This window comes from Papio anubis, chromosome 1, assembly GCF_008728515.1.
Source record: "Papio anubis isolate 15944 chromosome 1, Panubis1.0, whole genome shotgun sequence".
Lineage (NCBI taxonomy): Eukaryota > Metazoa > Chordata > Mammalia > Primates > Cercopithecidae > Papio > Papio anubis.
Genome location: NC_044976.1, coordinates 179715488 through 179859666, shown reverse-complemented (window position 1 = coordinate 179859666; position 144179 = coordinate 179715488). Strand labels below are relative to the sequence as shown.

At 41.7% G+C, this 144179-nt stretch overlaps 1 long non-coding RNA gene and 1 pseudogene across 1 annotated transcript; one reads left to right on the top strand and one right to left on the bottom strand.

Annotated features, from left to right (window-relative positions):
* The first annotated feature begins 75319 nt into the window (after positions 1-75319).
* On the top strand, positions 75320-137201 carry LOC110741750. Its single transcript, XR_002518569.2, has 4 exons — positions 75320-77409; positions 98813-98955; positions 135222-135335; positions 137119-137201. It is a non-coding gene; the product is annotated as an uncharacterized LOC110741750 (long non-coding RNA).
* On the bottom strand, positions 93523-98357 carry LOC110741749 (annotated as a pseudogene).
* Positions 137202-144179: the final 6978 nt, after the last annotated feature.

Below are 144179 nucleotides of genomic sequence, written 5' to 3'. Positions count from 1 at the left end.
CACAGAATTTGTATTAGTTAAGGTATCCTCGCTATTATACTATGCAAATTCTTAAATCCTGATGGCTTCAGCCATAGAAGTTTACTTCTTACTCCTGCAAAATACAATCTGGAAAGGAGTTACTCAGGTACCCAGGCTGATGGAGCCACTGCCATATGCAACATGCAGCTTCCAAAATCAGCTGGAGTGTAGACATCCAACCAGCAGATGAGGCCGAGAGGGTGTGGAGAGTTGGGAAGGCTTTTTTGGGTTAGTCCTGGGAGCAGTACATATCACTCCCACTTACATTTCACTCGCCAGAACTCCCCCATCATAAATGGGACTGGGAAATGTCACCCCTGCTGTAAAGCCCCTCCCAACACCACCTCCACATTGGACAGGGAACACGACTGTGGTAGAATCAACCAAATAGGAGTGCCCACTGAAGGGCATTCGAGGAGGAGGTTCTAGCAGTGTGATCTCGGCTGCTCCTGACATGAAAGAAGAGGGTGAGAAATCTGAAAAAGCCATCTTAATAAACATAAGCAAATAAATGGACCAAGTGGCTACCCAGGAAACTCAGATGAGCTCAGTCTTAAAGAAAACATGTACAAAAGGTGGAAAGAGTGGCCACTGACCAAAAACAACATAAAAATAGAAAAGACTGACATAGAGCTGAAGAGTCATGTTAAGAATGTTGAACCAAGATATCAGAAAAATGTTATCGCAGGAGCCTTTTTAAAGATTTGTTTGAGTCAGAAGAACAAAGGAGTCTTAGGTCTGTCCCTATGGACGGATGGTGGGATGTTCCTGAGCGACAGAAGAAACATTCCTACCCATTTTTATTTTCCTCCCAACTTTTTTGTCAAAGCGATGATTTTAAGACCAAAAAGAGCAAGAGTTTTGAACAGAAAGCATTGAAATCTCCAAAGAATGAGGAGTATACGAGACCAAAACTTATTCCTCAAATTAACTGAAATATTCTAGCTCAAATGAATTACGTTCTAGAGTTCTAAAATAATTTTTAAGAAGAGATTAGTGTAGATGCAGGAATTTAAGAGCATAAGCCCTGGAGCTAGACTACCTGAGTTTGAGTCTTGGCTCAGACACCTGCTAGCTGTGTGACCTCAGGAAAATTACCTAATCAATCTGTGCCTTAATTTTCCACCTGGTAAGTGGATAAAATAATAGTATCTACTTCACAGGATTGTTTAAGGATTTAAATAGGATGCTGTCTAAGCACCAGGCCTGATACCTATTCAATGTTCAATAACTGTTAGCTCTTGGTGCTGCTGCTACCTTGACATGGCTGATCTTCTGTGAGTGATCTATAAAACATCATGGCAAACACAGGAAAGTCTAGAAAACAGAGATGAACAAATACATTCCAATTTTCAAATACAAGAAGTAAAATTTTCTCAATGCTGTCAATGTCAGGCAAAATTTCTGACTCTATGATTATTTAACATATTGTTGTGTACCTACTGTGTGTCAGGCTCTAAGCTGGGCCCTGGGAATCAAGCACTGAACAAAATTAACAGAAATTCATGCCTTCTTCATGTAGTAGGTCTAGTAAAGAGAGACATATACTTTTTAAAAATAAGTAAATATGTAACATGTTTATTGCTAATAGGTGGTACAGAGAAAAACGATGCAGGCCAGGAGGATGCATAATGTTAGAGTGAGAGGGTGACCATTTTAAAGAGAGAAGTCAGGTAAAGTCTTTGTGACAAGGAGACCTATTAGTAAAATCTGAAGATGAGTGACTCGCTGGAGAAGGAACCACAAGTGCAAGGAGCCCAAGAGGGAAGTGTACCCAGTGTGTTCGCAGCACAGCAAGGAGGCCAGTGTGTCTCATGTGGAGAAACTAGCAGGGAGAAGGGTGGAAGATGGGGTCAGAGAGATAGCAGGAGGCCAGATCAGGCAGCGTTTTGAAAGCCCTTGTAAGGACCAGCAACGTTACCCAGAGAGAGATGGCAGCCATTGACCAGAAGAGTGATGTGCTCTGATTTACATTTTAACAGGTTCCCTCTGTGTTGCAAATAGACTGAAGGGAGGCTACAGTGGAAGCAAACAGGCCTGTTGTAATAAACTGTGCAGTGATGATGGTTGGAACCATACTGGTAGCTATGGGCATGCTGAGACATGGTCTAACAAGCAGTCAAATTCTGGATAGAAGCAATTGAATTTTGCTAATAGATTGAATGAGGACATGAGAAAAAGAGAGGAGTCAAGGCTAATTCCAAGGATTTTGGCCTGATCAGCTAGAGTGATGGTATGGCCATTAACTGAAATGGGATGGCTACAGGAGTGCAGACACAGGTTTAGGTGACAGGAAGAAATAAGGAGCTTGTTTTTGGTTGTAGCTGAGATTTCTATTTGATATTCAAGAAGAGAAATCTGGCAGGTGGTTGGATTCGTGTGTCTGGAGATCAAGGAAGAGGCCAAGGTTGGAGAGGTACATCCACGAGAATGCTAAAATTAACAAGGGACTAAAGTAACTTACAAAAAGAGGAAGTCCAGGCCGGGTGCGGTGGCTCACGCCTGTAATCTCAGCACTTTGGGAGTCCGAGGCGGGCGGATCACGAGGTCAAGAGATCGAGACCATCCTGGCCAACATGGTGAAACCCTGTCTCTACTAAAAATACAAAAATTAGCTGGGGGTGGTGGCACACACCTGTAGTCCCAGCTACTTGGGAGGCTGAGGCAGGAGAATCACTTGAACTCAGGAGGTGGAGGTGGCAGTGAGCCGAGATCGTGCCACTGCACTCCAGCCTGGTGACAGAGCAAGACTCTGTCTCAACAACAACAACAACAAAAAGAGGAAGTCCAAAGACAAAGATCCCAGGTATGCCAATGTTAAGACATTCAGAAGAGGGGGAGGAATGAGTACTTGGAAAGTGGTGATGACCAGGATTCGAGACTGGGTCACCAAGAACAGGTTTTGCCAGATGAAGCTCATTCTTTTATTTAGAAATTGTCCTGAACAATGCCATAGTTTGTCCAGATTTCAAAATGGTATTTGAAAAAAAAAAAAAAAAAAAGATTCTTCTGATGTCTTTGAACATGATGGCAATCTGGTGTCTTATGAAGCAGCTTTATTGGATTTATAAATGGCTATTCCATCCTCTCTCTCCATGGCCTGGACAAAAATTGGATCAAATAAGAGCATCATGGGAATGACACTCCAATTTGCAGATGCTGCAAAGCTAGGTAAGATAGAGATACATTGTGAAAACATGCAGGATCCCAAATAATTCTGGTGGATTAGATGAATGGTCTGAGCTAACAAAGTGACACTTAACAAGAATGATTGGGAATTCCTGCATTTTGGTACCAATAACTGAATATCTAAATGTCAGATGAGGGAACCAGTGTTTGGTCACAGTAAGCGAGAATGTGGCCCAGGAATTTATGTTGATAATAAGCTCCATGTGAAGCGGAACTGTGATATGTTACCAAAATGTATAGGCTTCCCCGGCAACAATAACGTAAGAGTGTCATCTATAATAATTAACTATCTTATGGCACTCTGTGCTGGTCAGTCCACACCTAGAACATTTTATTCCATTCTGGCATCATGCTTAAAGAGGGAAACTGACATACTGGGGTGCATACACAGGAGAAAAATCAGGACCTATGAAAACTGCTGCAACCTTCTGGTCCTCCTGTTTCCACCTCTTGCCTCTCCTACCAGTTCCCCACACTGCTCCCAGTTTTCTTCCTTGGACATAAATAGGATAATATCACTCTCTTGTTTAAAGTCTTCAATGCTTTTTTCTTCACTGCCTAAGGAAGACTCTTCATGTTCTATCTTTTCCAGCCTCATTTCCCTTTACTCTCCTGTTGGGTTCTATGCTCTGGCCACCCTGTTCCCCAACTTACTACACTTGTTCTCACACCATGCTTTCATCTGTGGAGTTAGTACCTTCTGTGGGCTCTCAAAGTACCTAATTTTACCCTTACTTTTTCTTGCCTTACCTCACTATGTATTCTGGCCTTTTTTCCTTACCTGTATCACAACTAGGCTGCAACCTACTTGAAGGCAGGGACAATAATGCTTCTCTCCTCTTTTTTTTTTTTTGTAGTTTGGACAGATCTTGCCGCAAAACATGTACTCAGTAAAGACTGGTTGAATTAATGAAGGAAGGAATGAAGGAAGAAATAAATAAATGAATCAGTGCTAGTTCCTCTTCCTGTTGGCTCATCTGCTATATCCCATTCATCCTTCCAGGAACCCAGCTCAGACATCAGGCATTCAGAATCCTTCCTGCTGCCGCACACTGCACCTTTCCCTGAACTTCCCACAGCACTTGGCATGTGGCTCCATAGAGCCCCTGGGGCATTGTACTTATTTGCCTACCTGGTTTTTCTGTCTCATTCAACTTTGTATGCCCCAGACCATGGCTGGCCATGTACCTGGTGTCATATCTTATGAGGAATGCCTAAAGCCACTGAGAATGTATAGCCCAGAGAAAGGGAAACACAATTCTTTAATTAGGAAGGAAAAACAGATGGTCCTTCAGCCTGGTGGTGTAGTGCTAGCTCGCATCTGTGAGGGATAGCAGTGGACAAACTTGTCCACAAAACTCTGAGATTTTGTGGTTCCCAGCTCTGGAATTTAATTTGCTGTTACTTCATGGATAATCTTGTTTCCAGGCTAAATAGCCCCAGAGAAAGGCGGGGAGGAAATGGGGCCCCCTTTGCTGCAGGTGGATTGTGGCAGAGCATAAGGAAGATGGTCACCCCTCTGAGGCAGCAGAGAGGTCAAGGGTGAATTTTCTAATCTCTCCATACTTTATGGAGGGAAGGTATTCCTGACCATGGCATCCCATCGGGACTAGGAGAGGTATTCCTCACACCCTGTCCCAGAAGGCTCTTGGCTCTGGCTCTCTCCAAAGCCAGTCTGATTCAGGGAGCCATGGCTGCTGTACCACAAGACCTTTTTCGCCTTGCATTTGGAGTATAGAGATTCAACTTTCTGCCAATGCCATAATCGATTCTGGTTCAGGGAAGGTCTGAATTCTTGCAGAGATAACTAGAAGGAGGTCATCAGTGTGGGCAGAAAAGGGTCATAGGAAAGACTGAATGTCCCTACAGCCTTTAGCTGCATGGCCATTTTGCCCTGGGACATGGATAAAGGAGGAGTAGGAGGCCAGAGAGGAGCTATCTGAAGGACAACTCTGCCAGCATTCTGCAGGCGGGACAACAGCTTTTCAGGAAATCTGTGGTCACCATAGCAAGATCCTGAGCTGGCATCAGCTTTCAGGATGTTGACGCAGGTTCAGAGGATGCTGTACCTTGTCTCTGAATACCTGGTTTCCTAGAAAGTAATGCAGAAAACGGCTCTGTCTGCATAGAGCCTGCTTGGGTCTGCTCAGGTATCTACAGGTTGGAACTCTGAAAGCGGGTCAAAAACCAGGCTGGCCAACAGGAGGCATTTCTAGGATTGTTTTCTAAGAACAGGCATGATAAGATAACTGCATTCAAGTTTTCTGTTTCATTCTCCTTATCAAGGGCACAAAGTTTGTAAATGCTGCTGTGACCTTTACAACCATTCAAGAAGATACTTGACACAGTTGCGATGTCACTCTGAAATGCTCCCCTTGCTTGATTCTCCCTACCTGTTTTTCTAACACCTTATCCCTCCCACTGCAGTTTCTCCTCAATCTCACTACCAGAATTTCAATTCTCAATAAACTAGTAAGAGCTTTAAGCTTTGTCTCTGAGTGACTTTGATGCCTTACTGGTCCATACAACTTGTGACAGTAACTTGCTTCTAGCCTGTTGAGCTCAGCACCAGACCATGATTCACTCAGACAAGGACTGGCCCAACCCACAGTGGACACTGGGCTGGAACTGGCATGTATGAAGGCAGAGAATGCCATCCTCCCATCACTTCAAGTGTGCAGCTCTTCTAGGGATAAACCCAGATCTGATGGGCTGTGTTTTAGAAAGCAGTTGATAACAGTGTTGTCATAGAAAACACCTACCTGGGGAGTTCCTTGGACCTTTAAAACAACATCTGTTTATTTAGCACAGTGTCTGTCACACAGGAGCCATTCAGTAAACATTTGGTGGATATCTGTTGAATTGTTCTGTGGACAAGAATTTAATGAACACCCAGAATTAGTTCTAGGTATCCAGGGAGAAATAAAAAGGAAGAGTGGCAAGTCTTGTCTTCAATGATTCTACAACTCAATGGTGAAAAGACTTACACATTGGAAGAGTAAAATCCCACCATGTGGCAGTCTATGACCAGGGCACATCTGTGTACTGCAGTCACACCAGACTCGAGGGCTTGGAAAAGCTCTGCTTTGCTCAGCTTTTCACACTGACTAGGGTCCTACCCAAGGTGTCCGTGGACCGTCTGTGAGAACCTATGTAGGAGCGATGACTTTGCCTTGTGAAAGGAGACGGCCACACATCTATCACTCTAAATGTTAAAATTCTCCTTGCTCTAATTTGGTTAAAAGCATTTCATAAGTATTGAAGTTGGTGTCACATAGAAGGATTACAGAGGACACATTAGTAATGCTCGTAATGTAATGCTCATAACTTTGGCAATGAGCATGATGATGGTAATGGGATTGGAATCGCTGTGATGAGGGTTTTTGCTGCTTTGCTAATGAGGAAACCAGTAAGGAATGAAGCTTCCAAAGGTCACACACACACACACAAACACACACACACATTTTCTTCATCCACTCACCAGTTGATATATACTTAGGTTGATTCCGTATCTTTGCAAGTGTGAATTGTGCTGTTATAAACATACATGTGCAGGTATCTTTTTGACATAATGACTTTTTTTCCTTTAGGTAGATACCCAGCAGCAGGATTGCTGGATTGAATGGCAGATCTACTTTTAGTTTTGAGAAATCCCTGTACTGTTTCCTGTAGAGGTTGTAGTAATTTACATTGCCATCAATGGTGTGTAAGTGTTCCCTTTTCACCACATCCGTACTGACATCTGTTGCTTTTGTGACTTTTTAATAATGGTTATTCAGATTGGGGTAAGGTGGTATCTCATCATGGTTTTAATTTGCATTTCCCTGATGATTAGGAATGTCAAGCATTTTTTCATGTTATTTGGGCATTTGTATATATTCTTTTGAAAAATGTTTGTTCATGTCATTTGCCCACTTTTTTTTTCTTTAATTTATTTATTTTCTTTTTTTATTATACTTTAAGTTCTAGGGTACATGTGCACAACGTGCAGGTTTGTTACATATGTATACATGTGCCATGTTGGTGTGCTGCACCCATTAACTCGTCATTTACATTAGGTATGTCTCCTAATGCTATCACTCCCCCCTCCCCCACCCCATGACAGGCCCCAGTGTGTGATGTTCCCCTTCCTGTGTCCAAGTGTTCTCATTGTTCAATTCCCACCTATGAGTGAGAACATGCGGTGTTTGGTTTTCTGTTCTTGCGATAGTTTGCTGAGAATGATGGTTTCCAGCTGCATCCATGTCCCTACAAAGGACATGAACTAATCCCTTTTTATGACTGCATAGTATTCCATTGTGTATATGTGCCACATTCTCTTAATCCAGTCTGTCATTGATGGACATTTGGGTTGGTTCCAAGTCTTTGCTATTGTGAATAGTGCCGCAGTAACATATGTGTGCATGTGTCTTTATAGCAGCATGATTTATAATCCTTTGGGTATATACCCAGTAATGGGATGGCTGGGTCAAATGGTATTTCTAGTTCTAGATCCTTGAGGGATCGCCACACTGTCTTCCACAATTGTTGAACTAGTTTACAGTCCCACCAACAGTGTAAAAGTGTTCCTATTTCTCCATATCCTCTCCAGCACCTGTTGTTTCCTGACTTTTTAATGATCGCCATTCTAACTGATCTGAGATGGTGTCTCAGTGTAGTTTTGATTTGCATTTCTCTGATGGCTAGTGATGATGAGCATTTTTTCATGTGTCTGTTGGCTGCATAAATGTCTTCTTTTGAGAAGTGTCTGTTCATATCCTTTGCCCACTTTTTGATAGTTTTTTTTTTTTTTTCATGTAATTTGTTTGAATTCTTTGTAGGTTCTGGATATTAGCCCTTTGTCAGATGAGTAGATTGCAAAAATTTTCTCCCATTCTGTAGGTTGCCTGTTCACTCTGATGGTAGTTTCTTTTGATGTGCAGAAGCTCTTTAGTTTAATTAGACCCCATTTGTCAATTTTGGCTTTTGTTGCCGTTGCTTTTGGTGTTTTAGACATGAAGTCCTTGCCCATGCCTATGTCCTGAATGGTATTACTTAGGTTTTCTTCTAGGGTTTTTATGGTTTTAGGTCTAACATTTTAGTCTCTAATCCATCTTGAATAAATTTTTGTATAAGATGTAAGGAAGGGATCCAGTTTCAGCTTTCTACATACGGCTAGACAGTTTTCCCAGCACCATTTATTAAATAGGGAATTCTTTCCCCATTTCTTGTTTTTGTCAGGTTTGTCGAAGATCAGATGGTTGTAGATGTGTGGTATTATTTCTGAGGGCTCTGTTCTGTTTCATTGATCTATATTTCTGTTTTGGTATCAGTACCATGTTGTTTTGGTTACTGTAGCCTTATAGTATAGTTTGAAGTCAGGTAGCGTGATGCCTCCAGCTTTGTTCTTTTGGCTTAGGATTGTCTTGGAAATGCGGGATCTTTTTTGGTTCCATATGAACTTTAAAGTAGTTTTTTCCAATTCTGTGAAGAAAGTCATTGGTAGCTTAATGGGGATGGCATTGAATCTATAAATTACCTTGGGTAGTATGGCCATTTTCATGATATTGATTCTTCCTATCCATGAGCATGGAATGTTCTTCCATTTGTTTGTGTCCTCTTTTATTTTGTTGAGCAGTGGTTTGTAGTTCTCCTTGAAGAGGTCCTTCACATTCCTTGTAAGTTGGATTCCTAGGTATTTTATTCTCTTTGAAGCAATTGTGAATGGGAGTTCACACATGGTTTGGTTCTCTATCTGTTATTGGTGTATAAGAATGCTTGTGATTTTTGCACATTGATTTTGTATCCTGAGACTTTGTTGAAGTTGCTTATCAGCTTAAGGAGATTTTGGGCAGAGACGATGGTGTTTTCTAAATATACAATCATGTCATCTGCAAACAGGGACAATTTGACTTCCTCTTTTCCTAATTGAATACCCTTTATTTCTTTCTCCTGCCTGATTGCCCTGGCCAGAACTTCCAACACTATGTTGAATAGGAGTAGTGAGAGAGGGCATCCCTGTCTTGTGGCATTTTTCAAAGGGAATGCTTCCAGTTTTTGCCCATTCAGTATGATATTGGCTGTGGGTTTGTCATAAATAGCTCTTATTATTTTGAGATATGTTCCATCAATACCAAATTTATTGAGAGTTTTTAGCATGAAGGGCTGTTGAATTTTGTCAAAGACCTTTTCTGCATCTATTGAGATAATCATGTGGTTTTTGTCTTTGGTTCTGTTTATATGCTGGATTACATTTATTGATTTGTGTATATTGAACCAGCCTTGCATCTCAGGGATGAAGCCTACTTGCTCATGGTGGATAAGCTTTTTGATGTGCTGCTGGATTCGGTTTGCCAGTATTTTATTGAGGATTTTCGCATCGATGTTCATCAGGTATATTGGTCTAAAATTCTCTTTTTTTGTTGTGTCTCTGCCAGGCTTTGGTATCAGGATGATGTTGGCCTCATAAAATCAATTAGGGAGGATTCCCTCTTTTTCTATTGATTGGAATAGTTTCAGGAGGAATGGTACCAGCTCCTCCTCGTACCTCTGGTAGAATTCGGGTGTGAATTCATCCGGTCCTGGACTTTTTTTGGTTGGTAGGCTATTAATTATTGCCTCAATTTCAGAGCCTGCTATTGGTCTATTCAGGGATTCAACTTCTTCCTGATTTAGTCTTGGGAGAGTGTATGCATCCAGGAATTTATCCATTTCTTCTAGGTTTTCTAGTTTATTTGCATAGAGGTGTTTATGGTATTCTCTGATGGTAGTTTGTATTTCTGTGGGGTCGGTGGTGACATCCTGTTTATCATTTTTTATTGCATCTATTTGATTCTTCTCTCTTTTCTTATTAGTCTTGCTAGCAGTCTATCAGTTTTGTTGATCCTTTCAAAAAACCAGCTACTGATTCATTGATTTTTTTGAAAGGTTTTTGTGTCTCTATCTCCTTCAGTTCTGCTCTGATCTTAGTTATTTCTTGCCTTCTGCTAGCTTTTGAATGTGTTTGCTCTTGCTTCTCTAGTTCTTTTAATTGTGATGTTAGGGTGTCAATTTTAGATCTTTCCTGCTTTCTCTTGTGGGCATTTAGTGCTATAAATTTCCCTCTACACACTGTTTTAAATGTGTCCCAGCGATTCTGGTATGTTGTATCTTTGTTCTCATTGGTTTCAAAAAACATCTTTATTTCTGTCTTCATTTCGTTGTGTACCCAGTAGTCATTCAGGAGCAGGTTGTTCAGTTTCCATGTAGTTGAGTGGTTTTGAGTGAGTTTCTTAATCCTGAGTTCTAGTTTGATTGCACTGTGGTCTGAGAGACAGTTTGTTATAATTTCTGTTCTTTTACATTTGCTGAGGAGTGCTTTACCTCCAACTAGGTGGTCAATTTTGGAATAAGTGTGATGTGGTGCTGAGAAGAATGTATATTCTGTTGATTTGGGGTGGAGAGTTCTGTAGATGTCTATTAGGTCTGCTTGGTGCAGAGCTGAGTTCAATTCCTGGATATCCTTGTTAACTTTCTGTCTTGTTGATCTGTCTAATGTTGACAGTGGGGTGTTAAAGTCTCCCATTATTATTGTGTGGGAGTCTGGGAGTCTAAGTCTCTTTGTAAGTCTCTAAGGACTTGCTTTATGAATCTGGGTGCTCCTGTATTGGGTACATATATATTTAGTATAGTTAGTTCTTCTTGTTGAATTGATCCCTTTACCGTTATATAATGGCCTTCTTTGTCTCTTTTTATCTTTGTTGGTTTAAAGTCTGTTTTATCAAAGACTAGGATTGTAACCCCTGCCTTTTTTTGTTTTCCATTTACTTGGTAGATCTTCCTCCATCCCTTTATTTTGAGACTATGTGTGTCTCTGCATGTGAGATGGGTCTCCTGAATACAGCACGCTGATGGGTCTTGACTCTTTATCCAATTTGCCAGTCTGTATCTTTTAATTGGAGCATTTAGCCCATTTACATTTAAGGTTAATATTGTTATGTGTGAATTTGATCCTGTCATTATGATGTTAGCTGGTTATTTTGCTTGTTAGTTGATGCAGTTTCTTCCTAGCATCGATGGTCTTTACATTTTGGCATGTTTTTGCAGTGGCTGGTACCAGTTGTTCCTTTCCATGTTTAGTGCTTCCTTCAGGATCTCTTGTAGGGCAGGTCTGGTGTTGACAAAATCTCTCAGCATTTGCTTGTCTGTAAAGGATTTTATTTCTCCTTCACTTATGAAATTTAGTTTGGCTGGATATGAAATTTTGGGTTGAAAATTCTTTTCTTTAAGAGTGTTGAATATTGGCCCCCACTGTCTTCTGGCTTGGAGAGTTTCTGCCGAGAGATCTGCTGTTAGTCTGATGGGCTTTCCTTTGTGGGTAACCCGACCTTTATCTCTGACTGCCGTTAACATTTTTTCCATCATTTCAACTTTGGTGAATCTGACAATTATGTGTCTTGGAGTTGCTCTTCTTGAGGAGCATCTTTGTGGCATTCTCTGTATTTCCTGAATGTTGGCCTGCCTTGCTAGGTTGGGGAAGTTCTCCTGGATAATATCCTGCAGAGTGTTTTCCTACTTGGTTCCATTCTCCCTGTCACTTTCAGGCACACCAGTCAGACGTAGATTTGGTCTTTTCACATAATCCCATATTTCTTGGAGGCTTTGTTCATTTCTTTTTACTCTTTTTTCTCTAAACTTTTCCTCTTGCTTCATTTCATTCATTTGCTCTTCAATCACTGATACCATTTCTTCCAGTTGATCGAATTGGTTACTGAAGCTTGTGCATATAGTTCTTGTACATGTAGTTCATGTAGTTCTCGTGCCGTGGTTTTCAGCTCTATCTGGTTATTTAAGGACTTCTCTACATTGGTTATTCTAGTTAGTCATTCGTCTAATCTTTTTTCAAGATTTTTAGCTTATTTGTGATGGGTTCGAACTTCCTCCTTAACTTGGAGAAGTTTGATCGTCTGAAGCCTTCTTCTCTCAACTTGTCAAAGTCGTTCTCCATCCAGCTTTGTTCTGTTGCTGGTGAGGAGTTGCATTCCTTTGGAGGGGGAGAGGCGCTCTGATTTTTAGAATTTTCAGCTTTTCTGTTCTGTTTTTTCCCCATCTTTGTGGTTTCATCTACCTTTGGTCTTTGATGATGGTGATGTACAGATGGGGTTTTGGTGTGGATGTCCTTTCTGTTTGTTAGTCTTCCTTCTAACAGTCAGGACCCTCAGCTGCAGGTCTGTTGGAGTTTGCTGGAGGTGCACTCCAGACCCTGTTTGCCTGGTTCTCAGCAGCGGAGGCTGCAGAAGAGTGAATATTGCTGAACAGCAAACGTTGCTGCCTGATCATTCCTCTGGAAGCTTCATCTCAGAGGGGTACCCAGTTATGTGAGGTGTCAGTCTGCCCCTACTAGGGGGTACCTCCCATTTAGGCTACTCGGGGGGTCAGGGACCCACTTGAGGAGGCAGTCTGTCCATTCTCAAATCTCAAACTCCATGCTGGGAGAACCATTACTCTCTTCAAAGCTGTCAGACAGGGACATTTAAATCTGCAGAGGTTTCTGCTGCCTCTTGTTTGGCTATGCCCTGTCCCCAGAGGTGGAGTCTACAGAGGCAGGCAGCCATCCTTGAGCTGTGGTGGGTTCCACCCAGTTCGAGCTTCCCAGCCGCTTTGTTTTACCTACTCAAGCCTCAGCAATGGCGGGTGCCCCTCCCCCAGCCTCGCTACTGCCTTGCAGTTATATCTCAGACTGCTGTGCTAGCAATGAGGGAGGCCCTGTGGATGTGGGACCCTCCGAGCCAGGTGCAAGATATAATCTCCTGGTGTGCTGTTTACTAAGACCCTTGGAAAAGTGCAGTATTAGGGTGGGAGTGACTCAATTTTCCAGGTGCTGTGTGTCACAGTTTCCCTTGCCTGGAAAAGGGAATTCCCTTACCCCTTGCACTTCCTGGGTGAGGTGATACCTCGTCCTGCTTTGGCTCTTGCTCAGTGGGCCGCACCCACTGTCCTGCACCCACTGTCTGACACATGCCAGTGAGATGAACCCAGTACCTCAGTTGGAAATGCAGAAATCACCTGTCTTCTGTGTCGCTCACGCTGGGAGCTGTAGCCTGGACCTGTTCCTATTCAGCCATCTTGGAACCGCCCCATTTGCCCACTTTTCAATGGGATTTTTTTTTTTTCCCTCTGCTGATTTGTTTGAGTTCCTCATTAATTCTGGATATTAGTCCTTTGCCAGATGTAGAGTTTGCCAATATTTTCGCCCATCCTGTAGTTTATCTGTTTACTCTGTTGATTATTTATTTTGGTGTGCAAAAGCTTTTTAGTTTAATTACATTCCATTTATTTATTTTTGTTTTTATTTTGTTGCATTTGCTTTTGGGGTCTTAGTCATAAATTCTTTGCATAGGCCAATGTCCAGAGAGGTTTGCCTAGATTTCCTTCTAGAATTTTGATGGTTTCAGGTCTTAACTTTAATTTAACTCTTTTAATTCAGCTTGAGTTAATTTTTATATATGGTTAGAGATAGGGATCCAGTTTCCTTCTTCTGTATATGGTAATCCAATTGTCCCAGCACCATTTATTGAACAGTGTATGTTTTTGTCTGCTTTGTTGATCTTTGTCAAATATCAGTTGGTTATAGGTATTTGGCTTTATTTCTAGGTTCTCTATTCTATTCCATTTGTCTATGTGTCTACTTTTATTGCAGTACCATGCTGTTTTGGTTACTATATACTTGTAATATAATTTGAAGTTGGGTAATGTGACACCTCCAGATTGGTTCTTTTTATCTAGGATTGCTTTGACTATTCCAGCTCTTTTTTGATTCCATATACATTTTAGGATTGCTTTTTCTAATTATGTGAAAAATGATATTGGTAGTTTGATAGGAATTACATTAAATCTGTAGTGTGCTTTGGGCAGTATGGTCATTTTCATAATATTGATTATTTCAATTCATGAGTATGAGATGTTTTTCCATTTGTTTGTGTCATTTATTTCCTTCCTTCCTCCCTCCCTTCCTTCCTTCCTTCCTTCCTTCCTTCCTTCCTTCCTTCCTTCCTTCCTTCCTTCCTTCCTTCCTTCCTTCCTCTCTTTTTCTTTTTCTTTTGACATATTTCACTCTGTCACCCAGGCTAGAGTGCAGTGATATGATCTCGGCTCACTACAAGCTCTGCCTCTCAGGTTCAAGTGATTCTTGTGCCTCAGCCTCCCAAGTAGCTGGGATTATAGGCACACACCACCACACCTGCTAATTTTTGTATTATTAGTAGAGACAGAGTTTTGCCATGTTCGCTAGGCTGGTCTTGAACTCCTGACTTCAGGTGATTCAACAGCCTTGGCCTCCCAAAATGCTGGGATTATAGGCGTGAGCCACCATGCTTGGCTATTTATGATTTATTTCATCAGTATTTGGTAGTTCTCCTTGTAGAGGTCTTTTACCTTCTTGGTTAAGTATATTCCTAAGGTTTTTTTTTTTTTTTAATCTATTGTAAGTGGGATTGAGTTCTTAATTTTATTCTCAACTTGGTCTTTAATGGTGTATATCAGTGCCACTGATTTGCATACTTTGATTTTGTAACCTGAGACTTTACTGAATTTCTCTATCAAACTGAGGAGTCTTTTGAAAGAGTCTTTAGGGTTTTCTAGGTATAAGACTATATCATTGGCAAATAGAGATAGTTTGACTTCCTTTTTCCCAATTCAGATGCTCCGTGCCACCCCACCTCGACCTTTTTTTCTCTTGCCTGATTGCTCTGGCTAGGACTTCCTACCTTGTCCATCTTTCCTATGTACAGGTGAGGTCCTTGTAGAGACAGGCCTTCTACAAGAGCTTTCTTCTCATGTTTTTCTACACCTTGCTTCCCTTCGCCAGACTTCTGCAATAGAAATGGAGGAACTGGAGGTTATTTTGGCCTGTAAATTCTCTGGCCCAGTTGGAGTCTACCAATGTGCCCCGTTGCCCTTCTGTTTATAGACTCCATGTGGTGAAGGACACAGCCTCTCTGGTTTTCCGGTCTAACTCCTGCACCTGGCACAGCACAGGCATACTATAGGTCCTCAATAACTATATGCTGAATTAATTAATACATAATCTAGTCTTCAGAGATTCCCACTTCTACCAAACCAGCAGAATGCCTCTTGCCTAATTCCACAGGTCTAAAAACATGGGGTGCAGATGTCCTCTCCTGAATCCCTTCCCTTGTCTTCTACCTCCTTCCCAGTCCATAGAGAATTCTAGTCTAACCCCTCTTCCAGAGCAAATCTCTGCGAAAGGTAGAATTTCCTTTGAGGTCACAAGGGAAAATTTCAATATCAGCTGAAAATAAGCCCGCAATATCCTTTGTGCTTTCAATTTTTGGCCTTTTGGACTTGTTGATCATTTTCAGACACCGAAATCTATTATTTCATCTCTTTCCAAGTTGGTAATTTTCAGGTGAATTGGTTGTATGTTTCAGGGAATGGGAGAAACCTGGGCAGAGATCATTTTAAAGTGTCTTTGGCACTTCCTTGATTTTCAAATGTCTTTGATTTCTCAGCTGATAGAATTGAAGTCTTCTCCCCAAGTATCATTAGGCTTTACCCCAGCTCCCAACATGTCAAGTGGCTGTGGGAAGGAGCTGAGGCATGAGGGCAGGCACAGACATCCTGCCCACTGGGCACAGGCTGGAGCATGCCTGCCCCAGGGATCCCTGCAACCCACAGCCTGCTGTGCCTGTCACCCAACCTCACCCAACCACATTCTTCCTGCATCGCAGTGGCCTGCAAGACAATACCTCCACTGCTGGCCTCTTGCTTCTCTGACGCACAAAGAATGTCTGGCTCGATAAACATTCACCCAGTGATTATAGGATTAACTGCAACCTGCAGCAAAGGGAAGCTTTTAAACAAAGGTTCTGCTTTGTTACTTTGGAAGGGAAAATAAAATATAAAGCAAACAAGCATATTATGTATTAATGGGTACTTTAGGCTTTTAGTTCCAGAATTCAGTTATCAGTGAGAATTTCCTCTTGCAAAGAGGTAATCAAGTTCAGGCTGCTGTGCTCCTATCTATCCTTCTCTCCACAGGCTCCACCTTTAATTGCAGTTGCCATGACAGTGAGATTGTTGCAAGAAAGCAAGAGAGATTGTGCATGTACTAGGAAAATGTTTATGAAAATTCACATTTTTTCTTTTTTTTCTTTGCTAGAAAGAAAGAAAGAATGGTAGAAGAGAAGTGATTTTATGTTCTTGAGTATTATGTGCCAGGCATGAAGCTAGGTATTTAACATATATATGATGTTAAATGTGTGTGTGTGTATAAAACTTTTTTTATTGTGAACTATATAACTTAGCTACCAAAGAGTACACAAAACAAAAATGTCCAGCTCAGTGATTTATCACAAAGCAAACACCCAAGTAAAATAAAGAACTAGACATTGCCAGAATCCCAGAAGTGGCCCTTTTGATGCCTTTCAATTATTACCTCCTCCTTTCCCTTCAAGGGAAAAAACTACCCTGACTTTTGTGGAAATCACTTGTTTGCTTTTCTTTATAGTTTTAGCACCTATGCATTAGTCCTAAACACTATAGTTTAATCATTATAATTCATCTTTTTTTTTTTTTTTTTGAGACAGAATCTCATTTTGTCACCCAGGTTGGAGTGCAATGGCACGATCTTGGCTCACTGCAACCTCCGTCTCCTGGGCTCAAGCAATTCTCATGCCTCAGTCACCCAAGTAGCCGGGATTACAGGCATGTGTCACTACGCCCAGCTAATTTTTGTATTTTCAGTAGAGACAGGGTTTCACCATGTTGGTGAGGCTGGTCTCGAACTTCTGACCTCAGGTGATCCTCCTGCCTTAGCCTCTCAAAGTGCTGGGATTACAGAGGTTGCAGTGAGCCACCACACCCAGATTAATTGGTTTTAATATCCAGTACAGCAAGTCCTCCCAGTTTGTTTTTATTCTAGAAAGTCTTGGTTGTGTTTATCACTTTGCATTTCCATAAAAACTTTAGAATCAGCTTGTCAATTTCCACAAAAGAAAAACTGTTGTTATTTTCTTTTTCTTTTGGTTGTGGTGGGGAGATTGCATTGAATCTGTAGATCAATTTTGGGGAAAATGATGTTTTCACACTTTTTAATTCTAATTTCCGTCATGATTTATTTGAATTTTCAAGCATATGAGGATTTTTTAGTAATCTCTTTGTCACCTTTTCCCCAGAGAAATACTTGGAATTACTTCAATATTTTGTAATTTATTGAGACTTACATTATGACCTACCATATGGTAAATTTCTGTGAATTTTCCTTGTGTGCTTGGAAAAAAATTATAGTGTGTCTTGTAAGTATTCTTAAGGTCAAGTGTATTTGATTGTGTTGTTCAAATCTATATGATTAATAATTTTTGTCTGCTAGTTATACCATTTGCTGTGAGAAGTATGTTAAAAGTCTACCACTTGTGATAGTGCATTTGTTTTTCTGTTTTCTTTTGTATATTTTGAGGCTATCTTAGCAGTATGTAGAAAATTAGAATTATATTTTCCTGGTGAATTCAACTTTATCATAATGAAATAGGTCTCTCTTATCCCCAACAGTGCCTTTTTATTGTACATATTTAAGGTTCATACCATGCTGTTTTGATATACATATACATAGTGAAATGATTATAGTTAAGCAAATTAATCTATCCATCACCATATATGTATACACATATGTATATGTATGTGTATGTGTATACATATATACATATACGTGTGTGTATATACATATACACACATATATATGTTTATATACAGATGAAGTTTGATATATACAGATGAATTTTGATTACATATGTATATGCATATGTATGTGTACATATACACACATATATGTATGTTTATATACAGCTGAATTTTGATGATTTCACTTTTCCCATTTATTAACTTAGAAGTTACCTGTTTTTACTAATTTTACTAATTATTAGTTTTTACTAATTCTTTTAGATGTTAATTTTATTGATTTCCTCTCCCAATCATTGTTATTGTGAATTTTGATTCTCTGTACATTTTAAACTCCCCATACTTTGTATTACTGTTTTGTATGGTTGATATTTCTTTAGACTCAACCACATATTTATTCTTGACTTGCTTTTCATTCTTCCCTTGATCTCCAACTTGCCAACTGAAATCCTTTTTTGTTTTGTCTGCAGAACTTTTTAATGTTTTCTTCAGTTGTGAGTCTGCTGGTGACAATTTCCTTGGTTTAACGCAGTTTTTATTCCAAATTCTTGGCTGGGTGGTGTGGCTCATGCCTGTAATCCTACACTTTGGGAGGCTGAGGCAGCAGGATTGCTTGAGTCCAGGAGTTTGAGACCAGCCTGAGCAAATAGTGTGACCCCCCATCCAATACAAAAATACAAAAATCAGCCAGGTGTGATGGTGTGCACCTGTAGTCCCAGACACTTGGGAGGCTGAGGTGACCCAGGAGGCAGAGGTTGCAGTGAGCCCAGATTGTGCCACTGCATTCCAGCCTGGGCAGCAGAGAGACACCCTGTCTCAAAACAAAATGAAACAAAATAACTTTAAAAAAATCTTCATTTTTTTTTTTTTTTTTTAAGGTGGAGTCTCGCTCTGTCGCCCAGGCTGGAGTGCAGTGGCGCGATCTCGGCTCACTGCAAGCTCCACCCCCTGGGTTCCCGCCATTCTCCTGCCTCAGCCTCCCGAGTAGCTGGGACTACAGGTGCCCGCCACCACGCCCGGCTAATTTTTTTTTTGTATTTTTAGTAGAGACGGGGTTTCACTGTGTTAGCCAGGATGCTCTCGATCTCCTGACCTCGTGATGCCCATCTCGGCCTCCCAAAGTGCTGGGATTACAGGCTTGAGCCACCGCACTCAGCCCAAAATCTTCATTCTTGACAGATTTTTAAATTCTGATCATAATATTTTAGATGGGTAGCTATTTTATTTCAGCCTTTTAAAGATGTAATTTCACTGCCTCTTGGCTTCCACTGTTGAGAAGTTGGCTCTAAGTCTCACTGTTGCTCTTTTGAGAGTAATCTGTCCCTTTGTCTCTAGTTGTCTTTGAGTTTGAAAATTTCTCAGCCACTACTTCTTCAGATATTGCTTCCATTATTTCCTCCTTTTATTTGCCTGCTGATACTCTAACTACAAGTATACTAGATCTTCCCACTATATCTTCTATACCTCTTAGGATCTCTTGTAGACTTCCATCCTTTTCCTCTTCATGCTTTATTGTATGATTGTCTTCTGACCTATCTTCCACTTCACAGATTTTCTCTTCAGCTGGGTCTAAACAATTGCTAAAGTTATTCATTGAGTTCTTAATTTTGATTACTATATTTTTTTAATTCTATAACTTCTTTTTGTCTCTTTTATATAGTTTCTGGTTTGCTGTCTAAATCCTTAATCATTTATTTTCTTGAAAAAAATAACAGCACATGTTATATATCTTCTGTTTACCTCTATGGATATATCTTCACTCTCTCCACTCTGCTGTCTGTCCAGGAACCTGATCTGCATGGACTGTATCAACGAACTTTCTTGTCCTCTGGCTTCTAGCTGTGTTTGGCTAAAGCAAAGTACCAGTAGGACCACATGGAAGGAGGAGAGTGAGATTCGGTACTGATATACCTGATCTCTTCCTGTGGGGTCGCTGTGGGCTGGCCACATTCCCTGACCATAGACTCTCTGTCTCTGGATTCTGATAGTTCCTCCCTCCCTGTAACTCTTCAAGCCTATAGGTGGTAAAGCCTCCTTATTGTTAGTAGCCCCAGAATATTGGACCCCATCTCTCCCCATCACTACCCATACTTTTGAAAATTATTCCTTTATTAAGGAATAATATTATCCCTCATATTATCATTGTTTGATGGTTCCATCTGTGTCTGATTGGAAATCTGACTGACACAACATGTTTGTATTACCAAATGTTTTTGGTTATTTAAAAAATCAGACTGTAGGTGGATCTGTAAGACTTCATGTGGATCTATTTCTACTGTACTTATTTCTGCTATTTTATTAGTCATATTTTTCTGTTTCATGTGGTTTTTCTATTTTTAAATTTTTATGTATTTTTTTTTTTTTGAGATGGGGTTATGAGAATGGCTAATTTTTGTATTTTTGGTAGAGATGGGGTGTTGCCATGTTGCCCAGGCTGATCTCAAACTCCTAACCTCAAGTGATTCACCCACCTTGGCCTCCCAAAGTACTGGGATTACAGGCACGAGCCACCATGCCTGCCCTCATGTGGCTATATTTAACTTATGTGCTAATAATTTTATTGCTTATAGAAATGTATTCTTCATTGAGAAAGGACTTACATTTGCTTTTGCCAGGCAGTTGGGATTATTGTAAACTGAAGTGTCTGGAAAGCCTTATGTAGTTCAAGTTCATTCTTCTTCAGTACCTTAACTTGAAAAGGGGAGATTCACCAGCAACTCCCCTCACCTTGGCAGGCCCTATAATATAATCCATTCCCTTAATTTAGCCTCTTACCCTTTCTCCAACCCCTCATGAATTGCCAAATGCTCCCAGGATAGAGCAGCCTTATCTTCCAATTTACTTTTTTGGGCTTCCAAATTGGTTCAGTAATTCTTCTCTCTCTTGTTGGGTCTCATTTAAAAAAAAAATTCTGGTTATCTTCAACAGGAAAATTGCTCTGAATTAATCTGCCTCCTTCAAACTTGGCTAGTCTAACTAATTTATCTAGGGTGATGCATCTAGAAGAGCTCAGATAAGCCTAGCCATAAATCCTGTTCTCTTTTGTTTAACGCTAAATCATCTTTTTCCTCAACTGAAAAAAACAGATTGTTTAAAATTGAACCAGAATTTTGCACTGCTAGCTACAAAAGTCAAAATAATTTAATATGCAAGTGTGAGTCTCTTAAGGATGTTCTCCATATCTCATTTGCTTTTATATCCTTAGCACTTAGCATAGTATGTGTTCAGACAGTATTTGTTAAGTAAAAGAAAGAATAAGTAAAAGGATGAAATACATAAAATTCAAATGAAGATAGTTTCTATATGGATTATATTTCTCAACCTAAAATAATCCTCATCTAGTATATCAGGTGTCTTCCTTGTTCAATTTTCCTTTTCAAGATAAAATTTTTAAATGGTATAAGTGGAACACATCTATAAATTCAAGGCTTCCATTATCAGCTCCCCTATCCCAAATATTACAAGAGATTATCAAGTTCAAGACTAGCCTAGTTTCTTTCAAGGAATCCCTAGGACTGGGGAGGACTATCGGATGGTGGTCCAGTGCCAAATACTAGAAGGATCTATTCCTGTCAATCCACCTTCAACATGCCTCAAACTGGACTCAGCATCATCTCCTCTTCCCTTTATTCTCCTTCTCTATGTTTACTACCTTATTTGGTGTCATTGCATCATCCTCTCAGTTACCTGTACCAGAATCCTAGGGATCATCTCTTATTGCATCCTATCCAAATCACCAAGCTTAGTGAGTCAGTGTCTACATATTTCTCACATTTGCCCCACCCTGGACATCTCTATTGTGACTGCTCTAATGTGAGTTCTCATCGCCATTCACCTGGAGGTCAGCATTGGCCTTTTAACTGGTCTCACCTTTATCCTCTCTGGACCATCCCCACGGAGAGATCAAACATTGGCACGACATTGCCTAAAGCCCTTTGGTTCTTTCCTATTGTCCACAGACAGTCTAAACTCCTTGCCACAGTTGGTAAACTCTCCATAATCTGGCCCTTACCTATCTCTCAAGCCTCCTTTTCCACTGTTAGCCTTTGTGTAGTCCATGGTCTAAAACTGCCAAACATATTACATACACTTCCAAGTATTCCTGGTGTTCCTTCTGCATGAATTTATCTTCCCTTACTTCTCCCCTTATTTAAAACTTTACTTATTCTTTAAGAATCACCTTCTGCCTCTTCAGTCTAGTCCAAGTGGCCCTTCCATGTGCTCCTATGGCAAAGCTTCATCAAAACACATAATTAGCCTATAATCCCAGCACTTTGGGATGCTGAGGCAGGCAGATCACTTGAGGTCAGGAGTTCAAGACCAGCCTGGTCAACATGGTAAAACCCTGTCTCTACAAAAAATACAAAAATAGTCGGGTGTGGTGTGCATGCCCGTAATCCCAGCTACTTGGGAGGCTGAAGCAGGAGAATAGCTTGAACCCAGGAGGTGGAGGTTGCAGTGAGCTGAGATCTTGCCACTGCACTCCAGCCTGGATGACAGAGTGAGGCTCCGTCTAAAACAAACAAACAAAACAAGAAAACCCCACATAATCAGTTTTTTATGACTGTCACCCTCACATATCTATAAGAAACTTGAAGCACTCCAGCTTAATGGTGGCATTTAATAGGCCCTTAGTAACAGTTTGAAAAATGAAATTGAATAATAATCATTAATATTAATCAAAATTAGAATTTATATTGTCCAGGTGTCTTAGTCATTTCAATGGGTGGGGTTTATTTTGTTGTTCCTTGAGTGTATTTTTCTCTTAATTTTAAATAATATCTTTAACTATGAATATTATATTTTAAAGATCCATTATATTTTCTAGCTTATAAATGGGTGATTATCATAGTATTTTCAAAGCTGACTTTTTTTTTAAACACAGCTAGATGGGCATGTTGATATTGAGCTCTCATTTTCTCATTCTGGGGCCCTCACATATTTTGACACTTTTTTCATCTTCTCCATCAAAAGAGACTCAGTTTCCATAGAATGGTGCTTCATTTGTTAATATATTATCATTATTAATATGTTACCTTCCTTCCTACTGGGATTGGAAAGTACATTGTTTTATGCCTTTATTCATTCCTTACCTTAACCAATTCCTTATATTTATGTCATGGAACCATCTCCCTGGTACCTCAGAGTAAAACTCTTCTCTCAGCAGAAATGATAAGTTCCCTAGTTGGTTACTTCAGTTGCTGCAGCAGTAGCTAGTGAGGGTCTCTTCCCCTTGCCATTAATCCTGACAATCGCTATCAACTTTCTCACCTTTGATCTAAAAATCCCAGCTTCCCTTATCTTTATAACAATAATGGTGATGCCTATTGCCAGTAATTTGAAGAAGCGACCCAAGGAAGAAGGGAGGGAATGCTTTTTACACACGACTGGGTCTCCATTTGGTTTTATTTTTTATTCTCTTACAACTTATAACCCCCAAAAGGCAAAAGGAAAGTTCATTAGTTCAGTGTCTGACAGCTCAGAAACTAGTAACCCAACACATTTGTGTCCCTTCCATTGATTTAACCCTTGTGGTAAGTTGGATTTTCAAATAATGTCCACGGCTGTATTTCTAGTCTCACATGTTGTTCTGGAACCTTGCCACCTCCATCTTCAACAAGAAATGAAGTCCATCTCCCTTTTGCTTTGTGACTGTTTCGATGGATATAATGTCATGGAAATAATACTGAGTAATTTCTGAAGTTAGGTTATAAAAGGCAACCTGGCCAGGCATAGTGGCTCATGCCTGTAATCCCAGCAATTTGGGAGGCCAAGGCAGGCGGGTCACTTGAGCTTAGGAGTTGGAGACCAGCCTGGGCAACATGGCAAAACCCTGTCTCTACTAAACATACAAAATTTAGCTGGGAATGGTGGCACATACCTGTAGTCCCAGCCACTTGGGAGGCTGAGGTGGGAGGATTGTTCGAGCCTGGGAGGCAGAGGTTGTAGTGAGCCAAGATTGTACCACTGCACTCCAGCCTGCATAATAGAGTGAAAATGTGTGAGAGAAAAAAAAAAGGCAACCCACACTTTGGGAACACTGAGCTACTCTTTATGATATCCAATTACCCTGAAGCTGCATGTTGGAAAGGCCATGTGGAGATATCATGTAGAGGGAGAGAGAGGCCCAATGAACCTCAACTATTTTAGCTCTCATTTTTGCATCTTCCTAGTGAACTGACAGACAAAGGCTGGGAGCTGGAACCTTCTGAAGGCTCATTCACTTGCATGTCTGTCATGAAGCTTCAGGGCAGCTCCAGCTGATGCCAGGTGAGCAAAGATGAGCTATTTTCTCTATACCCTGCCAAAACTGCAGATCGTGAGTGAAACAAATGCTGTTTTAAGCCACTTCATTTTTGGAGGGGTTTCTCATGCAGTAATATGTAGTGAGAACGCCCCTAATGACCTGAGCTCAGACCAGAAGTATTATTTAATCCCTTTTCTGTAAAAAAGTAGAAATTTAGGTTCTTGATGTACTCTTTTATGGCAGACAGAAATGACAAGTCAGAGGGTTTTAAACTCTTTGTTTCCAGGCTACTGGGTGAATATAACACAGGAGATATTTCTTCAGGGCCTCTGGGAAGCTAGAGAAAGAAAGAATAATTGAAGTGGTCCAGAAGGAAGAGAAACATGTGACAGGCTATGCCTGGTACCTCCAGACCAGAGGGTAAGGAATGACCATTCCTTTCTTGTACATGTGTTATCACGGTCCTGCTTTTCCAAAAACGGTATTCACCACCCCCACAGAAGAATGTGAAAGTCCTGCTTTTCAGACTGCATGATTCTTTCCACAGAGAAAGATTTCCCCCTCCCTTCCTCTCCTTGTTACTTACTACATTTCTAGGGCTCACTCCTCCATGATTAGAAGACAGGTGGGTGACTGTCCACGGTGCTGCCCTTTGCTTACTGCACCAGACCATGTTTTGTTCCTTCACAGGAGCCCACATCCACAGGCTCTGTGATTTACAAAGATAAATGCATCCTAGATCCCTACATGATCTAGAAGGTGTCACTAGGTCTTGTACATTTGTTGCAGATGGGGTATAAAGAACATCTAAAAGGGAAGACCACCCTTTGTTCTTTACTCCAATATCTTACCTTTCCTCCTCTATCTCTTTCCTTCACCCCATGCCCTCTCCCTGCAGGCCTCTTTTATTGCTGTGCCAGATCGTAAGTGGAGGTAGAAAGTAGATGGCAGTAGCATGGTCCTGAGGGTCCGGAGGATAGGACTATGCTTCATAGTTATCCAGGTGGCAGCTGTGGTGAGGGCTGACAGAGATGCTCCATCTGGAGCCAGACCTGCATACCAGTCCAGCCTCTGGTGTTTGATTGCTGTGTGAGTGAAGCAGGCACTGAGTCACATTTTTTCTCATCTGTAGACAGGTAACTCAGGCAGAGCAATGTGATGAGGATTAAGTGGGGTGCTGTATTAGAATCTTGTAAACTACCAAACATTCGACTGATGAAGGGTTACTTCTTTCTATGGGGGCCCCAAAGAGAGATTTAAAAGTGGTAAAAGGATGAGTCCAAGGAACTACTGAAGGCTGCAGCAATGACGGGACCGATGAGGAGGGAGGAGAGAAGTTCCCAAAGGCAGAGGAAATCTGGACCAGCATCCCAGCCAGCTGGGTCTCATGGAGCTAACCCAGCAGAGGGAGAAAGAGGCTCACCTGGAGTTGGGCAGATGCCCAAACCAAGGCGGCCGGCAAGGCTCGGAGCTGAAAGGGAAGAAACAATTGTAATAATAGCAGCCATGTGCTGAGCACTGGCCAAATGCCAGCCACTGTGCAAGGCTTACATGCTCATTTAATTCTCACAACAACTCTGAGGCACGTGTTACTATCCTCATTTTACACAGTGGTGAATGAGGTTCTGATAGGCTCAAGAAATTTCTAAAAATCTCACGGCCAGAAAATGGCAAAATCTGGATTCAAATCTAAGGTTTTCTTTGTTTTGTTCTTTTTTTTTTTTTGAGACAAAGTCATACTCTGTCACCCAGGTTGGAGTGCAATGGCGTGATCTCGGCTCACTGCAACCTGCGCCTCCCGGGTTCAAGCAATTCTCATGCCTCAGCCTCCCAAGTAGTTGGGATTACGGGTGCCTGCCACCATGCCCAGTTAATTTTTTTTTGTTTTTAGTAGAGATGAGGTTTCGCCCTGTTTGTCAGGCTGGTCTTGAACTCCTGACCTCAGGCGATCCACCCGCTTCGGTCTCCCAATGTGCCAGGATTATAGGCATGAGCCACTGCGCCCGGCCCAAATCTAGGGTTTTCTTACACCTAACTAAGCCAAAGTTAGCAAGCTTGAGATAAGACTTTTTGTTTTGTTTTGTTTGGGTTTTTTTCATGATTTCTTTTTTTTTTTTGAGACGGAGTCTTGCTGTGTCGCCCAGGCTGGAGTGCAGTGGCCGGATCTCAGCTCACTGCAAGCTCCGCCTCCCGGGTTCACGCCATTCTCCGGCCTCAGCCTCCCGAGTAGCTGGGACTACAGGCGCCCACCACCTCGTCCGGCTAGTTTTTTGTATTTTTTAGTAGAGACGGGGTTTCACCGTGTTAGCCAGGATGGTCTCGATCTCCTGACCTCGTGATCCACCCGTCTCAGCCTCCCAAAGTGCTGGGATTACAGGCTTGAGCCACCGCGCCCGGCCATGATTTCTTTTTAAGACAGGTTTTTGCTCTTGTTGCCCAGGCTGGAGCACAATGGCACAACCTCGGCTCACTGCAACCTCCACCTCCTGCGTTCAAGCGATTCTCCTGCCTCGGTATCCCAAGTAGCTGGGATTACAGGTGCCTGCCACCATACTCAGCTAATTTTTTTTATTTTTAGTAGAGACGGGGTTTCACTATGTTGGCCAGGATGGTCTTGAACTCCTGAGCTCAGGTGATTCACCCGCCTTGGCCTCCCAAAGTGCTGGAATTACAGGTGTGAGCCACTGTGCTCCCCTGAATTTTTTTTTTTTAAATATATAACAAAGAGAAGCATCAGATCAGAAGAACCTAATGTGAGGCAGACTCCAAAGCCAAGGGATCAAAGAACAGGGTGAGCAAAACAGAAAGGGTAGGGGGACAAGTCAGAAAGGGGTCTGTGCGAGCACCAGAAACATGCACATACCCTCTTCCTTGTGGAGTGGCTCATGGGTGGGCCAGGCACTTTTAAAGAGCTGCAGACAGAGCAATCTCCTGCAGCCTGTTCTTATGTGAGGACCAGAAAATCTTCCACATGGGTCTCCCTGTGCTCGTGTTCCCTTCTCATCATTGTAATTGACAGAATTAGTGCATGGTATCAACCAGCATTCGCCAAAGTTTGTTCTGTGGGACCCAAGTTCCGCGGGGTTAAAAGATACAACTTGGAATGAAGATTCAGTAAAATTCACTTCAATTTAACACACTTAGTGAACACCCACAAACAGAGCTATGAAGTATGTATTCAACCATGAACAATAGGCAAAGTCCCAGTTTTCATGGAGCTTGTAGACCAGATGTCCAGTAAGTTTGGAAAATGTTACACCAAAGTGATATCGGTTTCTTTACTGCAAACATTTCAGGGTCTTATGATGATGATATGCATTGTGACTTTCTAAGAGTTGGGTAGAGTATATAGTGTTCCCCCATGATATCTACCCACGGAATCCTATTTTACTTGTTGTAGCTCCTGGGCTAGTGTTCTTTTTTCTTTCTTTCTTTCTTTTTTTTTGAGATGGAGTTTCACTATTTTCACCCAGGCTGGAGTACAATGGTGCCATCTTGGCTCACTGCAACCTCTGCCTCTTGGGTTCAAGCAATCCTCCAGCCTCAGTCTCCCTAGGAGCTGGAATTATAGGCACCCACCACAACCCCTCCTGCTAATTTTTTTATTTTTAGTAGAGATGGGGTTTCACCATGTTGGTCAGGCTGGTCTCAAACTCCTGACCTTGGGTGATCCTGCCTCGGCCTCCCAGGGTGCTGGGATTACAGACATGAGCCACTGTGCCCGGCCCAGGGCTGATATTCTACAGAACAAGCTTGCAGGAGATGCTAGGGTAAACAGAGAATGATACACACCCCTTCACCTCCCTTCATTTTCCCACAATACTGGTAGTGTGGCCAAAAGGGATGATGGGGAACACATAAGCCCAGAACATGGCAGCCAGGTGATGCAACTATGGGGGTAAGGGTGCCATTTGTGGATGTCAAGTGATGGCTGCCTCTCAACACTGAGCCTGATGAAGAGTCAAGACTACCTGGAAATCGCCACAGGCGAGCCCACGGAAGGTGTGTGCTTCTCTGAACAAGATTGAGAAGCTCACTGGGCCAGAGATGTAGCAGGAGAAGGAGAAATAGAAAGTGGACCCTGGGGAGAGGGAAGGTCCTTTGCTCCTAGGCCATAGGAGAGGGGGAGGATTTTCTGTCACAGTCCTGTGGGAGGACCTAGGTGGCAGCTGTCCTGGCATAGGGGAACAGCATGTCCTGTCTTAAAAAGAGAAGTGCTCCTGGAGCCAGTGTGGGGCTTTGTATGCCAGCAATCAAAGTTTATCACTCAGACAAACAAGCCAGAGGAAAAGAGCTGACAAATGGCTAGCATTTCCCCCTCCTTCTTCTCCAGGAAGACGTTTTGGTCTTGGTTTCCTTCTGGGATTTTCCTCTCTCTGATCTCTCTTGCCCTCACGCAGTGTTCCCTGCCCAGGCGTTACATAACAGCCTGGACTGCAGGGAACACCTATACAAGAGGCCATGACAGTTAGACAATGGGCAGGCACAGGCTACCCTGAGAAAATGGAGTCATTCATGAGCTGTGTGAGAGGCGGCTCTGTTCCCAGCTTGGCTCACTGGTAAATGAAGTGCGCTGGGGACAAAGAGGGAAACTTTACACTCTAGCAATTTTCCCACAGTGGCGGGCTCACGGAAAAACAAGGCACTAGTTGGCTTAGAGGAGAAAAGGCAACCATATCCATAGACTTTGCTTTCTCCCCCACATTGCCGTCTTGTGCCAAAACCACAGAATAAACTTCCAGGGAGGGAACAGCAAGGCTACACTCGCTCTGGGTCTCAAACGGCAGAAGCCAGAGAAAAGGTGTGGGTCTGCCTTCAGCTTCTGTTTCCATGGCTGCTTGATGGGTTTTCATTTCTGGATCAGCTCATATTTGACCTCTGAGCTAGCTTGCCACCTTAGAGGGAAGGAATGTTTTCAGTTGAGATGATCATCCTGAGAGAAGTCGTAATGGCTTCCCCTAGCGCAGCTGCTCAGCAGGGTCAGGGAACACCTTCCTCTAACACAGCCGGCTGGCTCGCCTGATCTGAGGGGCTCTTCAGCCCACACTGCTCAGGGCTGTGTGTGGAGTCACACCTCGAGAATCCTCTGCTGTGGGGTCCAAGGCCTCTTTGCATAGGAATCTGTACTGCAGCTGCGAGTATGGTGCTGTTCTATAGACCATGAGGTGCTAAAAATTTAACCAAAAAGTTATTGAGTGTCTTATAGTGGGGGTTTTATATAAGACTAAATTTTATGTCAAGAAAATACCAAGGTTATTACAAATAATCTTATACGTTAAAAACAATTACCAAATCCCAGCAATGACCTACTTATCTATTTAAAGAAACACAGCCTCATACAGGAAGACTCCATCCTTCTGAGCACCCAGCCTACAACATGAGCAAATGCCGGTTGCTTAGGAATACGAGGTTAAATGCCCTGGGTCAGACAGATGGGCCTGGATCCTAATTTCAAAACTTAGTAGCTATATGACCTCACAGGAATTGCTTCCTTTTTGCTGCCTCCACTGTATTATCATAGTGGTCACAATACTTAGGAAGATGGGCTAGGACAGACCAAGCATGTCTCCTGAGAGTGCTGAAGGAAGTGGACTCCAGGGCAACCCCTTCTTTGGGGCCATTCTCAGCCAAGGGCCCCTGCCCACACCACTGAATACCCTCTCGAGACCAGTGGCCATTTTTTGAGGAAAATTCCCATTAACCTGGAAAACTTCACAACAGACCAACATTGTTTCCTGCATTGGGGCTTGGAAACCACTGCATAAAATAATTCATCTGTTACTGTTTAATCCTATACTGGCTTTAGTTATATTCTTCATAGAGAAACCTTTAAAGTTTTCTCCTTTATGCGTCAGGTGTAGCTAGGCAACGTTGGCCAAATCTACGTGCCTCCCCTAACTGTTTCCACTTCAGCGTTTGAGGGAAGAATCAAAAGCCCTTGGGCTTGCAGATGCTTAGAGAATAGGCACGAGGCAACATTTTCTGAGCTCTCATCATATCCCAGGTACCACGCTAGACTTGCATACGTATGGTACTCTCAACAGAGTGAGGCAGAGAGGTGATGAAGTGGGTTAGAGCCTGAGGATGGAGGTTGGGAACCTATGGGAGCATGTGCTAACCAGGGTGGTGGTGACCGCAGAAGGCTTTCCAGAGGAAGAGATAGCCAAGCTGAGTCTTGATGAATAGCCAGGTGCAGGTGTGGTGGTGCACCCAGGCAGAAGGAGTAGCGCAAGAAAGGACTTGGCCAGCCCACAGAGCCTGCCTGTCTGATGTGTTGCAGTAGATCCACAGAGCTGCAGAACTGGAAGAGGGGGTGAGGGAGGAGGTGGAGAATAGGAAGGCAGGAGCCAGGTCTCCATCATGCTCCTAATTCCCTCTGGGACATCATCTGTCCCTCAGCAATGCCTCTAATAGAGATATCTGTGGCTCTAAACATTTACTGATACTTTAATCTTTCAAGCAGAATGGTAAAGCAGAAAAAACCTGTGGGTACCTCCTCACATGTATTGTTTGTTTGTTTGCTGTGAGACAGGGCTCTGTCATCCAGGCTGGAGTGCAGTGGTGCCATCACGGCTCACTGCAGCCTTGACCTCCTGAGCTCAATCAATCCTCCTACCTCAGCCTCCTGAGTAGCTGGGACTACAGGCATGTGCCACCACGCCCAGCTAATTTTTGTATTTTTTGTAGAGATGGGGTCTCACCATGTTGCCCGGGCTGGGATTCCTCACATGTTTTCACATAAGTAGTCCCTATACTTGCCTGGTTCTTTCCAATGCGAAGAGAATTCTTCAGGTAATTAAGTTTAAGCTTCCACAACAATGTCTCTTCTCCCCACTGCTCTTTGAAGCTGATCTTTGTTGGAAAATTTATTTTTCATCAAATTGATCTAGATTACTCATTGACTAGCTTGTTGACCATAGTTGCTTCCAAAAAAAAGCTCACCTATTAAACTTAACAATAGGTACCAGTACTGAACTAGTATTATATGTCTGGCATGGTGCTGGGTGCTTCTGAAACATTTTTATTCAATACTCATAGCAAATTAATGAGGAAGACACTATGATCATTTTCACCTTACAGATGAGAAAAATAAAGCTTGATAAAATAACAGCTTATACATGACACAACTGGGTTTTAATCTATTTGATTCCAAAATCACCACTCATAGTCAATTCACTCCACTGCTATTACAAAATGCTTTTGAGAACCACCTAAAAGAAAGACATGTGGCTGTTGCTGCACAATGGACAACCAAGTTTTTTGACCAGAAAACATTTTTCCCTTCGCAGAGAGAACTCGGGAAAGCAGCAGGCAGTCCAGAATGGCGATGGGAAGATCCAGAGGCAGCAAAGGCTTCTCTCCGCCATGTGAAAGGCCTGAGTTTAGATACCTCAGGGAAGTTTTAATGCCAACCTTCTGTAAAACCCCCATTCTCTAACGTATGGCTTTAATTAACAATCATGTATCACTATTGGTTTGTTAATCATAGCAAATGGACCATACTCCTGTAAGATGTTATCAACAGGAAAAATTGAGGGAGAGGTATATGAAGCTCTGCACTATCCTTGCAATTTTTCTGTAAATCTAAAACTGTTGTAAAAAAAAATAAAGTTGGGGGAGGAGCAAAAAGAAAAAAGTTTATTTTTTATTTAAAAAATCCCTTATTTTCCACAGCCACATCCATATTTCAGAATTATTCGTAGAAACTTCCAGAAACAATTCATTTGCCATATATAACATTATGGCCTAGATTAAACTGAGCAGTAATTATTAATGCTTGATGTTAGTGTGGAAGCTCCAAAATTATATATTAGAGTGTTTGTTTAACTCTAAATCTTAAGATACATGTCAGTGATACCCAAAGTTTATTTATTTTTTTATTTTATAGAGAAAACATAATTGACAAAATGGTTACATACTTTTTAAACTTTGTTTTCGACATCTTTGGGAATTGTAGCCATTGAACCCCATGTTCCTGATTCAAGTTCCTCTGTGCATCTCGTAAGAGTTGTTGAATTGCAGTCATAATGCCTGGGATTGAAGAAGATGCTTCCAAGGGGCCAATCTCACAAATCAGCAGATAGGCTGACCAGTCTTTTTCACTCTGTTCTCAGGCATGTGAAAGCGTTGTCTGGTCCTAAACATTATGTTCTAGTTATGCCCCACTTGTTGAGGGGTTGAGGGTGGCATTGATGCAGTCTCCATGCTTTAACTAGGCTGTTATTCCCTATTACCTGCCTGCCCCAGCTTCCGACTACCATCCAGGTTAAGAGGAGCATGTCTGATGAAGAAACCACCTCCCTTAGTCAAGATGATTCAACTTCATTCTACTTTCATGCTCTTTCTCCAGGTGGAGATCTGAGGGTCTGAGGAGGAGACAGAGAGAGAAAGGGATGCAAAAAGGCTCAATTCTCAGGCTCCTGTCCCAACAACATCAGTATTATTTTCATAAATTTAATAAATGTATAGCTTTATATTATATATAAAGTCATATATATAACTACACACACACACACACACACACACACATATATATATGTAAAACAATGTAGAAAGCCTGGCCAACATGAGTTTCATTATTATTTCATTATTTCATTATTCAATAATTTCAATATTCAATAATATTTCATTATTATATATATATAGGGGTCCAGAGATTCCAGTTCAACTCCTCACTCCTGAGGAGATCTCACCAAATAGCAAAGGGTTTCCTGTTCACCCTTTCCATACTGGAACAAGTGAGAGGTGGGGGATGGGGAATCATTTTCCAAAGCCAGAATTGGCCCTCTTGGAATCTTTGTGCGTTTCTGATGGAATGTAGGAAAATTAAGGGAACTTGGGAGGTTCCAGGGATTTAGCATGGTCTGGGCCACAGCACAAGGTCTCATAGGCTCTGAAAGACCAAGCTATAGCTCCAATACAGGTGTTATCTGACTCCAAAGTTCAGGCCTCTTCTACTTGAGATCTGAGCCCCTCACACTGGAGCTTGGTCAGGTAAGGCTACAAAAGGGAGAGTGTAATGGAGGTCAGCGTTGAATAGATATGAATATAAACTCTTGGGCACTGTTAACACCAAACAGCCTGACATCTCACTTCAGATATAATTATAACAGTGTCTGAAATCCAATATTAACATTTAAAACTTCTAGCACGCTTATTGTGGAGTCATTGAGTGATGCAGAAAGAAAAAAATAAAGCCCTGAGAATTCAGCTCATTTACCCCAAGTCACTGACGCATTTAAGGAACAGCTCTTATGAGTCCATTTAGGTGGTTTAGGGCTGCGGAAGATGCCCAGAATCCCTAAATAGAAATAAGTACTGGTCATCAGAGCAGTGCGGTTAGGCCCTTTCTGGCCAGGAGGTCATCTTGGGCTCCAGAGCCGCTTGTTCAGCTCTGATATCTAAACAGCCAAAGTGAATTATTCACTTAGGAGGGTGAAAAACACTCAACTCCCCAGGATTGTCAAATGGAGTTTTCCATCATAAAATATCTTAGTCATTTGGAATCTAACCAAAGTAAACGCCTGGTCCTGACCCACCCATACCTCTGTTCTGGATGGGAAAGGAGAGAGGGAAATCCCAAAACAGATGGAAAAGCCACCTGCCAGCCACAGAGTGTGCATGGCCCTCCCTGGGCAGTGCTACTCCAGGTGAGACACAGTTTGAGCCAGGCTACAGGTGATGAGCGGGTCATGGGAGGGCTCTCAATGGCATCTCTGTTTGATTCCAGGCCTGAGTGGGGCTGCGGCTTACATAACAGTTTGGCAGGGAGACGCAGCCAGGCGGAAGCACGCGGGTTTCCAGCAGCGCATAATCATCTTTGATTTCTCTGTTTGCTCAGCAGCTTTCATGTGGTGGGGGAGGCAGTAGTGCAGGAGGAGGGGCGGAATTCCGATACACTGCGGCCTTCTGTTTTCTTCTGCAAAACAAACAGATCCAAACAGATCCCCATGGCCAGGGAATTAGCCACGGCCACACAGGTCCCGTGGCAGTCTGGGGGAGGAGCTGCCCTGGAGCCTGGGTAAGGCCTAAGAAGGTCAGAGATTGGCTTAAAGTTAAGGCCTCACTAGGTGCACAGGAGCCCGAAGGGCTACCGAGGAGCAGGGGTCTGGATGCTGGCAGCACCTAACATGGTTTACCCTCTTGGCACTGAGGGCTGTGGTGTCCCCTTCTGATTATAGAGACTACTGAATCCCATACTACATCCATCCAGAAAGGCAGCTTGTCAGGTCTCTTTCCTACTAACCACTGCCTGCTTTGTACCATCACCTCCAAGTAGGTACCAGGCTAATTCTGCCGGAATCCTGAGCATATGGGAGCAACCAATTTAGAAAATAACATTTTCTTTGACTAAAATACAAATTCCTAGCTCCTTTTGATCCTAATTGGTTTGGAATTGACTAGCAGCTATTCCCTTTTAGAATGGGCTCATACCACTTGCTGTGGTCTGCACTATTCCCTATTGTCTTACACCAGGAGATCTTTTCATTGAGTTACTCTACTTGCCTGGCCCTTGCAGACATTTTTAGGATGAATTCCCTGCCCTATCCTAAATATAGGATAGATTATAATTTGCTTACCTCTCTGATTCTCCCACTAGACTGTAAACTCTTTGGACAGAGGCACAAACTGGTCATTCATTTATTCATTCAGCAATTATCTATGGCATGCTCACTTTGGACAGAGTGCTAAGTGCTAGTCATTGTGTTAGGAATATAGAATTTATCATGGGGGCCTTTAGTGCCTGGCACTTAGCACATGCTTTTACATGTGATTAGATTAAATGAATACATAAATAGTTCTTCCAGCATGCAAACTGTTGATCTTGGCAGTGAGGTTCTGTTACCAATGTGCCCACCCTCTCAACCTTATGAATAGGTTTATTGACAGGATACATATTGTTTTGCAAGTGATTTGCATGAACTTGTGTAATGTTGTGCTCAGATATCTCTCTACATTCAGATATTTTCTAACCTCCAGCTTGCATCTCTGGCCTCATGTTTTGCTACTTCCTGCCCTATCCAGCCATGGGGAACTGCTTGTATGACCTCCCTGAACTCACTGTGCTCCTGGGGCCTCCATGCCCTTGCTCATCCTCTCCCCTTAGTCTGGAAAGCCTTCATTTTGTCCTTTGCCTCATTACCACCCCTCCCCTGGCCAGCTCCCAGCCACCTCATCACCCTCACTCAGACGTCATCTTCCCAGGAGCCTCCTCTGATTCTTCCAGGCTGAGTTAGGAGCTTCTACTCTTTGCTCCCATTTGCAGTGTGGCTCTTTTATGAGTCGTCTCCACCACCATGCTGCAAGCCCTGGAGGCAGGAACTGGATGTTTTTTGTTATCTCTGTGTTTTCAAGGCCAATCAGAGAATAGGAACTTTGTATATAGAAAGAACAATTCAGTCATGCTTGTAAATGAAACCCTAGCCAGGCCTGCATCTGTTTTAGCACATCAGTGCACACACACCCTCAACTTTGACACTCCCCTGCAGAGTCCAGATAACCGACCAAGGATCCAAATGGATTCTTGTTTTGGATAGAGTCTAGCTCTCTGTTGACATATCATGTTCTTCCCTCTATTATAGTAACTACCCATGCTCTGTGTGTTTTCTCAAGTTTTCAGTGTTTGAATACATGAAATTCTTTTGCTCTTTGTATGAAAACAATGCCATCTGTTCACTAGATAGAAATTCTGGAAGGCTTCAGAAAAGCTACCAGGTTTTACTGCAGAACAGTCTAAGATATACCTCAGTGGGATTCTGGGTGGGAGGCAGATAAGATTAGGACAAGAACAACTTGGAGTTCTTAGTATTGTGTGGTTTCCTCCCCCCAACCCTGGCTTTTTTGATTTTAGATTTTAGAACTTTTCTCTCAAATTCATTTACATGAGATTCATGCTCCAGTGAAAACTAATATTCTTAAATTCCAGCCTAGCAGCCCCGGGGGTGATGATAGTCTTCAGGAACTTTCTCAGATAATGGAAGTGTTCCATATACAAGGGCACTGGTAACATAGGGGTATACATTTGTTTAACATTTTTTGAATAGTATACTTATAGTCAGTGATTTTCACTGGAAGGAAAGTTTAACACAATTTAAGAAAATTTATTGAGTACCTACTATGGCCCTGGAACTCATTTGGGTACTGTTCTGGTACTCAAAAAAAAATGCCATTAATGAAAAACTCACAGCTAACATTACAATCAATGGGAAAAACTGAAAGTTTTATTTTAAGTTCCAGTGCAAGACAAGGCTGCCCACTCTAGTCGTTTCTATTCAACATAGTATTGGAAGTACTCAACCAAGCAATTAGGCAAGAAAAAGAAATAAAAGGCATACAAATCAGAAAGAAAGAAGTAATACATGCAGAACACATGACCCTGCATGTAGAAAATCCCAAAAACTCCAGAAAAAACTCTTAGAACTAATAAATGAATAAGTAACTGCAGGATACAAAATCAACATATAAAAATCTGTTTCATTTCTGTACAGAAATAATGACCTCTTCAAAAAAGAAATTAGGAAAACAATCCTATCTTTTTTAAAAAATGAAGTACTTAGGAATAAATTTAATCAAGGAGGTGAACGACCTGCCCACAGAAAACTGTAAAACATTAATGAAAGAAATTGGCTGGGAACAGTGGCTCATGCCTGTAACCCCAGCACTTTGGGGTGCCAAAGTGGGTGGAACACTTGAGGTCAGGAGTTTGAGACCAGCCTGGCCAACATGGTGAAACCCCATCTCTACAAAAAATACAAAAATTAGCCAGTGTGGAGGCACATGCCTGTAGTCCCAGCTACTCAGGAAGCTGAGACATGAGAATCGCTTGAACCCGGGAGGTAGAGGTTGCAGTGAGCTGAGATTGTGCCACTGTACTTCAGCCTGGGTGACAGAGTGAGACTCTATCTATAGAAAGAGAGAGAGAGAGAAGGAAAGAAAGAAGGAAGGAAGGAAAAGGAAGGAGGCAAGCAAGCAAGAAAGACACAAATAAATGAAAAGATATCCTTCATTGGATTGGAAGAATTAATATTCCTTTTTTTTTTTTTTTTTTTTTGACAGTCTCAATCTGGTGCCCAGGCTGGAGTGCAGTGGCACAATCTCAGCTCATTGCAACTCCACTTCCTGGGTTCAAACAATTCTCCTGCCTCAGCCTCCCAAATAGCTGGGATTACCGGCATGCACCACCATGACTGGCTAATTTTTGTATTTTTTGTAGAAATGGGGTTTCACCATGTTGGCCAGGCTAGTCTTGAATTCCTGACCTAAAGTGATCCGCCCACCTGGGCCTCCCAAAGTACTGGGATTACAGGCATGAGCCACTGCACCAGGCCTGGAAGAATTAATATTCTAAATGTCCATACTACCCAAAGCAATCTACAGATTCAATATAATCTTTATCAAAATTCCAGTGGCATTCTTCACAGAAATTAAAAACACAGTTCTAAAATTTGTATGGAACCATAAAAGACCCCAAATTACCAAACCAATTTCAAGAAAGAAAAAACATAGTTGGGGCACCACACTACTTCACTTAAAATTATATTATACAGTTACAGTAATAAAAGAAAGTACTGATCTAAAAACAGGCATATAGACCAATGGAACAAAATAGCGAGCCCAGCAATAAACACAAGCATATATGGATAACTAACTTTTGATATGGCCTCCAAGAGAATACAATGAGGAAAGAATTTTTCATGTGGAAATAAAGGGGCTGGGAAAACTGGATTTCCACATCCAAGGAATCCAACTGGACTTTGTCTTACACATACACAAAAATAAACTCAAATTGGATAAAAGGCCCAGATGTAAGACCTGAAGCCAAAAATCTCCTAGAAGAAAACATAGGGGAAAAGCTGCTTGACATTCACTTTGGCAAGGACTTTTTAGGTATCACACCAAAAGCTCAGGCTATAAAAGCAAAAATAAATAAATGGGACTGCATCAAACTAAAAAGCTTTTGCACAGCAAAGAAAAAATCAACAAGATGAAAAGTCAGCCTACAGATTGGGAGAAAATATTTGCAAACCATATATCTGATATGGAATTAATATACAAAATATATAAAGAACTTTTACAACTCAATATCAGAAAAATAAATAACTTGATCAAAAAATAGACCTGAATATACTTTTCTCCAAAAAAGACATAAAGATGACTCCAGGTATATGAAAAGATGTTCAACATCACTAATCATTAGGGAAATACAAATCAAAACCACAATGAGGTATCACCTCACAACTGTTAGAATAGCTATTATCAAAAAGACAAGAGAAAACAAGTGTTTGTGAGGGTGGGGAGAAAAGGTAACCTTATTACACTGTTGGGGAGAATGTAGATTTGTGTACCACTGTGGAAAACAGTATGGAGGTTCTGAAAGAAATTAAAAATAGAACTACCAGATGAGCCAGCAATCCCTTTTCTCGGTATATACCTGAAAGACATGAAAATATATCCACTCCCATAGTCATTGCAGCATTATTTGCAATGCCAAGATAATCAAAGTGTCTGCTGACAGATGAATGGCTAAAGAAACTATAGTACACATACACAATGGAATACTATTCAGCCTTATAAAAGAATGAGATCCTGCCATTTGTAAAAACATGGATGAACCTGGAGGGCATTATGCTAAGTGAAATAACCAAACACAGAAAAAGAAATACTATATGATCTCACATATGAAATTTCTTTTAAGTTGAATATATGGAGATAGAGAATAAAAAAGTAAATACAAGAGCAGGGGCTGGGGAGGAAGGAAATAGGGAGATACAGGTCAAAATATAAAAAGTAGCAGATATGTAGAATAAGCAAGTCTAGAGATCTAATGTACAGCATGAAGACTACAGCTGATAGTATTGTATTATATTGGGGATTTTTGCTAAAAGAGTAGATTTTAGTTGCTCTTGGCCTCACACACACACACACACAAAATGGGTAATGATGTGAGATGATGGATATGTTAATTTGCTTGACTATAGTAACCTTTTCACTGTGTACATCAAAATGTCATGTTGTGCACCTTAAATATATACAATAAAATTTAAATAAATTGCAAAAAAATAGTAAGAGTCATTGATTGAATACCTACTATGTCCCTGGCACTCATCTGGGTACTGTTCTGGTAGCATTCTAGGTGTATCTAGGGGATAGGTTAGAGAAAAAGCAGATGAAAATTCCTACCCTGGTGGAGCTTATATCCTTGAAGGTCAATTTCACACATTCAGTGCAAAAGGGCATGCTGATATTTATCCTCATTGAAGCTGTTGACCTCCTTTAAGGGCTTGTCAATGCCAGGACTGCTCAAAAGGATTAACCAGATGATTTGGACTGCACTGGAATTTGGTTAGTGGTAATCTGAAACATCCAATAATATTTGCCTTGCCTAGTGAGAGGCAGATACGTGGCAAAGAGGATGGAGTACAAGCCTTGCTTTATCTCAGAACATAGACATCAGGGATTGTAGGAAAGAATGCTCTGGAAGGAGATCCCCTCCCTGGGGCAGGCCCTGTGTTGGGAATGGAATGCAGACTTCAGGTCGGAGAAGGCAAGTGGAGGAGGCCACAGTCCAGGCCTGTAGGTGGACGGACACAGAGGGCTGGCTGCTTCCCTTAATGATTCTCAGCAGTCACCAAAATCAGGGATCTAAAACAGAGTCTTTTAACAAGGCTGCTTTATGGAAGAGAGGGGCTGGAGTTGAAAACCGAAATTGTTCCAAAGTAGTCCAAAGAAGCTAATATGGAAACAGCCATTTTTCATAGACTTATTCATTTAGGTTAGGATGATACAAATTGAAGAATCTTTTGTTTTGTTTTGTTTGATATTGGTCAGAGACTTAGTGTAAGAAAATTGGGAATATTAAAAAGAAACAACTTTGTGACTGGTCTGTGATTTATATTAGTAATAGTAAACTGCCATTGCTGAACATGCTTAGAAAACATTTTAAAGAAGCTTTGGGGAACTTAGGCTACAAGACTACAACCTGTATCACTTAAGGAAGTTATTATGCTCATAACATTGCCAACTGATGGAATGTGCCTCTGCTGACTTGTACCCAGGCCAGCCCACACCACAGACTGCAGTCAAGTCTTCTCCACATATCTTCATCAGCCCCCACCCTCTGTTTATTAAGGCCACAGTGGAGCCAGCCTGGAGGAACAGGGCTAGGAAGGAGGGCGTGGATCCAGGAACCCAGTACAAATCACATGCAATTCCTCACTCTCTCTAATTTTTATTCTCCAATGAAGGTCAATGTAGGAGAGAAAGATAAATGCAAGGAGGGCACCTTGGGGAGTTAAGGGAAAGTAATGGTGCTGATTGTATGCTCTGGGCACACCTGTGCTAGCAGGGCAATTTTCTTCTTGCAACACCACATTCCCCTCTCCCTTAACAGTGGATACCTGAACAGTTTATTTTCCCATTTAAAAAGGTGCAGGATACTCCTCTCAATCCTTCAATCATATGAATTACAGGAAAAAAGAGAAAAGAGATTAACCCAGTAGAAATGAACCTCGGTTTTGCCTCTGACTATCTGTGTCACTGCAGAGGAATCACCTCTCACTTTTTCCAAGCCCCTCTATTCCCTAGGCAGGACTGTAGGCTGTTGAGGCTACACACCGGCTGGTGCAGCTCCGCAGCACCATTTCTATTTGACAGATAAGAGGACCCCAGGTATGTAATAAATGGTCATGAAAGGTTCTGCTGATTGTGGACACCAACATACTTGCAGCTTCATTGAATGCTCTAGAAGGAGGTCCCCTCCCTGGGGCAAGCCCTGTCCTGGGAATGGAATTCAGACTGCAGGTCGGAGGAGGCAAGTGGAAAAGGCTGCGGTCCAGGCCTGCGGGTAAAACAGAGAAACGGCTGGCTGCATCTTCCCTTTCTCTATTTTCTTTCCTCCAGTGTACACAAAGTGCTGACGTAAAATTTTCTGGTCTTCATCAACAATCATCTTCAAATAGCAAAGTGGAGAAGGCAGCAAGAAGGGCAATAAACCCAGGGAAAGAAAAGAAAGAAGTCAGCAGCCATGGAGGGAGGCTCACGTGAGTGGCAGGGGTGATGAGAAACCTGGCCTCCAGCTAGAGAACACAATGTGAAACTGTGCAGGGGAAGTCAGCTTTCTAAACTGAAGGACACAGCATATCTGTTTTGATGATGTTAGTATTAGCCTATCCCTGGAGATGAGAATCTCAGCTTAGGCCTCTTCAAGAAAGCCTGGTAACTGGTGGTTTTTTGGGAAGCCCAGATGTCATGAAACTTGTCTTCAAACTGAGAGTTAATCATAGTCCCAAATTTGATGTCCCTTCCCAGTCCTCACCAGGTGGGTTAGCTTGAGATCTTTTCAGAAGGTAAATTCTTGCAAAAAAAATTACTGGAGTTGGTCAGAAGTCCTGGGTTCAAGTCTTAACTCTTAACCATGTAGAATTCATTTATATGCCAATTCAGTTTTCTCATTTGTAAGATGGGAAGGTTAACACCACCCTGCCTGCTCCCTGGGTGGCTATGGGCTGAGGCTCCAGTGAATGAAGGTGAAGCTTGTGCCAATGGAACCAGGGTTGGCATTTTTCTTTGCATCATCTGTAATGCTGTGCTCAGGGCAGGTGTAACAAGGTTAAGTAACAAGCAGAATGACACAAAAAAGGCAGTACTGCTCTCTCTATGTCTGTCACCAAGAGGCTAGGTTGCAAAACATGGATCTCATTTCAATATCTGCTTCTTTAGGCTTCAAGAAACAAGATCTAAAGCTTCCTTTCCCAGTATTAACCTGGGCACCTCCCGGGCCTGAGCTCATCCTACCTGCACACACAGCCCTTCGGAAGAATCTTGGAGAGCCACTGCCAAAGTCATTACTGCTATCCTCATTCTGCCCCATATTGTGAATATAGCAATCAAAGGGGCACCTCATGTATGATGGGGAATTTTCCCAGCATCCAACTCTTAGGAGTACGTGCACCAGAAAGGGCCAACCAAGGTCGAGGGCTTATTAGTTTAATAATTGGAACACCCGTGGTACTTCCTGCCAAGTGTCCAAAGACATGACAATAAAGTTTTTCCATTTGGCACTGGTGGTTTGGGGGTGAAACCTGCTGGTGCACACAGGGCTGGAGTTGAGGAGCTGGAGGTCACCCTGACCCTTGCTCCTGGAGCCATCACCTGATGATCCATGATCATCAGACTTGCATTTCCATGTGAATGAGCCAAGGGAAGAAGTGTTTCTGAGTTTTATGGGCCTTTTATTCTCTTCTTTTCTTTGAAAATTGGACCAGGAACTCCAGCCCTTTCAGCCTTCTTCCTCTCCCTGGAGTCCCACTGGTGCACATTACTGCTAATGGGGCTTTGGGCTGTGCCAACCCAAAAGGAAGAACAGGTCCCCCGTGCATCTGTGGCCTAATGAGGAGCCTTGAATGGAAATGAAAGTCAAACATGCATTGAAAATATTCAGTTCTCAGTCGGTCATCCCTCCCCCACCCCTCGCCATCTCAAGGTCCCCGAGCCCTGTGCCAGCAGAAGGTGACCTGCCAAACTGATATCCCGTGAAGCTTGGGGAAGGGCACTCAAACAGGACCCAGAAGCACACTCTGAACTTGTTTTCTCTGTGCTCAGTGCTGCCAAGGCAGGGGCTGAAGCAAAGAGGCAAGCCGGGAACAGGAGCAGTTTCGCCCACTGAGCAGAAAGGAAAATCGGGGGAATAGGGAGCCGGGAGTCAGATGCTGGGTGGCAGCCTGAAAACCCATTGTTAGGAAGTTCACTCTACTCTGAGCAGTGAGTAGGAACTTTTATCTTGGCAACTTTAGTGGGGAAAGAACAGGGAGGCAGGTGGCAGAGAAAACATGGGCCCCTAAGTCAGGAGACGCAGTCCCAGGCCTGGTCCTGGGGCACATAAGCTGCAGCAAAGCTATGACAATTTGGATAACTTGTTTTGTTGTTGTTTTGTTTGTTTTTGTTTTTGAGCCTTGGCTCCCTAGTGTGTAAAATAGGAGTGGTAAGCCATGCTTTACCCGCTTCCCAAGCACATCGTGAGGACTTCCTGAGACACTGTCTGTGGAAGGGCTTTTCTGGAGGTGGTGAGGCTGGCTAAGCAGCCAGCAAATGGGTAAGGTGGGCATGAGAGTGGGGGACCCCCAAACCTACAAGGGTGCAGTTAATAAAACTCAGCACTCCATATTACAAGGCAGTTGTTCAGATCAAAGTGAATATAGTAGCTCCAAAGTTGCCAAGTGATGTCAAAGCCATTAAACAGCATGGTTAAGAGGGTGCATCATCAGCATGATGGCCAGCAAAGGTTGGAGCATGGCAGTGCTCACCCAGAACCACCCAGAGCAAGTGGAGATAAGATAGTCTGGGTGGAGATAGGCCATCATGGCTTGATTCCCTTTGGATCACACAACTAGCTTACGACTTCAGTTTCAGGCTCACCAAAACCTCTTCTGACCAGGTACTGACTTGCATGGACAGTCCAGACCAGGGACAAATGTGTAGCTCAGGGGACTTTACAGTTTTCTGCAAGGCTGGTAAATGTTTTACTGTAACGCTTTATATATCAGTCTCCGATGACTTGACTCATATAACTCATTTCACTCAGTGTCCAATTTGGGGCACTGACATTATTGAGTTTTTAGAACTGGAAGGCTGAGGGGTACTAAAGCTTGATATGGTGAGAGTCCCAGGGATCTGCTGACTGTGGGACTTTTTCTGGGCTTCCAATTGACATCCCCTGGACTATACTTACTATTCCCCTCTAAATGACAACAGTGCTGGCATGGACCAAGGTTAGGGCTAGAGAAATAAAAAGGGAGAGATTTTGGAAAGGCTTTGTCAATAACACAGACTTGAGTGGGAATAAAGCAAAAGAAGTCAGACACCCGTGGCCAGGCGCTCACACCTGTAATCCCAGCACTTTGGGAGGCTGTGGCAGGCAGATCACTTGAGGTCAGGAGTTCAAGACCAGCCTGGCCAATATGGCAAAACCCTGTCTCTACTAAAAATACAAAAATGAGCCGGGTGTATTGGTACACACTTGTAATCCCAGCTCCTTAGCAGGCTAAGACATGCGAATTGCTTGAACCTGGGAGGTGGAGGTTGCGGTGAGCCGAGAATGTGCCACTGCACTCCAGCCTGGGTGACAGAGCTAGACTCTGTCTCAAAAAAAATAAATGGGGAAGCTGATCACGAGGTCAGGATCATGGGGTCAGGAGATTAAGAACATCCTGGCTAACACAGTGAAACCCCGTCTCTACTAAAAAGACAAAAAAAAAATTAGCTGGGATTGGTGGCCAGTGCCTGTAGTCCCAGCTACTCGGGAGGCTAAAGCAGGAGAATGGCATGAACCCAGGAGGTGGAGCTTGCAGTGAGCCGAGACTGTGCCACTGCACTCCAGCCTGGACAACAGAACAGGACTCCATCTCAAAAAAAAAAAAAAAAAAAAGTAAATAAATAAATAAATAAAGCACTTTGGGAGGCCAAGGTAGGCGGATCACGAGGTCAGGAGGTCGAGATCATCCTGGCCAACATGGTGAAACCCCGTTTCTACTAAAAATACAAAAATTGACCAGGTGTGGTGGCGCACACCTGTAGTCCCAGCTACTGAGGATGCTGAGGCAGGAGAATCACTTGAATCTGGGAGGTGAAGGTTGCAATGAGCTGAGATCATACCATTGCACTCCGACTGGTGACAGAGAGAGACTCTGTCTTAAAAAAAAAAAAGGAAAAAAAAATAAGGCATCCATAACATCTCCAAGTTTTAGATCTAGTGAACTGGGATATGGTAGGGAGGAGAGTGTGCCTACTGACAATCATGTAAGGGGTACAAGAAGGTTGATGAGTACCACGTGCATGGTGCTTTCCCTCCCTCCTGTCTTCATGTATTCATCATTAATCATTATAGGCATTCTTTCCTTCTGAGAAGGGCCAAAACCTTAGAATCCTTCTCAACCCAAAACATTCCAGGAACCACTCCAACAGGTCAAAGCTACTTTATGAGATCAAATCATGAGGTGACCTCTTGAAGCTGATATTTAATTCTTACTTATATAAAGGAGCTACTAAATATTCATTTGTTGCTGATAACCTCAGAAAAGTTCACTTAGGTAATCCTTGACTACAGGAAGAAAAAAAGAGAAGTCGATCAGTTGACCTTCTCTGGTATCTAATCTCCAGTAACAGCCACAATAAAATACAGAAAGTCATGACAATCCCAAGGTATGCCATGGGACCATATTTTCTGACTCATTAGTGGAGGAAAAGAGAAAATTTTACTTTTTGATGTAAGCAGAAGCTAGGGATAAGCTCAAAATATATAGGAATCCTTGTCCATCTGAGACCAAGCTGTCTTCCTAAGTTTAAAACTCCAAAAGTTATCATATGTCTCTTTTGGGTAAAGATAATTCATCCCACTCTACCATCTCCATACACTCGTCTCTACTATCATCCAACCCATCTAAACTAGACAGTAAGCTCTGAATGTCTGCCATAGACCTCTGCAAGCAAAGAGACCCCAAGCATTTCTTTCTGCCTGAATAATTATTGTTCAGTTCATCTGTGATGACAGATATCAGCCCTGCCACAGCTAATTACTACAGGAATTGGTCTTCAGTCAAAGGTAATCAAGTATGGGTTAACTATGATGGAGAGCACTACTCAATGTGCTGTGTTGGGGAAAAACTCTATCCAGTGGTGGTCCTTCACACTGGATAGCAACAATGCAATCACATCCTCTCTTGGGAAATGTAAAAGGTACTACAGAAAAAGGAGGGTCACAGAAGTCTCTGCAGTAACACGAATCATGTCCAAGTATTTTATTGCTCCCTAGTCCAGTCTAGGCCTCATATGCATTCCATTCTGAAAGCCTTAGACCAGTATGTGGAACACAGAATGGTTGCAAAACTGCTGAGCACTTGATCCATCCCCTTACTTCCCTGTAAATTCCAACAATAAAGCTCCAACACTTAGCATAAGCTGGGTGTGTCTCTTTTTTTCTTTCTTTCTTTCTTTCTTTTTTTTTTTAGACAGAGTTTTGTTCTTGTTGCCCAGGCTAGAGTACAATGGCACAATCTTGGCTAACAGCAATCTCTGCCTCCTGGGTTCAAGCGATTCTCCTGCCTCAGTCTCCCAAGTAGCTGGGATTACAGGCATGCACTACCACACCCGGTTAATTTTTTGTATTTAATAGAGATGGGGTTTCACCATGTTGGTCAGGCTGCTCTCAAACTCCTGACCTCAGGTGATCCACCCCACTCAGCGTCCTAAAGTGCTGGTATTACAGGCACGAGCCACTGCCCCCTACCGTGTCTCTTTCTTGTATCCTGAAACATCAAGAGCCTGACTAATATACTATATGTTGAAAACTTCAGAGCACTGAAAGATTTCAAAAATATTTGGCATGTCATTTGAAGACTATAAAGTATTATGATAATTCCACCGTGAAAAATTCATCCAAAAATTTAAACCTCATATAAAGCAATTAAACATTTAGAAAAATCAAGTAAATCATGAGAAACATACAAATATCAATATATAGACATCTAGGAAACACAAGATTCATAAGTAAAACTATTTGTTTTTTCATCAATTGAAGGAATGAGCAAAGGCTACCTTAGGGAAACTCAAGCAGGTGGCATGTGTCCAATATTTCCTTTGAAATATCTGCCATGATTGTAACTCCCTTTCTACTTGTACTAGGAGGCCCAATTCAGACCCTTGGTACTTTATAGATGTGTCTTGCAATAGAGATGTAATGAGTTGTTCCCATGATTCCGGTCTATGTGTCCTTCAATTTGTCCTGCATGCCAGAACAACTACATTAATGCCACTTCTTTGCTTAGAATGTCTTTGTGGCTCCTATTTATGATCCTCTTTCTGGGTTGCCAGGAACTATATCATCCAGCCTTATTCCTTTGCACTCCACACCCAATTCCATCCCAGCTTAGCTATCTCATTATGAAAATGCTCTGCTCATTCCCCTGGCTCTGCCCTCACTCCTCATATTTCCTTCTCTTGGCATAAGGACCCCCTTCATCAGCTCTACCCTATTCTATCTAAAGGCTGACTTATGCCCCACCTCCCACGTGAAGCCTTCCCTGATCTATAGAGAAAAAAGTAGATTAGTGGTTGTCAGAGGCTGAGGGGTAAGGCAGGTGATATGGTTTGGCTGTGTCCCCACCCAAATCTCATCTTGAATTGTAGTTCACATAATCCCCATGTGTTGTGGGAGGGGTCCAGTGGAGATAATTGAATCATGGGGACAGTCTCCCTCATCCTGTTCTCATGATAATGAGTTAGTTCTCATGAGATCTGATGGTTTTATAAGGGGCTTCCCCCTTTGCTGGGCACTCATTCTTCTCCTTCCTGCTGCTATGTGAAGAAGGATATGTTTGCTTTCCCTTCCACCATGATTGTGAGTTTCCTGAGGCCTTCCTAGACCTGTGGAACTGTGAGTTAACTAAACCTCTTTCCTTTATAAATTACCCAGTCTCGGGTATGTCCTTATAGCCTTGGGAGAACAGACTAATGCAGTGGGGAAACGGCTATGACTGCTAATTGGTATGGGGTTTCTTTTTCAGGGAGATGAAAATATTCTGGGATTTGATAGTGGTGATGGATGCATGATTTTTATCAATATACTAAAAACCATGAAAGCCTTCCCATTTCCCACATGAAGCCTTCCCTTGTCACCTGCACCCCTCACTCACCTGCACCCCTCTAGGAACTTCACAGAGCTTATTATTTTAGGTCAAAAATCAACCCTGCCTTATAGAGTTACTGCTTCTCTGTATGGACCAGCTTTAGTTGCTGAGCTAGATAATATACACCTTGATTTTGAGTATGAGAAAACTGTTTTCTTGTTGACATTGAATAAATATCCTAAATTTTACCCACAATCCCTAGAGGCAGCTTGAGAAAGCAAGATTTATTAGGAATCTCGCTTTGCCAACAGGGAAATGAAAAGCATGTATATTTCAATCTCCTGTAGTCAGTGTTCAGCCTGAAAAACAAAAGCTGGTGAGCAGGTAGTTCTTACCACCAAAGGACTGTTAATACTGTTGCTATTAACTATAAATAGGATTTGTAATAAAAGCCCACATGACACATAGTGCCATTAGGAAACAGGAATTCCCAGAGGCCACACATTAGGAATCAGGCTGTGTACTATGAAAAACACTGAACTGGGGTCAGGTAGTCTGGGATCTCCTGGACCTGCCACTCAATAGCTGTATGACTTTGGTCAAGTCCCTTAATTTCTCTAAACCCTGCTTCCCAATTTGGAAACATAACACATCAGACTAGTGACCTCTGAGGTTTGTTCTAGCATTAAAATTCTGGTGACTGTTGCTATGCCTGGGATAATTTCTCACTAAGTTAGAAGGAAACATTGGGATATCTTACAAAATGACTTGGCCTATTGTGTATTTCAGAATGCTGCTGACCTTCTGTTCTGTTATTGGTATCCCATCTGGCTAAAGAAGCTGCTTCCTTGGTAACCCAGGGGGAGACCCAACTTTAGCCCCACCGTTGGCCTTGGGGCCAAACTACTGCCTATCCTCTGCAAAATTTGCCAGTTGGTTTTTAAGATTTTCTTACACATATGCTTATTTATTTGCAGTTGGTTAACTTTGAAGTTCAGGCCAATTTTTGTTTCACAACTTTTGTTCTTAGCTGTCTGTTGAACAGTTTAAGTCTCTTGGAGTCTTTTATTTAGCTGAACCTGGATTGTTCTGTTCTGGGAACTGCACCCCCCTGACCCGCCACCGTGGTGCCCTGGATAATTTAGGCTGCAACCTCTCCTCCTTCCTCTAGTGACATTGCGGAGCACCTCTGTGATCTATGATGCACACACCTTGTTTTATGAGATTTCAGTTCCACAAGGAGAATATCAGAGAATGGAGTAGCTGAATGACTAGACCTGAATTCACTGCAGATTTTGTGACATTCAGGATATTTTTTCTTCTTTTTTGTTAGCAGCCCCCAAAGCTATCTAACCACAGGAACTTGAACGACACACCTACCTCTCAAGCTTATGGAGTCTGCCTCAAAAGCCACCACTATGCCAGCTTCCTATGTGGGTCTATAGACTCCTTGGGAGACCTATATGAGAGTGCCTGAACGGGGACTGAGCATTAGAATACATCTTAATTTCAAGCACCTCATGCTCCACTACCAATATGGATTCAGTGATTGAAAGTGTTTAAATCCAAGTCTGGGGTGCAAGTTGATGCTCTTCAGTGGCTGCTGTGGATCTGGGGGTCCTGTGACAGTAAACTTAGGCTTGAAAAATGGCCCAAAGAGTATCTGGGCCTCAAGAAGACACTACGAAGGAATGAATGGCCCTCGCTGAACTCCTGTGACATAATAAGGTATCTTCACCATTGAATAAGGGATTTTCCTTGAAAATATTATGCTAATTGAAAGAAACCAAATGTAAAAGGTCACATATTATATGATTTCATTTATATGAAATGTCCAGAATAGGCAAATCTATAGAGACAGAAAATAGATTCCTTCTTATCAGAGGCTAAGGGGTAAGGTGGGGAAATGGCTTTGACTGCTAATGGGTATAAGTTTTCTTTTGGGGGGAGATGAAAATGTTCTAGAATTTGAGATTGGTGATGGATGCACGATTTTGTCAACGTACTAAAAGCCATTGACTTGCACACATTAAATTGGTAAATGGTATGGTACATAAATTACATCTCAATAAAGCTCTTTTTAAAAAATAAGGCATTCTCTCCACTAAAATAAAACAAATAAGTAAAACCAGACTTTCACAGTCAACAAATCTGTCATCAGATAATGCTGATTAATAGTAAAACTGTAATACATTCTACCTCTGAAGGTGGAGTGGGCTCTACTGAAAATAGAAATCTCAGGCATGTGAAGAGGTTGGTGTCAGTCTTTGTTCTTCGTAGAATACATTTAATGAGAATCTTTTGCTTCTTTCTCTAAAGAAAGTAGAACTGAAAGAGGAGGGTGTCAGTTTCCTAGCAGCTTGCAAAGCCCAAATCAATATAAAAAGAGCTTCCATTTCTCAAATATCTTCTAGGTATTCAGTGAATACAGGGGTTAAGGCGATTTACATGCATATTTGCTAATCCTCACCACAATGCTGCAAGGTAGATATTCCTATCTCTGTTATACTTAGGAGAGATATTATGTTCCTAAAGTTGCAGAGTAAGTAAATGGCAGAACCAAGATTAGACCCAGCTCAGTCTAACTCTAAGGCCTTTGTCTTTAGTATCTCTCAACCCTCAATTAGAAGAGTTCTCATGGCCCTGGCTGAACCTGTCTAGGTTATTTAACAAATTTTTAGCATTCTGAAGCCATTCCATTCAGTTACAGCAGCAGTTACTGTTCAGAAATTTACATTCCAAAAATTGAAATCAACAAGGCAATGCTGCTTGTCTCAGCACTGTAGTTCTGATGATTCTTAGAGATGCGTTATGTTATTTAAGACATTTTTAGTGGCTCTCACTGCCAAAGATGGATCTCATCATTGCCTGTGCCCACAAGGACCCTCTGTTCCCTCTGACCTCAGGCCTCTTCCCATCCAACAAGCCTCTCTGCACTTCTACATTCCCCTACTGGGACAAGTCAGAACTGGATCTGCTGACACCACATACAGGCATGGAATCTGAGATTGCTCTATTGGGATCATCATTCTGGACACTTCTCTCTGCCATGGTAGGCTTTTGCTTCCATGCCAGATTGCCATGATGCTATACTGAATGAGGACAACTCTGAGAGACCCACAGTCTTCCCAAGCTAGACCTAGTGAAGCAGTCTGGGGATTCCCCAAATATATTTGGCTGTTTCCATGGACCCAAGGGGATTTAATCTCAAGGACAAAATAAGAACTCTCATATCAGAATCCCAGCCACCCTCTCTGTGCTCTACTCTTCATGACTGGAAGAGTTTTCTGTTTCCTTAGGGATGGGAATGCCAAGTTATATCCTGCTTCTCTCAATACCGTGCCTCAGAGTAGAACCCTATGCTCAGAGCCCTCAGGTCTGCCCTGGATATATAAAGGGAATCTTTGGAAACATAGAAAACCCTTTATCTCTTAATAAATCCTGGCATTCAAGGTGAATTCCTCTTCATGGATCCAAAGAGTCTAACTTCAAACTGAAAGCGCAGGAATGATATCTTGTTCTGGACCAGTTCTACTCAGGCTCTGATCTCTGTCTCTGAACTGTTTGTTACTGTCTGCAACAATAAAATATAGGAATTGAGACTATTTGGAAACTTTTATAGAAATTTGGCAGGGCAATTTTATGTTGTTGAATTTAATTAAAATCTTGTACTTCTTATGTCTGTGTCTGTTAATTTAATTTTTCTAGTAATTTATACTTTGATTATATCTTTTAAAATGACACATTGGATTTTTTTTTTAATCACCCTTTACCACAGATAGTTTGAGAAGTGCTGTTCTAGGCTGTATCTGAACTTCCCCTTAAGGAAATGCCAGTGTCACAATAGGTGGAGAAGCCACAGGAAAACAAGGAACTGTTCTCTACACCAAAAATACAGTGGCTTACTATCTCAAAAATAGGTCTTCATTATGCAGCCATTACATTAATTCTCTTGAAAAATAAAAATGTACCTCCTATTCTAAGGGGAAAAAATAGAAAACTAAGTTGCATATAATCAACAGGTTATTTCCATTAGACATAATTGCCCACTGACCTATCACAGTTGGGTTAGGACTAAATCCAAATGGATTTAAGGGCCGGGCACAGTGGCTCGTGCCTGTAATCCTAGCACTTTGGAAGGCCAAGGTGAGCAGATCACCTGAGGTCAGGAGTTCGAGACCAGCCTGGCCAACGTGGTGAAACCCCATCTCTACCAAAGCTACAAAAATTAGCCAGGCATGGTGGCAGGCACCTGTAATCCCAGCTACTCGGGAGGCTGAGGCAGGAGAATCGCTTGAACCTGGGAGGTGGAGGTTGCAGTGAGCCAAGATCATGCCATTGTACTCTAGTCTGGGTGACAGAGCAAAACTCTGTCTCAAAAAACAAACAAACAAACAAACAGAAAACAAATGGATGTAAGACTTCTGGAGAATAGTGCAGTATAAGGCATCAAGCCAATGCATGCAGTTCCCTCATTATTAAGTATATAAGGTACAGACCCAACTGTAGCAAAATGCATCTCTAAAGTACCATGGCATAAACAAGATAAAGTTAATTTTCTTTTTCATATATTGGTTCAGAATTTGGTAATCAAGGATCAGCAAATGGCTCTGCTACCTCCAACAGGTGGCTCCCCTCATTGGGTCCAAAGGAATTGATCCAGTTCCCACTATCTCCCAGTCAGGGAAAGGGAAAAAGCACTAGGGAAGTGCATACCCAAATAATGCCTTTAACGACAAGACAAGTGTTCTGTAGTTAGATGGCCAGTTTCCCAGTGGAAATTCTATTCCTATTATTGGTGGGGAAAACAATAATACTAATACTTCAGGGGTCTGAGCATAGGGTTCTACTCTAGGGCATGGTGTTGAGAGAATATGACTTGGCATTCCCATCCCTAAGGAAGGAGAAAATTTCTTCCAGTCATGAAGAGTAGGGCACAGAGAAGGTGGTGGGGATTCTGATAGGAGAGTCCTTGTTTTGTCCTTGAGGTTGAATTCCCTTGGCTCCATGGAAATAAGGCTGTCACACTATGGAATCTTACTAAGCTGAAAATTTTTATAAACCTTGAGCTTTTCTGAACTTGTCAATACCTAGTCACTTACAATTTTATAGTTAGAAACCTAAATAATTATCATTTTTTAGATCTTTCCAAATTAACCAAAAATTTCTATTGCACTTATCATTCTCTAATTTTTCTTGAAAAATTTCCCCCAGATATTTTGGTAGTATTGTGATTATGAGATAAACAGCTAGATGGATTAATTTTTTAAAAAGAAAAAAACCTGTAATTTATCAAAACTAATTCAAGAATATATATAAAACCCAAACAATTTTTAACTAAAAAAAATGTAAATATGTCACTTAAAATATCTGGCCAGACTCAGTGTGATTACACCTGTAATCCCAGTGCTTTGGGAGAGTGAGGCAGGAGGATTGTCTGTGGCCAGGAGTTCAAGACTAGCCTGGGCAACATAGTGAGAATCTGTCCTTTATTTAAATATATACATATATTCCTATAAAGAAAACTCTAGTCTCAGATTGCTTCACTGGAAAGTTCTGCCAAATATTCAAGAAATAGATAATGCCAATCTTATGTGAACTATCCCAGAGCATAGTGCATAGGCAGGTAATGTAGGGATGGGCATCCCTGGCAGGAACAGTAAATGCTGTTTACTGTTTACTGTTACTGCCTTGGGGCACCAAGGCAGACAACACAATGAATTGGGGAAACAAGTTGTTCAGTATAGCTGGAGCTCAAAGGACTTTTTGGAAAGAATCCAAATAAAGCAAAATATCAACATCAACTGAAAACCTCTTGCTAATAATATCCTACAAAAGGAAGAAGTCCTGACTGTCTCTACAAGTGCCCTTAAATGGTGTCTTAATCACACATCTTTTCAAGGACTCCTATCAGTCTGCACCTGGGATGGCAGATATGCTGAACACAAGCTGCCTTGCCCCACATCTGGGCCCATAATATTTATGATAATAACAACTTGTATTTATTGAGCACTCTACTAGATACAGTGCTAAGCACTTGACATGAATTATCTCAACAATCCTTACAATAACCCTGTGAAGCAGGTGCTATAATCTATTTGCATTTTATGGATAATAAACAAGCCTGAAAGTGGTTAGGTAACTTGCTTAAAGACTTGGCTAATAAGTGGCAGAGATAGGGCTGGAACTTCAATCCTTCTAGCTATAATAGTCATGCTCTTAGCTACTATGCTAGCCTGCTTGGGCCAGATATCACTAATTGATCATTGCATTCTCTTTTTTATCTTTTATCTTTTATCTTTTTTTTTTTTTGAGACGGAGTCTCACTCTGTCACCCAGGCTGGAGTGCAGTGGCATGATCTCAGCTCACTGCAACCTCTGCCTCCAGGGTTCAAGAGATTCTCCTGCCTCAGCCTCCCGAGTAGCTGGGGCTACAGGCATGCACCACCATGTCCAGCTAATTTTTGTATTTTTAGTAGAGACGGGTTTCACCATGTTGGCCAGGCTGGTCTCAAATGCCTGACCTCGTGATCTGCCCTCCTCAGCCTCTCAAAGTGCTGGGATCACAGGCGTGAGCCACTGCACCCGGCGGATCATTGCACTTTTTCGCGCAGCACAGACCAAGCCTCCCAACTTCTTTTAGTACAGTGTTCTAGGGAGCCACCGTAGATTAATCAGAATTGGCGCATGAGCTGGGATCATTGCTGCCTTTGGCCTGTACTCTAGTGATGTCATCTCAGATGCAGCCTCAGATTCTGATTCGGCACTGGAATCCTGAATAAGTGACATCAAATGCTGATCTAGCACCATAAATTGCATTCTAGCTTGTTTACTTGGAGCTTGCATGGTTTTCTTTATAAGCTGTCCTGGTGATCCTAAGGTGCAACTAAGGCTGACAACCATCTGCCTTCCTTATTTCTGACCCTTTAAATCAATCTGAAGCACTCAGGATTGCTGGCCCATAGAGAGAAACTGAAAATCTCAGCTTGTCTTAACTACCATTACCAAAAACCCAGCTCCTTCACCTGTTCCTAACTTTTACTTTGTTCTCATCCTCCTTGGCTCTCGGGTCCTGTGTTGCAATGGGTGGAAACAGCCAAGTTTCATCTCAGGCTGTAGAACCCAACCCTGATCTTTTCTCTAAACAAGCAGGAACCCTAGGAGCTAGACAGAGGCTGGGATGCTGTATTCTAGAAACAGGGGATGCTGGGGCTCCAGGAATCTTGCAGAGGGATGTAGTGCACGGAGGTGAGGGAGGGATCCAAGGGAAAAATGGAAGTTAAATTCATGGGCAACATTCCAGAGATTCATCATCAAAGCAGAGGACCTAGGCAAGGAGACTCTAGGATCATGATCCAGGGAAAACAGCACAGAGAAGGGAAGGGTTTGTAGCAGACGTCAGGTGGTGAAGTCTGGAGAAATTATCTAAGGTGCAGATAATACCTGCAGCTGTGATTTACCATAAGCCTATGACCTAAGACTGTAGTCTCACCTGGACCTAGCCGTTTACGTGCAGAGCTCAAGGAATTTGTGTGGTTATCCTTTTGCCACCTCAGCTTCAAATAAAAGGTTTGGCAAAGGTTTGGGTTTGGGGAGCCTAAAGCAAGATTTTGGAGATTAGCCAATGAGACTACAGAGATTCCTTTTTTTTTTTTTTTTTTTTTTTGATTTAGAGTCTTGCTCTGTCACCCAGGATAGAGTGCAGTGGTGTGATCTCGGCTCACTGCAACCTTCAGCTCCCGGGATCAAGTGATTCTCATGCCTCAGCCTCCTGAGTAGCTGGGATTATAGGCATGTGCCACCACACCCAGCCTTTTGGTTTTTTGGGGGTTTTTTTTGTTTTTTTTTGAGACAGAGCCTCACTCTGTCGCTGAGGCTGGAGTGCAATGGCATGATCTTGGCTCACTGGAACCTCTGCCTCCTGGGTTCAAGCGATTCTCCTCCCTCAGCCTCCCAAGTAGCTAGGACTACAGGTGCCTGCCACCATGCCTGGCTATTTTTTGGTATTTTTTAGTGGAGACGGGGGGTTTCACCACGTTGGCCAGGCTGGTCTCGAACTCCTGACCTTAGGTGATCTGGCCGCCTCGGCCTCCCAAAGTGTTGGGATTACAGGCATGAGCCACCGCACCTGGCCCCTAGTTTTGTATTCTTAACAGAGACCAGGTTTCACCACGTTGGCCAGGCTAGCCTTGAACTCCTGACCTCAAGTATCTGCCCACCTCAGCCTCCCAAAGTGCTGGGATTACAGTCATGAGCCACTGTGCCTGGCTGGGATACTGAATTTTGAATCAGAAAATCTAGACTTTACAATAGTCAAAACCATATCTTGTCTTTCTGCTCCATTACCCAGAATTTTACCTAGAACATCAGTAGACACCTGAAAACATTGGTCAGATAAAAGTGAATAAATGATTAAAGAACAAATTAACAAGTAAATAAAGCCCTATATAAATAAAGGCCCTACTAATCCACCAGCTACACTCATGTGACAAAGGCCCCAGAGATACCCATGCTCTATATCCATGGAATTGTGCCATAGGGCTGGCTTACTGGGGATTCTATTTACCTGTGGTCTTGATGGGCCTCCCTGGAGAAACAGTAACCTGACATCTGGAGAGTACACTTGGCTCTGTGAACTAGGTCAGATCTGCAGACTTCTTGTTTACCCACCTAGACCCACACCACACACAGCAGGCCCCCGACGAAAGCCCCGGCATCCTTGCCTTGTGCTTCTTCACCATCCCCTCCCAGATCTCACCTGGCCTCTTTGGTCCCAACTGTGTGCCTCCTCTCCTCTCTCTAGCTTCTTGCTCTTCTCTATGCCCTTCACCTGACCCTGCCTCTCTGGTTGCGACCTTGGCTCCCCTCCTATTCTGCAGTGAGCATTTACCCTTCAGTCATATCTGCAGCTGCCACTCTGGGCAAACTCTCTCTTACTCAAACTTGGCCTCCATGTCCATTGTCCATAGGCTGATTTTCCCACTGTCACACTTCGTGGGTGGAATTCAGACACCAGGACTGGGCATCCTGGTCAAAACCAGGGGCAAAGGCTCTCACCTGCATTCTCGGGTGGGAGGCAGGGGCCTCAGGTGGCCAAGAAACTCACCCCATAACTGAACAGAGGTGGCATGCCCATACTCCGTCCCTGGACAAGGGAAGCTCAAATTCAAATAGTATACAATATTGTGTTTCTCACATAGTGAAACCAATCTTTCAGAAATGTGTCCCGAATTCCTAGGGGGAGGAAGGGAGAAAGAGCCTCCAGAAAAAAAAAGAAAAAAAAATCCCAGTAAAAAAGTTGGTCCACTGGCAATATAGTACAAAACACAGATCTTCGTAAGAAAACATCTCCCTGATTTTGGGGATCCCATGAAAGTAACACGGGGCCCCATGAAAATAACGTAGATGAAGCAGCAGAGAACTGACAAAAGCTGTGGAAACATGGAAAGAGTGATGATAACGCAGAGATTAGAAGTAAAGCAAAAGCACAAGTGAACCTTCACAAAGCTGGGCTAGGTGATACTAAGGTAGCTGCTATTAACCAGAAATTCCCAGTCAAGTCAACCTGGGTTGGCAGTGGTGGCCACCAGAGGGCGGTAGAGTAGAGTCCGTGGGAGAACTTCAGCGGTGGCTCTGCAGGTTTCAGAGGCACCTTCCTGGAGGACAGGTTTGAAGGGCTGAGGGTCCAGCAGTTCTGTGGGTTGGCGGCTCTCAGGAGAAAGCATGAAGACATACTTCCATCCTCACACCCCCGAAGGTCCTTGCCTGGACTGGAAGCTAAAGAAGCGCATGCTATGTTGTTTTCCTAGTGACAAAAATCCCAGCTGGCCTCTGGTTAACTTTTCAAACAAATGGCACTGATGTGATATTGGGTGAACTCCAGGTGTCACTGACTTGATAAAAAGAAAAAAGCTATTTTCTTCCCGTTTTCCGATGCAGTGAGGATTCCACACTGATCTCAAACACAGTGAAATACATAAAAAGACCCTAGCTTAGTGCCAGGCACCCAGCAAACACCCAATAAACATCTGTTCCCGTTCCTCAATAAACCCCTTTTGCCTCTCAGCCTCCAGCCTCCCACACTGGTGGGCCCATGTGCCCCTCAGAAGTGAGGCTTTTGGCCCCCGTAAAGCAGCAGCCCCTCTGGCCAGAGAGTCTTTTGTCCCAGAGCCTTTGTTGTTCCAGATTTCTCACTGTGAGGCCTTGGCAGCTGCCAGGGGACCACCCCAGGAGCTGGAATCTCAGCTCAGAAAGACAGCATTATACCCAGTCCTTCTTCTGCTCCCTTCTGGCCCCCCATGCCCCAGCCCCACACCCAGCCTCGACCATAATGCCCTGCACACCCTCACCATGCCCCCACTTCTCCACAATGTGTTTCTAATCTGCCCAGGAACAGTCACCAGCTCAGTTTTCCTGCCTGGTCTAATTAGCGTGGCCTCTGGGCCTGGGCCCGGGTGTGTAGCCCAGAGGCTTGCACGGAGGTGATCAGATTGCAGGGAACAGTATGTTTCCCTCCCTGCCTCTGCTTGTTTTCTTCAGGGGCCAGGACCAGCCAGCTGAGCCGTCTTCCTCTTCCCCTGCTTCTCACCATCCCTCATACATGATCTGACTTCAGTGGGTGGGGGGATGAGCAGAGGGCGTGACGCACGCGAGTGTGCATGACTCGCAAGCAGGGAGTGTGAGCTGTGGGCAGGTTTCTTAAGGGGAGGCAAGGCTGCTACTACTCCGGGAAACAGGCCTGGGAGCCAGGGGGAGTGGAGGAGGAAGGCCAAGCTGGGGATTTGTACAGACCAGTTCTGGCCAGATCTCTTAAAATGTTTCGTTCTTGCATTGCTGCTGCTGCTGTTGGGTTTTTTCCCCCCTTCCCTGTGCTGAGCTGTCATTTCTTAGTCCAGCCAGGCCCTTATGAACTTCTGGTTCCTCTAAGCAGTAAACACCCTGGTTTTCCAGACTACACCATAGCTCTCTTTTCTCATTTGCCTTCAAAATGCACTTAAAAAATAAAAAAGTAGAAAATGGCAATATCAGTGATAAGGGCAGGGCATGCACTTAAAAAGAACAGTTCAATCTAATATTCATCGAGCCTGCTACCTTCCTCAGCTTTATTCTCTCCTTTCTTGTTCTTGGCAACAGCAGATAAGAAATCAACGGTAGGTCAATACATGAAAAATGTTCACCCTTTTATAGTAGTATTAAAATAAATATTTTCAATGACAACATTAAACAGTTAGTAATTAAAGCATGAGCAATGTTTATACTTCCAAGGGGCTGGACTCCCTTCTGTCCACATCAAATTTTCCACAAGGGTTGGTAACAAGGTGGTTGGGAATGTTGAGATGTGAACTGGCCTTCCAAGGATCAGGAGGGCAGCTGGTGGTGGCTCTGCTGTCTCTCGTCACTCTCAGTGGTGACATCACTGTCCATCCTCCCCAGTACTAAGATCTGCTTCAGGAAAGAGCCTGGAACCAGCTGCGTGTATCTCATGTTCATGAAGGAAAATCACAGTAGTGGTCCTCAGTGGGACTCTAAAATGACTTCACATCAGCCTCATTTGGTAAATGAGGAAACTGAGGCTCCAAGAGATGATGTGTGTCACCCAAGTTTCCATAGGAGAGCTAGAAAAAGACCTTGTTCCTGGGGTCCTGGGAGAGGGTCCCACTGCCCAGCTCTGATGGATGAAAGGAAGGCCTTTTTCCATGGTACCAGCTGTTGCTATGGGCAACCCTACAGATCACTCTGCGGGGTGTGGGATCCTTCGGGAGAGCTCATGCTTCCATTTGGAGAGAACTCACACAGAGGGTGCCATGGGGACTAACATAAAAATTCAAGAGTAGGGAGACAGGAAGAAGAAGGTCAGCAGAACTGTCCAGATTTCTACGATGCCTGCCCTTCTTACAGGCAAGCTAAGCCATCTATGTGTTAGGGGGCATGGTTGCTGGCCCTCCAGAGACACCTTGGATCTGAAGAGCAGACAAGAGCATCTGTCATCTCACAGAGCTGCCTTGAGATTTGAATACTTGTTTTGTCTTTGAACTGGAGGTTTACTCTTAGAGCTCCGTACCCAGATATTCCATGGTAACCCACTGTCATATTCTGCATAGTCCTCTGAGATAAATATGGAGAAATTATGGAGTGCAGAGGAAAGAATTCTGAACCTCAAATGAGAAGAGCTGGGTTTTTGTCTGGCTTCACTCCTTCCTTGTGTCTAATAAAAAGCAAATCAAAATTGAAAGTAAGAGCTAAATTTTTGTTAAGGCAGGATTTTAAGGCAATAGTTAAGTCAAAGATGTATCTTAAGCACCACATTCAAAACCATTTATTCTCGTACATCACTCTTACTGTATTTTCTAGACTCTAAGAAGCCACTAAGACACAGCAGCGAGTTAATAACAGCTTTTAGGGGGAAAGGAGAAGAAAAAAGGTTCTCTGTTAAACATACACATCAATTGTAAGATACAGGATTTCCGAAATGTCAGGTATGAAGATCAAGCTTCTTGGAATGAAAGAAACAGTGGTATTGTTACCATTTTGAAGGAAGACTGGCTCAGGGAAGGGCAAAAGACGTTTTTGAACACACAGGTACTTATCGGGGTAGTAGAATGTTCCCCAAATTCTCCTTTTTATACCTACATCCTCTTCGGCTGTTCCTCCTAGCCCTCAGTCTTTTGTTTACCTGTCATTTAAACTTTCCACCAGTTTGGCCAATGGCCATTGTGTCACCTGCAGCTCAGACTTGTCCAGGCAAACACTGGCTCACTGACCAGGTGCTCAGCAAGCCTCCGGGCACACACACCAGCCCCGCTCGACCACACCCATGGACACCTGGTAACACTGCTTCATACTACATTAATTTTCCTGCAAGCAGACTTTCTGACTTAAATCATTTTGTTTCTGAAGTAAAAGTGATAATTTCACTTTACATGCAAAACCTATATCACTTCTGTAGATACAAAGTAAGCATAAAATTAGCAAAATGGGCCAGGGGCAATGGCTCACACCTGTAATCCCAGCCCTTTGGGAGGCCAAGGCGGGTGGATCACTGGAGGTCAGGAGTTTGAGACCAGCCTGGCCAACATGGTAAAACCCCATCTCTACTAAAAATACAAAAATTAGATGAGTGTGGTGGTGCAAGCCTGTAATCCTAGCAACTCAGGAGGCTGAGGCAAGAGAATCACTTGAACCCAGGAGGCAGAGTTGCAGTAAGTTGAGATCACGCCACTATACTCCAGCCTGGGCGACAGAGCCAGACCCTGTCTCAAAAAAAAAAAAAAAAAAAAAAAAAAAGTAAAATGGAAACATGGAACCTTAAAAAAAAACTATGTTGATTCTAATACCCTGTGTGTAGAATAAATCCAATCAATTTATGAAAATAATTTCCTCCATGAGAAAAATGAAACTGTTTGTAATCTTTCCATAAAAAAGGAATATTCAACCCCATGTACTAAGTTTAAGAGAACAGCGAGGAGCTGTGTCTATTAGGGACAGTAACACGTAGGAGCCACAGTACCAGTTCCCCACAGAGTAGCTGTGTGACCACGGGTCAGTTTCTCAACATCTGCGTGCCCTAGTTCCTTGTTTGTCAAACAGAAATGAAAATAACACCAATCGGGGAGCTATTTCTGATGACTAAATGAGTTAATGCAGGCAAAGCACTTAGGACAGTAGCTGGTATTTAGTAAGGTCTCAATACATGTTAGCTATAATGATAATCAGGAGTCAGGGTATTACAATTAGTAGTATTCATGACTTAAAATTCCTACTTACTGGAGTTGGAGTCAGAAAGATTTTTAAGACATTAACTGTTTTCTCTGGTAAGACGGTTACTCAGAGTTGGTTACTAACCAAAATGATGAAAGTGGCTATTGCCCAACAACTGCTCCTTAAAGAAGCCATCTCCAGGATGGAGTGTCAGAATATGTCCCGTTAAACCTGGTCATGTTTGGAAAGTGATGGAAAGTGGGTTCCTAATCTACTCCCTGCCACATTCCAGTTTAGAAAAATACTTATACTTTATTTTCATTTTCCAAGGATAGCTGTGTTCAAAACAATTTTGAACTAGTTATTCAGATGAATTCATTACCATGTGCTTCAGATAATGACAATAGTTTTTGCTAAAATTTGAGTCTGGTTGAATGCTTGCTTGACTAGAAGACACATGTGTGGGTCCCTGGTGTACTGTCTGGGCCAGTGACCCCTTACTGAGCATGAACTATGTGCTATGCAGGGTTAAATTATTTAATTCTCATAATAACCCAGTGATGTAGGTACTCTGTCCCCATTTTATGGCTGAGGAAAACCAAGGCACAGAGTGGTCAAGTGACTTAAGATTACAGTGCTAATCATGGGTTTGAGATGGAATTCAGAGGTCTTCCTCGGCGCCAGAGCCCTGTTCTCCAAGCTCGTCTGCCTCGTGGGAGCAACAGTGTAATCTGAGGCCACAGCCCTGCCTTGGCCTTTCCCACTGGCCCTGGCCTCAGAGAAAGGCACCAGGGTGGGATGTTCTGCCCCTATAGATTTCTGCTGGCCCAGCCCTACCTGGAAACCCAGATGATGAGCAAAGAAGCCCCTTGCATAGGTGTGAGTAACAGCATGTGGAGGGTCTCCAATGGCCCCAGGCAAGGGGAGGGCACTGTGCTTCCCTACCCGATTCCCATCCTTCCTTCCTCCTACTTCCTTCTCCTGTTACTGTTAAACCCCACCCCTCAATGGCAGGCACCAAGTTTCCTACCTCCTTTCCTGTACCAGCAAACTTATCAGGTTAGGCCTGTAGACTATGTTTGATAAAAACTGAATTGGCACATAGTAGGTCTCTAAGGTGTATGTCAACGAATGATAAATATAATTGGAATTTTCTTTGACTATATACTCCTTATGAGCAAGAACTCTGTCTGATTTCTCTGTCTCACTAGAGCTTATTACAGTGTTCAGCACATAGTACACGCTCAAGGAGTATCAGTTACTGAATGTCTGGTGCAAAGGAGCCGGGAAAAAGTCTAAAGAAGAAGGGATGAGTTTGGGTTTTACTTTTAGTGCCAATGTTCAAAAGCATTTTTTAAAATGTTCTACTAAACCCAAAATATTTCACTGAACACCTGGGAAATCTCAGCTCTGGGAAGATCTTCCTATTACACCTCACTGCCTCCCTATTCCTGCTTCACTCTGAAAGTCCTCAGGTTATTAGGGAAAGCTCTAAAGGTGGAGGGCTGCTGGCAGGGAGATAAACACGCAGAGACAAAAGGAAGGAGTTGACGAAAACTAAGAGATGCAGTGAAGATGTACGAGAGTAAGAAAACACTTGAATTCCTTCCCACGCATGGCCAGGTTGCTAGGAAGGACCTAAGACCTATGTCAGCCCTTCCCACCCTCACCTGGCAGTGACCTTGGAGAGGGACTTCAGAGACCAGAGCTTTCATACTAAAGGAAGATTGAAGGTTGTGATTATTGTTCACTATCCAAGGTCCAACTTTGTTCTCAGTCTCATTTCTTTCACATCTTGACTGTTCCTGAGTACTGGGGTTTCTTTTCAAAATAATTGAGATATGTGAACTCGGAAGAAGCCTTTGAGGGGAGCCTGGGGTTAGGTTTTAGAGGAATACAGGAGAAGAGGGGGAGCTCTCTTTGACAGGAGCATCTAATGACAGAAGGAGATCTCTGTGGTGGTGCTTCTGAAAGACTGGTAACAGAGGGCCCCATGAGAAAGCTTGTTGAGGGAAGGGGGAAGTGGTTCCGAGAAATGAGCTCAGAAGAGCCCTGACTGCACATTGCCGTGGTGTCTCCTTGCTCCATTACAACAGACATCACCTAACACATGACAAAAGCAGTCTGCAAAGGGGAAGGGACGGCTGACTCCAGCCCTGCTGAGTCACTGTAGTTAACTTCCCACCCTCTGTCCACTGCATTTCTTTAGAGCTTCTTGAGACTGGCCCTCGCAGCCCAGCTTTGAGTAAATTATTAGCTCAGGAATTCAGCTTTGAATTTAATCTTCCCAGGTAGGATCCCCATGGCCTCTAGTTTGGCCATTCAGTCTTTCCAGATAGGTTCCTCATGGCCTCTCTCTTAGTAGGCCATTACTTTCTTTGTTTTCCTTGACTCCTGAAAGCTGTGTGTTTTGGTGTTTTTCCCCTACAAGCAATTTTAACTTTCTTTTTTTGCACAGACCAGCCACGGCTCCCTGTGATTTCAATCCCAGCTCAATATCACATTCCCTCAGACCATGTTGTTTTAGCCTGGCCCTGACACTCTTACAGCTAATTTATTCATTTCTTGCCCTGAAAAACCTCTAAGTCTTAGCCCAGCCCTGGGAGCAAGACAGGATTAGTCTTGTGTGGATTTTTGATCTTGACAGTTGAAGACTTTGGATACCTAAAATCAAATTCACTTGTGACCCAGGCCACTCAATGCTACAAGTACACAGAGGGACAGTCCCTGGGTATGTTGCTATGTGACATACAACATGCATGCTCGTTAGGATCCCTCATGAAGGCAGGCACTGACATACTTACTTACTCCTTTGAAACCCTAAATTTAGGCCAAAGGAAATGTCACCTCAAATTGGGCCGATGGTCCATCCAACTCAGGCAATAACAACAACAGCCAATATCTACTACATGGTGCTGACATTCTGCTAACCACTTCTTAAGCATTTGCTTACTTACTATGGTTGTTCTCAAAACAATCCTGAGGAATGGCTGTCATCATCAACAGTTTACAAACAAGTAGGGAACTAAGATAAAGCACAGATAGATCACCCTTGAACAAGCTTGAACTGCATGAATTCACTTACAGCTGAATTTTTTTCAACAAATATATTGGAATATTGTTTGGAGATTTGCGAAAATTTGAAAAAAACTCACAGACCAATGATGTAGCCTAAAAAATCAAAAAATTAAGAAAAAGATATGTCATGAATACATAAAGAATAAAAAGATGTTAGTCTATTTTATCATTTACTACCATAAAATATACAAATCTGTAAAAATAAGTTAAAATGTATCAAAATTTACACACACACTTACAGACCAGTGCCATTTGCAGTCAAGAGAAATCCAAACAAACATAAAGATGTAGTATCGGCCAGGCGCAGTGGCTCACGCCTGTAATCCCAGCACTTTGGGAGGCCAAGGTGGGCGTATCACGAGGTCAGGAGATCGAGACCATCCTGGCTAACATGGTGAAACCCTGTCTCTACCAAAAATACAAAAAATTAGCTGGGCGTGGTGGTGGGTGCTGGTAGTCCCAGCTACTTGGGAGGCTGAGGCAGGAGAATGGCGTGAACCCGGGAGGCGGCGCTTACAATGAGCAGATCTTGCGTCACTGCACTCCAGCCTGGGCGACAGAGTCAGACTCCGTCTCAAAAACAAAATTAAAAAAAAAGATGTAGCATCAAGTTGTCACTGCATAAAGTTAACTGTTTGGAGTCACCTCCTGCTGCTATTGCAGTGAGCTCAAATATCATGAGTATCCACTTAAAACACTGTGTGATGCTGATCATCTAGAGTGAGCAGTTTGTCTCTCCAGTAAACTGGTTCTTGCTTATTTTTCATCATGTTTAGTGCATTCCCATAAACTTTGAGTAACACCATGGGACTCATGCGAAGTGCCATTAATAATGTTGGAAGTGCTCCCAAAAAGTAGAGAAGAGTCATGACATTCCTAGAAGAAGCTGAATTGCTTGATATGTACCATAGACTGAGGTCTGCAGCTGTGGCATCTGCCATTTCAGATGGAGGATTCATCTTAGAAACAGACAACATAAACTTACAGTAACAATACATACATTACTGTACTGTAAATGTATTTTCTCCTCATGAGTTTCTTAATGATATTTTCTTTTCCCTAGTTTACTTTATTGTAATAAGATAGTATAGTACATATAGCATACAAAATACATGTTAACCATCTGTTTCTGGTTATAGGTAAGGTTTCCAGGCAATGGTAGGTTCCTCGTAGCTAAGTTTTTGGCCACTCAAAAGTTATACATGGATGAATTTTCAATTGCATTGGGGGTCAGTGCTCCTAATCCCTGCATTATTCAAGGCTCAACTATAATTGCTCAATGTCACCTATCTTGCATGCTATAGAACAGGACTTGGACCCAGATCTGTCTGAATCCCAAACCCAAGCTTTGAACCAATTAAACTCTTAGACTGGCCAGGCGCAGTGGCTCACGCCTATAATCTCAGCACTTTGGGAGGCCGAGGCAGGCGGATCACAAAGTCAGCAGTTCAAGACAAGCCTGGTCAACATAGTGAAACCCCGTCTCTACTAAAAATACAAAAATTAGCCCTGTGTGATGCTGGGTTTCTGTAGTCCCAGCTACTTGGGAGGCTGAGGCAGGAGAATCGCCTGAACCTGGGAAGCAGAGATTGCAGTGAGCTGAGACCGCGCCATTGTACTCCAGCCTGGGTGACAGAGCAAGACTCTGTCTCAAAAAAAAAAATCTTGGACTAAGGCATTTTGGGGTGAGAATCACACTCTTTACAAGCCACTGACCACATAAGGTTGGGGTTAAGGTCCCCTGAAACACTGTTTAGCTCTCTTAACAACCTGACAGTCTTGTTATCTATAAGTTAATTCAATTCCTCTTGAATCTGAATGTTCTGCTTACATAAAGTCTTGAGTAACAGTTTTCTTTTCTTTCCTTTTTTTTCTGAGATGGAATCTTGCTCTGTCGCCCAGGCTGGAGTGCAATGCTGCCATCTCAGCTCACTGCAACCTCTGCCTCCCGGGTTCAAGCAATTCTCCTGCCTCAGCCTTCTAAGTAGCTGGGATTACAGGGGCCTGCCATCACACCTGGCTACTTTTTATATTTTCACTAGAGATGGGGTTTCATCATGTTGGCCAGGTTGGTCTCAAACTCCTGACCTCATGATCCGCCTGCCTTGGCCACCCAGTGCTGGGACTACAGGCGTGAGCCACCACACCCGGCCAACAGTTCTCATTAGATTAATTCTTCCTATGTGCTTCCTCTTATTTGAGCTAATGCTGTTTTCAATCATTACAGAGTAGTCCTTAATTCTAATACTACAAGATCTGTGAATTTCAATTTCCCCTAGTAGAAACTTTTGCTTTTCTTTAGATTTATTTTATCATGCTTTAAAGGTCTTATATTTCCAGGCCAAAAAGTATGTGTACAGTGTTTATATAAGGCAGCGGTCTCAACACCTTACTTCATGAAAGCTCCAAGTGAACCAACAAGCTCCAGACTGTTCCCTGTATATGTGTTCATTTTCCCACCACTCTTCAAATAGAAATACTATTCCCTTTTCGCCACCTATTCCCTGTATCCTCATAGGCAAAATCTATACTTTTTTGTAGTGTAGATTTTGGATTAACATTGCCTCCCTCCTTGAAGCCTTTTTTGGTGGCCCCCAGATGGAAGTGATTTCACTCTCAAGTGAAATAATACCATAGGACCATATATCCTGTATTCTTTGCATGATACTTATCACTTTCTTGTTGGGTTTTGGTTGCACTAGCTCTTTCATATTTCTCCTAGCTACTTGAGACCAGGTTCTGTATATATTTTCTAGTGACTTACATTAAATTAGGTACTCACATATTCGCTCAATGCATCAATTAATATATACATAAATACTTGACTTCTTTCTCAGAACATTTCCATTTCTTTATCAGAATGATACAACTCTAACTGCTTGAGGCATTCCAAGTAATAGATCATCATGAGCTTACACAAAGCTAAAACAATATCTTTTAGTTTGTACCTGACATCCTTCTGGCAATCGCCAACATTTAGAATATTTTGACTAACACTAAAATTGCAGTGGCACGTCAAAGTCTTCTTGGGAAAACTGAACCCTTTCCTGGATCGTAACTGGGAAGCCTGTATTTGTCATCTTGAAACAGGATGTGGCTACTTCTCTCATAAATGCATTATTTCTTTGCTTAACTTTAATTTGAAAATACTCTTTTTTTTTTTTTTTTTTTTTTTTTGAGACGGAGTCTCGCTCTGTCACCCAGGCTGGAGTGCAGTGGCCGGATCTCAGTTCACTGCAAGCTCCGCCTCCCGGGTTTACGCCATTCTCCTGCCTCAGCCTCCCGAGTAGCTGGGACTACAGGCGCCCGCCACCTCACGAAAATACTCTTATCTTACCTACAATATTAAGATTGCGCTGGCCACACTTTCAAATTATGTATCTTATAGACGTGTTGTCATTAGTTTCATGCACCATTACTACCAGTAAAATCTCAAAACTAAAGACCCTTTCATGACAAAAGAAACAGCATTCTAATGTATCTCCCCCAGTATTTAAAGTCAGCACATGAATTGTTCTGAATTTCTGGCTCATGCTAGAATGCAGAACTGTCAACCATGGCAATATTTGTGGTGAGTATTGGCCAAACTTTCATTCTCTGCACACACCGGGAATATTTTCACTAAAACTATTTAAAATATATTATGCACCCACATGCAGCTGGTGTTGTACAGAGTACTAAAAGGCACAGTCTGCAAGGAATTCAGAGGCATCAGAGCTGCCTTTCAGATCCAAAACTGCTCTTTTTCGAGAGACCTGAGAGTGTACACAGAAGGGAAATCATGATTATCCAAAAGCTACTGCTGCAGTCGTTGTTATGTTACCTATGTGATTACTTTCTCTCAAGGAGAACATAGTGCTTGCAAAATAAGGGCTTTCAACCTATTTTAATCTTTAGTCTATTTTCCTACTCTACAAAACAATTTGGCACTGTGTCATTACAGATCAGGATTCCAAAGCCACCTCAGGAATAGCAGAACTCAAAGGTTAATGTGTGTAAAGAATCATCCTTTTATATGAAAACAACAACCCCATCAAAAAGTGGATGAAGGATATGAACAGACACTTCTCAAAAGAAGACATTTATGTGATCAATAAACACATGAAAAAAAGCTCATTATCACCAGTCATTTGAGAAATGCAAATCAAAACCACAATGAGATATCATCTCATGCCAATTAGAATGGCGATCATTAAAAAGTCAGAACACAACAGATGCTGGAGAGGATGTGGAGAAACAGGAACGCTTTTATACTGTTGGTGGGAGTGTAAATTCATTCAACCATTGTGGAAAACAGTGTGGCGATTCCTCAAGGATCTAGAACCAGAAATACCCTTTGACCCAGCAATCCCATTACTGGGTATATACCCAAAGGATTATAAATCATTCTGCTATAAAGACACATGCACACATATGTTTATTGCAGCACTATTCACAATAGCAAAGACTTGGAACCAACCCAAATGCCCATCAATGATAGACTAGATAAAGAAAATGTGGCGCATATACACCATGGAATACTATGCAGCCATAAAAAAGGATGGGTTCATGTCCTTTGCAGGGACATGGATGAAACTGGAAACCATCATTCTTAGCAAACTAACACAGGAACAGAAAACCAAACACCACATGTTCTTACTCACAGGTGGGAGCTGAACAATGAGAACACATGGACACAAGAAGGGGAACATCACACACCAGGACCTGTTGGTGGGTGGGGATTAAGGGAGGGATAGCATTAGGAGAAATACCTAATGTAGATTATGGGTTGATGGGTGCAACAAACCACCATGGCACATGTATACCCATGTAACAAATGTGCACGTTCTGCACACATATCCCAGAACCTAAAATATCATAAAATAAATAAAAATTTTGTAAAAAGCATCCAAGGGGTTTCTTTTTGAAATGCAGACACACAGACCCCAGTTCAGACCTACTGATTTGCTATCTTTGGGGGCAAGGCTGGTAATCTGTATATTTTAACAAGTCCATCTAGAATGCTGATCAGTGGCCCTGGGGCAGACTTTGAAGAAAAAAATAGAATTGGTAAATGAAAAAGATTGTAAAGAAGTTATCATAACATCAGGGACTGACAGAGCAGAAGGGTGTTTACTTTCTGGAGGATGTAGGGTCATCACAGGGCTCTGCCTGCTCCTTGCAGGGGTAGAACCCCTCATCTCTCCTGAATCAAGTTGACGTGATAGGATTGCCACAGGCTGATAGCACAAGAACACCAGCGTCCTTGTCCAAGCAGTTGTGAGATTTGAAGGGAGTGCTTCGCCTCTCAGAGCCAGCCCTGATGATCTCCAAGGGTGCTCTAATTAACCTATGAATTCATTCAGGGGAGGCTGAAGCTTTGCCTTTCTGGCACTGCCATCCAACAAAAACAATGCAAGTCACATATGTACATGTACATTTTTTAGTAGCCCCATTTCAAAAAGTAAAAAGAAACCAGGTGAAATTAATACTATATTTTATTACAATGTATCTGAAATGCTATCATTTCAGTGTGATCAACATAATTCTTGAGATTTTTTTTTTTTTTTTGGTATTAAGTCTTGAAAATCTGGGGCCTACTTTATACTTTCAGCACATCTCAATTCAGATAGCCACATTTCAGGTGCTCAGGACTCAACCGTGATTACTCTACTAGACAGCACTGCAATAGGGTAGGGATCTGAAAACTATGGCTCATGGGCCAAGTCAAAAGAAGCATAATATTTCAAAATAGATGAATATTAAATGAAATTTAAATTTTAGGTTCATAAATAAATTTTATCAGAATGTGGCCATACTCATTCATTCACATATTGTCCATGGCTGGTTTTTTTCTGTGCTTTTTTTGTTTTGTTTTGTTTTAGAACAGAGTTGAGTAGTTACAAGAGAAACCATATGGCCCACAAAGCCTAAGGTATTTACTATCTGATCCATTATAGGAAAAAGTTGATAGATGTGTGTGCTAGGAATCCACAGAGCAGGAAGCATAAGAGGCTACCTAGAGGGCTGGCTCCTTCTGGTCCTCTGCTATTTGCATATAAGCAAGGTTTGGCTAGTGCTTGGCTTGGAGACATAGCAAGCCTCTACAGAAAGGATTGGGGGGCTTGAAGGTAAAGGCTCAGAGGGCTTACCAATAACATGGAATGTTGACTGGGATGCCACAGCAAAGAGGAAAGTCAGGTGGGCCCAACAAAAGGGCTTGGTGCAAGGAAGGACATCCTAGTTGGCAAGACACTAGATAAGGGCCTGGTTTGGAGATGATACTCCATGCAAGAAGGGGCCCTGAAGATGGATTTGGCCAGCTTGACCCATTTTCCTGTGTATGGATTTTGAATTTGAACCCTGAGTAGGAATAACAGCAGTTGTCTGCTTTCATTTGTTACTCTTCTGTCTTTAAAGGTCTGTTCTTACCTGGTGATGAGCTTTTACAACCTCCATCAATGTCTAATATTTGAGCTGCATCCCCTCTGGCTATCCTTTCTGGCTCTAGATTCCAAACTTTGCTGGTCACTTGGTTTTTCTGTCACCCTGGCTGACTGCATAGATGATTGGAGGGCAGACTAGCCCAGGCCCTTGAGTTCAGGGAACCTTTCCAGGGCTGTAATTACCTGGGATTTAGCTCCATCAAAGCATATTTTGATCCATCAACCCAATGTCCTGGCCCAACCCTTCCAGTTCCTGTAAGTTACCATTGGGCAAAATAAAGATAACATTTATTAATTTTTCTCTTTTAAACAATTGGGAAAATATGACCAAGCCTTTGGGAAGAAAAACAATTATCTGGCCTCTTTGATCCATTTCCTTGTGAGTTATAAATTCCTGGTAGCATGTCTTTAACGTGGTAGTATTTTTTGCTGTATTATTCCATAAATCTTTCTGCTCTTAACCCTGTTGACCTAATCATTTCTGCTCTTATTCATTTTTTTTACCCTTTATCCAGATTTTCTAAATGTTAACATCCTACATTACCATGGTACATTTGCTAAAACTAAGAAGTCAGCATTACTATTAGTACTAATAGTACAATACTATTAACTAAACTTGACACTTTATTCAGATTTCAATTTTCTGTTCTGAAACATAATGTAGGACATCACATTGCATCTGGGACAGTTTTAAATTAGCACAAAAATCAACATTATTAACAATCAGTTGGTGACTCTACTGTCAAAATCTAAAGGTACCTTTCTGAAATACTTGAGAGGTCTTGGAAACTGTTTACTCTCTTAAGTAGTTTTTTGCAAACTTGTTGACTTATTAATTGACATAGTAAAAATTTTTTTATTTGATTAAATACACATAACATTTTTATGAGGAAATACATATAACATTTCCCATCATAACCATTTTTAATTGTACAGTTCAGTAATATTGAATACATTCATAGTGTTGTGCAACCATCACCACCATTCATCTCTATAACTCTTACATCTTGTAAAACTAAAACTCTGTATCCATTAAACAATAACTCCCAATTCCCCCTGCTCTAGTCCACATCAAACACCATTCTACTTCCTGTGTCTATGATTTTTGACTACTCTACCTACCTAATGTAAGTGGAATCATACAGTATTTATCTTTGTGTGACTGGCTTATTTCACTTGGCATAATGTTCTCAAGTTTCATCCATGTTGTGGCATATGTCAGAATCTCCTTCCTTCATAAGGCTGAGTAATATTCCATTGTATTTGTATACCACTATTTGTTTATCCATTCATCTATCAATGGACACTTGTGTTGCTTCCACATTTTAGCTATTGTGAATAGTGTTGCCAAAAACATGGGTGTACAAATATCTCTTCCAGACCCTGCTTTCAGTTATTTGGGGTATACCTCCAGAAGCAGAATTGCTGAATAATACAAACATTCTGTTTTTAATTTTTTGGAAAACTGCCATGCTGTTTTCCACAGTGACTGTGCCATTTTACATTCCCAACAACAGTGCACAAGAGTTCTAATTTCTTCACATTCTCACCAATACACATTATTTTCTGTGATTATTTTGTTTTTAAATAGTAGCCAACCTAAAGGAGGTGAGGTGGTATTTTATTATGGATTTGATTTGCATTTATCTAATGATTAGTGATGTTAAACATCTTTTCATATGCTTATTGGCCATTTGTATATCTTCTTTGGAGAAATGTCTATTCAAGTCTTTTGCCCATTTTTGAATTTGGTTATTTGCTTTTTCATTGAGTTTTAGGAGTGCTCTTTATAGTCTGGATACAATCTCTACAGATATACTATTTGCTAATATTTTTCCCATTCTGTGGACCTCATTTTTACTAAGTTGATAGCATCTTCTGATGTACAAAATTTTAAAATTTTCATAAGGTCCAATTGTCTAATTTTTTCTTCTATTGCTGTGTTTTTGTGTCATATCCAAGAATTCAGTCCCAAATCCAATGTCATGAAGCATTTGCCCTGTTTTCTTATGAGAGTTCTATAGTTTTAGGTCTTATGTTAAGAGCTTTGATCCATTTTGAGTTAATTTTTGTATATAGTGTTAGGTAAGGATTCAACCTCATTATTGTGCATGTCATATCCAGTTTTTCCCACATCATTTATTGAAAACACTGTCCTTTTTCATGGAATGATCCTGTCACCCTTGTCAAAAATCACTTGACCATATATGTGAGGATTGACTTCTGGGCTCACTATTCTATTTCATTGATCTGTATGTCTGTCTTTATGCCAGTACCACACTGTTTTGATTACTGTAGATTGGTGGTAAATTTTGAAGTCAGGAAATATGAATCCTCTAGATTTGTTCTTTTTCAAGATTATTCTGGCTATTCAGGATCCCTTAAAACTCCATATGAATTTTAGGATAGGCTCTTCTGTTTCTACAAAAAAAAATTTTTGGATTTTGAAAGTGATTGCATTGAATTTATAGATTGCTTTTGGTAGTATTGCCATCTTAACAATATTAAGTCTTCCAATTCAATAACATGAAATGTATTTCCACTTATTTATGTCTTCTTGAATTTTCTCAGCAATGTTTTATAGCTTTAATCATACAAGTCTTTCACCTCTTTGGTTAAATTAATTACTAAGTATTTTATTCTTTTTGCTGCTATAATCAATGAAATTATTTTCATAATTCCCTTTTTAGATTGTTCATTGTTAGTGTATAGAAATGCAACTGATTTTTCTGTGGTGACTTTTTAGCTGGCTACTTTGTTGAACTCATTTAATTTTAACAATTTTTGTGGGATCTTTAGTGTTTTCTACATACAAGTTCATATCATCTGCAAACAGAAATAGTTTTACATTTTGTTTTCCAATTTGGATTCTTTTATTTCTTTCTTGCCTAATTCCTGTGGCTAGAACTTCCAGTACTATGTTGAATAAAATGGTAAAAGCAAACATCCTTGACTTTTTCTTGATCTTAGAGAAAAGCTTTCTGTCTTTCACCATTAAGTATGATGTTTACTGTGGGTTTCTTACATATGGTTTTTATTATGGTGAGGTAGTTTACTTTTGCTCCTAGTTTGTTGAGTGTTTTTTATCATGAGAGAGTGTTGAATTTTGTCAAATGCTTTTTCTGCATCAATAATGTGATCTTTTTTTCATTCATTCTGTTGATGTGGTATATTAAACTGATCAATTCTGTATATTGAACCATCCTTGCATTCCAAAAATAAATCCCACTTGGTCATAATAAATAATCATGTTAATATGCTGTTGAATTCAGTTTGCTAGTATGTTGTTGGTAATTTTTGTATCAATGTTCATAAGAAATATTGATTTGTAATTTTCTTTTCTTGTAGTGCCTTTGCCTAGCTTTGGTATTGGGGTAATGCTGGCCTCATAGAATGAGTTAGGAAGTGTTGGTCTTTTCTTCAATTTTTGAACAGTTTGAGAAGGGTTGGATAGTTCTTTAAATGTTTGGTTGAATTCACCAGTGATTCCATCAGGTCTAGTGCTTTTCTTTGTTGGGAGATTTTTGAATACTGATTCAATCTCCTTATTCATTATAGGTCTGTTTAGACTTTATATTTCTTTATGATTTAGTCTCAGTAGGTTTTTGTGCTTCTAGAAATTTGTCCATTTCATCTAGGTTATCCAGTTTGGTGGCATGTGATTCTTCATAGTTCTCTCTTTTAATTGTTTTTATTTCTGTAGAATTGGTAGTAATGCTCACACATTCATTTCTGATTTTAGTAATTTTTTCTTAGTCCATATAGCTAAAGGGTTGTTAATTTTATTGCTGTTTTTAAAGAACCAACTTTTGGTTTCATTAATTTTTTTATTGTTTTTCCTTTTTTTTTTTTTTTTTTTTTTTAGTTCCTTAAGTTGTAAAGTTATGCTATTGATTTGAGATCTTTCTTGTTTTTTAAAGAAGGAAATTAGGCCAAGTGCAGTGGCTCACACTTGTAATCCCAGCACTTTGGGAGGCTGAGGTGGGACGATCACTTGAGGTCAGGAGTTCAAGACCACCCTGGCCAATATGGTGAAACTCCATCTCTACTACAAATACAAAAATTAGTTGGGTGTAATGGTACATGCCTGTAGCTCTAGCTACTTGGAGGCTGAAGCATGAGAATTCTTGAACCTGGGAGGAGGAGGTTGTAGTGAACCAAGATCATGCTACTGCACTCCAGCCTGGATGACACAGCAAGACTCCATCTCAAAAACTATATATATTAAATTAAATTTAAAAATAAAGTAATAAATTATACTATAAATTTCCCCCTTACTTTTACTTTTACTGCATTCATAAGTTTTGGTATGTTGTATTTTCATTTTCATTCATCTCCAAGTAATTTTTAATTTCCCTGTTGATTTCTTCTTTGATCCATTGGTTGTTAAAGGTTGTGTTAATTTCTATAAATTTGTAAAATTTTCAGTTTACTTCTGTTATTGATTTCTAACTTCATCCCTATGTGGTTGGAGAAGATACTTTGTACAATATCTATCTTCTTAAGTCTATTGAGCCTTAGTTTGCTGCCTAACATACGGTCTATCTTGGAAAATATCCCATGTGTTCTTGAGAAGAATGTGAATGCTATTGTTGTTTACTAGAGTGTTCTATATGTATATGTTAAATCTAGTTGATTTATTGTGTTGTTTAAGTCCCCTATTTCCTTATTTATCTTCTATCTAGTTGTTTCAATTATTATATTAAAAAAATTCTTTTCAAGCACTTTCACCTCCATATGTTTATTTCTATCTGAAAAATAGTCTGTGTTGTGGGAAGGGTGTTATTGTCCCAATTTTACAGATTCAGATATCGAGGACCAGAGATGTCAAGAGGTTTTCTTAAGTTCACACAACTATTAGTGGCCAAGCTAAGCCACATACAAAGTTTGACCCCTGGACTTGTAACCTTTCTGCTACATTTTATTCTTATCCTCTTCTTCCTTTGTTTGTTTCAATGTTTCTTCCTCTCAACTCATGTGAACTTTAATAACAGTGTCTCCACCATCTTTGTTCTTTCTCTCCTTCTGAGCCCTCTCATGCTCTCTGAAGCAGCCATGCCTGCCTCTGGCCCCCTTAGCATCACACCTCCCTGGAACAATGGAGTTAGAGTCATGTTCTGAGAGCCTCTCTTCTGCTCCTAATACGCTTTGTCTCACATTCTGCTTTCCCCCCATAATCTTTTGAACCAAGACCCACTTCATGTGGGAAAGGAGGTGACTCTGAGCTTGAGGAAGAGCAGCAAACCTGAGATGCTCAAAGCTGAGGTTCTCAGTCAGGATTCTCTTCTTCCCTAGAGCATCTCTAGTGAGCTCCAAAGTCACTGGGAATTTTTCAAGGCATTGGAAGGTTAATGTTAGTTGCCTTGATTTTTATTTTTAATCACAAAATGTTAGAGCTGGAACATACTTTAGAGATTATCTTCTCCATTCTTCTGATTACAGATGAAAAAAACTGAGGCCCAAAGAGGTGTCTGAAACTCAATTCCCGCTCAAGTGTTTCAACATTTGGAAACTAAACATCATGATATCCTATAAACATAGGGTCTTTTCAGTCATAAAAGATTCAGGACTCCTTGGTTTAATTTATCTTTAAGGCTTTTGCCAAATTATTTCCTGTCTAAATTACTGGAATATCATCTGATAAAATGAAGGACCAGGAAACATAAGAACTGAAACTTATCCCTGTCTCTGTTTGAACTTGGTAGTAGCCCCCCACCAAATTTTCTATACATCTCTGAAATGTCACCTAACAGTCATTTATTTAATCATCCAGGCATTCATATTACCAACATTGGTCAAGTAAAGCAATCTCTATATGTCAGGTATTTTTCTGGATCCTGTGATATAGAAATCAAAGTTATAATCTTGCCTTTACAAAGCTCATCATCTTCTTGAAGAAAGGGACTGCCAACAGGCACCATGAGGCAGCAAGTGGAGGTAGGCCCAGGGCACAGGGGAGCACCCAGGGAGACACCAACCTAGATCTGCGAAGTGAGCTAGGTTGTGGGAGAGGCAGTCGGGGAAGATTTACAGAAAGAGGCAACTGACTCCAGGGTGGAATTTAAAAGGATGAGTAGAAATTACCACTCTTTCGTATATTCAATAAATATTCAATGAGTACCCTATGCACCATATACTGAGATAAGGCATTCTAAGTACAGAGTTGGTGGAAACAGAAAAAGTCCCTGCTATGGTTTGAATGTGACCCCCAAAGTTCAGGTGTTGGAAACTTAATTTTCAATGCAACAGTGTTGAGAGGTAGGCCCTTTAAGAAGTGATTAGGTCATGAGGGTTCTACCTCATGAATGGATTAATGTCATTATTGTGCAGGGTGGGTTTGTTCTAAAAGCAAGTTTGGTCCCTCTCACATGCACACATGCTTGCTCTCTTACCTTTCTGCCTTCTACCAGGGGATCACGCAGCATGAAAATCCTCACCAGATGTAGACTCCTCAACCTTGGACTTTTCATCCACCAGAACTGTAAGAAATGCATTTCTTTTCTTTATAAATTACCAACTCAGTGGTGTTCTTTTATAGCAACACAAAACAGACTAAGATAGTTCGTGTCTCACTGGCCCTTATAGTTAGTTAGAAGTCAGGCAATAAACAGGTAAACAGGTATCTATAAAATGTGGAGTTAGGAAGGATGCTAAGATCGGGAGAACAAGAAGGGGGCCTGTCAGAGATCAAGAAAGTCCTTGCTGAGGAGGTTGTTAGATAGTTTCTGAACGATAAGAAGGAATGAACCATGTGAAAAGCCAGGTACAACAGTTCCAGACAGAGGGTCATGGGTGTGCAAAGACCCTGAAGCAGAAAATAGTTAAGCCTGTTTTTAAAACTGCAGAAAGAACTTGGTGTCAAACAAGGTGAATTAGAAAAGGAGAGAGGTTGTGATTTGCTGCTGGGGAGGGAAGCAAAGAACAGTGCACTCAGGGCTTGGTGGGCCAAAGTAAAAATGAGCATCAAGGACTTTCCAAACAGAAGGAACGGGCCATGTAAAGGCCTAGAAATATGAAACCAGTGGCACTTGGAAGGATTGGCATGAGAGATTAGTGGCCTACAACACGATGGTGTATAGTCCATACACAGCATGAGCTGACCACTTTGAGCTAGAGGCCTTGGTCTTTCCTAACCTGCTCTAACAACCTTTCAAATAGACTAAAACCATGAAATATGCCCCTGTATCTTTTGGATGGTGGTCATTTCAGCCTTTCTAATCAGCTTCTGGAGGTGACATGTAAGAGGACAAACTAGAGTCAGCAACAGCTCATCCATTATACCATGCTGAGTGAAAACAAATTCCACAGTTCCTACAAGATAAATAAAAATTCAGAATTGAGAATGGCAAGGACAGCTGGCCAGCAGGAGACAGGCAAATGGCCAATGGTTCATGTTTGGATGACAAGGGAAGAAAGAATGAAATGCAAGAGGAAAACAAGGACTCTCTCTTCAAACAGTTGGGAAACACCCTCTGCTTCCCTTCATTTCCCAGCTGGGGAGGGTGGCAGCAGCAGGACAAGAGGTCAGGAGGAAGCATTCAATCCCGGACACCCTGCCTGCTACCAGGAGACCTGCTGGAGTGGATGCCACTGGGCCGGATGCCGGAAACAGGAGACACAGAGGATGTGGTGCCCAGTCCCTGCCGATGCCAGGGCCTGCCCTAAAGAACTGGACGTCAGCAAACAGACAACCATTCAGACTCTGCAGCAGGCGGGGTTCCCATGGCAACCAACACTTCCCCAGCACCTCCACATCCCCTTCTTTTCCCCTAATAAACTTGCCATTTAGATCTAACCTACACTTCGGATAATGTCTAGGTTGGATAAGAGGTGCTGGGAATGGGGGTATATATTGGAGGGGGTGTTGAGGAATGGGAAGAAGAAATCTGGTTTTCACATGAAGTCGGAGAATTAAAAGCTGTTGGATCCCTAGGCAAATTTTAATCAGGCTGTGTTTTTTTTTTTGAGCCCAACTTTCCTTCCACTTCTGGCATTTGCCCAAGGCTCTTTTATGGCCAAAGGCCACTGGTCACTACTTCCTCTTGGCCCTTCCTAATCATCATTCTTGCCTGCTGGAAGGGATGCTCTGCTGCCTGATACTGTTCCCAAGTCAATTAATGGTTCCTCCCCTAAATCTGAGCTGGCCAAAGTCCCTCTGCCCTTTCAGTGGCTGACAGATTAAAGGAAAGGGAAAGGCACCCTGGGAATGTTAAAGACAGTAGACTCCTGAGCCCCACCTTCAAAATTCAGAGTCATTATGCCTTGAATGGAGTTCTAAAAATTCGCATTATTCCCACGCAGGTTTATGCAGATTTTAGTGGATGCTAGACACACACTAAAGAAACTATTATGAGATATACCTAATGTAAATGACGAGTTAATGGGTGCAGCACACCAACATGGCACATGTATATATATGTAACAAACCTGCACGTTGTGCACACGTACCCTAGAACTTAAAGTATAATAAAAACAAAAACAAAAAAGAAACACTATCTCAGGGGTCATTTGGATTGGAATGAAGCCAGGGTCATGGGATCAACTGACTTCCAAGGATATTTGGGCCAGGGTGGCAGATACGTAGGAGAAAATGTCCTTTGGTGTGAGGACAGGTCCTTCCCAACCCCAGGGTGTGCGCTCCTCCAGCCCTTTGGAGCTGCTGAGTATCCTTCAATGTCTTTCAGTCAACGCTAAAACTTTTCAAAAGAAGGAGGTTCCAGTTTTCTCGATGAATACATGATCTATTCCCTCTTCCAGGGTGGCTCTGGGCTCTCCAAGAACAGACTTCATACAATGCTTGACTTAAGTGAAAGTTCACTGACTGTCATTTCTGATTCTAACAACCCAAATCAGACCCAGGGAAAAGCACATGAAATGAACCAAAAAATGAACAGAAATGAGCATGACTAAAAAGCCAGGAGGGATTTCTCTTACATTGGAAATGGAGGAAATGTGTGTGTTGACCTTGCTTTCTTCTTTGGTGCTGATTAGTTTTAAATGGAGTTATTTTAATTTTTGTGTGCAGTGAATAATTTTGCTCTAAGACTCATCTGGCCTTAGTTACCCTACTTATGGCAAAGAAAGCTCCTAGCCCCACAGACATGCTCAGATGGGATTCCGCCCCTGAGAACATGAACTGTGCCTATGTCTCCTATCAAGCAGCATTTTACACCTGAATGTGTTGCTGAATCATTCCGTATAATGAGATCAAATACCTAAACGTGAGGATTCCTTGCTGTGTCCCTGTTCCAGTCGCATTTCTAACAACTCCACTCTGTATGAATGTCCTGTTCACTTTCTTACTGAGCATCTAGGTTGTCCAGAACCTGCACAGTGAGGAAAAGAGAGGAACTACACTTAGCACAATGTCTTCCCTAGAAATCAGTTAAGTTCCATTAAGGAAAATGGGATGAGGGGGTTGAATGAGAGAAACAAAGAAACCAAAGCAGGCACATTCCCCTGTTTCCCACTAACAGATGCTTAGATGCTTTTCTGGGAGTGAGTGTAATCACTTGTTTTCAAGGGATGCTGGGTCCTCCTTCTAGAGGTAAGAACTAAAAATATTCTCAAAAGGTTTTGAAGTTTGGCATTCTAATTAAAAAACAAACAAACAAAAAAAGCATGTTGTTCTAACCTTTTAAAACTTCCAAAGTCAGCAAATGAGAGCCAGAGAAGGGTGTCACCAGATTGCATTTTGGCTGTAGGATTTTCAATCCACTGTCTCCAGGTCTTTTTTTTTTTTTTTTTTTTTTTTTTTTTTTAAACAATAATAGCTTCATAGCATTCTTCCCTCTGCTCCTGTTCCAAAATGAGTATGACACAGTGAATGCCAGGGAGAAGCAAAGGTATTTTTTAAATGACATCTGGATATATACAAATAATGGAATGATATTTAGCCTTTACAAGGAATGAAATTCTGACACATGCTATATAACATGGATGAACTTTGACAACAGTATACTGATGAAATAAGCCAGTCTCAAAAAGACAAACACTGTATGATTCTACTTAAGTGAAGTATTTAGAGTGGTCAAATTCATAGAGACAGAAAATAGAATGATGCTTGCCAGGGGCTAGGAGTAAGGGAAGTGGGGAATTGTTTAATGAATATGGAGTTTCAGTTTGGAATGATGAAAAAGTTCATTTCTTTTCTTTTCTTTTTTTCTTTTTTTTTTTTTTTTGGATAGGGTCTTGTTCTGTCTCTGAGGCTGCAGTACAGTGGTGCAATCTTGGCTCACTTCGGTCTCTGCCTCCTGGGCTCAAGCGATCCTCCTACCCCAGCCACTTGAATATCTGGGATCACAGGAACAAGCCACCACACCCAGCTAATTTTTTTATTTTTTGTAGAAACAGGATTTTGCCATGTTGCCTAGGCTGGTCTCAAACTCCTGAGCTCAAGTGATCTACCTGACTTGGCCTCCCAAAATGCTGGGATTACAGGCATGAGCCACTTTGCCTGGTGATGGAAAAGTTCTGAAGATGGATAATGGTGATGGTTATACAACAATGTGAATATACTTAACACCAATGAACTGCACACTTAAAAATGGTTTAAAATGGCATGGTGTTTCATTTATATATGCACTTTACCACATAAGAAAAAGGTGTTTTAGAGTCACCCATGTGTCTATGCATAAGGTTTTTCTTATTTTCCTATACCTCCCCTGTACCCATATGGTAATATAATTTCTAGAATGACCACCCTGTACTATTAGGGTCGTGAAGTAACATACAATCAACAATATACCTGGATATTTTGGAATAAACAATATACCTGGATTTGCACGCTTTTTCTTGTGAAACTAAACTGCTTTTTAATTGGTACCAAAATGGTTAAAAAGGTAAATTTTATGTGACGTATATTTTTATCCTCCCCTCCCCCCGCCACACACACAAAAATTTGAAGTATCAAGAAGAATGATGTCCAAGCAGTGGATAAAGTTTCTGCTCCCTCTTTGCACAGCTGCTCTGCTCTGGGCCTATTACAGAATGGTTGTCCTTTTCTCATCTTGTACAGTACCAGATGTTTACTGTAACAGATGTTATAGTAAATGTTTTTCAGTGGATTTCATCGGAGGGATGTGGAATCTGCCCCAATCTTTCAATTTAGCTCTCCAGTCCCAATGCCTGCTCCTCTTGAGGGTTCCATTAAGGAGGCAGAAGGAACCAACGGAACGGAAGGTGGCTGAACTACCAAGCATTTTTCTGGGTAGCATGTGGCACAGACTCCCTAAGAGAAATATCGGGGTCCATAGGTTTATGTAGTAGATGACTAAAAGCATTTCTCTCCAGTTGCCTAAACAACATACTTGCCAGTTCCCAATGGAAAGAGATTTGGAGATAGTGGAATGATATTCCAATGAAATATTTCAGTAGCTTTCAAATTATTTTGATTGCAACCCACATTAAGAAATGAATTTTACATCATGACTTAATGTGTGCATTCATATTGATGCATTTATATAACAGAATAAACAATTGAAGTTTTGTGATAGAATACTTGCCCCTATTACATGAAGGCCACTCTAAGATTTTAGGCCACCCCTTTCCACAGTTCTGATCTGATCTACCTTCTTTCACCTTTTTTTGTTTTGTTTTGTTTTGTTTTTTGAGATGAAGTCTCACTCTGTCGCTCAGGCTGGAGTGCCATGGCGCAATCTCGGGTCACTGCAACCTCTGCCTCCCAGGTTCAAGCAATATTCCTGCCTCAGCCTCCTGAGTAGCTGGGATTACTGCTGGTTGTAATCTATTACATTTGGTTTAGGACTTGCTAATAGGTCTAGATCTGCAGTTTGAAAATTACTGAAGTGTGTCTGATGCTCTCACCACTGGGTTAAGACGAAACTGCTTGCTCCAGAGGACTAACGACAGGTGAGAGAGGACTATGCAAGGGAGAGAGTTGATTGGGTAGGTCGATTTCTCTTCAGCCTCAGAGGGAAAAAGCCTGATGTGGTAGCACAGAAATGGACTGTGAAACGAGTGTGTGTGAGCCACGGGTCTACAGGCAAGGCTCAGCAGGAGAGCCTGGGACCATGTGTCTGCACTTCAGCAGGAACACTGAATATGGACCATCAGCCAAGTCCACCCTTCTTGGCTATCACTGCAAAATCATAAAATCAAAGCTAATTTGAGAAATCAGGGAAAAGGCAAAAACATGAAACTCTGCGGTCTTGCTAAAGATTTCATTAAAGAGGAGTCCATAGACTATGCTTGTTTTTCAAAGATAATTTAAAGTCAGGAAATCTTTGAATGCAGATGTGGTGTCACCTGTACTTTTCAGAGCCTTCTGCACCCACTTATCCATGCTTCTAACTCTGTCTTTCTTGCTGTGTTGTCTAGGGATCTGGGAAATAGAATGTTGGCACATCTTGCCTGATTTCTCTATTGATTTTTTTTCTGTGCATGTCAGAGAGGTCTGGAGGAAGTTAGGCCCCTGGGAAATGTGTGCTTACTGGCTATTCATAGTCAAACCCAGAATGGGAATTGACATTCATTGAAATCATGTGAGGAAGCACATATAATGAAGAGACAAGTACCAGGCGCCATAAATACACGTTATTTTTGGCAGATTATGTTCAAATTATGATATTTTCCAGGGGGCAGAAACCAAACTAAGTCTAGGTGTGGTGGTTTATGCCTGTAATCCCAGAGCTATGGGAGGCAAAGGAGGGAAGACTGCTTGAGGCCAGGAGTTTGAGACCAACCTGAGCAGCATGCCAAGACCTCGTTCTGTACCAAAAGAATAAAAAATAAAAATAAATAGCTGGGCATGGTGGCATGTATCTGTATTCCCAGCTACAGGAGGCTGAGGTGGGAGGGTCGCTTGAGTCAGGGAAGTGGAGGCTGCAGTAAGTCACGAGCACACCACTGCACTCCAGCCTGGGTAACAGAGTGAGACCCTGTCTCCAAAAGAAAAAAAAAGAGAAAAAAAAAAACAAACTAATAATTCACATTCAAAACAAAATGATGCCTGTCTATGCCAGCTCCAGAACATTCCCTAATGTGCCATAGATGTTTAAGAAAGACATTCCACACACTTCCTGTAAGGCATTCTCAGGCTGCAAGCTACTTTCTATCTCCTTTCTCTAAAGATGTGCCTAATGATCTAAAAGGAGGTGGGCCCCTCTATGCTACCTCATACAGGTACTTGGGCAGTAACAAGATTGTGGTTTCCAGAATAAATAATGGGCACAGCCACCATCAGAGTCTGTAGGATGCTGTATGAGTGCCAAACAGTTCAGGCTGGCATCTCTGTTAGTTTCAAATGATAAAATGCTAGGCTATAACAATGTTTTAAGATTATCTCTTCCAATTCCTTCAATACATTGTCCCAAGTCACCTGGGACACCTGTGAACGGCCTTCCTTCCCAAGCTCATCTCCTGCAAACATATCCCGCTCCTCTTTTCCATTTCATCTATTCCGATAAACAGATGTCGTTACCACAGAGTTCAGCAATTCATTTCCCTCTGTTTTTTCCATGTGTCTGTTACTCCATGTTTCTACATAGATGGCAGCACCCCCTTTGGCCTTCCCCTCCTTCTCTGGCATGTATTCTAAGTGCTTGTCAACGGGTGCCAGGAAGTCTCAACCTTATGTCGTCTTTCAGACAGAAGGAGAACCCAGGTGACAGCATTATCTCCTAATCTTCTCGTAAGACAAAGTTCAGCCAGAAAGGAGAAGCATAAGTTTCAGAAGAGGAATCTGATCATGCGGAAGAGACTTTGCTGCATTTTCTAAGAAATCTCTGTGATTAGCCAAATATGTTGGTTATGACACTTTCAGCTGCCTGAAACAGAAAACTCCCACTCACACAGCTTGAAAAATGCAAACAAATGTATTGTCCCACATACTTAAAGTCCAGAGATGGCTTGGGTTTCAGGAAAGATATAGTTCAGTGCTATTCAGTAATGTCATCAGGGACAGAGGTTATTTCTGTCCTTCCAGTCTGCTGTCCTCAGCATGGGTTCATTCAACAAGATGGCAGCCACTGGATATCAGCTGGCCACACACTTCCTGTTCATATCCAGTAGGAAAGAATGAATGGAAGTAACCTCTGCCCAAAGGCCCCTCCTTTATTCTGATTGGGCCAAATTAAGTCATACATTCATCATTGGCCTAATAACGGTTGCCAGAAGGATGTCATGTGCTAATTGGTATAGATCAAGGCTTCTCAATAGCAGTAACACTGACATTTTGGACTGGATTATTCCTTGTTGCAGGGGCTGTTCTGTGTACTATAGAATGTTTAGCAGCATCCCTGGGCTTTATAGCCCCTCAGCACCACCTGTCATGAGAATTAAAAATGTCTCCTGACGTTGCCAAATGTCCCCTGGAAGACAGGAAAAATCACCCCAGGGTTGAGAACCACTGGTATAGAATAATCAGGTTACTTATGGCCTCTGCACCTTAGTTTTCTAAGAAAGTCATCCTATCCATTTGTAAAATGGGACTCATAATAGTAGCTCTCTCATATGACCATTATGAGAATTAAATGAGTAAGTTTATGTAAACGTACAGAATATAGTAAGCAGTACATATATGGTAACTGTTACTTTCATCCACTACTCAGTGTATGAAACATATGATGTGCTCAAATATTTTCTGAGTAACAAATGAATTCAGTGGAAAAGTCATTTGGGTCCATGTAACAGTGATGTAGTTCAGAAAAATGGTATTCCACAACGCTACTACTGCTGAACATTTCTGAAGTTGGGATTATATTCTGAATTTATGAGGCATGTCGTTTCTTCATTTGAGAATGTCACTGGAATGTAAGGCCTTATTATATGTATAAGGGTAAAACCTGGTGCCATTTGGAATTTAAATGGCCACTAAGAAATGAAAAGGGTGAGCTAGTGGGAATCAGGGACCTCAGATGGACTCGCTGGTTTTTTCATCCAGAATGTAGACCAAGTCTACTCAGCCTTGCATCCTGGAAGCCAAGACAGAGCATTTCCTTAGTTGACGGTTGTGGAGTTGGAAGTGCAATCTGAAGTCCAATGAATAAAGGTGCTCAGAGGAGTATCTTGATAACATTATTTAAAAGTGTATGCATTTTTCCACTTTGTTATTGTTGATAATAATGTTTCCGTTTGAAGGGTGCACCATATGGTTTTAAAAATCACTTTCACATGCCTCTCTGGAAGTTTTGTTGGATGAAAGGGAGAGTGAATATTTGCAAGTATATTGCAAACCAAACTCTCGTATCTCTGAGTTTACAAATACATTTGAAAAGGTGGAATTCAGTTGGAGAATTGCCCATAGGGGCTGCCTTGACCAAACTCATGAGTGTTAAACCATTGAGTTTTTAGAGCTCATTTTTGCTGTAGGCAAAGCTGCTTCTATTCTAAATAATATCTCAAACCAGAGATTCTGAAGCAAATTTTTAAAAAAGAATTGGATATTTGAGGTTTTTTTAAAGGATTAAACTATTCTTAATGGACAAAATGAGAACTTTATTGGACTTAACGTTATTTTGTAATTTAGTACTTTGAAATAGCATATGGAGATATACCATAATAATTTCTATGCTTGGGGCTTATGAAGGTCTTGCAGTAGCTCTGCTTACCAGAGCACTGAGGATTCACAGCTTCAGGGTAAAGACAAACAGCTCACTGTTGTTTCTACAGGGTCTTTCAGCCCTTTCCCAAATATTCTTTCCATTCCTGTAGCTTTCTACTTTTGTGTGGGGATTCCCTTTTCTTTGAATGTTTGCCCTAACTTCTCCTTCAAGTTCAGGTCAATTTAACTTCTTCCAAAAAGACTTCCTAGATTCTCCAAGGAGTGATAGATTTTATTCCTCTACAGGTGTTATTTCATAATACCTATTACATTTATAACTGACCCTTCCTATGCCACCCCTCAGTACAAATTGTGATGAATTTGGATGAATTCCAAATTGGATGAATAAACCAGTGAGTCCATCTAAGGCCCCTGATTCCCACTAGCTCATGCTTCTCATTTCATAGTGGCCATTTAAATTTCAAATGGCATCAGGTTTTACCCATATACATGTAATACATACACATGCATAGGCTAAATTGTAGCTTTTAGAAAATAGGTACTATTTCTTACTCACTGTTGCCCTCACCATAACATGTGCTCAGAATGCAGTAAAAGTTCAATGCATTTCTGAATTTTAGTAAAACCATCTTTTTTTTTTTTTTTTTTTGGCAGACACAGCCATATGGTATCTTTTAAATTATCATGTAGCCCTGCTCCATTTCTATGGAGTAAGGCCTCCCATGACAGGTTTGTTTATTCATTCACAAGTAAATTCAAAGCTAGGCATGTTGTTTCATACCTGTAGTCCCAGCCCTTTGGGAGGCTGAGGAAGGAGGATCACTTGAGGCCAGGAGTTCAAGATCAACCTGGGCAACATAGCGAGACTTAGTCTCTACAGAAACATAAAAAAAATAAATAAATTCAGAAATGCTCCCTCTTAAGTAGGTACTATCCTGAATAGTGTGTCCTCTGTAACTATCAAGACAGCTGCAACCACTTGCAGAGTGTGCCTACTATGTGCCAGGCTCTGTGCGAGTGACTCACTGTCAGTCTGAGCCTCTGGCCAAGGCTCAGCTTTGCAGAACTTCTTTCTTTTCAGGGAGATGTAACTCCCAGCATCTGGAGAAGCTAATTACTCCTTTGTTCATGTTTGCTCTTGCACCAAGAATTTTTTTTATTTTTTATTTTTAGGAACAGTCTGTTCATGTCTCCTTGGCTCAGATCTCTATGTTCCCATACCATCATGATGTAACTTAGAAATTATTTTACAGAACTGAACTCAATTCAATTTTGAAATTGTACAGGAGACCTACTCCACCCCTTTTCTTTCCATTAAAAAGCAAGAGGGATGTGTAGAAGCAATTTATTAAGGGTTCCTGTGGCTAGTCCCAGACCACTATTTCACCGTTTCCTTATAGTTCACTGAGAAAGGAGGGCAGAACAGGAAAGGGGAGACCAGTTCCTTCCTTCCTGAATGATTGTTTGGCCAATCCACAGGAACCCCACACCTCAGCCATCCTACTCCCAGCAGGGAAGCAGTACTCAGAGAGTCAACCCAGAGCCAGGGCTGGCTGTGTCAGGCTACGATGACAGTTCCGATTGGGAGGTGAAATTTGGCCAACAACAGGGAAGGTGTGATAGGAGGTGATAATTATTAGAACATGACATTTTGAGAATAGGATCCAAGTCTGTTTAATATATCCTCAGCACCAATACAATGACTTGGCTTAGTAATAGCTCCAGAATGGTTAACTAGATGTCCAATAAATAAGTGAATGATTAAGTGAATGAATGTCATATTCTTGCTTTCTTCAAGCACTCTTTAAAAAGCATCTCCTTCATGTCTCTCTTCTGTATATCAGGAATCAGGAATTTGATGAGGCATGCAGCTCATCAGTCTGGAAGCATTCTGCTAATTACAAAAGCCTAGGATGCTTGGGTGGAAAAAGCACAGGTTAGAGAGGGGAGAGTAGAAAAGGGTTTTTCCAGAGCCTTTTCTTCTTTCTTTCCTTTTTTTTTTTTTTTTTTTTTGGTCGGAGTCTCACTCTGTCACCAGGCTGGAGTGCAGTGGGGCAATCTCGGCTCGCTGCAACCTCTGCCTCCCAGGTTTAAGCAATTCTCCTGCCTCAGCCTCCTGAGTAGCTGGGATTACAGGCGCGCACACCACCACACCCAGCTAATTTTTGTATTTTTAGTAGAGATGGGGTTTCACCATGTTGGCCAGTATGGTCTCGATCTCTTGACCTCATGATCTGCCAGCCTTGGCCTCCCAAAGTGCTGGGATTACAGGCATGGGCCACCGTGCCTGGCCTTTTCTTTTTTTTTTCTTTTTGAGACAAAGTCTCACTGTCACCCAGGGAGGAGTGCAGTGGTGTGATCAAGGCTCACTGCAGACTTGACCTTCCTGACTCAAGTGATCCTCTTGCCTCAGCCTCCATAGTAGCTGGGATTACAGGCATGCTGGTCTAATTTTTTAATTTTTTAGTAGAGACAGGGTCTCACCATGTTGCCCAAGCTGATCTCAAACTCCTGGGCTCAAGCAATCCTCCCACCTTGGCTTCCCAAAGTGCTGGGATTATAGATGTGAGTCATCATGCCCAGCCCTCCAGAGCCTTTTCAAATAGGCTAGAGCCCACTTCCCTGTATGCTTAGTTTCAGGTTTCTATGTCATCCTCCCAACATGTTGAAATCTGTGAAAACAAGGATCAACAGTATACAACAATGGTTTAATGGGCTCTGCAGCTGTAAAACCCTGGATTCTAGTCCTGGTTCTCCACTGACAAAGAGGAAGGCACTTAACCACTTTGACTTTTAATCCATTATCCATAAAATGAAGGTGGTAATAGTATCTGTCTCATGAGGTTGCCAGGAAGACTAATTTATATACAATGCACATAAAGTAGTTGGCCCGGCCCCTGGGACAGAATAAGGTCTGAATAAATGAGAGCTGCTGTCATAATTAATTCAAGGCATAGCACGCGGCATTTCATGGACATTTTTCAATTGCTTGAGTAAAACAGACCCAGCTTGGAGAAAGCAAAACAAATCAAAATGAGACAGTCCATCAGGATTCCTTCCAAATTTGTGATCACATTGCAGCTCATCCCTTTGTTTTGGCTCAGTCATTTCTCCAATTGTGAGCAACTTAGGGCTCTTCACAGTAGGGAGAATGGGCATACTCACAGGGCAAATTACGGTTTGAGGAAGCCTCCTGGAGGAATGGTTTTCAGGGGACTTAGGTCCTGGCTAAGAGCCTTACAACACTTGAAGATTGTCGAGGAGCCATTCTCCACTCCCCCTAGCTTTATGAAGCTATAATTGACAAAACTGTATTTACTTGCAGTGTACATTATGATGTTTTGATATAAGAATACATACTGAAATTATTAAATAAAGACAATTAACATAGCAATCATCTCACACATTTATCAATTTTTGTGGTGAGAACAATTGAAATCTACTCTGTTAGCAATTTGCAAATAGTCAATACGCTATTATTAATTACAGTTACCATACTGTACAGGAGATCTCCAGAAGTTATTCATCCTGTCTAACTGAAACTTTGTACCATTTGGCCAAGAGTTCACCATTCCTGTCCCCAACCTCCCAGTCCCTGGTAACCACGATTCTACTCTCTTCTTCTATGAGTTCCAAAAACAAAAACAAAATTTTTTGAGATGGACTCTCAGTGCAATCTCAGCTCACTGCAACCTCTGCTTCCCAGGTTCAAGCGATTCTCCTATCTCAGCCTCCTGAGTAACTGGGATTACAGGCATGCACCACCACGTCTGGCTAATTTTTTGCATTTTTAGTAGAGATGGGGGGGTTTCACCATGTTGGCCAGGCTGGTCTCGAACTGCTGACCTCAAGTGATCCACCTGCCTCGGCCTCCCAAAGTGCTGGGATTACAGGCATGAGTCAACATGCCCAGCCTGTGAGTTCAAATTTTTTAGAGTCCACATATGAGTGAAATTAGTCTTTCTGTGCCTGTTACTTCACTTAGCATAACATCCCCTAGGTTCATCCGTGTTGTTGCAAATGACAGGATTTCATTTTTCAAGGCTGTATAGTATTCCATTGTGTATATATACTACATGTCCTTTATCCATTCATCTGTTGGTGGGCACTTAGGTTGCTTACACACCTTAGCTATTGTAAATAATGCTGCAGGAAACATGGGAGTGCAGATATCTCTTTGCGATCCAAGTTCCATAGAGTTTTGTTGTTTTTTTGTTTAATCTCAATTGAGAGCAAAGTAAGAGGAAATGGAGCCTAATGGCCACTGAAGCACTTCTTGCTAGACAGGAAGAGATTCCTAAAAGCTATTTAGCCTCATCAGAGAGGGCAAGTAATATCCTTCTCAGAATAGAAAAATATTGAACTTTATGGAGGTATAATTAATATATAACAAAATGCACTCCTTTGTTGGGTGGAGTTCAATTAGTTTTGACAAATGAATACACTCATGTAACTACTACTGCAATCAAGATTTAGCACATTTTCATCACCCCAAGAATTTCTTCTTGCCTATCTACAGTCCACTTGGGCCCCAAGTGATTCTGTCATTACATGTTAATTTTGCTTATTCTAGAATTTTATATAACGGAATCACAATACGTACTCTTCTGTGTTTGGTGGTGTTTAGCTCACTCATATTGTTGCATATACCCATAATTTGTTCATTTTTATTACTGAGTATAATATTGTATATTATAGCTTTTAAAAATCTGTTCACTTGTAGATAGACATTTTAGTTGTTTCCAGGTTGTGAACATGATAAAGTTGCATTGTGTGCAAGTCTTTGTGTGGATTATGTTTTCCTTTCTTTTGGGTAAATACCTAGCAGTGAAATTGCTGGGTGGTTAGGTAAGAAACTTTCAAGAAATTGGCAAATAGCTTTTAAAAATAGCTGTACCATTTTACGTTCCCACCAACAGTGTGAGTTCAGGTATTCTACCTCTGTATTAATCAAAGGTCTCCAAAGAAACAGAACCAATAGGAGATTCTATATATGTATATAATTTATTATGGGAATTGGCTTACACAATTACAGAGGCCAAGAAGTTGTCTGCAAGCTGGAGAACCAAGAAAGCCAGTAGTGAGTTAGGAGGTCTAACAGTTAGGAGTACTCTTGTCCAAAGATAGTGAAGATGGGTGTCCCAGTTTAAACAGAGAGTGTGAATTTGCCCTCAGTTTGTTGTTGTTGTTGTTGTTCCATCTGAGTCCTCAATGGATGGAACAATGCCTGCCCACATTGAAGGGTGATTTTCTTTATTTTCTACCAAGTCAAATGTTAATGTCTTCTGGAAATATCCTCACAGACATACCAGAAAAAGTTATACCAGCTATCTGGCATCCCTTAGCCCAGTCAAGTTAACCCATAAAATTAAACTCCTGGGCTCATCACAACATTCTCACCAACAGTTGATATTTGCAGTAGACAAAATAATAGCTCCCAAAGGATGTCCATGTTCTAATCCCCAAAACCTGTACATATGTTACCTTACATGGCAAAAGGGACTTTGTAGATGTGATTAAGAATCTTTTATTTTTTTAGGATTTTTTTTTGAGAGAGGACTCTTCTGTGTTGTCCACGCTGGAGTCCAGTGGTGCAATCATGGCTCACTGTAGCCTCAACCTCCGGGCTCAAGCGATCCTCCCACTGGGACTACAGGCATGCACTATCATGCCTGGCTATTTATTTTATTTTATTTTTTGTAGAGAGAGGGTCTTGCTGTGTTACCCAGGCTACGCTCGAACTCCTGAGCTCAAGTGATCCTCCCACCTCAGCCTCCCAAAGTGTTGGGACTATAGGTGTGAGCCACCATGCCCAGCCTGGTTAAGGATCTTGAGATGAAGAGATTATCCAGATGAGCCAAAATAATCATAAAGGTCCTTAAAAGATGGAAAGTGGAGGCAGAAGAGTTAGAGGAGATGTGAGGATGAAAACAGGTCAGAGTGATGTAGTCATCTGCTAAGGAATGAGGGCGCCACTAAAAAAATAAAAAAGTCAAAGAATAGGTTTTCTCTTAAAGCTTCCAGAAGGAATGCAGCTCTGCAGACAGCTTGATTTTAGCCCTATAAGCTCCATTTCAGATGTCTCACCTCAAGAACAGTAAGGCAATAAGTTTGTGTTGTTGTAAGTGTGTGGTAATTTATTATGGCAGCAATAGGAAACTAATACATTTTGTTTGTCTTTTTAATTTCAGTAATTCAATGAATACATATTGTATCTCAGAATGGTTTTAATTTGTGTGTATCTATCTAATGATGTCAAGTGTCTTTTAGGAGCCCTTCATATATTTCCTGTGAAATGTCTGCTCAAGTCTTTTGTCCATTTTAACTGGATTGTCTTATGATATAGTTGCAAGAGTTCTTTATATGTCTTGGATACAAATCCTTTGCTAATATATGAATTGGGACTATTTTCTCCCAGTATTTGGCTTACGTTTTCTTAATGATGCCTTTCAAAGGGAAGAAATTTTTAATTTTGATGAAATCCAATGTATCGATTTTTAACTTTTTATGCTTTATGCTTTTTGAGTCTAACAAATTTTTGACTATCCTCAAACGGCAGGAATTTGGATGTAGGTTCTTTTCTAAAAGTTCTATAATTTCAACTTCAAAATTTACTTCCTTGAACTTTTTAACATGAGTTGAGATGCTTGGTATGAAGCCAGAGGCTTTGTTGACTTTCAGAGAATCTTTTCATGCAATCTTAAAACTGCATTAATTCTGTCTCTGGGTGATAGACACTAAAGCAATCACTTCAGCACTTTGGGAGGCCGAGGTAGGCGGATCACCTGAGGTCAGGAGTTTGAGACCAGTCTGGCCAACACAGTGAAACCTCATCTCTACCAAAAATACAAAAAATAGCTGGGCGTGGTAGTGTGCATCTATAATTCAAGCTACTAGGGAGGATGAGGCAGGAGAATCGCTTGAGCCCAAGAGGTGGAGGTTGCAGTGAGCCGAGATCGCACCACTGCACCCCAGCCTGAGCGACAGAGCAAGACTCCATCTCAAAAAAAAAAAAAAAAAGAGAGAGAGAGAGAGAAATATATGAAAATATGCATTTTTTGCCCAGTACTCTTTCTGACTACTGAAACATAAACTAGCATTTACTGCATTGTGATGCTGTGCTACACAAACTTTCCTCATCTATAAAACTCGGTTCATTTCATAGATGAGGAAGCTGAGATTCACAGAGTTTAATTACCTGCTATAGATTACACAAGTATAATCAGTCCAGAATTTAAGTTCCTGTCTCATGGATATACTTTGAACTTTCTCATTTGATGGTATGACTTCTTACTCTTCAAATATATTACCCTTCTTTTTCTATGAAAAATGTTATTGCTCTAAAGTCAAAATGCATTAACCATTTTAAATATGGGCTCTTTCTTCTCAAGCGCCTGTCAGATTATGAAGGGGACAATCCAATGTTCCTCTTTTCTTCCCTTAGGGGCAGGGATTTTTGGCACGGTTTGTATCTCCACTGTCCTATTTCACTTCTGTGAAGAGCAAAGGCAATTGATGGATCAATGCTTGGAGCAAAATGCAGAGAATATGCATTTTGTATATTTTCTGCATTTGGCAAAGAATCCAAAGAATCACTTCTTTGGCAGTGATTAGTCTCTGACATTCTAAAAATGGATGAGCAGAGGGATTAGCTTTTATGCAGCTGGGACTCTGAAAAGCAAGTATTAGTTTGGTGTAAAAGTAATTGAAGTTTTACCATTACTTTCAATGGCAAAACTGCAAATGCTTTTGCACCAACCTACATATACACGAGCACACATAGACATTGAGGAATGTATATCACTACACAAAGCCACCACACCATGTTTATTGGGGGAAGGATTGCCGAGGATCTTTTCTGTGTCCTCTTGGGAGATACGGGAGTGGTAGAAACAGGCCCCTACATGGTGAACATACTTATCAGGTGGCATTCTGACCCTCTCACTGCCCTACTGTGGCTTTCAGGTTAATTTATTAATTCTCAGAGTTCAATTTTCTATTTTAGTGACAGAAGCAGTATTGTTTATGTGCTAAACTGACTCCCTATTTACTAGCCCTGTGATTTTGAACAATTTGCTTTATTTCTCTGTGTCTCATTTTCTCATCTGTAAAATGTAGCTGCCATGACACTGATCCAACATGGCTGTGATAAGGATTTAATGAATTAAGACAGGTAAAGCTCATGAATGCTGCTTTACCTATATACCCATTGCCTGGCATATAGCAAGGGCTCAATAAATATCTTTAGTTATAGGACAATCATACATACGTGTGTGTGTGTGTGTGTGTGTATATATGTGTGTGTGTGTGTGTACCTATATATTTTTCTAAAATGGGACAGAACTGCTTGGTCGTCCTTTTCCATGTAACAAACATAGTAATATAAATAAAGTAATAGTAGGGAAAAAACATCTTACAACAGCCCCATAAAGTACTGAGGCACAGAGAAGTTAAATGTACTGCCCATGTTTACAGAATTCACAATGATTACACAGATTACACAATACCTCTTTATTTTCCTGTCCAGATCTGATAGCTTTAGGTGAAGCGGGGAGAATGAGTCATAACTGGCAGGTATGGGAGGGGGGCTAATATCTCTGGCTGCTTCACCTTAAACACATGATTTATTCTACCCAGCAGTGGCTGAGCTGAACCTCGAAAACAAGTTTGCCTCGTTATACACACGCTCACTCTGCTGCTCAGCCTTCTTAGTGCCACACACGGTCAGGAACCCTCACTCAACAGTGGGATGTTTGTGGGTTTGCTGGTTGACACTAGAAAGGAGAGCGTGGTGACAAAAGGAGCTAAGGTGAGAGCAGGGTGTTTCAAAAGCAAATACTGCCTTCTTTACAAGCTTGCCAACTCTCAGAGGAAAGACTGTGATTCTGTCTTTGTGGACCACGGAAGTTCCCTGCACCTTTGTCTATTACAGGACTGTCTTGTCTTATTCATCTGAATGCCCCTAGCGCCCACCCCAGAGCCTGGTGAATGGTCAGTGTTCCATAACTGTTGAATGGTACTGGGCACCAACCATCTTAGCCCTGGAAAGAGCTTAGTGGTCTGAGTTGGAGGAAAGCTCAGAAATAACAACACCTGAACTCCTGCTGGATACAGGAATCTCCTTGCATTATAAATCAAAGAACGTAGTAGTTTGGAGCATAGCATCTGGAAACAGACTTTCCTGGGTTTAAGTCTCAGCTCCATCATCCCAAATCCTGTAAATATGGGCAGTTTATTTAACTTCTCTGTGCCTCAATACTTTATAAGGATATTGTAAGATTTTTTCCCAACTATTACTTTATTTATATTACTATGCTTGTTACAAAGAAAAAGACAACCAAGCAATTTTGCCCCATTTCAGAAAAAGTTTGCAATCAACACCAATTATATGGTGATAAATAACTGGAATGGTGGCACCTTTGGGTCAAGACTGGCAAGGAAAATGCTATGGTTCATCTCCAACAAGAATATGGCACCTTGGCCAGCACAGGTCACTCTAAAACTGAGTCCTTAGTGCTGGGCCCAGACTTGGATCTCTTCTCTGAAGCTAGCAAGTCAGGTAAGATAATTGGGTTTTTAAAAAAGAAGTTTAAAATGAAGCTCAAGTTAAAAACCCATGCTCTTGACATATTTCCTTTCAAATTTTATATAAAACATACTTTTCCACTTTAATAGCCCAGATTTTTTTCTTTACACAGCCCATCGCATAGTTGCAGACAGACTCTTCTGCCTTAAGATGTAAACACAGGGAAAAATTAATGGCATCTACATAATATTCTTTCCACACTCTGCCATTATATGGAAAATTAAAAAAAAAATTTTTAAAAAGAAAGAAAGGTTCCATCTTAGATTCTCACAACCTCTTGTTCCACAGTTTATGAACCTGACTCTTGATGCTAAGCTGGCAGTGTGTGTAAGCAGATTTTTGTTTTCAGTGAAGGAAACCTGGGAAAAGATGGATTGAGCTCATTTTCTTCCAAGAGTTATTGAATGGTACATGTTCCTCAAAGCCCTCATTCTCTCAAACTAGAGCACATTTCAGGATCACACAGCCTTCCTTATAATGCTGGCTGTCTTCAGTGGCAAACTCACAGATCCATCCCAGTTGGCTGTTGCAGTTTTTGTAGCTCACATCTTGAACTATGTGGCAGCCAGTGAGCATGATCTGATCTTGAACTTCACCGTACTATAGGTTAACTACTTTGTGACAAAGAAATGCCCTGCTAGTGGTGCCTGTGCACCTAGTAGAGAAGAATTGAGTTCTGAGCCATTGGTCAGGATTATATCACAGTTTGCACAAGAAAACAGATGGGTACTGCCAATATGATCAAGGAAAATTCTGTCCATTTTTAGAGCTGAAGTTTTAAAAACCTGCATAGGTGAGTAGAATAAAGGGGCTGCAAGAGCACACCAATCCTCCCAACAGCAAGTGAAAGATAGGACACAACCCACAGTGGGCGTAACTAGGCTGGCCTGGGCTTCCCCTGATGCTGGGTTGTGATACTGTAGGATTTTAATAAGATAATATATGTAGCTTATTTAAAACAATGCCTGGTACATAGGAAGTGCACAATGAATGCTGACCTCCTCCTCTTCCTCTTTCTTCCTTTTCCTCCTCCTCTTTCTTCTTCTTCCTTTTCTCCTCCTCATCACTCTCTTCCTCTTCTTCATCTGGCTTCTGCTTGGAAGTCCTCAATGACAGAGATACACTGAGACAAACCTACCTTCTCTTAATTTCCATTCATTGATCTCCAACCTTTCTTCCCATGAAGGATTTCAGACAGCCAAAGATAGCTATTAGGTACGTCCAGAGCTGTCTGTAAAGTCACACATCTACACTTCTCTCTAATCATGTTTTCTCATTCCATGTGATATCCAGATTTTTTTCCATTTGTTTAAAGCCTTTTCATTGCCCATGGGTGATGCCTTAGTGGCACATGATCCTAATGCAGTTAGTTCAGGAAGAAGGAAGTGTGGGCTTTTTCCTTCTCCAACATAGGCATGATTCCAACTCAAACATAGTTTCTTGGATCTCTTTGAAGAGGTAGAGGTTATGAACAGGGTGTCTACCTAGCTATTATCACTCATTATACCTGTCCGCTTCACCACTCCCCCAACACACATGCACATTCACCCTGAATCTCTGCTCTTTTTACTAGGGTTGAGGTGTGAGGTTCTGTATGACATAACTCCTCCTTCCCCCATTATGGCTGCTGTGACACTCTGAGAGAGGACCAAGTGGGTGCTGGCCATTCTGCATTTCTTTTAGCGCCACCAAAAACATCTTCAATACTTGAAGCAGAGTAAGAGCTGTGAACCAGCAGAGTGATCCAGAAATCCCCCTATGCTAAATCCTACCTAGCAGCCAGTGATCCAGGGAGACCTGGCTTGACTTAGCAGGAGGGACCCGCAGCAGACAGTGAGTGATGCCCATTCTGAACCTGCAGTTTTATGTCTCTGTTCCCCTGGTGCTTGGGTACTTGACATTTACAGCTTCTCTCCGGAGCTGCACTATTCCTCCATCTTGCCTCCCTGTTGTGCTCCACCTATTGCTGATTCCTGCTTGTCTTGCCAACCTCAGCTCTCCCCAAACCTTAAAACACCTATGCTCAACGGTTTGCTTTTCTTCATATATTTTAGGCTCTAGTACCTCGTTCCCCTTCAGGCATTAAGCTCCTTTAATAGTAACTAACAATTTTGGAGCACGAATTGTCAGTGAAAAAAAAAAATAACATTTACTGAGCATTTACTATTTGCTAGACTAAGTGCTTTACATGCAACATGTCATCTAAACCTCACAAAGACTCTCTAATATAAGGTAGCTCATGTTATTGGCTATTTGTTATATATTAATATATTTTATATGTTATTATATATATATGTGTATGTGTGTGTGTGTGTGTATATATATATGTTATTGGTTATAAGAAAATAAAATGGGGGCCAGGTACGGTGGCTCGCACCTGTAATCTTAGCACTTTGAGAGGCCAAGGTGGGTAGACTGCTTGAGCCCAGGAGTTCCAAGACCAGGCTGTCCAACATGGTGAAACCCCCATCTCTACAAAAATTACAAAACCTAGCTAGGGGTGGTGGTATACACCTGTAGTCCCAGCTACTCAGGAGGCCTGATGTGGGAGGATCACTTGAGCCCAGGAGGTGGAGGTTGCAGTGAGCCGAGATCACATCACTGCACTTCAAATCCTATCTCAAAAATAAAATAAAATAAAATAAAAAAATAGGGCTTGAGAGGTTAGATAGCTTGTGGGAGAACTGAGGTGGATACCCAGTATCTCTGAGTCCAAACTGTAATGCTTCTCAAAGCAGGAATCCTCCAGTAATTAACAATAATTCCCTCCCACAGGGTATCTTGGGATTCCAACAGGAAAGAAGAACCACTGTCAGTTATGAAACAAGGGATTTATTATGAAATTTAGACCTTACATAATTATGGAAGAAGCCGAGAAAGTGAAAGTGCCACTGGAGAGTTGAAAGATCAGAGCAAGAGTAAGTAACAGTCATGCATGTCCCACTGCAGAAATGAAACTGCGATGGCAAGCTCATGGGAAGCCCGTGAGAAACTGCCGCCACTGCCAACATATGGTGATAGGCCTGGACCCTCAGACCACTGTTGATCAGTGGGGTCAACAGTTGGAACATAGGTAGAATGTAGAGCAGATGGCAGCAAGGACAAACTGGAACCTGCCAACACCTCTGCATCTGTCATCATGTCTAATCACAATGACTTTCAGAGGTAATCATGCTGCTTTAGTCTTTCAAATCTCATGCACATTTCTTTTTTGACAACTCCAATCCAGAACCATATAGGGAGGGGGACTCTGGGAAATATACTTCCAGGTTAATCAAGTTGACATATGCAAACCATCCTGCCTTAGTCTGTCTTGTGCTTTCATAAAAGAATACCTGAGACTGAGGTAATGTATAAAGATTAGAAATGTATTGGCTTATGGTTCTGGAGGCTAGGAAGTCCAAGATGGAAAGGCTAGCATTTAGCAAGGGCCTTCTTGCTAAGTCATCTCATAGTGGAAGGGTACAGGGGGCTGACCAGGGACCAAACTCACCCCTTTAGAATGAACCCAATCTTGTGGGTTTGTATTAATCAATTCATGAGGGTGGAGCCCTCATGGCCTAATCACCTCTCACTAGACCTCACCTCTCAACACAGTTGCAATGGAGATTAAGTTACCAACGCATGGCTTTTGCGGGGGGCACATTTAAACCATAAATGTGCGAACTTCTTCCCATGTATTATCCTCAAAAGCAGCAGGGGCTGTTATCTACTGAAGATCCCACGCGTTATCTATGATTCTGAGGGTACAATAATGCTTACAAAATCTAAGTATTTATTGGCTCACTTGCAATTCAAAAACTTAGTATGTGGCTGTTATTCATTTACTTTCTTTTTCCTATTTTAGAAGATCAGAGGAAGGCTTACCATTTTAGTGCTCAACATTAGTTTAAAATAAAAAATAAAGTTAATTTTAAAAAATTCATTACAGACAGAGAAGATGATAAATTTTTCCAGCATCAATGCATAGATAGCAATTAATGCTTGACATAGATTCTATTTAAAACAAAATAATGTTTTAAAAAATCCTTCAGTAGTGGTATGCTAAGGATTCCAACAAAGCCAAACAGCCTTCAGGCATAGGATGAATCATCTAATTTGTTTGTCAAGGCTCATTCAGCTGGAAAGGGCTGTACTTTCATGCAGGGAGAATTTCTAATGGCAGCTTTCTGGTAGCAGGCATCACACCACCAGAGTGACATTAGCAGCTCACCACCAAAACCAGTTTGGACAAGTGAGAATGACCCTTGGGCAAACTCCTTAACAGCTGATTTATGGGTGTATTAGTCAGCTCTGGCTGTCATAATAAAATATCACATACTGGATGGCTTAATAGAAATGTTTTCCCCATAGTTCTGGAGGCTGAAAGTACAAGACTGGGGTCCCAGTATGATCAGGTTCTGATGAGGTCTCTCTTTCTTGCTTGCATATGGCTGCCTTCTTGCTGTGTCCTCCCATGATGGAGAGAGAGAGGTTGGGGTGGGGAGGAGAGAGTGCATGAGCTCTGGTGTCTCTTCCTTTTCTTACCAGTGCACTAATCCCAACCCATCATGAAGACCTACCCTCGTGACCTCATCTAAACTTAATTACCTCCCATACCATCACAATGAGCACTGGAGTTAGAGCTCTTACATCTGAATTTGGTGGTGGGACACAATTCAGTCCATAGCAACAGGCATTTCAGACAGACCTGGAACCTTGAAGTTCTCAGGTTTCCTGCCAGCCTGACTGGACCCAGAGTCTGTACACTGAATCCACTGTCTTCTGCCTTGGCTCAACATTCTTCTCTTATTGGTTTTAATGTCACCAGGCTAAGAAATTCTCTTCCAGCCAAGAATCTGATTTTTTTTTCAACATGCAAATCCCCATGGATATTTAGAGGGGAAAAAAGCAGCCTTCCATGAGTGTAAGGCATAGGGCAGAAGGAGGCAGGTGCCCTGAGATGAGCAGATCTGTCCCCCACCTAGGGACACCATTCAATCACTCATTATACAATTATTTTGAGCATCTTCTCTGGACTAAGCACTGTGCTAGATGATGTGGGTACTACGGAGAATAACATAGATGACTCACATCTTGATGCAATGGACTGAATGTTCATGTCCCCCAAAATTCATATGTTGAAATCCTAATTCCCAATATTATGGTGTTAGGAGGAGGGGTCTTTGGGAAGTGACTAGGTCATGAGGGTAGAGCCCTCATGAATGGGATTAGTACCTTATAAAAGAGACCCCAGAGACTCTCTTACTCTCCTCCCAACAGGAGAGGATACAATGAAAAGATGGAAAGTGTGCAACCTGGAAGAGAACCCTTGCCAGAACCTGACCATGACCATGCTGGCACCCTGATCTCAGACTTTTCAGCCTTCAGAACTGTAGGAAATAAGTTTCTGCTGTTTATAAGCCACCTAGTCTACGGTGCATTTGTTAGAGCTGCACAAACTGACTAAGACGCTGCAGAATGCCAATTTCAGATACTCTGTCACATTTTGCAGGCTAATAAATTCTTGTCTGTTAGACCTTTGTCTGTCATTGTGAGTTTGGAAAAGAGAGTGACATATTTATTCCTCTATATTTTCTCCTTTCACATTCTCTTATCCTCATCCTACTATAGGCCTCTGTGGCATCATCTAAGTAAATTAGAGAGCAGAGACCTATGCTTTATCGCCAGTTCCCTAAAACTCTTTTCTTGTCATTGGCTTTTGGAAAGGCAAGACTGAGAGCAGCAATGTCCTCCGGTGGTAAAAAACTGCAGTCACAATGTCTTACTGCCCGGAACCAGGAGATACCTCTCTCAAGTCTTTCACAGGCTCAGATTTTAAGTCTCCTTGGCAGTTTCTCCCTCTCCCTCTCCCCCTCCCTCCTTCCCTCTGCCCCTCTCTCTTTTGAGATGGAGTCTGGCTCTGTCTCCTGAGCTGGAGTGCAGTGGTGCAATCATGGCTCACTGCAGCCTAGACCTTTTGGGCTCAAGTGATCCTTCTACTTCAGCCACTTGAGTAGTTGGGACTACAGGCATGCACCACCATGCCTGGCTTTTTTTTTTTTTTTGGTAGAGAAGAGGGCTCATTATGTTGCCCAGGCTGGTCTCAAACTCCTGGGCTCAAGCGATTTTCCCGCCTCGGCCTCCCAAAGTACTGGGATTGCAGGCATGAGCCACCGTGCTCAGCCCACTATCTCTCTCACTTAAAGAAACAAACAAACAAAAAAAAAAGAGATGGTGATGTGGATTCAGGTGGGACAGAGATCTGAAAGCACCTCAGAACCAGCAATTGCTCTGATCAGAGTGACCCCACATTGATCCCTTTTCACTCAGACATTTCCAAACTCCAGCTTCTTGGAGGCAGTGGTTGATATATTTGGTTCTTTACTGGGATTCTAGCACAGGGCTGTCCAATCTTTTCGTTTCCCTAGACCACATTGGAAGAAGAAGAACTGTCTTGGGCCACAAACAAAATATACTAACACTAATGATAGCTAATAAGCTAAAAAAAAATTACAAAAAAATCTCATAATGTTTTAGGAAAGTTTACAAATTTGCGTTGGGTTGCATTCAAAGCCATCTTGGGTGACATGTGGCCCGTGGGCCACGGATTGGACAAGCTTGTCTAATAGATGGTTCAGTTGAACCTTTAATTAAACATGTTTTCCAAACTCAATTGGACCTTCAGTGTCCGTTTCAATAGTACTTGTCACACTTTAATGGACCTTATTGTTGAATTGCTAGATGATGACCTTCAGCAACCAGTTGAGTTTGGAAAACATGGGCCAATCCACCATTGGTTCACAAACTGGGTCTTTCTCCTAAGATAGCTACATCAAAACTTCCCTGTTCTTCTCAAAGGGCTGATACCCTTTTACAATCCAAAAATGATCAAGTCATTCATCCAAGAATGATCAGATCACTCTGCCCTTAGAGCCCTTCTGCAGCTCCCCATTGCCTTGGGATAGAGCTCTGCTCAGCACCTTCGCTCACCTGGCCTCTAACAGCTTCAGCTCTCTGTGCCTCTCTAGTCTTGCCCCTGTCATTTCCTAACAATGTGCTCTGTGCTTTCTTCAGTCTTTGCAGCTCATCAAGTTCTTGCCTCTAGGCTTTCATACCAATGTGCTGCTGCTTTAATTTAGGATGATCCTCACCTTCCCCACACCCTAGCTGGCCTTCAGGTATCATTTTTCTTGTACTTCATACAGGAAGACTTCTCCCCCTTCCTTCAGTAGGCTAATTATCCATGGTATGTGCTCCTATGGCACAATGAACTTCCTTTTCAATAGCACTCGTCACACTTTAATGGATCTTATTGTTGAATTGCTAGATGATGAGCTCCACTAGATGATGAGCTTCCAGTAGGCAGGGATTGCATTGTTCTCTGATGCTTCCCTACTGCCGAATACAGAGCATTACACACAGTAGGCAATCACTACACAACCAACTCAGTGAATGGACTAATCATGCAGGATCACAGAAAGTTTGAAAAATTGCGGCAAAAATCACTCATAATGCCATTTTTCTAATAGGACCATTTTCATTTTTGCTTATTTCCTTCTCTTCCTCCTTCCACCAAATATTCATGTCTTTAAAGAGTTGCAGTCATTATGCACTTATAATGTGGTTTTTTGCTTCTAACTTCACATTTTTACTAAGTTACACATAATGAGACTTAAGAATTGGAGCTCATCTTTGTCCTATAAGCAGCACAGGGCTCTGTCAGAAGAAATGTAAATAAGAGGGAAAAGAATACATGTGATACATTATTGCATTTATTCTAGGCTGTGCTCTGGCTTTTCCCAAACTCTGGACAAGCAGGCATGGACTCTTATGTAGGGTAACGACTTGTGTGGCAGGCTTGGATTGTACATGGTCTGTAACAAGACAAAAATGCAAGGTACCTTCAAATAATTTGATTTTCTCCCTTCCTCCCATCCTCTCTTTCTCTCATTTTTAAAAATGATAAAAACTACTCAACAGCATAGATAGGTTCTTTCAGGTTAGGGAGGAACTATGGAGTCAAGCAGTCCTAGATTTTAAATACTGCCCCTTTGCCTGCTAACTTTGGGAAACTCAAACCCTCTAAGCTCCAGTTTTCTTATTTGTATGATGAGGATAATAGTAGTATCTGCCTCATAGTGGGATTATGAAGTGTAAATGAAATCATGCATATGAAGTGCTAAGCACAGTGCCTGGCACATAGTAAGCACTCAATAAATGATAGTTATTTTAGTTTTTATCCATAAGCAGATGGATCTCTCCAGCATTTCTCAGGAAACTAACCACTGTTAAGTGGATAGATATCTGATGTTCTTACGCTATAGAGAGGACACCATATAAAAACTGCTGAAGTGAAGAGCAGTTTGAACACAAATACCTGCAATCCAGATCATCTGTCCCTTCTCCGTCTATGCAGGCTCATATGTTAAACCACTGTACAAGGCACATCCTCCTGGCTGGTGGACACATAGGTCTCTTGCTGGCCCTTAGTTTCACTTGCTCTGGGAAAAGGCTGCCTGTCTCCAAACTTATTCTTCAAATTGGATGAAAATCCTATGAGTTATTTTCAGTGATGTGATAACAGTCTCACAGATTGAAACATTATTTATTTATATTATTGATGGAGTACTTTTTCTATTCAACTCTAAAACGCATGCACACACAACAGAGTTTCACTTTGGAATAGCTTTTGTTCTTTGCTCCCTTCACATGGCTAGGTCAGTTCATAAAGCAATTTTTTTTTTTTTTTTTTTTTTTTTTGAGACAGAGTCTCGTCCTATTGCCCAGGCTGGAGTACAATGGCATGATCTTGGCTCACTGCAACCTCCGCCTCCCAGGTTCAAGTGATTCTCCTACTTTAGCCTCCCAAGTAGCTGGGATTACAGGCATGTGCCACCTCACCCAGCTAATTTTTTGTATCTTCAGTAGAGACAGGGTTTCACCATGTTGGCCAGGCTGGTCTCGAACTCCTGACTTCATGATCCACCTGCCTCGGACTCCCAAAGTGCTGGGATTACAGGTGTGATCCACCGTGCCTGGCCTAAAATAATTACATCTTAAGATAGAAAGAAACTGTATGGTACAGCCTCTGTTTCAGTATGGGGGAGAAAAGTCATGTTCCTTCTTTCTGCTGTGCTTAATGTGTTCATTAAACACACATTTACAGATAAATTCTTGAAAATCAAGATAAAAGGATAAAGGAATGCTAATCACAGCCTTAAGATCTCAGAGCCAAATGAGAGAGACCCATGCATTTGCAGTAAACTATCTTCATGTGAAAAATGCTATGTTTGCAGCTAGTATATAGTAAAAAGAGAACTCAATTAAGAATGCTATTATCTTATTTACCAAATTTAATATGCTATTGATAAGAAGATGAACTCCAATTTTAGAAATTGTGTCTTAGGTCAAGTTTCCCAGAGATAGACCCTGAGACCAACATTCATGTGCAACTCACTAATTAGGAAGGGCTCCCAGCAGAACCCAATAAGGGAATAAGGAAAGCAGGCCAGGGAAGGGGAGGAAGCCAAGCACAATCCCACAGACAGCAGCTGCAGCTTTATTCCACAGGGGGAACTCTGGGGTGGAAGTTGCATCTCAGAGTCTGTCCTGATTTGGGGCAGGGAACTGGACTTTCATACTTCTGCACTAGTCCTGGGCCAAGGATGCCCGGGCATATTATATTTCAGCTCTCTGCTCTGGGCAGCCCGAGAGTAGTCTTTTGAAGAGAATAGCAAGGGCAGACAGTTGGAAGCAGAAGCCCACATTCATATGAGGAGAGGTGCACAGGAATGGTACAAAGAATCCAAGAGGATCTGGGCAGAACACCAACAATGTTTGCTACAGAAAATAGGATGTGAGCAGATGCGCATCTTAAAAACAGTAGAATAGCAATGGAGGAAATGGGCATCAGTGTATGTTTCACAGAGGAAGTCGGGTGGCCTTGAAAGATCAGCAGAAGAAATGTTTCAGTCAGGGGGGATATGGTGAGCAACGTGAGAGGATCAATGTGAGACCAATGAGAAGACAGAAGGGAAGGCCCCATGAATAGACTGCTATCACTGGCTGTGTCCAACTTCTGAGGCAGAGAAGCTGAAGCCACCTTAGAGGGACCTTCTGTTGGAAACGCTGATTGGTTGATTCTTACTTTGATCCAGGGTCATTTCTTGAGTCCTTTGAGGCCAGCTTCTACTCCAAGGTGACATGCCACAACTAGGGCAAGATGATGATGGCTGAAGCAGAGCCCTCAAATGTAGGCTGTAGTAGAGCTGGGAGGGCTAAGCCATGCAAAAAGTTTCAACTTTGTCCTGTAAGGTCCAAGGAATCTTGGAAGGTTTCTATACTAAGGAGTGATATAATCTGACCTGTGCTTAAAAAGGGTGACCCTGGCTAAGATGCCTCCACATGTGCTTTACTAGAATGGGTACTTTTCTTTTTAACCTTTACTGTGGGACTTCTCTCCCTACAGACATCTTTCTATCCCTATCTGTCTTAGTGTCCTTGGACTGCCATAAAAGAATATATCACATGCTGGGTGGCTTAAGAAACAAATTTATTTTTATACAGTTCTAGAGGCTGGAAGTCTGAGATCAGGGTGCCAGGTCAGGTTCTGGTGAGCGTACTCTCCCTGGTCTGTGGATGACCACCTTCTCCATGTGTGTTCATGTGGCTTTTCCTCGGTGTGGGTGAGCAGAGAGAAAGAGACAGACAGACAGACAGAGACACACAGAGAGAAAGCAAGAGCACCCTCCTGTCTCTCTTCCTCTTCTTCTAAGGACACTAATTGTGTCAGATCAGGACCCTACCCTTATGGATGTATTAGTTCATTCTCACGCTGCTATGAATAAATACCCAAGACCAGGTAATTTATAAAGGAAAGAGGTTTAATTGACTCACCGTTCCATATGGCTAGAAAGGCCTCAGGAAACTTACAATCATGGCAGAAGGTGAGGGGGAGGCAGGCATCTTCTTCACATGGTGGCAGGTGAGAGAATGAGAGCTGAGCAAAGCTAATAAAACCATCAGATCCTGTGAGAACTCACTCACTATCATGAGAACAGCATGGGGGAAACTGCCCCCATGATTAAGTTATCTCCACCTGGTCCCACCCTTGACACATGGGGATTACTACAATTCAAGGTGAGATTTGAGGTGGGGACACAGAGTCAAACCATATCACTTCCTTTAACCGTAATTGCTTTTGTAAAGGCTCTATCTCCAAATACAGTCACACTGGGGGGTTAAAGCTTCAGCATATGAATTTTGGGAGGACATAAATGTTCAGTCCATAGCATCACCCCATAGATTTCTTAAATAGTTGGAAATATCCCAGAGGCTTACTTGCTTCATAACAGCAGTCAAGGCTTAGCAACAGCAGGTAAATTCAAGAGTTACTTCAGCCCGGCTATTGACCTCATGTGATTATCTCCTTTAACCTATCCAGACCATCAGTTTATCTCAGTTAAATTTGTACTGCCATGGCACGTATATTGGGGGAAAAAAATGTGCTACTTAGATTTCCCAAGCAATTTGTATTTCATCTCCTAAAGCTGACACAGGGAGTTTATCAGGCCCAGAGTTCAAATTCTGGCTTTCCAGCTGATCATTATGGAACTGGCTTCCTTGCTGGCTTACCTTGGTGCCTGAAACATGCTTATGAAATCTATGAAACCACAAGCCAGCTGTCCAGTTCCAATGTGAATCAACATTTACTCTTGGGCTACAGTGCCTTGATTGTGGCATGTCACCTTGGAGGAGGAACTGGCCTCATCAGACACAAGAAATGAGTCTCAGGTCCCATGAAGTGGCTCATGCTTGTATCCCAACACTTTGGGAAGCCCAGATGGGAGAACTGCTTGAGGCTAGGAGTTCAAGACAAACCTGGGCAACAAAGTGAGAGTCTATCTCTACAAAATTGAAAAACTTAGCTGGGCATGGTGATGCACTCCTGTAGTCCCACCTACTAGAGAGGCTGAGGTGGAAGGATTGCTTGAGCCCAGGACGTTGATGATGCAGTGAGCTATGATGGCACCACTGCACTCCAGCCTGGGGGACAGAGAGTGACCCTGTCTCTAAAATTAAGAAAAAAAGAGAAAGAAATGAGTCTAAGTCAAAATAAAGAGCAACCAGTTTCCAACAGAAGGTCATTCTAAGGTGAAAATTAAGGCAAAAAAATGTAAAAAGATAGATTGTATAAACATTTTTACTTCAGCTTTGTTGGTTTATCCTAATAACTTTCCTATCTTTTTTAACAGATTTCTTTAAATTAAGCATATTTGCAATTTAAATAGCAAAAACATTATGTAGCTATTAATTACTATATATACTTGATCTATAATAAATTATAAAACACTAAACACTAAATAACCAAACACTAAATATAGAAAACACTAAACAGCCAAAATGAGACCATCTCCATCCAAAAACATAAATAAAAACCAGGCATACCCTGTAAACAATATTCTGCATTATTCCTTCTCTCCAAAACTATATTTAAGTTTGGTTCTTGATATTTTTCACTATGTTCTCCCAACTGTTGTGTGGGTTCAGCCATGCTTTAAAAATACAGGTTTTTTTCAGATCTTTTTCTGATTACAAAAGCATATATTTTTATGTCAAGAAATTTGAAAAATTTAGATAAGCATAAAGAATAAAACATCTATAGCCTCAGTTAATATTTTGCTGCCTTGTTTTAATTTCTACATGTAACACTCACTCATTTATTCATTCATTAATTCATTCATCATTTACTCATGTTTTCAACAATTATATTTATGGAGCTCTCGAGAGGAGCTTACATTCTAGTGGAGAGAGGGAAAAATAAACTAGTAAATCAAAAGATAAAAGATTGGGTGGTGATGAGTTCTATGGTAAAAATAAAGCAGGTGATATGGTATCAAGTACTACTTAAGTTGAATCCTGAATGATAGGAAGCAGCTAGCTTTGTGAAGATCTAAAAAAAGAACAGTCCAGGCTGGAGGGACAGCTGGTACAAAGCCTTAGAAATACAAGTACCCTTTAGCCAGAAATCCCGCTTGTAAGAATGGGCTTGTAAGTATGCAAAGAAATCGTTATACAGATAACAGATATAAATAGATGATAACTAGCTAGCTAGCTAGATATAACCACACTGTTGTTTATAGTAACAAATGGCTACAATCTATCACTAGGAATTTGTTGAATACTTCATGGTGCTTCCATAAAATGGATCATCTTCCAGTTGCTAAAAAATGAACTGGGTCTTTCTCTACATGCTGACATGGAAAGATCTCTAAATGGTAACTTAGGATCCCAGGCTGCTTGTGTCCAGTGGTTCTGCCATTCACTAGAGCCTACTTGAAATCCTCCAATGAGTTCCTGCATTTGGTTCTCCAACCAGCAGAGAGAGAGATTATGAGGAGGTTGCACAAGAAGGTTCAGAAGCCAGGCCTGGATGGGCTACACATCATGTCTACCCACATTCCATGAAGTCTCATGGCCCCACCTACATGGTATGGAGGCTAGGAAATGTGGAGGAGCACTTGTGTATTAGTTTCCTATTGCTGCTGTAACAAATGTAGTGGCTTGAAACAACCTAAATGTATTATCTTACAGTTCTATAGTTTGGAAGTCCAACATAGATCTCACTTGCTCAAATCAAGGTGTTGCCAGGATGGCATTCCTTGTGGAGGCTTTAGGTTAGAATCTGCTTCGTTGTATTTTTCAGCTTCTAAAGGTTGCCCACACTCAATGGGTTGTGACCTTCTTCCTCTCTTTTGAAAGCCAGCCAGCAACACTGTATTTCTTATCAATACTGACACCTTACCTACTGAATGTTGCTTTGGTTCTAAGATTCAGGGCTTTGTGTTTCTGTGGTTATTTTATTATATGCATCTCTTCCCAACTGTATGTTCAGAGACATCTCATTGGTAGCTTGAAGTGTCATGGTGGTCTTCAGTATGTACATATTGGGGTGGGTCATTATTCTAGCATACTGCTTGACATGGTCATTTAGTGAGATTTCAGGATCAACAGGTATGTTCTACAGCTTTTAGTATCCCCATCAACCAAAAACCAATTAATTTCTACCTGTTATGAAAGAAAAAATGCTTTAATTGGTCATTGCCAATTTTGTTTTAGCTTTAGTTTTTTTCCTAGAATATCAGAATGGGGATCTTCTCTTTGATTCATTGATGGATTCCAATAGCCTAACAACACATGATAGATGTTCAGTAAATATTTGTAGAGTAAATGAATAAGATCTGCCAGAAGCTAAGGCCTCTATCTTCCTGGTAGGTGATTCCACCAGGCTTTCTCCATCATTTGTATTACAAAATCTTTGTAGGAAAAGAGTTAAGCTCCTCTCAATAACTCTTTCTTCTGCATCCTCATAGTAATTTACAAAATACCTATAAGGGTGGCAATTATCTATGTTATGGTAATTTATCTTATTATATACATATGTGACTCTTCCGCTATAATAGAAGCTCTTAGAAATCAGGGTTGGTGTCTTTGTCTTGTTTTCATGTTTATTTCCTTCTCAAAAGTAGTATTTCCTTTATTTTTATTATCTATTCTCATGAATGTGCTACACGGAAAGCTGAAGGAATTGATCTTGCCTGTGCTTCTTAGCTGGAGTGCAAGCCCGTTTGCAGCAGGTGTGATGGACAAAGCTGTACTCCAAGACTGTGACAGTCCTCAGCCCTGTCAAGATTTCAAGCTCAGCACATGTTTGCTGAAGGAATGGTGTTGGCTTTCCCTTTGAAAACCTTGGAGGGACTTTAGCAAAGGCCAAAAGAGGAAAAGCTGAATTTCCTCCTAAAACATTTCTCGGTCTCTGCCTCCCACACATATAGGAGCTTCTAATTTTGGCCTTGGCACCAGTCACCTGTCAAAGCAAATTATTCTTAAAAAGGCTTAAGTGGGAGGCCAGTCCAAGGTTTTGTTTTGACAGAATTGTACGTGAGTGGGACTGACCATGTTCTTGGCCTTGGCTATACCCTTTTGTGACACAGAAATAACCTGAACTCATCTGATGTAACAAGTTTTGAGAAGTTCTGCTGAACTGATTGACAAATCTTTCCCAGGACAGCTTGAGATTCTCAATGTACAACAAGTATATCAACCATGATGATCAAATTAAATAGCTTTTCTTGGATTTTCCTGTCACTCCTGGCAGAGGTAATATGGAAAACCCAGGCCTTGAGAAAAACATGCTTAGAGCATACTTGGGCTATTTGCTGGAGCATTACTTTCCAAGTTTTCCAAGAAGCTTTAAGTTGCTAACATAAGCATAAATGCTGCTCTACTGCAGCCACTGTGAAATAAACAGCAGGCTGGGACACAAGAGCCAGCACACTCTGAACCAACTTTCTCGGGAAACTCCCTAGGGACCCAAGGTTGCATAAAATTTAACAGGAAGGCAATCCAACATTGTCCAAATGCTCTTTCTCTACCATAGGGTTCTATCAGGTTTGCCAATTCCTGCTTACAAAATCAATCTATTAATACCATGCATGAAAATGCTTCTCAGAAAGTAGTTTTCATTAGTATAAACGGCAGCTCCTCCAGGGATAGCTGGAGGTCAGAGTTTGTATGTTCCAGAACCCTCTGTCTTTAGGTTGAAGCCAATTGGCCAAGACTCCGAGAAACATTTTTCTAGTCAATCAAGGTCAAAACTTGATGTGCTTGTTTGTATTGGGGGAATGTGCATATAATTTTATATGTGTTGTGTATGTTTATTTAAAAAGCTCCTTGTCCTGAGGGCGGAGGAAATGATGATGCCTCCTAGTGGGAGACAAATTGAGAGAAACAGCCATTTAGAATAGGCTGGAGGAATTCAAGAGGATCCTCAGATCTTGGGTAAAAATGCAGACTCTACTCTCTGTTGTTTAATGATCTAATTCTATATAAGGCACAAGATCTCTTTCTGAACATCTATACAGCCTCTCTTGGTAGCTGTTCAAACCTACCAATCAACATATTTTTGACAACTTCCTATTTGTTCAAACATGGGCCTGGAATCAAAGAGGACACCAAGTGGCTGGGAACGATGACTCATGCCTGCAATCCCAGCACTTTGGGAGGCCAAGATGGGAAAGTTGCTTGAGTTCAGGAGTTTGAGACCGGTCTGAGCAATATAGCAGGACCCTGTCTCTATTTTTAAAAAGAAAAGGAAAAAAAGAGGACACCAAGAAAATATTAGGCAGTAATTTTGTCCTTAGAAAATATATGCATCGTTCAGTAGAAGAGACTGGGTTGTAGCTTAAAACAATTTGAGATAAGCAATTCTCCATCTGTATGGTTCAGTTTGTGTGTCAATGGCTTAATCTTCTTTTGGACTCCCCTGTCCCCAGGAGCAAGCCCAAACTCCTTAATTTGGCATTCAAAGGTGTTTATAATCTGGTTTCCCACCCACATCCTACTCAACCACATTTCTTGCCATTTCTGTCTTGCGTTCCATATTTCCACCACTCCTGAAACTGGCTTAAGGGTAGGCCCTTCAGGTAAGCCAATCGCTAAGGCTTTCTAACACATGAAATCTAGCAAGTCATAGAGAAGAGAATTGTCAGACAGGGCTTCTTGTGAGGTCCTCTAATAAACTGCTAAGGGTGGGAAGTGATATCCCCCAGTGACATGCTTAAGTAACAGTTAAAAAAAAAAAAAAAAACCAAACTGCTTTCTAAGAAGAGTAGGTTCACCCAATATCAGAATTTTGTTTGATTGAGTCAGGGACCAAGGAATTGAATTGCTTGGGAAAACAGAGAAGAACAATTGCATATTGCCATCAGAGAGCCTTCTTTATCCACTGTTGTAACATCTAGCTTCTCCTCTAAACAAAATTAAATAAAACTGGTTAAAAGAAGTACCTAATTATTAACCAGCTGACAGTGGGCTGGCCATGGTTTACTGAACCACCTGTATTCTCTGGATTTCCCATGCTCTGTCTGTGCTTTTGACAGTTTTATCTGGAACCACTCCACTGCTACTCTACATTAAGTCAATCTCAAAATGCAACAAAAGCTATTGACTCCATCATAAAACACTCCCTGACTTTATGCTACCCTCTGGCCTAACCTGCTCTGTATTAAGTGCCAAGTCTTTGTGTTCCCATTGACTCTGATGTATGTCTCTTATCCCAACACTTTATTATAATAAGCTTTTGGTGTCTGGCCCCTTCGCTAGGCTCCTGATGGCTAGGAACTGTGTCTTCTTTTTCTATGTACTAAAGCATCTCTCCTAGCTACTGGACCTTTGAGTATATTAGTGCTCTTTTTTAGGATAGGGACATGGGAGCTCATTGAGAATACCTGAGTAGTCAGATTCATAGAAAAAGACCTGGGTTGGGTCCTGGCCAATGGGTAGGTAAGATTTGAAGAGGCAAGGGAAGGTCCTTCTTCCAGGAGAGTGACTGTGAGCAAGGGTGTGTGAAAGAAACAGTAAAGGACACAAGCCCACCTGTGAGAGGCAAAACATTCTTTCATATACCCAATGAAGATCTAACAAAGTCCATTTTCTTTTGCTCAGTTCTTCCCAGAATGTCAGAAGGGTAAAATTGTACAAATTTGCAAGTAAGTGGCCAGGCATGGTGGCTCACACGTGTAATCCCAGCACTCTGGGAGGCAAACATGGGCAGATTGCTTGAGTTCAAGACCAGCCTGGGCAACACAGGGAAACCCTGTCTCTACAAAAAATGCAAGAATTAGTTGGGTGTGGTGGTGCACCCCTGTAGTCCCAGCTACTAGAGAGGCTGAAGTGGGAGAATCACTTGAGCCCAGAAGGTAGAGGCTGCAGTGAGCCATGATGGCACCACTGCATTCCAGCCTGGGTGACTGTGAGACCTTGTTTCAAAAACAAACAAAATGTAACTGGAATTGTAAGTGGACAGAAACCTTGGTTGCCATTCCAGGTATGAAATCAAGTCTTCTGAGAGGCTGTACAAATTCACAGGACAAGACTCTTTGAATCATGTACTCTACCCTCAACTCCTCAAAAAAAAAATCCCTAAATAGTGAGGTCTTGTTCAGGGGGTATTCACAGCATGAGGTAGGAGTAACTAGAGGTTAACCAGAATGGAAGGCCTTTGGCCTTTGTAAATGCAGCTCCCCGGCACAGGCCTCATGTTCCTATCAGTGGTCTGTTTCTTGAGCCCTGGGTTGAAGATTATTTTGTTGACAATGTGGAGATTACTTTAGAGAGTGGTGCTCAGGGCTGTTAGGTGATTAAGTGGATGGAGGGCAGAAAATATTGAGCAATACCTCTTTTATTTTTTTAGACAGGGTTTGTCTGAAACAGAAAAATATCAGATAACACCACTAGCTAGACTAGAGTGTTCTGTTTCTTGAGATTTTTGGAGGGGAAAAGAAAGAGTCCAATGATAAAGGTGAGAATGCTGTCAGAGATTTTTGTCTGGAAAAACAACTTTTAGACCATGTTTCAAGAGAGGAAAATCACATGTATACTCTTAAACTGCTTCATGTGTGTCTGCAAAGCAGATTAAGGTGTGCTTATAGAGCAAACCCTGATGTCTACAAAATCTTAATAAAAAAAAGTAATGCCTATTAAATGAATCAGAGAGCTAAATGTGAGCTAATACAATACAACTTCTAGAAGAAAGCACAGAATAAAATCTTCGTGACATTGGATTAGGCCAAGATTTCTTAGATTCAGCACAAAAAGGAGAGACCATAAAAGAAAAAATGGATCAACTGGACTTCATAAAAATTAAAAACTTCTCTCTTAAAAATGTTAATTACATTAATTAATTCATTCAAGTATTTATTATATATTATGTGCCAGTACCCCCTAGCTGTTGTATTATGGCAATGAATTGCATTCCCTCTATTTTACTGCACTGGAGAAGGAAAACACATTTTAGAAAGATTAGCAATAAGAAAAATATCCCTATTATTTAAAAGTAATTTTTTATTTAAACTCACGGACAGGATCAAATACTAGGAAAGGATGGAAAATGCTGAGAAAAAGAATGTGTACAATAATAGGCCAGGGGCAGTGGCTCATGCCTATAATCCCAGCACTTTAGGATGCTGAGGCAGGTGGATCACTCAAGGTCAGGAGTTGAAGACCAGCCTGGCCAACATGGCAAAAACCCATTTCTACTAAAAATACAAAACTTAGCTGGGTATGGTGGCAGGCACCTGTAATCCCAGCTACTCGGGAGGCTGAGGCACGAGAATCACATGAACCTGGGAGGCAGAGGTTACAGTGAGCCGAGATCATGCCACTGTACTTTAGCCTGCATGACAGAGAGAGACTCTGTCTGAAAAAAATAAAGAATGTGTACAATAAGCCTGACAGTTGGTGTTTGTTAACTCTCATACCATTTGAACAAAAATCTTAGCAGTGCAGATGCAGGATAAAGAATATTAGCACTTTGGAAGATGTTCTGAGACCATGTTTTGCTCTATATTATTTTAGTATAGGACTTTAGAGTCAGGTAGGACCAGATTTGAAAATTAGTTTTTCTAGCACCTGTGGGATCCCAGACTCTGATTAAAATGTCTACTTTATAGAGTTTTTGTAAGAATCAATGAGGTAATAAATAAAGTGTAAAGTGCAAGGCACATAACTGGACCTCAGTAAACGGAAACTATTGGATTATGATGATGGTGATGATAAACTCCAATCAGGTTCCAAAAGTTGACCAGGACTAGGCAGCTTACTTGTTCTTCTTGAGAAATGTGCATCCTTCCCATAGTAATCTTAGGGTCTAAGGGAAAAATGAGGGTACTTCCCCTCCTTTCCCTATTCTGTACCCATGACAGGTATCACTAAACAACCCACCCTAGTATTCTTCAATTAGCCTGGACAGAGCTCCAAATCCCTCTCCAGGGAGCCACATCTGATCCATATTAAGTTGTTGGTGGAGATAAAATGTACCTGCCATTCTGATTTAAGGCTTCAGTGGACATCCCCATCAGACCAGGAAGACTGATTGTAAGTTTATCTTTCCTACAAAGACAAAGGCCCAAGTCTAGCCTAAGGAGGGATGACTACGGGTTTTAGAAGGGGCTTAGCCATACTATAGTACAAGTTTATTTCTCAAATAATCAGTTTATTTGTTTTTTATTTAGTAACTCTTTTCCTGTTTGTTCTACATTTGCAAGTAACCTATTAATCCTTTACTTGACTTGTGGGATTTTTTTTTTTAATTATTATTATTATACTTTAATTTCTAGGGTACATGTGCACAACACGCAGGTTTGTTACATATGTATACATGTGCCATGTCAGTGTGCTGCATGCATTAACTCGTCGTTTACATTAGGTATATCTCCTAATGCTATCCCTCCCCGCTCGCCCCTCCCCACAATAGGCCCTGGTGTGTGATGTTCCCCTTCCTGTGTCCAAGTGATCTCATTGCTCAATTCCCACCTATGAGTGAGAACATGCAGTGTTTGGTTTTCTGTTCTTGCAGTAGTTTGCTGAGAATGATGGTTTCCAGATGCATCCATGTCCCTAAAAAGGACACAAACTCATCCTTTTTTATGGCTGCATAGTATTCCATGGTGTATATGTGCCACATTTTCTTAATCCAGTCTGTCACTGATGGATATTTGGGTTGATTCCAAGTCTTTGCTATTGTGAATAGTGCCGCAATAAACATATGTGTGCATGTGTCTTTATAGCAGCATGATTTATAATCCTTTGGGTATATCCCCAGTAATGGGATGGCTGGGTCAAATGGTATTTCAAGTTCTAGATCCTTGAGGAATCCCCATATTGTTTTCCACAATGGTTGAACTAGTTTACAGTCCCACCAACAGTGTAGAAGTGTTCCTATTTCTCCACATCCTCTCCAGCACCTGTTGCTTCCTGACTTTTTAATGACCTCCATTCTAACTGGTGTGAGATGGTATCTCATTGTGGTTTTGATTTGCATTTCTCTGATGGCAAGTGATGATGAGCATTTTTTCATGTGTCTGTTGGCTGTATGAATGTCTTCTTTTGAGAAGTGTCTGTTCATATCCTTTGCCCACTTTTCGATGGAGTTGTTTTTTTCTTGTAAATTTGTTTGAGTTCTTTGTAGGTTCTGGATATTAACCCTTTGTCAGATGAGTAGATTGCAAAAATTTTCTCCCATTCTGTAGGTTGCCTTTTCACTCTGATGGTAGTTTCTTTTGCTGTGCAGAAGCTCTTTAGTTTAATTAGATCCCATTTCTCAATTTTGGCTTTTGTTGCCGTTGTTTCTGGTGTTTTAGACATGAAGTCCTTGCCCATGCCTATGTCCTGAATGGTATTACCTAGGTTTTCTTCTAGGGTTTTTATGCTTTCAGGTCTAACATTTAAGTCTCTAATCCATCTTGAATTAATTTTCATATAAGGAGTAAGGAAAAGATCCAGTTTCAGCTTTCTACTTAAGGCTAGCCAATTTTCCCATCACCATTTATTAAATAGGGAATCCTTTCCCCATTTCTTATTTTTGTCAGGTTTGTCAAAGATCATATGACTGTAGATGTGTGGTATTATTTCTGAGGGTTCTGTTCTGTTCCATTGGTCTATATCTCTGTTTTGGTACCGGTACCATGCTGTTTTGGTTACTGTAGCCTTGTAGTATAGTTTGAAGTCAGGTGGTGTGATGCCTCCAGCTTTGTTCTTTTGGCTTAGGATTGTCTTGGCAATGCCGGCTCTTTTTTGGTTCCACATGAACTTTAAAGCACTTTTTCCCAATTCTGTGAAGAAAGTCATTGGTAGCTTAATGGAGATGGCACTGAATCTATAAATTACCTTGGGCAACATGGCCATTTTCACAATATTGATTCTTCCTATCCATGAGCATTGTATGTTCTTCCATTTGTTTGTGTCCTCTTTTATTTCACTGAAAAGTGGTTTGTAGTTCTCCTTGAAGAGGTCCTTCACATCCCTTGTAAGTTGGATCCCTAGGTATTTTATTCTCTTTGAAGCAATTATGAATGGGAGTTCATTCATGATTTGGCTCTCTGTTTGTCTGTTATTGGTATAAGAATGCTTGTGATTTTTGCGTATTAATTTTGTATCCTGAGACTTTGCTGAAGTTGCTTATCAGCTTAAGGAGATTTTGGGCTGAGTCCATGAGGTTTTCTAAATATACAATCATGTCATCTGCAAACAGGGACAATTTGACTTCTTCTTTTCCTAATTGAATACCCTTTGTTTCTTTCTCTTGCCTGATTGCCCTGGTCAGAACTTCCAACACTATGTTGAATAGGAGTGGTGAGAGAGGGCATCCCTGTCCTGTGCCAGTTTTCAAAGGGAATGCTTCCAGTTTTTGCCCATTCAGTATGATATTGACTGTGAGTTTGTCATAAATAGCTCTTATTATTTTGAGATACGTTCCATCAATACCAAATTTATTGAGAGTTTTTAGCATGAAGGGCTGTTGAATTTTGTCAAAGGCCTTTTCTGCATCTATTGAGATAATCAAGTGATTTTTGTCTTTGGTTCTGTTTATATGCTGGATTACATTTATTGATTTGCATATGTTGAACCAACCTTGCATCCCAGGGATGAAGCCCAGTTGATCATGGTGGATAAGCTTTTTGATGTGCTGCTGGATTAAGTTTGCCAGTTTTTTATTTAGGATTTTCGCATCAATGTTCATCAGGGATATTGGTCTAAAATTCTCTTTTTTTTGTTGTGTCTCTGCCAGGTTTTGGTATCAGGATGATGTGGGCCTCATAAAATGAGTTAGGGAGGATTCCCTCTTTTTCTATTGATTGGAATACTTTCAGAAGGAATGGTACCAGCCCCTCCTTGTACCTCTGGTGGAATTCGGCTGTGAATCCATCTGGTCCTGGACTTTTTTTGGTGGGTAGGCTATTAATTATTGCCTCATTTTCAGAGCCTGCTATTGGTCTATTCAGGGATTCAACTTCCTCCTGGTTTAGTCTTGGGAGAGTGTATGTGTCCAGGAATTTATCCATTTCTTCTAGGTTTTCTAGTTTATTTGTGTAGAGATGTTTATAGATTCTCTCATGGTAGTTTGTATTTCTATGGGGTCGGTGGTGATATCCCCTTTATCATTTTTTATTGTATCTATTTGATTCTTCTCTCTTTTCTTCTTTATTAGTCTGCTAGCGGTCTATCAATTTTGTTGATCTTTTCAAAAAACCAGCTCCTGGATTCATTGATTTTTTGGAGGGATTTTTGTGACTCTATCTCCTTCAATTCTGCTCTAATCTTAGTTATTTCTTGCCTTCTGCTAGCTTTTGAATGTGTTTGCTCTTGCTTCTCTAGTTCTTTTAATTGTGATGTTAGGGTGTCAATTTTAGATCTTTCCTGCTTTCTCTCCTGGGCATTTAGTGCTATAAATTTCCCTCTACACACTGCTTTAAATGTGTCCCAGAGATTCTGGTATGTTGTATCTTTGTTCTCATTGGTTTCATAGAACATCTTTATTTCTGCCTTCATTTCGTTATGTACCCAGTAGTCATTCAGGAGCAGGTTGTTCAGTTTCCATGTAGTCAAGTGGTTTTGATTGAGTTTCTTAGTCCTGAGTTCTAGTTTGATTGCACTGTGGTCTGAGAGACAGTTTGTTATAATTTCTGTTCTTTTACATTTGCTGAGGAGTGCTTTACTTCCAACTATGTGGTCAATTTTGGAGTAAGTGCGACGTGGTGCTGAGAAGAATGTATATTCTGTTGATTTGGGGTGGAGAGTTCTGTAGATGTCTATTAAGTCCTCTTGGTGCAGAGTTGACTTCAATTCCTAGATATCCTTGTTAACTTTCAGTCTCAATCTGTCTAATGTTGACAGTCTGGTGTTAAAGTCTCCCATTATTATTGTGTGGGAGTCTAAGTCTCTTTGTAAGTCTCTAAGGTCTTGCTTTATGAATCTGGGTGCTCCTGTATTGGGTGCATATATATTTAGGATAGTTAGCTCTTCTTGTTGAATTGATCCCTTTACCGTTATGTAATGGCCTTCTTTGTCTCTTTTTATCTTTGTTGGTTTAAAGTCTGTTTTATCACAGACTAGGATTGCAACCCCTGCCTTTTTTGTTTTCCATTTGCTTGGTAGATCTTCCTCCATCCCTTTATTTTGAGCCTATGTGTGTCTCTGCTTGTGAGATGGGTCTTCTGAATATAGCAAACTGATGGGTCTTGACTCTATCCAATTTACCAGTCTGTGTCTTTTAATTGGACCATTTAGTCCATTTACATTTAAGGTTAATATTGTTATGTGTGAACTTGATCTTGTCATTATGATATTAGCTGGTTATTTTGCTCATTAGTTGATGCAGTTTCTTTCTAGCATTGATGGTCTTTACATTTTGGCATGTTTTTGCAATGACTGGTACCAGTTGTTCCTTTCCATGTTTAGTGCTTTCTTCAGGATCTCTTGTAGGGTAGGCCCGGTGGTGACAAAATCTCTAAGCATTTGCTTGTCTGTAAAGAATTGTATTTCTCCTTCACCTATGAAATTTAGTTTGGCTGGATATGAAATTCTGGGTTGAAAATTCTTTTCTTTAAGAATGTTGAATATTGGCCCCTACTCTCTTCTGGCTTGGAGAGTTTTTGCCGAGAGATCTGCTGTTAGTCTGATGGGCTTCCCTTTGTGGGTAACCCTATCTTTCTCTCTGGCTGCCCTTAACATTTATTCCTTCATTTCAACTTTGGTGAATTTGACAATTACGTGTCTTGGAGTTGCTCTTCTTGAGGAGTATCTTTGTGGCATTCTCTATATTTCCTGAATTTGGATGTTGGCCTGCCTTGCTAGGTTGGCGAAGTTCTCCCAGATAATATCCTGCAGAGTGTTTTCCTACTTGGTTCCATTGTCCCCGTCACTTTCAGGCACACCAGTCAGACGTAGATTTGCTCTTTTCACATAATCCCATATTTCTTGGAAGCTTTGTTCATTTCTTTTTACTCTTTTTTCTCTAAACTTCTCTTCTTGCTTCATTTCATTCATTTGATCTTCAATCACTGATACTCTTTCTTCCAGGTGATTGAGTTGGTTACTGAAGTTTGTGCATTTGTCACATAGTTCTTGTGTCATGGTTTTCATCTGTATCAGTTCGTTTATGGACTTCTCTACATTGATTATTCTAGTTATCCATTTATCCATTCTTTCTTCAAGGTTTTTAGTTTCTTTGTGCTGGCTACGTAGTTCCTCCTTTAGCTCTGAGAAGTTTAATCGACTGAAGCCTTCTTCTCTCAGCTCGTCAAAGTCATTCTCCATCCAGCTTTGTTCCGTTGCTGGTGATAAGCTGCATTCCTTTGGAGGGGGAGATGCGCTCTGATTTTTTGAATTTCCAGCTTTTCTTCCCTGCCTTTTCCCTATCTTTGTGGTTTCATCTGCCTTTGGTCTTTGATGATGGTGACATACTGATGGGGTTTTGGTGTGGGTGTCCTTTCTGTTTGTTAGTTTTCCTTCTAACAGTCAGGACCCTCAGCTGCAGGTCTGTTGGAGTTTGCTTGAGGTCCACTCCAGACGCTGTTTGCCTGGGTATCAGCAGCGGAGGCTGCAGAAGATAGAATATTGCTGAACAGCAAGTGTTGCTGTCTGATTCTTGCTCTGGAAGCTTCGTCTCAGAGGTGTACCCAGCCGTGTTAGGTGTGAGGTGTCGGTCTGCACCTAGTGGGGGATGTCTCCCAGTTAGGGTATTCAGGGGTCAGGGACCCACTTGAGCAGGCAGTCTGTCCGTTCTCAGATCTCAACCTCTGTGCTGGAAGAACCACTGCTCTCTTCAAAGCTGTCAGACAGGGACATTTACATCTGCAGAGGTTTCTGCTGCTGTTTCTTTAGCTATGCCCTGTCCTCAGAGGTGGAGTCTACAGAGGCAGGCAGTCCTCCTTGAGCTGCAGTGGGCTCCACCCAGTTCGAGCTTCCTGGCAGCTTTGTTTACCTACTTAAGCCTCAGCAATGGTGGGCACCCCTCCCCCAGCCTTGCTGCTGCCTTGCAGTTAGATCTCAGACTGCTGTGCTAGCAATGAGGGAGGCTCCATGGGTGTGGGGCCCTCTGGGCCAGGTATGGGATATAATCTCCTGGTGTGCTGTTTGCTAAGACCCTTGATAAAGTGCAGTATTAGGGTGGGAGTTACCCAATTTTCCAGGTGTGGTGTGTCTCAGTTTCCCTTGGCTAGGAAAAGGAATTCCCTTCCCCCTTGTGCTTCCCAGGTGAGGTGATGCCTCGCCCTGCTTCAGCTCTCCCTGGTTGGGCTGCACCCACTGACCAGCACTGACTGTCTGACACACCCCTGTGAGATGCACCCGGTACCTCAGTTGAAAATGCAGAAATCACCCGTCTTCTGTGTCACTCATGCTGGCAGCTGGAGGCTAGAGCTGTTCCTATTCAGCCATCTTGGGCGTCCCCCTGCCCGACTTGTGGGATTTCTTAAAAGTAGGTTCTTGACTTCTCAGATCCTAGAGTCACATACCCCCTTCCCTATCTTATAAACATTAGAGATGTTTTTCCTTAGATTAAGAGGGACTTGGACTCTATCTAGATAGAAAATAACTCTGTGATGCAAATAAGACAAAAATCTACCAGGTCAATGATCTGGTAATCTGATTCAACTAGGGGCAGTTGTACTCAGAGGGACAGAACCATCCCTAAGGCATGGTTCTTAACCTTGGCTACTAAATAAACTCAACAGAAAAGCTTAAAAAACCCTCATGGCAAGGCAGCAGTCCTGCCTGATCAATTACATCAGAGTATCTGCAGATGGTGCCCAAGCACCAATTGATATTTGAATTAAAAGTTCAGCTCATTTTAATGTGCAGCCAAGACTGGCAGAGAACCTTTGTTCAAAGGTGTTTTGGAAATTTGCAAAGTATCCCTGGTATCCCCATCATTGAGGTAAAAGTGTTACTGGCATTTTCTTGGCAGGGATATGTGTTCAATGTTGTTACAGTGCCTCAAACAGTTCCCTCACAATGAAAAATGGTTCCACCTTTTGAATGTCCTACTGGCTAATTAATAAACTTGAAAAACCTATATGATCTGGAACTTTACCTTACATATGACCACAAAGAATTTTTTGCATGGTTTTTATTAATGTACATTGAATTTTCCCAGAATGTAATCAACATAGAAATTAAGGTAGAATTGTACTTTATTCTATTTAAAACTTTACTAAGAGTTGCTTACCTTTTTAGAGAGTCATATCACTATGTCAATATCACTTTTGGTATTTTGAGTAGTCAGCATTTGTAGATGCAGTTTACATGGTGATTCTGTGTACAAGTGCCAGTATCTGATGATCTCATTGTGCCCAAATGTTTACTTATTGAAATGTATTTACTTCATTGTAAAACATATCTATTTCATGTCTCTTTATGACAAAATATTGATTTTCAAATATTGTGCATTTAGATGGATTATATATTAATTTTATTTCTGAATGATAAATGTAGTATTATCAAATATTTCTTATAAAAAGGTACCTTACAGTTGATATAAGGTTAAGGACTTCTAATCTGGGGATTCCCTTTGTGATCTGTAATAATACGCAACCCCTCTCAGCTTGCAATTCTGTTTAATGAGCATGAAAATTCCAGCAAGCCTAATTCCAGCAAGGGGCGTTAACTTTGAGCAAGTTACTTAATGTCTCTATGCCTTAGCTTCCTCACCTGCAAAAATAGCCTACTAATAGTAGTTAAGAGCTGTCAAGAAAATTAATTGAGATCAACCATAAAAAGCACTTAGCAAAATTTCTGGCATGTAAGAAGCACTAAACAAAGGTACCTGTTTTGATGATGATGATGACAATGACAATGATGATGGTGATGAGGATAAATTTAATAGTACCATTCAGAGAGAGACCAAAGACTCTTTAATCCATTCCTCACACAAGAACATCATCTCTACACTTCTTCTTTTCTCAAGGTTAAATACTGGCCAGAGCAGATGACATGAGATGCCTACTTTTGGATGGAAACACCTTGCATGATCTTTGCTTCTTCATTCGTGTAATTGTTTTGAACAATATTCATGGAAGAAAACTCAGGACCATTTTTGTTAGTGGCTAACAAATTGTTACAGGCTTTATCATAGTGTAAGCATTCTGCAAACTCAGAGACTTTGCATCTGGAGATATGCTACTATGATGCAACATTCAGTGTCTTTCAAAATGGAATCTGGCATATCACCTTTTTGTTTGATATTTTCCCCACTCTTCATCTCACTTATCATCCTTTTCTTTCATTCCAGTCTATATACAAACTTCATTAGAGAACAGTTTTCTCTTTGGAAGAATCTAACTTAGATATTTTGTGCTATCATATGGACAGAAGGGCTAAAACTCTTCTGTAGTGGCTAGTCAATAATCACAAAGCCAGGACCACAGTCTCCTCCCAGTTTTCCACTCAGTCCTGACTTTGCTCAACTGGAGTATTTGCAAATGAATAGACTCTGCTTTCCTCATTCAGAAAGTACACGGCTTTTGTCACTGGCAGAGCCCATTCACTGTCTATGCCATATATACTGTCAAGTTTTGTAAGCATAATATACCAGATAGGTCTCTGTTCAGGAACAGTCCACCATGTAATCCAGTTCTTCACCACAAGGACCTGTAGTATCATGGTAGGGGATGTTGAGAGTGGGGCATAGTCAGCTGTGGATTTCCAGCTGAAGAAGCATTGAGAAGGTATTGTAAGTATTCAATACTTTGGGGCAGGATGACACACAAACCATTCCAGATAGAGGAGCATCGGGTACATGTTAAAGGCCCTCAGAAATAAAGAGTCCACAATCAATGCCAAATACCATCTTTGTAACAGAATTTCTTCTTACTTAAGGGGAGTTGGTATTATTGAGAACATAGTAACAGTCAGGAATATTTTACATTTTCTTAACTAATGCTCATAAAAGCCCTCTGATTTAGGAACTCAGAAAACCCCATTTTACAGATGAGGAAACTGAAGTTCATAGAAGTTAAGTTACTGTCCAAGTAAGTGGCAGAATCTAGATTCAACCCTAGTATATTTTTCTCTAAAGGCCAAGAGATTAGCTACCACGCCTTATGCTACATTGCCTCACCTGAACACTCATGCTATAATTTACACTCACTACCTGTATTTGTTTCTGGCACAGTCTCCCCCAGAACCCCAGAATACCAGACCAGCACCATCTAATGGAAATATAATGTGAGCCATGAATATAGGCCACATTTATAATTTTAAATTTTCTAGTAGCCACATTTTTAAATATAAAAAGAAATGAGTGAAATTAATTTAAATATTGTATTTAACCCAATATATCTAAAGTATTATCATTTCAACATGAAATCAACATAAAAATTATCCATGAAATAACTTACACTTTCTTTTGGACTAAGCCTTTGCAAACTGGTGGGTGTTGTACGCTTACAGCCTGACTTAGATCCAACTGTCCACATTTCAATTGCTTAATAGCCATATGTGGCCAGTCGCCACCAAACCAAACATCACGAGTCTAAATTCATAATCCCAACACTCTTCATAATCTTTGGAGCTCTTTTTAAAAGTCTTTCTGAAGATAGGAACAGAATTGACAAGGTAAAGAGCCTATTTTTAGTTATTTGCTTTAGTTCAAGAAAAGAAAAGAAATAAACAATAGATTTCACAACTTCCATCTACAACCAGTGGTCAGCTTAGTTGCCGAAGGTCAGATGAGAAGCAGAGTGATGGAATCCACATCATTACATAACATGTGTCAGGTGTTCGCATGCTTTCCGAGGGAGACTGAACACAATATGAAGATCAGAAAGCTGCAGATCCCTGACCAGAGGGTGGCTCATGAATCCAGCTCACAAGGAACACCAGCAGAGCTATAATTAACTCCCTCCCAGTCCTTGCTCTCCTTACTGTCACTCTCACCCCTGCCCCAGTTTGAAAGGCAAGGTGTGTGAGCCAGGCCAAACCAGTATACGACAGACCCCATCCTCCTCACATCCAGAGGGCAGAAAGAAACCTCAACACCTCCTTTCACGCCCAGCCCCTTGGAGAATCATCTACACCAGGAGTTCTCAAACTTTTATGCACAGCAGAATCACCTGAAGGACTTGTTAAAACTCCGATTCTGTGCCTTACCCCCAAGAGGTCTGAGGTGGGGCTGGGGAATGTGCATTTCTAGCAAGTTCCGAGGCTGTTGATGCTGTAGGTCAGGGGATGATCACCCATTGAGATCCCAAGGTTCATCCCTAAGTTATCAATATATCACTCAACAGCAAGAACAAATCTAAGAAAAGCACAGTGCCTTTTTCACTCTTGATAAAAATAAATGTGAAATAGTTGATGTGTTTGGCTATTTCTCCCCTGCCCTCCATTATTTCCTCTAGTCCAGGAAGGAAGGAAGCAATCATAATGGAGAGACAAAGACGAAAGGGAAAAAAGTATAGGGGCAGGGAAGCTGGTAGGAAATAGGGAGATGGACAGAGATAGATCACCAGAGTTCAGGATGGTGGAGAATGAGGCAAGATCTGTGCTCAGGGAGGAAAAGGGCAGCACAGCCACCTCCAGGCCCTTCAGCTGGGCCTGATGCACAGACTGGGGACAAGCTTGCCCCTCTTTCTTTTCAATGAAGCCACAAAAACATCTTACACAGAGATTGTTTTCCTCTTTGCTTTTAAGAGAGGAAATCATGGTTGAATGCTATGTGACAGTGGGCAGTTACAAACCACAAGAGGCTTGACATCCCCATTCCGGGCCCCATATAGTGCTTCACTCCCCCTCTGCTTATGTGTGGGCTTTTTAAAATCTCTAACCTTTCAGGGTGCCTGGGTTTTAAAAGGAGAGGCAGTGAGACTTGCTGAGTTGCAAGCAGCTGGGAATTTGGAATGCATCTTTGGAGATACACACTGAGCCTGGCTCAGAACTTCCAAGAAAACTCAGTGGGAGGGGAGGAAAAACAACGCAATGACATGACGCCTTGCAGGGCCCGCCTCGGCCTTACTGAATTGCCCAGAGATTGCATTCCAGCTGCACTGCGGTGACCCAATGTTCCAGTAAACAAGGAGGGGACGGGATGGAAGGACCTCAAATCAGGCTACCCTGGAGCTGTTAAAATAGAACACAGGGGCCTAGCAGGGTGGGGCATGGAGACTGGGAGGCCTCTGTGCTCATCCTGGATCAGCAAGGCACATCCACGAGGCCCACCGGACACATGTATACACATATTCACTTCTGATGGGACTGGGACAAATACCAAAAACCCACGTTCGAGCCTCAGAATGGTCAGAAACTGGTGAGCTCTTTAGGATCCTTCCTAGGAATCTCAGAACACAAAGGGTAAAGTAAGGAGACACTGACTTAGGCCAAGCCAGGCCACTGACTAATGGCGCCATGCTCTAAGCAATCCCTTTGCCTTCCAAAAAGACAAACTGAACCACAGCAGACAAGCACAGTCATTGAGTCCATTTCCCCATTTGATACCATAGCATGGAATAGTTGACTGATGATCCTATGACTCCTCAAGCTTATCCCATCCCTCCTCCCTTGCCCCACACCCTTCTGTTTTCTCCTCTGTATCCACTTCCATTTCACCAGTCAGCAAATGAGCCTATGTGACAATCAGAGGGGTTTAGTAGAAATATGAGGAAGATGCCCTGGCTCAGACAGCACAGCTATGGAAGTTCCTTACCTGAGTGTCCATCTGCCTGGGGTAACTTGGGGCTTTGTAGCCCAAAGAGCATATATAGCTTGCCCCTCCCACATAAATGTGCGAGTGATATTCTATATTGCTCTATATTCTGTATGTCTAGGTGACCCAAGACTTTATCATCCACACTGGGACGGCTCTAAGAATTAAAGGCAGTGCTCTTGAAAACAATTCCAGGACAAAGACATTAACCAGGACATAGGGCTGCCTGCATGATGAGGGGACTATTTACCATCCCGGACGTCCCTCCCACATTTCTCGACCTGCCCTGCTTCGCAGATGACATATTTTTACTATGTCTGACCTGTCCTTCCTCTTTACTGGTTTTAGCCTATATTCCTTCATTTTCTTATATAATAATCACATTCAGGCAGTTATCACACCTCTATTTTGAAGTGAAAAAAGGTGAGTTTTGAAAATTCCGTATGTAAAAAGCTGTAAGACCCCTGGCCGGGCGCGGTGGCTCATGCCTGTAATCCCAGCACTTTGGGAGCCTGAGGCGGGCGGATCACAAGGTCAGGAGATCGAGACCATCCTGGCTAACACCATGAAACCCCATCTCCACTAAAAATACAAAAAATTAGCCAGGCGTGGTGGTGGGCACCTGTAGTCCCAGCTACTCGGGAGGCTGAGGCAGGAGAACGGCGTGAACCCAGGAGGCAGAACTTGCAGTGAGCCGAGATGGTGCCACTGCACTCCAGCCTGAGAGACAGAGCAAGACTCCATCTCTAAAAAATAATAATAATAATAAACAATAAATAAATAAAAATTTTAAAAAGCTGTAAGACCCCTTCATTAAGGCTCTGAGTGGTGTGTTCCAGCAGCCTCCAGGAGCTGGTTTTCAATTCCAGAGACTGGCTACCTTCTGAACATTAGTGTTCAGTGGGTATTGTTGGTGTTACTCATCAAATAGCCACATCCCAGTTTCTGGAGAAGCAAAACAGTGTGAAAAATGGTGATCCTTGCTTGAGCACTCAAAGCAGGGAAAAGGCTTTTTCATGCTATTTCCTTAACACTAATGGTAACAGGACTTGCCTCCTCTCCGTCTCTCCAAAGTGCTTAAAGCATCGTGCATGTTTTCCATGTTTACAACCACCCTACAAGGTTCCAGTCATCCTCATTTTACTGACTGACACTCTAAGTTGAAGCCAGAAATGGGGGCTAGCCATATCTTATCCAGATCTATCTGGTTCCAAAGCCCATGCTTGTGCTCCATCAGGCTGGGCATCTGCTTTGCAAACCCAGCTTGACCTTGGAATAACCAGGCATGGACCCTTGTTTATTTTTCAAGCCTCATTTTTTTTTTCACCACTGATTGTTCCTTTCCATTACAGCGGATGATATCATACTCCAGCAAGCCTTATCTAGTATACACCAAGACTTGAAGCAGCCCCAGAAAAGTGCTGTGCATGATAGGGCTTGGGCTGGAAGTCTGGCATTTCTGTAAGTCACCTAGGCTAAAGTCCGGAGAGGCAAGACAAGTATGAGATGGTGGGGGCTTGTGGGGTGGTGCACAAAAGGTTTATTGACTTAGAAGATAGCGGTCTCCATGAGCAAGACTGGATGCCAAGCCAAGCTCTCTTAGGCAAAGCTTCCTCCAGGGCAGGACTCCATGTGTGGAAATAAGTAGCACATCTGCCTATGGTTGGGAGTAAAGTCTAGTGAGAGAGACTAGAACAGGGCTTTAATTACCTGTTCTAAGCACCTCTTCTCATCTCAACTGACTTACCTCTGACCACTCTGCCAGGTGACCACTCTGTAAGGTAATTCTCTGGCCTTAAATGACCATATCTTACAATACCTGCTCTCCATCCTCTCCCCACCTTCCCTACAAATATATAGTGGTGGACACAGGAGTGTGGACTTAAAAGTCAGACATTCCTGGGTTTGCTTCTTATTAACTGTGTGACTTTGGGTATGTTTCTGAACTTCTCTGAGCCCTGGTCGCCTCATCTATAAAGAGGAGGATAATAATCAGGCTTTTACAGACTTGTTAGAATAATTAAAATAAAGCTATAATTTGTCTTATGTAGCATGGGCACTAAATAAATGTTTATTGTTGATACTACACCTGCTGCTGTTGCTTGAGATTGGTGTGAGTTCTCCCTCCAGAGTCCACTAGCCCTAGATCAATAGAAAGAGAGAATTTTAGGGAGAGGGACCTTAGCACTCATCTAGTCCACCTTCATTTGTGAAGAAACCCCAGGTTCAGAGGTGCTTAATTGCCTTGTCCCTGATTATATGCCTTACTAGTTCCAACCTTCAAATAAGGATGTTAGTTCACTGGAGTGGTAGAAAGAGCTCTGGCTTTGGAGTCAGGCCTATGTGAATTTGAATTCCACTTGCCAGCTTGGTGACATCAAACAAGTTACTTGACCTGTTTCTGCTTCACTTCCTCACATGCAGCCTTGGGACGACAGAGCCAGCCTCACAGGATGGTGGGGAGGACTAAGTGGGATATTGCACACCAGGTGCCCAGGGGCATCTGTCACTTGCTGGTGCTCCTGCTGGTTTCCTCATGTCATTAAAACCTTTCAGGGCCACTTACAACAGGAACAGCCCAGTAGAAGGAAGTAAGTAGAGTTTAAAAACCATACTGGGCTTTGCCTAAATGTTGAAATAGGGACATTTAGGAATAACTTTTGCTTACCAATCCGCAAATGCCAACTTTAAAGCAGAGTTTGGTAGACTGAACAGGGAAGAATTCCTAGTGGCAGTGCCAAGAGCAAAGATTGGAAGATCATCTGCAGGCTGAGCTAAAGTGAGGGAGTGGGACGTAGGGAGTCAGGGAAGAGGATCCTGAGGGTTTGCAACTCATCATTAGAATATCTTCTAAAACAATTTTGAAAGCCCCCGTAGTTTCCAGGCACAGATTATATTTTTAATTAGCAACACAAAGTGGGAGGTGGCTGTGAGATGGGTGGCCATTCTTCAGATGCAGCCCCTGCAGTGGTTTTGAAATGAAAAGCATGGGCATATCTTGCCACATAAAATGAGTTCTGATGGGTGGATTTTCCAAGATGAATATGAACAAGGGCACTGAGACATTTCGCAGCAGGCTCAGCCCCTGAATGATCCAATTACAGGTTTTGAAATGGACCCAGAGGCAGAATTTAGAAAACCAAACTGGAAAGGCAGAGGAGAAGTAATTTGGTAACTAGACAAATGACTGATTCCAAAAAGTCCTCTGAGGATAAGAGGGTTTGGAAAATGCCATGTAGGCAATTTTCAAATGTCGCATGGGAGCCAGGATTGACTTTTCTAGGGATAATTAGGGTGATTCTAGGGGTAATTAGGGTGAGGTTGATTGGGGTCTGAGAGAGGATTACTGTATTGTGCTTGCAATTCACTCAGATACCTGGGCAACCTCTGCAATGGAGCGTAATGAGAAGTACCATCAGCAGAAGCAGAACTGTGGCCCAATGTAATAAACATAAACAGTAGAGAAATTGTACAAAACTGTGATATTCTTAAGAACTGGATCTAGGTTTTTGTGACCTTGTATTCCCAGTGCCTGGTGGAGGGTATGCATTCAAAACAAAAACATTTAATTAGTAAATTAATGGCTTAGGTTGTCTTTTAAGATAAAAAGTTCTCCAGGATAGAAAGTATTCAAGCAGAAAGTATTCAAGTATTAGCAGCAACTGTACAGAGGTTTTCACAAATCTTTTAGATGTGCCTGATAATTACTGGCATTCTTAGCAACCCTAAGACTCTGGCTGTTTATCACAGTGCACTAACTCTCTGAGATAATCGGATCTGAGCTGAACACTGGGGTCATGATGCAAGGGACTAAGGGAAACAAAGCAAAGATTTGTGAAGGAGGACTAACCAGTCTAACCTTCTATTTTCTAATTGAGTCTGTGGTCTGAAATACTTTTTTTAGGCAAAATTAGATTTGCACCCTCACTACCCCATGGGTACAGATCACTCCCGAATTTTCTACCTGCCCTCTCATGTCCACTAAGGCTGAAGCTGCTGACTGATCACAAACTCATTCCCTCTTCTTCCTGGGCAAACATGTATTTCACAGCTTCTAGTCTCCCTTGAGTTAAATGTGGTCACACACTTGAGTTCTGACCCGTGGAATCTGAGCAGAAGTGATGTGTGCCACCTCCAGGTTTGTGATAAAAGCCTCCCACTTGCAACCTCACAAGCTCTTTCCCCATCTGCCTGTGGGATGCCGATGCTCAGGGCAACGCTGGCAGTCATGTGTTGAAGATGGCAGAGCTATGGCTCCCTGGATTCCCCCATCCTTCCCACGCATTAGACTGGTGGGACAGAAACAAACTTTTATTGTGTTATGCTGTTACAGCAGCTCACATACCTTAACTAACATATTTACCTGTCTTTGTCTTTTTTTTTTTTTTCTGTGCGATTTCCTCTCTGAAGTTATAAAGGACTGAGAGAGGAGGGTGAGGATGTGACCATGGTCAGAAGACACAGTTGAATGGTGAAGATGGGCCTCTCTCAAGTGGCTTTACTCTCTTTCCTCTGCCTGGGGTGTTGGTTTGGGTGTCTCCCTCCTAATGCAGAAGTATATGTAAGGGAGCCAAAGCTTCCTAACAGATGAGCACGTGGTGGGGTGTCAGGCCCTCTCTTCCCTGCTGCAAGTTCACTTGTCATCTCCTAGCTTTCTGGGCACCAGCTCCTCCACTCTTTTTCACAGCTTGTGGAAGGTAGGGAAGGAAGGCAGGGATGCCCTCTTTGGGCTACAACCATGAGACTAAAGGCCTTAGTTTTTCTAGCCTCCTTCTCCTCTTCTGTGACTCTCCAGCAACCTCAGACACAGAAATGATAACACAAGGAATCTTAGGTATAGGCTACAATAAGAAAGCAAATTCTAGGCATCTGGCTTAGTTGGAGTGTTGCTTTGGCTACTTTAATTTTCCCTCAGTCTTGTTTAAAGTTTTTTGATTCTGGATTCTTTCTGTTAAAGGGCCAAAGTTCATTGTTTCCTTGCATAGTCTTTTTTTTAACTAAAAAAAAGTTTAACTGGATAGTAAGTAGGGACAGTGGGAATCTTGTTCATCCATTCATTTTATTTTTATTTAATTTTTTTTCCTTCCTTGCATACTCTTTTATGTTGTCCTGCCTCCTAAGTCTACAGAAGACACTAAGAGTCTGTTTTCTCTTCCTTTGTTGACCATGACTTCCCTTCTGTACAAAACCAAAGCCTCTCCCTTTCCCTGAGATGTGGAGTAAGCTAATTGCTCCATTTGCCCTATATTTTGCCCAAACTATTAAACAGGCAGATTCTAAATGATCTTGATTCCATTTACAGTACCGATATTCTGCTCTACAATTTTTGGACATCTCCCTAATTGACCCTTCCTGGGAAGCCCACTCTAGCAGGGCCTGTTATACATCCCCTAATATCTGTCTTCCTCCTACTCCTTAGCAGGAGCCCCATGGCTAACCAGAACAAAAACTACATATGATAGATCCCCTTGCAGGCCAGCGTGGCCATAAGACTAAGTTCTCATCAATGGAGTGGAAGTAGATGGCTGGCCAACAGCTTGGATCATGATACAAACTTGGCAATGGAAGCCATGCTGGGCAGAGTAACAAGATAGAAGTAACTTGGGTCCCTGACCCTCCCTTTTAGCCAATCTCTAGACTTCCATGTGAAAGAAAAATAAGCCTCAAACTTGCTTGTCCCTATTACTTAGGGTTTCCTGTCACTTACAGTTAAATTAATTCTATTCGACTACCCTACTTTCTGATATTAGAAGTTATCCCACCTTCCTTCCATCTGATTTTCTTCATTCCTTCTTTCCTCCATTTTTTTTTCTCCTTCCATCCCTTCTTTCTCTCTTCTAAAATAACATTGTGTTAACTCAGCAGGGATCTTAGTTGTTATCTCACTCAGGCCCCTCATTTCAAAATGAGGAAATCGAGGACCCCAGAGTGGGGAAGTGACTAAGCTGATGAGGCCTGAACCAAAGACTCAAACTCAAACCTCCTGACTCTTTGGCCCTGTGCTCTTACTACACCACCTGCCCTGGCTCCTCTTGGCATACAATATCTCCCACAAGGATACAGTGTTTTCGGTTCTCCTTTCTTCTAGGTCAACTTAAACCCATAATAAAATAATATTTACTTTTTCAGCCTTGGTGGATGAAGAAGTAGGAAGACCTTAGGTTAAACTACTTTTTCCTTTAGTGTAAAAACTGATTACAGGCCATTACCAGGCTTCTGTACCATTTGGTCACTTCTTCCCCTCAGAGGACACTGCTCTTGAGGGTGGCCTCAGGTCTAGAGGCTCTAGGGAGAATTCAGGTGTCAGCCCATAGCTGCCCCAAGGGAGAAAGGGCAGGTGGCTACTGCTAACTGCTTCTGGCATGGGTGGCACCCAGATGATACAGGTTTTTGGTGACTGGGTCCTGACTCTACCTGGCCTTCCATAACAGCTCAACCCCTCCTCTGAGCTAAGATGCTGCCCTGGATCATGCACCTGGGCTCCCATCTGTCCTCTCTGCAGAGTGAGCACCCTTTCCCACTGTCCATGGAAGAAGATGTTTCCCCATGATGGCATGGTAGAGGGAGTGCCGGAAAGGAAAGAATGTCTGCTATCCCATTTGTCTTAAACTGATGCCAGGCACAGTGGCTCACACCTGTAATCTTAGCACTTTGGGAGGCCAAGGCAGGCAGATCACGAGGTCAGGAGATTGAGACCATCCTGGCTAACACAGTGAAACTCTGTCTCTACTAAAAATACAAAAAATTAGCCAGGCTTGGTGGCATGTGCCTGTAGTCCCAGCTACTCAGAAGACTGAGGTAGGAGAATCACTTGAAACCGGGAGGCAGAGGTTGCAGTGAGCCGAGATTGCACTACTGCACTCCAGCCTGGGCGACAGAGCGAGACTCTGTATTGGGGGGAAAGAGAACCTACTCCATAAAACAAAATAAAACAGAACAATATTTTAAGCACAATGCCTACTGGACCGACCAAAATCAGGAAAGCCAATGCCCTGACACTATAAACCTCCATCCATTCAGGAGATGCTAAATTCCTGTCACCTGAGCATTCGGCATTGAGCAGAACAAACAGGTCTCTGAAATCCTGGAACTTGTCTTTCACTGATAAGCTATAATTATTCAAATAAATGCCATAATTGAAAATAGCGGTAGATACTACAAAGAAAATGTGCAGGGCACTGTAACAGAGCATATTTAGAGAATCTAATTTGGGATTGGAGGGGGTTAGGAAGGAACATTTAACTTGAGACATAGAAGACAAGAAAGAACTATCCAGATGTTGAACATTTCAGACAGCAGGAATAGTTGGGGTAAAAGCCTCGTGGTGGAAAAGCAGATAAGAAAGTCTAGTACAGGTTGATTATCCCTTGTCCAAAATGGGACCAGAAGTGTTTCAAATTTGGGATTTTTGAATTTTGGAATATTTGCATATCCATAGTAAGTCTAAACACAAAATTCATTTATGTTCCAAGTATACCATATACACACAGACTGAAGGTAATTTTATACAATATTTTAAATAATTTTGTGCATGAAACAAACTTTTGACTGTGTTTTGACTGCAACCCATCATATAAGGTCAAGTGTGGAATTTTCTATTTATGGTATCTTGTCAGCATTCAAAAAGTTTTGAATTTTGAAGCATTTTGTATTTTGTATTTTAAGGTTAAGGATCCTCAACCTGTATAGCAAAGGTGGGTGGCTGGAGACTGAGGCAGAACCAGATCACATAGGCCTAATGGATCATGTTGAAGACTTTAGATTTCACCTAAGAGTGAGGTAAGGATATGAAATACACACACACACACACACACACACACACACACACACACATACATATTTCTTTTTGAGATAGAGTCTCAATCTGTGCCCAGGTGTAGTACAATGGTATAATGTAGGCTCACTGCAACCTCTGCCTTCGGGGTTCAATCGATTCTTGTGCCTCAGCCTCCCAAGCAGCTGCTATTACAGGCATGCGCCATCACACCTGGCTAATTTTTGTATTTTTAACAGAGAGGGGGTTTACCATGTTTGCCAGACTGGTCTCAAACTCCTGGTCTCAAGTGATCCACTCGCCTCCACTTCCCCAAGTGCTTGGATTACAGGCATGAACCACTACGTCTGGCATGAAAGATTTTTGACTGCAGAGTGACCTGTTGTGATTTTTATGTAAAAGATGCTTAGAACCTACTGTTTCTGGAGAGGTGCCACCCAGTTAACACAATGAAGCAACCAATCAATCAAAACATCCTTTAAAAATATTTCACAAGTCTAGCTAATAGGAAGAATGCATCCCTCCTATTCACTGGTCGTGAATTAAGCCGTAAAAGAATTCCATGTAGGTTCCCAGAGAGAGCTACAAAATTTGCATTCTAACTCCACTGCCAAAATCAGCAAGGCAAGAACAGTTTTTTAGAAGTATCAGGTCCCAATTTTAAGTGGACAGCCCAAGTGTACATGCAGACAGCATGGTTTTATTACACTAACCAGGAAAAAGAGCTAAACACTAACTACAACAAAACAAAAATTATTGTCCTTGTATGGGACAGATTCCAAGATTTAATTGCTTGATATCCAATAATTCTTTATGGTGGATGAATCATACAATTTCCTGAGAGTTCATTTAAGTCTAATTCATTACAGTGGCCCATGAGGAACTCATGCTACTTGGAAGTAGACATTCCACACAAGTCTTAAAAATGTTTTGCCCAAGCTGTGATGGCTCAACTTGAAATATTCATGCCATTCTAGCAAATTTTGGAGTTTTCATTAAGCACAGATCCTAGCAGGTCACCTGTATTTAGAAGAAGCATGATTTCCTTCCACATCAGATTATTGGTAGGTTCCTTTGTTGCTATAACACATGTCCTTCCACTCATTTATCTATTTTCCCAAGCATATACATTTGTCTTTAATTAGCAAAATAGAACAGCTTCCTGGAAGTCTAACTTCAACTCTCAAGTCATACCTAGCTGAAGTTATTATATTTATTAAGCATTTAGTTAAGAGTCTGAGAAACATGATATCTATCTATACCTCTAAATATTTTAACTTTTATTGTCAGATTAGCCTGGACTACCTACTATCTATAAACTTGAACCTCATTACCTTACAATCTCAAATAAATGCCTTTACTATATTTATGTTTCTGTGTAGGGGGGTTGGCTTTTATCAAAAAATTCATGAGAACTAACCTTATGAATTCAACTTTTTTGTTCACTGTGAGGTTGATATAGAGAACCTTATATCACTTAAGACCTCCTCCTCTTAGATAATGAGAATTATTCCATATCAATCCTTCTGTCTTTTTCTTTCTTCCTTTTTGTTTCTTTTCCCTTTCTTAATCTCTTTCTATGACTACCATAGTCTCAGTCAAGTTTTATATTTAATCCCAGCTACTGCTTTGCCTCTTATGGTGTCTGGAAATTAGTTTTCTCTTTCTTAATTGTACATCTCCATTTAAAATCTTTACTTTATTAATCTGAATGTTTATAGTTCATGAAAAAAGTCATTTAAAAAGAGGATGCAAATAAACTAAATATGTTTTTCTTATGTTCCAAAGTATTTATCTGCCTTGGATGGATGGTGAGTTGTGAGCACATACCAGCCAACAGAAGATTGGATAAAAGGTTTGATCTACAACAAAAACACAACAAACCAAAAATGATTGTCCTTGGATGGAACAGACTCCAAGATTTAACTGGTTGATATTCAGTAACTCCTTATGGTGGATGAACCATACCATTTCCTGAGAGTTCATTTATGAATAATTCCTTCCAGTGACGCATGAGAAAGCCATACTACTTGGAAATGGACATTCCATTCAAGCCTTGCAAACATTGTATGAGTCTAGCTAATAGATTCAGAATGATTCGAGGAAGCACTTTTTATTAACCTACTCTAAATAAGACAGGTAATGTTCTCTTTTCTTCATAGATTTACCTTTGAGGGCAGGCACTGCTAAGAGCATTGAAAGAGGAGTCAGGTTACATAGGTTCTAATACCTGGTGGCCTCTAAATAGCTCCTGATCATGGGTAAGTTCTTCCACCTTTCTGGGACCCATTTTCCCCATCTGTAGAAAAATTCAGACTAGAGAAATACAGAGGCGACTTCCAGGTCTACCATCTTATGGTTCTCTAACTTACTCTATAAAAGGTATAGAAGAATGGCTCCTGACCTCAAGAAGTTTAAATTTCTTCAAAGGAGGTAAAATATCAGCCATGTTGCATTTCTGAAGAATCACAAATGTACAAGTAGATCAGCATATTGAATGTTGAAGTTTATCAGTCGGGCATGGTGGCTCACACCTGTAATCCCAGCACTTCGGGAGGCTGAGGTGGGTGGATCATTTGAGGTCATGAGTTTGAGACCAACCTGGCAAACACAGTGAAACCCCATCTCTACTAAAAATAAATAAATAAATAAATAAAAGAAAGTAAGTTGAAGATTATCTATATGTCAATGGGTTGAGGTAAAAAATATTTTGCCTTTGTTCTTTTTTCCTTTAGGATAGTCTATTATAATTTGAATAAAATTAAGATTTCATGAATTAATCACCATCAGCATTTTATTTTTAGGTTCAAACAAACAAAAAAACTTCTGTTATTCCTCTTGTTGGGTGTGAACTTTCTTGCTAGGAGCAGTGTGTCCTATATACATAGGACAAGGAAGGGCAGGACTGGACAAATATTGATTTGAGTGCTAGTTGAGATGATCTGTAAAAAGGATTACTCACAATGGAAATATGTAGTTTGAAAAGTGTAAGGGGAACACACTCTCTTACACTGATCATAGAATTTTAACTCCATATAAACTTATGAAAGGAAGGAGAGCAGTAAACAGCAAAACCCTTAAAAATGTGTGTCATGGGCCAGGTGCAGTGGCTCATGCCTGTAATCCCAGCACTTTGGGAGGCCAAGGCAGGCGGATCACCTAACATCAGGAGTTGAAGACCAGCCTGGTCAACATGATGAAACTCCATCTCTACTAAAAATACAAAAATTAGGACTGGGCTGGCAAGATGGAGGAATAGGAACAGCTCTGGCATGCAGCTCCCAGCGAAATCAACACAGAAGGTGGGTGACGTCTGCATTTCCAACTGAGGTACCTGGCTTATCTCACTGGGGCTGGTTAGACAGTGGGTGCAGCCCATGGAGGGTGGGCGGAAGCAGGGTGGGGCATCACCTCACCTGGGAAGTGCAAGGGGTTGAGGAACTGTCTCCCCTAGCCAAGGGAAGCCATGAAGGACTGTGCCCTGAGGGATGGTGCATTCCAGCCCAGATACTATGCTTCTCCCATGGTCTTTGCAATTCACAGACCAGGAGATTCCCTCAGGTGCCTATGCCACCAGGGCCTGGGTTTCAAGCACAAAACTGGGCAGCTGTTTGGGCAGACACCAAGCTAGCTGCAGGAGTTGTTTTTTTTGTTTTTGTTTTTGTTTTTTTCATACCCCAGTGGCACCTGAAATGCCAGCGAGACAGAACCATTCACTCCCCTGGAAAGGGGGCTGAAGCCAGGGAACCAAGTGGTCTAGCTCAGCAGATCCCACCCCCATGGAGCCCAGCAAACTAAGATCCACTGGCTTGAAATTCTCACTGCCAGCACAGCAGTCTAAAGTCGACCTGGGATGCTCCAGTTTACTGGAGGAAGGGGTGTCCACCATTACTGAGGCTTCAATAGGCAGTTTTCCCCTCATGGTTTAAACAAAGATGCTGGGAAGTTCGAACTGGGTGGACTCCACTCAGTTCAGCAAAGTCACTGTAGCCAGACTGCCTCTAGATTCCTCCTTTCTGGGCAGGGGATCTCTGAAAAAAGAGGCAGCGACCCCAGTCAGGGGCTTATAGATAAAATCCCTATCTCCCTGGGACAGAGCACCTTGGGGAAGGGGCAACTGTGGGAGCAGCTTCAGCAGGCTTAAATGTCCCTGCCTGCCAGCTCTGAAGAGAGCAGCAGATCTCCTAGCACAGCACTCAAGCTCTACTAAGGGACAGACTGCCACCTCAAGTGAGACCCTGACCCCTGTGCCTCCTGACTGGGACACATCCCAGAAGGGGTCAACAGACACCTCATACGGGAGAGCTCTGGCTGGCAGCTAGCGGGTATTCCTCTGGGATGAAGCTTCTAGAGGAAGGAACAGGCAGCAGTCTTTGCTGTTCTGCAGCCTCCACTGGTGATACCCAGGCAAACAGTATCTGGAGTGGACCTCCAGAAAACTCCAGCAGACCTGTAGCAGAGGGGTCCGACTATTAGAAGGAAAACTAACAAACAGAAAGGAATAGCATCAACATCAACAAAAAGGATGTCCACTCAGAAACCCCATTCAAAGGTACAACATCAAAGACAAAAGGTAGATAAATCCACAAAGAAGGGAAAAAACCAGTGCAAAAAGGCTGAAGATTCCAAAAACCAGAACACCTCTTCTCCTCCAAAGGATCACAACTCCTTGCCAGCAAGGGAACAAAACTGGATGGAGAATGAGTTTGACAAATTGATAGAAGGAGGTTTCAGAAGGTGGGTAATAACAAACTCCTTTGAGCTAAAGGAGCATGTTCTAACCCAATGCAAGGAAGCTAAGAACCTTGAAAAAAGGTTAGAGGAATTGCTAACTAGAATAACCAGTTTAGTGTAGAACATAAATGACCTGATGGATCTGAAAACAGAACATGAGAACTTCGTAAAGCATACACAAGTATCAATAGCAGAATCGATCAAGCAGAAGAAAGGATATCAGAGATTGAAGATCAACTTAATGAAATAAAGTGTGAAGACAAGATGAAAGAAAAAAGAATGAAAAGGAACAAACAAAGCCTCTAAGAAATATGGGACTATGTGAAAAGACCAACTCTATGTTTGATTGGTGTACCTGAAAGTTACGGGGAGAATGGAACCAACTTGGAAAACACTCTACAGGATATTATCCAGGAGAACTTCCCCAACCTAGCAAGACAGGTCAACATTCAAATTCAGGAAATACAGAGACCACAAAGATACTCTTCAAGAAGAGCATCCCCAAGACACATAATTGTCAGATTCACCAAGATTGAAATGAAGGAAAAAATGTTAAGTGCAGCCAGAGAGAAAGGTCAGGTTACCCACAAGGGAAGCCCATCAGACTAACAGCAGATCTCTCTGCAGAAATCCCAAAAGCCAGAAAAGAGTGGGGGACAATATTCAACATTCTTAAAGAAATGAATTTTCAACCCAGAATTTCATATCCAGTCAAACTAAGCTTCATAAGCAAAGGAGAAATAAAATCCTTTACAGACAAGCAAATGCTGAGAGATTTTGTCACCACTAGGGCTACCTTATAAGAGCTCCTGAAGGAAGCACTAAACATGGAAAGGAAAAACCGGTACCAGCCACTGTAAAAACATGCCAAATTGTAAAGACCCTCAGCACTATGAAGAAACTGCATCAACTAACAGGCAAAATAACCAGCTAGCATCACAATGATGGGATCAAATTCACACATGACAACATTAACCTTGAATGTAAATGGACTAAATGCACCAATTAAAAGACACAGACTGGCAAATTGGACAAAGACTCAAGACCCATCAGTGTGCTGTATTCAGGAGACCCATCTCACATGCAAAGACACACATAGGCTCAAAATAAAGGGATGGAGGAATATCTACCAAGCAAATGACAAACATAAAAAACTAGGGGTTGCAATCCCAGTCTCTGATAAAACAGACTTTAAACCAACAAAGATCAAAGGAGACAAAGAAGGGCATTACAAAATGGTAAAGGAATCAATGCATATATATGCACCCAATACAGGAACACTCAGATTAATAAAGCAAGTTCTTAGAGACCTAAAAAGAGGCTTAGACTCCCACACAATACTAGTGGGAGACTTTAACACCCCACTGTCAATAATAGACAGATCAATGAGACAGAAAATTAACAAGGATATTCAGGACTTGAACTCAGCTCTGGACCAAGCAGACCTAATAGACATCTACAGAACTCTCTACCCCAAAACATCAGAATACACATTCTTCTCAGCACCACATTGCACTGATTCTAAAATTGAACACATAATTGGAAGTAAAACACTCCTCAGCAAATGCAAAAGAAAGGAAATCATAACAGTCTCTCAGACCACAGTGCCATCAAATTAGAAGTCAGGATTAAGAAACTCACTCAAAAATGCACAGCTACATGGAAACTGAACAACCTGCTCCTGAATGACTCCTGTGTAAATAACAAAATGAAGGCAGAAATAAGTTATTTGAAACCAATGAGAACAAAGACACAATGTACCAGAATCTCTGGGATACAGCCAAAGCAGTGTTTAGAGGGAAATTTATAGCACTAAATGCCCACAAAAGAAAGCAGAAAAGATCTAAAATTGACACCCTAACATCACAATTAAAAGAACTAGAGGGGGGATGCCGAAGATGGCCAAATAGGAACAGCTCCAGCCTCCAGCTTCCAGCATGAGCGACACAGAAGACGGGTGATTTCTGCATTTTCAACTGAGGTACTGGGTTTATCTCACTGGGGCGTGTTGGACAGTTAGCACCGGTCAGTGGGTGCAGCCCGAGCAGCGAGAGTTGAAGCAGGGCGAGGCATCACCTCACCAGGGAAGCACAAGGGGGAAGGGAATTCCTTTTCCTAGCCAAGGGAAACTGAGACACACAACACCTGGAAAATCAGGTAACTCCCACCCTAATACTGCACTTTACCAAGGGTCTTAGCAAACGGCACACCAGGAGATTATATCCCATGCCTGGCCCAGAGAGTCCCACACCCACGGGGCCTCCCTCATTGCTAGCACAGCAATCTGAGATCTAACTGCAAGGCAGAAGCGAGGCTGGGGGAGGAGTGCCCGCCATTGCTGAGGCTTAAGTAGGTAAACAAAGCTGCCAGGAAGCTCAAACTGGGTGGAGCCCACAGCAGCTCAAGGAGGACTGCCTGCCTCTGTAGACTCCACCTCTGGGGACAGGGCATAGCTAAAGAAACAGCAGCAGAAACCTCTGTAGGTGTAAATGTCCCTGTCTGACAGCTTTGAAGAGAGCAGTGGATCTCTCAGCACGGAGGTTGAGATCTGAGAACAGACAGACTGCCTGCTCAAGTGGGTCCCTGACCCGTGAATAGCCTAACTGGGAGACATCCCCCACTAGGTGCAGACCAACACCTCACACCTCACACAGTGGGATTACACCCCTGAGATGAAGCTTCAGAGCAGAATCAGGCAACAACACTTGCTGTTCCAGCAATATTCTATCTTCTGCAGCCTCGCTGCTGATACCCAAACAAGCAGGGTCTGAGTGGACCTCAACAAGCTCCAGACCTGCAGCTGAGGTCTGACTGTTAGAAGGAAAACTAACAAACAGAGAAAGGACACCCACACCAAAATCCCATCAGTGCATCACCATCATCAAGACAAAGGCAGATGAAACCACAAAGATAGGGAAAAACTAAGGGCAGAAAATCTGGAAATTCAAAAATTCAAAATCAGAGTGCATCTCTCCCTCCATGCGTAACAATGGAACAAAGCTGGACAGATCACTGGCGAGCTGAGAAGAAGAAGGCTTCCAGTTGATCAAACTTCTCAGAGCTAAGAAGGAACTACATAGCCAGCACAAAGAAACTAAAACCTTGAAAAAGAATGGATAAATGGATAACTAGAATAATCAATGCAGAAGACCTTAAAAGAACTCATAGAGATGAAAACCATAACATGAGAACTACGTGACAAATGCACAAGCTTCGAAACCAACTCAATCAACTGGAAGAAAAGTATCAGTGATTGAAGATCAAATGAATGAAATAAAACGAAGAGAAGTTTAGAAAAAAAGTAAAAAAGAAATAGACAAAGCCTCAAAATATGGGAATATGTGAAAAGAATAAAATCTATGTCTGATTGAGATTGTGCACAGAAAGTGGCAGGGGACAAAGAGAGAACCAAGCTGAAAACACTCTGTATATCATCAAAGGGAACACCAACCCTAATTAAGGCAGGACAACATTCAAATTCAGAGATACAGAGAGAATGCCACAAAGATACTCCTTGAGGAAGAACAGCTCAAGACACATAATTGTCAGATTCCGCAAAGTTGAAATGAAGGAATAATTAAGAGGGCGCAGAGAGAAAGGTCGAGTTACATAAAGGAAAGCCCATCAGACTAGCTGCTTGATCTCGGCAGAAACTCTCCAAGCCAGAAGAATCGTGCAAATATTCAACATTCTTAAAAGAAATTTTCAGCAAATTTCATATCAAAGCAAACTAAGTTTCATAAATGAAGGAAATACAATTCTTTACAGACAAGCAAATGCTTAGAGATTTTTGTCACCACAGCCACCTACAAGAGATTGTGAAGGAAGCACTAAACATGGAAAGGAACAACAGGTACCAGCCATTGCAAAACATGTCAAAATGTAAAGTCCATCGATGCTAGGAAGAAACTGCATCAACCAACTTGAAGCAAAATAACCAGCTAATATCATAATGACAGGATCAAGTTCACACATATTAACCTTAATGTAAAATGGACTAAATGATCCAATTAAAAGACACAGACTGGCAAATTGGATAAAAGTCCAAGACCCATCAGCGTGCTGTATTCAGAGACCATCTCATGCAGAGACACACATAGGCTCAAAATAAAGGG